At 42.8% G+C, this 144,179-nt stretch overlaps 1 long non-coding RNA gene across 1 annotated transcript; it reads left to right on the top strand.

Annotated features, from left to right (window-relative positions):
• Positions 1-47,429: 47,429 nt before the first annotated feature.
• On the top strand, positions 47,430-125,235 carry LOC116668516. Its single transcript, XR_004325619.1, has 4 exons — positions 47,430-47,734; positions 122,547-122,663; positions 123,505-123,604; positions 124,758-125,235. It is a non-coding gene; the product is annotated as an uncharacterized LOC116668516 (long non-coding RNA).
• The last annotated feature ends 18,944 nt before the right edge of the window (positions 125,236-144,179 follow it).

Below are 144,179 nucleotides of genomic sequence, written 5' to 3'. Positions count from 1 at the left end.
GCCCAGTGTGTGTGACAGAGTTCAGAACCGCAGGCCAGCAGTGCCTTCCCGAGACAGAATGATGAATTAGAGCCTCCTTCAGTGGATAGATCATCTCCAAATGCCTCAGAAATAGCCACTTCTTTCTGAAATGCTGCAGCTCATACAGATGGTTATGTTTGGGGAATAGACACATTTATGTTTCTGTCAAATATTTATAAGCTGAAATGCACACATGAGCTTCTTCGTTTTGATAGACGTTTCCCTAAATTATGTTAACAGTCAATGTCAGAGCATATGATGACTTTATATAATCCAGGCTCTTTTACCAAAGAGTTCTAGACGTAGTCTTTCTGGCCACAAATACAGTAAGTGAATATATATATTTTATCTTTTCGTATCATTGATGAATGCAAATAAAATATTCATCTAGCTGTTCGTTTACATTTGAGCATTTACAGTTCTACTGGGAACGCGATTTCACTTGGAATAACTTTAGACTGGATACAGAATCTGGGCCTCAACTGCAACCATAGGCCCAGTGAGGAGAAAGGATGCTGTGGACAGGCACCACTGGGGTGTGGAAACCCAAATCATTTCTCTCCCCTGACATCCGGGAGGGTTACCTGGCACTTAGCGGGTAGAGCAGTGGCAGATTAGGGCAATGGGTGAAAATCAAATACAGGTAGCAGTGGTGTTGTGCTTTTGGGCACTTAGCTAATCATAGCAGCAGCTCCATCAGATGCAGGGCTGCAGCGAGCAGGGGTGGGGGAGCTGGTGGGAGTCTTGAGGCCTCAGTCATCTGGGTCAGCGCTGCCAGTGGAATCCTCCCCTCGCTGTGAATAGCAGGTTCGGCAGACTCGAAGGCAGAAGACCACGGTAAGAGGAGAGCTCGCACCCCTGGTGCTGTGACCTGCAGGCTGTGTGAGCAACTGGCCAGATCCAGGGGCAGCCAGGCTAGGAGACAGGATGGAAGCATCTGGATTGTGCCTTGTTTGCTTCAAGATGGTCTCAGACTGTGGGAAGGACTGAGTCTGCAAGTGCAGGACACTAGTGTCCTCCCAACTGGGAGAGTCTGGGCTCATCGAGATCTGAGAGGCAAGAGCTGTCCGGCCAGTATAATAATCACTCACCACATGTGGCTGCTTAAATTTAAATGAATTAAAATTCAAGATGATGAGGAATCCGGTTCCTGGTCCCATTAGCCACGTGTGGCTGGCGTGGACAGTGAAGCTACACAACATTTCCATCATCACAGTTCTCGTGGATCTAGAAGGATCCACAGGCTGGGCAGGTGTTGATAATGTCCTTCTGTCCTTGCTCAGCACTCACAGGGTGACTGTTCTCTTCTGTCCTCCACACTTCCCTCATTCGTGAGTCTTTTATCGGTTCAGCCTGATGTCCATCAACTGTAAAGTGGTTAGACAAATTGTAGCACATTCGTAAATGAAACACTACTCAGCCATGAAAAAGAATGAACAGCATGGGTGAAGCTCAGAGACATAATGGTGAACCAGGCACCAAATGGAGTGACACATTATACTGTTTATTATAAAAAAATTTGAAAAATGTTTAAAGAAAGAATTCCCAATGGTAAAAGATGGCTCCTGCAGGCCTGGGGAATTTCTAACAGTTCCTCTGCTCTTCTAGCTAGCACCTTAAATTTGTAGTCCCATATTTAGTCCTATAATCTTAGATTTTGCAGTAATAGTCATTATAAAACTTACTCTTACTCCTAACCTTTTCCAAAAAATAATTCAGCTGTTTTAAAGACCAGTAATTTATTCTTTAGCCACATGCAGTCAAGAAGCCAATAAGTACCTTAAAACTCCTTTGGCCGTTGCCCTCCCATAGAAAATCACTGCTGTACAAATTGGTTTCCAGGTCCCGTGGTGTTTCAGAGTCAGGATGGGGTCCCAAGCGTCAGCTTTCTACAGCGGGTGGTCTAAGCCCCAGAGAGATCAAGCGAATATGAATGAACTTCATGTGAGACATACCTTGAAAGTAAAATGTATGCCTGTCTTTTGGTCTACGTTGAATAATATTTCAGCTTCATTAGAGTAATTTATCATGTAAGTGAATTCTGTGGGAAACATTATTTAGAAGCCGAGGATCTAAAGTTTTCCCTCAAATTTATAAACATAGGATTAGCTGTATTTTCTTAAAACCAGGTTCACATGCATTTGTGATGTCAGCTTCTACCTTAATTACAATTCCTCCAGCAGTTCATAACTCCTGAATCCTGCCTGTTTATGACTGCATTCTTAGTGAGAAATCATAATAGGCAACATTCATCAAATGCTCACTGTATACAAAGCTCTCTGCTAAATGCTTTACAGAAGTTATTGTATTTATACCTTATAATTATCCCAGAAAGTAGTCACACTGTCATCCCCATTCTGTAGGTGAGGAAGTAGAGGTTCCGAGAGGATAATTTGTCTGAGGTCATATGGTAGGGGAAGGAATCATGATATAACATGAAGTACATGAATTTTAGCTTTATAGCTGGATGAAATTTTATATGTACACATAAACACACTAACCAGATCAAGGAACAGAACATTTCCAGCCCCCTTGAAGGCACTTTCATGTACCTTCCCTGGCAATATCTCTTCCCAAAGTAACCATAATCAAACCCCCTTCATCATCTCAGATTTTTCCCTGTGCCTGAACATCACATAAACAGAATGGGTGGCGCAGCATATCCTCTTTGGTGCCTGGCTCACCGTTATGTCTCTGAGCTTCACCCATGCTGTTCGTTCTTTGTCATGGCTGCCTAGTGTTTCATTTACGAATGTGCCACAATTTGTTTATCTACTTTACAGTTGATGGACATTAGGGTGATTTCAAGCTTTTGACTCTAGTGAATTAATTCACACGTTCTTTGGTGGGTGTAACACTTGCTTCTGTTGGCCATATACATGGGAGTAGAACAGTTGGGTCAAACGGTGATGGATCCAGGATTTGAACCTCACATTTTCTGACCCCAGTATTACCCATTGTGCCCCACCCACCACATTCATAACAGTGACATTATCTGAGAGTTTTCTGTGTCCTGGACACTCTACTAAGCTCTGTTTTCCTAAGTAAGCTCTTGATAAAATTGAAAACTTTCTACACATTTAGCTAATAACCACAGGGAAAGTTTTCTATTTGTTCAACAAATAATACAGTCTTTTAAATTATCGTTAAATAGCTGATGTATTACAATGAATGTGGAACACTTTGTAGCTTCTCTCTGTTAAGACCATAATAATATCCAGCTTTGACAGACTTCTCTTGCTCATTGAAATGCATACAGTAAAAATAGAGCTAGCCATCGATTATTAATTTACTTGTGTGCTGTAATTAGCTAAGGAAGAAACAAATCAATTTCAACCCAATTTCAATAGCCTACAACATGCACAGGAATTGACTGCAGACTTGAATTTGCTGAATCAAAGGTGAAGCTAGCTAATCTCAATTTGTATTTCATTGAGTAAATGTCAGCTGTTGATTTCTGCGGATTACCACTGGCGAGGCCATGTGTCTGTCATTCTTTAAAGGTAGTGCAGCACAGTCACTGTGTGGTTTAATTAGGTGTGGGCTGGTCACTTCACTCACTTGAGGAAGATGAAGTATTTAGCTGAAGTGGAAGGAAAAACCTTCAGCCAGCTCTCTGTTCTATCACCCTCTTTCAGACTCTGACTCATTTCAATTTAATGTCCATTGATTCTTATTGTTGGATGTTGTACAGCAGAGCCCTTTTATAATGTGGTGTTGGAAGATGGGGCTGAAACTGACTTTGCAGGCTAACTGAATTCTCCCAAGCCTTCTTGAACTCTTGACAACGCAGCTTTACATTTTAGGGGAATGACTTGACCTGTGCGCTACAGAGCAGGTTTCCACCGGGTGCCTGGTTTTCTTAAAGAGTAATCCAGACAGGATTTGTATAAGATTTGACAAGTTGTGATACCTTCTGACCTGGCATGACACAGAATGTGTAATCTTGCGCTGTGCTCAAATGCTCCTATTCATGTAAAAATAGTGACCGGAAGTAAAAGTGAAAATAATGTCTTCTTTCTCAGAAGAAATACCATAACCTCCTTCGTTATTATTTCCTCGCCTAAAATAGGGGTAATAGTACCTACTTCGTAGAGATTTTGTGATAGCTAACTGAGATAGTACATATGAAATGCTTAGAGAAAATACTTTGCTCATAGTGATTGCTTAATAAATATTTATTACTATCAGAAACATTTTTGATTTTCCTCTTGCCTTGTTTAAGTTGATGTAGTTTGCTATCACAAAGAGTCCTGAATTTTTCTCTTTTTTTCCTTTCTGTTTGGTGTAACTAGTAATTTTTTCCATCTCTTTTGGTTGGCTATTATTATTTTATTTTAAACTAACTTTTCAAGTAGGTGAACAATAATAAAGTTCTCTGAGGACTGCAATATTTTTTGACAGTGATATGAGCCTCTGTTAAAAAAAAAAATCCTTTGGTAGAAACATTTTTTTACAGTAGTTCTTGTAAAGTTAGGTTAGCCGATCATTTTCTCTTATGGCTCTATTTCAAACCAGCAGTGAACTTGACAGACATCTGAGGACATTTTAATGCAAAGTTTAGAGTCCAGTAATAATGGATGCACTGGTTCTTTAGTTCAAGAATCCTTTGGAAAACTCATAAGAACTTAGCATCCTACTTTAATCTGCGTTGGTGAATGTTAATGTGCCATTTGACTGAGCCTGTAGCCCACCTTCTTTGCACCCGGTGCCCTCCTGTCAGCCCATGGTGCTATTGCAATGCCTGCAAGAGGCATGATTTAATACAACAGTGAGCGGTCAACTTCTGGCTCAGGCCACTGTAGCTGGGAAGATGATAGATAATGAGGCATTTCCAAATAATGGGGGAGAGTCTTCCAGAAAGGACATGGCCTGAAAGGTATTTTTCTTTCCAACCTGGAGCCAGGAAAACCTATAAAACTCCTCCACATAAGGCCCAGAAGGTGTTCACAGACATTCATAGCTATGTTGGTAGATGTCTTTTACAGCAGGCATAGGCTCTAGTCCTGCTGAGTTGAGTTTTTAGTTCTGTCTCCTGCCACCTTCTTGCTTGTATCCCCTGCCCCCAGTCTCAGTTCCCCTGAGATGGAGATGGGACAGCCATGTAGACAATACCCCAAGCCCTGGTCACAGGAGCCCGGCCCACCTCTCGGTTAGCCCTGAGGCCATGTTACACCTGAGGGCCTGTGGACAGATGGACTCCTGAAATGTGCCAATTACCTACTCACCTGAGTACTTGCCTCCAACCAGCCTTCTGCCTGTGACTTGGTTTTCCATGTGGGTTTGTTGTCAGGGAGAGAGAATGGGCTGCATGTCTAGATGTATGAATTCCAACCCTGTGCAGATTAGAATTTGCATTGTCAATTAAATTGTGATTTTGGTGTTAGACATTAGCACTATGAGGTTGGTTGACATGATTCTGCTATTCAAAAAAGGATCAATTTTCAGAGGGTAGAAAAACCAGGGACTGGAATCCCCTGTCTGAGGGCTGGAGCCTGTATGATGCTAAATGGACAAAGATGATCAATGCAAGTCCCTGAGGTCTCCCTGGGGACAGTCTGCTGGTCCATCCCCAGGCAGTATACCACCCCGTCCCCGTATTGGCCATAACAGAGCTTTCCTAAGTAAGTGTCTGCGTCAGGCCTGATGGTGTAGTGATGCTGTGATCCTGCCTTTCTTCTACACCTAAGAAAACCGAGGTTAAACGACTTAGGCAAGCCCCAGAACTAGTGACTGGCAGACCTTCAGTGCCAGACTGCATCTTCCGGGTTCCGGGCCTGTTCCACCTTACCTTACTGCCTCCCCTTTAAGCTTGTTAGTTCTTCATTTTATTAGGTCTCTAGGTCTAGAGATCAAAGTACTTAAAAACCCATTTCTTCAGTTTCTTTGCTCAAATCACCAGGAGCCGATGAACAATCTAAATGCATGTTCAGCCACTCCAAGATGTGATCTGTCCTCTGGCTGAGTGCCCCTCATCCATCATGCATGCTCTGAAAAGACATGGCAGCCTGGTGCAAAGGGAGCTTCTCTTCCTGTCTCAGTGCTGCATCCTTTGAGGCGTGCTGCTGTTCAGGGCCCTGTTGAGATTTTGATTAGAAAAGACAGATATTGTGCAACTTCCATTAATGTTCTGTTTCTCCTGTAGCAAAATGTAGGCCCTTGCGACTTCCTCAAGGGAATTTCATTTTCCATGTCTGTTGGCAAATTCAATTTTGAGTTTTACATAAAACCCTAGAAAACAGTTAGTGGCCTGGTCAGGGGTTATGCTTGTAATTCAGTGGTTCTTTGAGGTGACTTTAACCCTTTTGCAACCTATTCCCCCTCCTGGAATCCACAAACCACTGGCTTTCCAGTGTGCAAGAGAACTACTTTTAAAACTATAAAGCCCCCAAGGTATTTAGCCTTCTTTAGCCCTCCTCTCTCTGGTTATGTTAATGCCATTTGACTTATTTTTATAATGTTCCCTAAAGGTAACAAAACCTCTGTAAGCAGAGAAACTATGCACGTGTATTTTGAAAATGCTCAGTGCCTGATAATTAAAGTTAAGACAGCGCGTTGTATACCTGAGCAGCTTTATGACACCTCCACTGACGGTGGGCCCTTGTCAATACCTGCATCTCAGAGCCCCAGTCTCCCCCAGCTCAACGTGGATGTAACTGACATTCATTAATTCTGAGACTTATTGCAGATTTGTGGAGCGTCTGCATCTTTTCCTTCTCTCTCTCTCTTTTTTGGCCACCTGAATATTGTTCATTTTTTCCCCCAACTCATTGGCACTTTGGAACTAGGATAGGAGGTGGGAAAAGTCAAATAGAGAGATTTGATTTCTTTGTGATTTGATCAAACCAGTGTTTTAGCAAAGTGGTCAAATAAATCAAGCAACCAATTCAAAATTTGGAGCTGCAGTTTCTACTAGTTTTTTTTTTTCCTGAAGATTGGGAGTCAACTGGGGTAGGGCATAGATAGCAGTATTAACTTTTCACCTCCTAATGTGAACTTCTTCCCTTAAGGCCACTATTTATTTTTCTTGGGATCCCAACCATCAGACTTATAATATCATGCAATCCTGCCACAGCTCCTTCATAAAGACTAAGATACAGGGCGAAATGATTGTGCTAGATGTCCAAGTTTGTGTTTTTAAAAAGCTTCAAGATTATTGGCTACAAGAGTCCCATTTATAGACTCAGTTTAACCATAAGGACACAGAAAACTGAAAGAATCCAGTTTTATGGCATGAGTTCTTGTTGTCTTTGTTACTGTTTTTAAAACAGCCACCTTAGCTGGAACCCGTGCTTTCTAAAGCAAACCAAAGGACGATTTAGTGAAAAAAAAAATGTTTCATAGTTTTAGTTACTAAAAATTCTGTAAACATGGTCATAAAATAGAAGTTCTGTCAGCCTTGAAGCTTGCCCACGTTTGATTGGACTTGGAAACCCCTTTACAGAGCTTTCCTTCTTGCCAAGCATCTGTTCTGCCCTGAGGGGAAGGAGACAGCTGAGCCTGGGGACAGGTGGGGGCCCAGGTGTCTGTCAGAAGCCGTCACTGATAGCCACCTGCTGGTTCTCCCCCATAGCAGCCGGGACAGATGGCGGGTCTCCCAGTGTTGCTGTTAGTGGAGGTGGTTGGCGCTGCTGGTTGAGATAACTTCTCACCCCTAGTTTTGTCGGGACCTGGGCTGGGGTGGTTTGGGAAATGGAAAATATACACTATGATCTTTTTCCACTCATACTTTCCTCTCCTTTGTCTTTTTGTAGTTCAGAGCTGGTGAAATTTAGAGGATATCAAAAGTCTGGTCCTTAAGTGGCCAATCTAATGAGAAAGCAGAGCAACTTTTTCCTTCCCCGTTTATATGGGGCTTAGCGCACATCTTGTTTGAGAGTAATGGACTTTCAGGAAATGCTTGTTAAATTGAGATGATTTATCAGAGAAACATGTTTCATAAATGAAAATTTCATTTCAATAGACTTAGCACACTTTTATATCTTTATTTTCTTCTGAAAGCAGTATGAGCATGTCAGCATGCTAAAGGTCAAGATGATGCTTCTTCCTTTACTAATTCCAGGTGAAAGGAGGAGTCAGGCTTCACCACTTCATCACCAAAGGATAAGGTAGAATTTAATGACGTCATGTATTAGCTAGATTACTGTTTGAATATAAGTAGGTTTTAAGTTTATTGCTTGTGTTGCAAAAACTTAGGCATAAATTGATTTCTGTGGATAAGACGTTGTGAAAGCCAGTGGAGCTTGTGTTGGGAACTGTGCTTGAACTTGGATGGGATGAACTTGGTTTGGATGCCTTGAGATCTTCCACAAGGAGAAGTGACTTTGGGCTGTGATGTCAGTATGTGCGCCGGGCCCAGGCCTGGTACTCCAAGTCTCTTACCTCTCATCCTTGCAGACGTCTGAAAGGAGACAGCATTACCCCATTTTAAGACAAGGAAACATACTCAGTGAACTTAAGTGACTCCTCTAAGGGTCTAAGTCATGAAGTTGTCAAACTGGGATTTTAATCTGTGCACGTGGGATTTGAAGCCCAAACATTTTTCACCACCCCTTTTTCCCTTTTTGGTAAAGCTGCCGGTCGGGCTCTTTGGACCTGGTGGTGTTTCAGACACACGTCAACAAACAGGCAGTAAGTGCACCACGCACTGTTAAACAAAGTGTTTCATGCACATGTCACTAAACACAGTGATGCTAACTGTGAGTCACTGAGCACAGTTTTTCACACATAGTTCGCTAAACACAGTGCACCTCCAGTGACTAAGGGTCTCATTTCGGATCATGGCCAGTTGTGTTTCAAAAGGTCAGGTGTCAAAAAAAAAAAAAAAAAAAGGAGCTTATATGTCAGTAGTTTCTCAGGCAAGCAAGATGTGATTCATTGTAATATTCTTTGGTCCTTTTAGGGGATTTTGATTATCTGATGGCTATGCAGGCTGTGCATCTTTCTAGCTACCCTAAAAAGTGCCTGCAGATGAGCCAAGCTGTTATTGATCTGCATACCTGAAATTAATTTTTCTGCCCTCCTAAGGGCTTCCTCTGACCAAACTAGGCTTTGGGTTTACTTCTGAGGCTGATGTGGGGAGAACATTGCGAGAGGCAAAGTTATGAAACTCAATTATATATATCATAAGGATGTTTTCATCCATTTCTCCTGTTAGTTTTTTCAGTGTTCGCTTTATGTATTTTGAGGCGATGCTATGTAAGTGCAAACTGAGAACTGTTTTATCTTCCTTGTGGATTGACCCTTTTATCATTATAAAATCTCAGTTTATCTCTGGCAACACTTCTATTTTTAATTTTTAAAAATTTTAACTGTGGTAAAAAACATGTAACATAAAACTTACCATCTTAACCATTTGTGAGCATACAGTTCAATAGTGTGAAGTATATTCATTAACATCTCTGTGCTCTAGGAATGCTGTTTCTTAAAATATACCTTGCCTGATGTTCATATAACATGCATTTTCTTTTGCTTAGAGTTTGTATGGCATATCTGTTTCTGTTTATTGTTTTTACTTTCATCATTTTTTGTGCCCATGTTAGAGTATCTGTTACAAGCAGCGTAGTTTAAAAAAAAAAACCTAGTCTGGCAGTTTTAGTTTTAGAATATTTGGTTCATGCATATTGATATAGTTATTATTTCATGTACATAAGTCTACTTCTTTACTATTTGTTTTCTTTGTTTTTCTCCTTTCATGGTTTCTTTTGAATGCATCAACTATTTTTAAAATGACGATTCCATTTTCCTCCTTTATTTACTTGCCTTTGGTTATAAATTATTATTACTGTTTTTTTCAGAGTTCAGGGATTACAACAGACAAACTAGATTTGGCAAGACTCGACTGTGAATTAGTACTTTTTACCATTTCTTGGAAAATGTAAGAATGTAGAACACTGTGCATTGATTCCATTCTTACCTTTTGTGATCCTGTCAGGTATTTTAATCCTATGTCTACTTTATACTTCATAAGATAATCCTCTTACTGTTTTATATAGTCAATATTTATTTAGTTTGACATATCCATTTACATCCTATTCCTTGTGCTTTATCTCATTTCTGTGCTTCCATCTGGGATCATTTTCTTCTGCCTGAAGAACTCACAGTAATAATTCTTTTACTCTGGACCTGCTGGCTCTGAATCCTCTGTATTTCATTAATCTAAAAAAAACTTTATTTCTTCTTCATTAAAAGACTTTATCAAAGTATAATATACATACAGAAAAGTGCACCCATAATAAGCATACAGCTCCATGGATTTTTACAAACTGAATACATTTGTGTAACCGGCGCTTAGCTCAAGAAATAGAACTGACCGTGACCAGCATTCTAGGAGCCCACATGCTCCTCACTGTTCCCATCAAAGTGTGTCCACTCTCCTGACTCTGACATCATAGATTACATTGGACTGGTTTTGCATTTTGTATTTGGAATCATATATTAGATGCTCTTTTGTGATTGACTTGTTACACTTGGTTTTATTTGTGAGAGTCACTCGTATTGTTACATTTAGTCGTAGAGGGTGGATGCTGACCTGTGTAGCATTCTGTTGTGTGGATATACCGATATTCAGTTATCATATTACTATTAATAGACGTTTGAGTAGTTGCCCATTTTGGTGGGTTACAGATAGTGCAGCTATGAATATTTCAGTGCAAAATTCATGTCATTCTCACATGCAAAATATATTCACTCCTCACTCCATCCCAACAGCTCCAAAAGTCCTTACTCATTTCATCAAGTCCAAAGTCTCATCCAACTATCATCCGAATCAGATATGGGTGAGACTCAAGGTACAATACATCTTGAAGCAAAATTCCTTAATAACTCTAAACTTGTGAAACCAGATGAGTTATGTGCTTCCAAAATGCAGTGGTGTGCAGGAATAGGACAGACATTCCTTTTCCAAAAGGGGGAAATTGGAAAGAAGAAAAAGACGATGGGTCCTAAGCAAGTCCAAAACCTAGCAAGGCAACTTACGTTGGATCTTAAGGCTCAAGAACAATCTTTTTGCCTTGATTGTTTGCTCCATGAGCCCACTGGGGCAGCAGGGTTCCTTCCATGGCCCTTGGCAGCAGCTCTGCCTCTGAGGCTTTGGCTGGGGCCCCACATCCAAGGTTCTAGGTGGCAGCCTGGTCCCTGAGGCAGTAGCGGCAGCAGCCTGGCCCTCTGAAGCCAAGGAGAGGACAGCCTTGTCCTCTGGGCCTGAGCCCTTGGGCCTGTGGTGACAGTGACAGCCCTGCCCATCTCTAAATCACCTTCAGGAGTATTCATCCTTTTCTTTTTTTTTTTTTTTTTCTTTAAGTGTTTTTTTGAATGGGGGTTTATTTATTTAACAGAAGTGCTGGGAATTGAACGCAGGACCTCATGCATGCAAGATACACATTCTACCACTGAGCTATACGCTCCCCCTGCTTTTCTTGAAGGAATAAGGCATGTTCAAAGCCAAGCAGCTCTATTGTTTCATCGTGTAGAATCCTGGAAGCCCAAAAGCCTTCCATCATTTTGCCCATTATCTGTTTCCTTTAGTCCACAATGGCAGTGTTTCTCCTGGTATCATCCTCTCTCTGTTCTTGGCTTCTACTGAACTGGCTGCTGGAAAAATCTGTTTAAGGAGCATGTGTCCAGCCACACCTGTGGTGGGTCTCTTCAGGACATGCTTTCCCATTTTTTTTGCAGCATAGACGGACTGATAGTTTTCCATACCTTTAATTTCTGGTTCTGTTTTGCTTAACAATCCCTTTCATTTATCTGTCTCCTCTCACATTTCACTATAAGCAGTAAGGAGAAACCAGGTCACATTTTTTTTCCCCCACATGGATATCCAGTGGACCTAGCACCATTTATTGAAAAGATAAATCTTTTCATATTGAATTGCAGCTTTGCTATTGCTATTAATCAGGTGACCGTGGATGTGTGGGTCTGACATCTCTTACGTTCCTTTGGTCAGTTTGTCTATCCCTGTGTCATTAGCACCCTGACTCTATAATATGTGTTGACATATCATAGAATAAGATCCCAGCTCTGTTCTTCCAGATTACTTCATGTATTTTTAACTTTTTTCATTTCCTCAAGAAGCAGTGGGGAATTTTGTAAAAGCATTGGCTTGAATTTTAATTTTGATGGTACTGAATCTGGAAGTCTTAAAAATGTCTCTTACTCAGTGTTGAAGTCTTGCACATATTTCTTTAGATTTAGTTCTAGGAATTTGATGTTCTCTGATGCAATTGTAAAATATATCTTTTTACATTTTTCGTTTTTGAAAGTTATTTCATTTTTGCAAGTTAGAGATATAATTCCAAGTTGGCAGTTATTTTCTTTCAGCAAATAACTGGATTTAAATAAAAAATGCCATTCTATTATCTTCTGGATGCCATCATTTTATTTTTGAAACATCAGCATCACTCCTGTTGTTGTTTCTTTGAAGGTGATGTGTCATATTTTATTTGACTGCCGTTCAGAGTTTTCTCTTTGCCTTTGTTTTTCAGTGGTTTTATTATATTAGTCTTTAGAGATGACCCTCAAATGAATCATGCCTCCTAGTATTTCGCCTTTATATTGTTCCTCCCCTTTAATCTCAGATAGACTTGTGACTCACTTTTGACCAATAGAGCACATCACCTTTGACACTGTGTGACTTCTGAGGCTCCAGCGTAAGCTTTGCTGCTTATCTGCCCTCTTGAAACACTCAATCTTGGGATGTTCCCTTTGAGAAGCTCACTATTAAGAAGTGCACCTCCTCTGAGACCGCTGTGTTAAAGGAGAATCAAGCCACATGGAAGATAAATTCCAGGAGAGAGAGAAGACGTGGGGAAGAGGGGAAAGGGACAGGGAGAAAGAGAATGAATATCCGAGCTGCCTGACACAATAGTGAAGAGGCCATTTGGGGATCTAGCCCAGTCAAGCTTTCAGATGACTACAGCCCTGCCGCTGTTTATCTGCTACTGCGAGGGGCCCCCGAGCAAGACCCGTGTAGCTGAAGTTGGTCAATCTACACAACTGTTAGAGCCAAGGATTAATTATTTTAAGGTGTTAAGTCATGGGGTGGTTACACATGTGGTTACACAATACATGTGGTTACACAATAATAGACAAATGAAACAGAAAATAATCCTAGAAGTAGGATATAGTTGAAATAAAACCGTGAAACACGTGGCATCTGCTTTGGGATCAGGAGGTAGGAGGAGGCTGGAAGATCATCAAAGGAATTGTTGGAGCTGGAAGGACAGGGAAGAGGCTATTCCTAGAGGCTGGACGAAGGGCAACCTGCGTTATGTAGGATAGACAGGAAATGTAGGGTAACTGTCGCCTGGTGTGACGTGGACAATAGGAAATGTACCTAATGAAATAGTGAACCTGTGTAAGGAGACTTCCAGAAAGAATGCCCAAGGTGCTAACTGGTCATTTTTAGCCATGTTTGATAAAATATACCAAAGAGAGAAAGATGCTAGGTGCAAAGGAGGAACTTTTTCTGTTTCAAGCAGAAATTAGAGAAAATATAAAGGATCCAGGGCTTATTAAAGGTACAAATCAAACTGTATCTTATTTCCAGCCTCTGCATATAACAAAGGCTCTCAATATGAGACCTGATCTTAGGATAAAGATGATCTTGTTGGCTCAGCTGTAAGGCACGTTGTTAAGATGACAGAAAGATTTAAGGGTGTGCCTCATAGACCATTAGAATTAGACAAAAATTTCCTTAGAACCTCAAGGGTGTTGTTCCTCAGCTCCGTGACTTCCAGCACAAAGCAGCCTGGGGCCTGTATCAAGATTTCTGAGTGGAGTTTTGTCTAGTGGAGCGAATTCCTCCACTGTCACAGGGAGCTGGAAGGTCTCGAAGAGAGTCGTATTGACAGAAACATCACACTCCTGGACTGAAATGGATGGAGGTAGTTCAACATGCAAAGAACCATAATCTTCTATGGGGAGGAGGCGGGCTGAGACAACATATTTGCCATATTTGCCTGCCTGCAAATATGGACCGTTTCTTATGGAAAAGGAAGTTTACCATCAGTACCCAAGAGGGAGGAGACCAAATTCCAGAGAGAGGAGCCGAGAGTTTTGGGAAACAACTCCCAAAACTGAGCCCTGATCAAGGAACAGGTAACATATGCCCAAGTGAATTTCAGAATCGCTTTGGACTAGTGGCTGCTGCATGACTCATGTTCCCTTATGTCTCCGACCCTGGCCCTCTGACCCCCTACTTTTGAGTGACAGTGTCTATCACAGTTAGAATACCCTGGTATTATCCTTGTATGTTGGGCGTGGGGGGCCAGTAATTTGTGTCTTCAGTTTCCGGGTCTTCAGATCAAGAGTAGCTGTACTCAAGGGGTTGCACCTGAGGATTTGCACTTGCCAAGCCTTGTCTACATTTGGGACTGATTCACGTAGTGCTGTATGCCTGGCTTCTCATCATGGGACATTTAGGAATCTGCACATATTTTAGGGGGAACGTGGCAAAGTGTTGGCTTACTTCCTTATACTTCTCTTTTCTCTGAGATCTTGTTGGGGCTGTTTCAGATGCTTCTGATGCCTGCAAATAGATGTTTTTTGCATTTTACAGTTGTTCTTAGTAGGAAGATTAGTCTGATGCAAACTACTGTATCATGGTCCAAGAAAGCCAAGTCTTTCATGAGGATGCTTTTTGAGAATGTGGTACCCTTACACTGTGATGTCTTTCAAGGGATCCAAAGACGACTTCCTCTCCAGCCTCAGTCCCAAGAAGAGTGCTTCTGCTAATCGGCCAGTGCATTTTTATCAAACAGACAAAATGAACTATGTGGCTGATTATGTTCCCTTCTTTCCATTTCTGTTTTATTTCTAACAAATATGTGGGATTTTATTAAGTACATTTTTTTCTTGGCAGGTAGGGATGGCCTCATATATGGCCTTTCTTATTTACTCACTCAGTATACTTTATTTTGTAATCTTTCAGGAATCTATTTGGAAATGAGGTAGTGTGTGATTTAAGAAATAAGGATAAATTTTTCCACTTGGAAGTTGCAGAAGTCTGTAGAAGCTTAGCAACTACAGAGGATTCCTTCTTACAGATTAACCAAGGTGTCAAAGTTGATGTTTACATCATTATGAGAAATCTTTTCAACAAAGTGAGGGTGACATTGGTCAAATCTTTTGATTAATGACCTACTTTACTTCCTAAGTGCAAAGTATTCATCCATGGGAGGGGAATAAATGTGGATTTCCAGGTAATAAATTACTTCCTCCCAGACACTGAAGAGTTCACAGATGCCCTGGAAAATGGTATTTAAATATCACAGACAAACACTTAATCCACTGACAGAAGGCAGGTTTATGCTGTCCCTAACACTCTACTGTTTGGGTGGTTTTTTTGACAGCTGGGTGGTGCTAGTTCAAATACAGTCAACCGTAGTGTAAACAGAATGAGAGCAAGGTGTTGTTTAATTCAGTTTGTTTGTCTAAGGAGCAGAGTAGCTTACAGATCATGTTAATTTCAAAATCTGATTCTTGGAACCGGTATGCGATCAGTGTGAAATAACAAAGTACTACCAGCCCTAATTCCCCTCCTCCCTCCCTTTCTTTCTCCTTCTCTACATTTCCTTTACTCATTGTGTATCATTCTGTTACTTGTTCCAAACTCACAAGTCAGCAACCACAGTATTTCTGTTATTGAGTTACAGGCAGGGGCAATAATGAACTATCTGAGAACTGGGTGGCATGGGTACCAATCCATCCGAACAGCTGGCTGATCAATCAGAAAAGGGACCAGACATGAGCAAGATGCAGCTGTTCCTGGAAGAGGAGCTGAACACCAAGTCTGGTTCTGGCTGCCATTTATTATTATTATTTTTTTTTGGACAGAGTGAGAAAGTCAGAAGCTGAAATGCAATTCTCCTACTCCTGTGGTCTGTTGCCTACTACATCATATTATTATGGAACAGACTGCATTTTTCTTTGTCTTCAAAGTTTTATTTTTTTCTGTTACAAGATGCTTAAAACAGAAACTGCCACACGTGAAAGCCTGTCCTAGTACAATTTATTTCCTTTCAAGTTACCAGAGGATTTAGAAAGAAAAACATTTCATCTTATCACACTTCTCTGTGTTTTCTTGGAGGAAGTCTCCAGGGTGCTGAAATAGTTGGTGACTTTTGGGGAAGAGGGATGGGAGCAAGGAGATAATTTGCTGTTTCCCTTTATCATTTAAATTGAAACAAAGTATGGGGCTGTATTAATGAAAAGAATGCGTTTCTGGCCCCCCCCAAATCATACCCCTCATGATGTAGAAAAATATTTTCCATTTAATGAGATAATTTGCTTGAGGAAAATTTGAAATATAGAAAGGAAGAAAGATAAGTTAAATTATATTTTGTGTGGGGCTGGTTAGGTGGTGGGAGGGGAGTGGAAACTGAATAATTTGTCATAGAATCAGGATTTTTATGGCTGGGAGGAAAATTAAATGCCGTCATGTCCTCTTCTCTCCTATTTTACATAAAGAAATGGAGATCCGGAGAGGTTAAGTGGCTTGCTCAGGATTACACATCTAGTTATTTACTGCGAAAAATAGTAAAGTAGAAGGAAAACCTAGTTCCTGAACCAACTAACTTTTTTTCCCCAGATTGCAGGTAGCAGAGTAACTGATTAACTCTAAATTAAACAAACAAACAAACAAAAAACCAAAAAACTTGAGAAAATCCCTCAACACTCAGGGACCCAAAATCTGTCCTGTGGTCTGTGACTGGGAGTGGGAGTGGGGGTAGATAGGTCAGGCTTTCTTTTCCATTTCACATGAGTGTGTGTGTGTGTGTGTGTGTGTGTGTGTGTGTGTGTGTGAGAGAGAGCGAGAGAGTGAGAGAGCGAGAGCGTGCGCATGTGCTGTCCACAGGGCTATATTTCTCAAGACTCAAATCTCATAGACTCCCCTGAACACACTTCCCCTTATATCCTAAACTCTTCCCTCATTAGGACTCAGAGTCATCCCAAGTCAAAAGGGAAAACATTTGCCATCTCATTCTCTCCTCTGACTTTATCTCTCCCAGTATTACACAGGCACCATTATTAATGCACCATTTTCTTCCCCTTTCTTTTGTCAATGAAAAAAAAAAAACCCTGAATACATAAAAATTCATGAAAACAGAAGTTTGGTCAGAGGGTATCTGCCTTGTGTCTGTGCATCTGATCTCAACTTTGGTCCAGCGAGCAGCTTTTGAAGGTCTTTCAGTGTCTGGCTGAGGCGTTCCTAGCATTTGGGAGGTATTCAAGAAACTACTGTTGAACTGAACTGACTCTCCTGTGGGGAAGGAGGCCACTTAGGGAGGGTTTGTTTGTTGGCAGGTGAGTGGTCTGATCAGATTTGAGTCTTAGAGGAACCTGATGGTTTTAGGAGAAGAGAGTGGTGGCAGGAAGACCGAGCAGGAAGCTGAGGCAGCCTTCAGGGTGACCTGGGCTTGAACCAGGAAAGGGACCATAGGGAGGAAGTAATGTGAACAGAACTGGAAAGCATGGGGACAGGAGAACTTGGAGACGGACAAGATGTGGTGGACATGAGTACAGAATAGATGATTTGTCTTGGGAGAGTTGGGTGGACAGTGATAAGCTGAGCATCAATCACCCCATTTCACATAGAGGTTAAGAGATTTGCTCAACATCAGGGAACACACTGATAGCAGCATTATGTGGTCCTTATTGTGCTAAAAACTCCAACCCAGAATAGTTTCTACTTCATTACCCCCACGGCCTTTTCCCATTTCATAACAACTTCTACATACAGAATATACTCAAATAATTTTCTCAAATGTCATTAAAATTAAGAAGATCCTTAAAAGGACACATAAGATGCCACATTCAACAAGTACAGAAATAAATTAGAGATGAAAAAATATTAAAATACCTGACCTGCGTGGGTATCTGCATACTATTTAAAATTATCTCATCCATTTAGTTCTAGCGTTTGGGGTCCTAATCAGAAGTATGAAAAATGTTTTCATGGAGAGGCAGGTGAATTGAAGGAGGCTATCTTAATACACAGTGAAATATAAATTAAAAAGCTCTCTAAAGCTATTAGTAAAAGTACTGAAATACATTAGTAGGTGCATGGGTTCAACTTTGGATGAATGTTCTTTGAAATCGGATTCATCACCAAAATTAATCTGAGAGGCGTCAAATCTGTGTTGGGTTAAAGAGGTGACAAATGGGAAGATTTCACTGAAGTTCTAAATGGTAAAGGGATCAGAATTAATAATCCTCTGTCATGGGGAACCTGATCACTTAGAAGTTTAAGAAACTCACGTCTTGGAAAAGAGTGGAAAAGAAACCTGAAATATTGCTGGTGAAAGGAGTAGTCTGGTCATCAGCTGGGTTGATTTGGTTTGATAAATAACTTCAAATGGACCTCTGACAGAGCCCCATGAAGGAAGATACATGTCTGCAACTGTCACATGAGTGGGGTTTATGAATTTCAACAGGCTGGTCAATCTGTTCTCTTCGAATGGAGTGAGCACAGTATTTTCCTCCCTGTTTAATTCAGACCTTCTTGGAGAAGGTGCCCCTTAGAAGCACCAGTCTTCACCCATCTGTGGGTTCTGTAATGGCTCTCCATTCATATGGACTCACATCATGAAAATGAGCATAAAGAGAAGGGGGTTCTGGGAATACCCCAAAGCTTCAAATATATGTATCTCTCCAAATACCTAAAACAACAGATTTTTTTTCTCAGGCAGAAAGACATATCCCTTGGCCATCTCACAGGCAGTTCCCATGTTCCGAGTGACAAGTCTGGGCTCACCTATTAATGGGATGTCTCTGCACCATGATCTCAGGGTTAGGCAGACGGCCCCCTGGTGCACTGCTTGGTTACGCATGGGTGGCAATGGGAAGGGATATGACTCATGAGTCTTCTGAGCTGGGCATACGATGCTTTTCTGTGAGGAAAAAGCTGTGGCTGACGTTTGAGCCTGCTACCAGTTTTGCCTCATGGCCGTAGAGGCTGCCTGGGGTTCAGCAGCCCTGGGATTGACATGGTCCCCCTGTCTGAGATGCCAGCTGTTACCGTGGCTGGCGTAAGCTTACCAAAAGCTTGGTGTGGCTGGCATCTTTTTGTTACTCAGATACCACCTCCTTCAGGAAGCCTTCCCTCACCACCCAGTTTAAAGTTATCTAATCAAAAGTATCCACACAGTCACTGCTGGTATATAGCATTGTTTGCGTTTCTGTCTCTTCCTCACAAACATGTAAGCTTCTTGAGAGCAGCGGTTTCATTCTTAGTCCTTGTCACAACCCCAGTGTCTAGACTGGAGCCTGGCCCAGAGTAATACTCATTACAATGTATTTTTTTAAATTGAAGTATAGTTGACTTACATTGTTGTGTTCATTTCAGGTGTACAGCAAAGTAATTCAGTTATACATATACATACATATATATTCAGATTCTTTTCCATTATAGGTTATTATAAGATATTAAATATAGTTCCCTGTGCTGTACAGTAGATGCTTGTTGTTTATCTATTTTACATATAGTAATGTGTGTATGTTAATCCCAAACTCCTAATTTATCCCCGTCCCAATCCCTTTTCTCTTTGATAACCATATTTTGTCATTGTGATATTTATTGAGGGAGGAAAGGAACAACTTCTAATGATGGTAAACCTTCAGTTCTTACATGACAGTGTTTGAATATGCTAGTATTTGTCCATGATGGTGTTTAAAGAATTAGCTTTCAGTTACTTTGAAATCGTGGCAGTGATGGAGGTGGGCCACCTGGGTCTCCCTTCAAGAAAGAACTTGCCCTTGAGCTGCGAGGGGTGCACTGAGCTCACTGGCTTCCATCATTAGTGCCATCAGGGTCCTCCTCTGCTTGAAAAAGCATCAGCTTTTCCTGGGAAGCCCCCAAACAAGGACCGAATATGGTGGGACCACCAGGGCCTAATTCTGCCTACTGCAGGCCACCTCCACCAGGAAATGTCCTCTCCCAAGAGATGCTTGCTTTGGCGTTCCTGTGGGTCAAGACTTTGTCAGGACCGCATCGTGGTCTGAGGCCCTCCCTACCCAGTCCTGCTACTTCTCCCCTTTCCTTTCTCAGGGGTCAGCTCTGCATCAGAGACTGAAACCTTTCCTTGTCCTTACATGCTTCCCCCTCCTCTGATCTCTCGCAGGTACAGTTCCCCAGTTAAACCTCTAGCATTCCTACTCTCTCCTACTGTCTGCTGCCCAGAGGGTCTTGTTGGAATTCTGTCTAAACATCCTGGGGTCCACTTTGCCATTTCAGTAAATAACAGGAAAAGGCGACTTGAAGTATTTTGTTTCTGAAAGTTCTCGAGCTACCTTCAGAGGTTCATTGTGGACGTTAAGGGATTGTCTGTCAGGGACACATTTAACTGGGAAGAGGTGTAACTCATTTCTTAAGGAATGCCACTTCCCAGGCTGTTTTACTTGGGGGCCACGGAACTTTTGTACAACTGTTAGTTGGGAATTCTTTGGTTAACTAGTAAAAACAAGGTTGGGAGAAAACACCAAACATTTATTGAGAAGCTGCTCTGTGCCAGACTCTTCTGAAAACTGTTGACCCCGTCGCATCTGGTTATCACTATGGTGTTGAAAGTGGGGAACAGCATTTTCATTTTTATGGAAGAGGAAACTGGATTTTCTGTAGTGTTAGTAACAACTGTCCCTACATTATGTTAAGTACTGATGCTAAAACTCAGACTTTGGGTTTTCTGATTCCAAAGCACTTACCTTTTCAAAGTTACCAAACTGCGTGCATTTGGAAGGGCTCTTTCAATCCAGGATTTCATAATTGCAGCAGAAGGACCAGATGAGAATTCAGAAGCTTCATTCTTAAGCAAAATACTTACAGCTTCTGATCAAATTTTGAGCAAACGTACATAACATAGCAAACTGGGTGTAATCCAGATACGTTAAGAACATGGTATAAAATTTCAGAGCTAGTAAGTAGTGCAGTTGGGATTTCTAGGTCAGTCCGATTTTGAAATGTGAGTTCTTTCTTTTACTCCAGAAGAGAATTTCCAGGCCTTTGACAACTACCACCACTATTATTGTATTGTTATAATAATACACACTGTCTTGCAGTCAATAATGTCTACTTAAAAATTTCCTCTTCCAGCCTCAGTTTGCTTATCTGCAAAATGGGGAGAGTAGCCATAGCTCCATCACAGGGTTGTTATGAATCAAAGAGCAGTGACAAGTTATGCACTTTGTGTCTGCCTGGCCCGTCATTACTTAGCATGGACTAGGTGATAACTTTTGATTTGTATTGTTATTCCATGCCAGGCTCTTCCCTCAGTAGCTCAGGGGGCACTAGGGCATTCACACATGCATAGATGAATGAAGAACTAAAGAAAAAAGTTGTCTGTTAGAATGCTGAATCCCTTTTATGCGTAGGAGCTTGGCTGGTGAGCTGGATAACGAAGCCAGTGTGCAGGGCACGGGCGGGCATGGGGGTAGGAGCCGTGAGGGTGGCAGAGGGGACACGCCCTAGTTGCTTCCAGGCTAAGAAGGGCCCTGGAGTGTGCACACGCCCTGCATTCGGTGCTCCAGACGCGTGGCTATAAGGGGAGGCAGCCCACTTGATAGGCATGCTGGGCCAGTTCAAAGGCATCACCACAGCACTGGTTTTATCCCCACTCTATTTGTAACCTTCTGATATGGGAGACAAATCCATTAAACCAAATAGGATTAAGCTGCAGAGCCTGGCTCGGGATGCTTGTCGGGGAGCCGAACCCCTGCTGGTGTTCGTGGACTGCAGTACCAAATCCCCGCCCCGGGTGGTCCCACCGCCCAGGCGAGTGCGAGGCCTGGGGCTGCTGAACACCACACACCCTTCTAATGTCTCACAATTACTGAAACCACTGTGCTAAGTAAATTTCCGCGGATCTACTCTGAAAACTTGCAGCGTGTTCAACAGCCCTCACAATTTGTCATTTGGAACCTGCGGTGAAGCGGTATGGTGGTGACACTGAGCCGTGGCGGAATAAATACAGTCACCTCCAGAGAGCGCGTGTTTCCTTTGCCGTGTAGAGCGTGTAAAAGATTTGGGTTCTTTCAGCCTCATTTGTATCCTGGCTGAACCCGTTGAAAGAGAAGGAAGAGAAGTCGCAAATGACACAGGTGCTGCAGAGTGGATTTCCTCCATCGCCCAGAAGCAGGCGCGCGCCTTGTTGGGAACATTATCTTGCATTTGCAAAGCAGGCGCCTGTGCAGGCATCCTGAGAGGGCCGCGTCCATGAATTATCCTGTGAGCACTGCCGGTGAGTGGGGGGTGCTGGGCAAGGTAGCTGGTGACAGAGCAGGAATGTCACTCGTCTCTGGGGACATCCTCAGTAGGACTCCACCATCCCCAACTTATCTCTGGGGAGTGGAGCTTTGGACCCAGATCGCTGGACAGAAGCACTAATTATTTACCCCGAATACAATCCAGGAGCGAGCTCAGATCTGCAGAATGCCTCCTGTTACCATGCAGAGCAGCGCTGCTCAAGTCCCAGCTTTGCTCTTAGAAGGAGGTGAAAATGACATAAGGAGGTGGTGGCTCTGGGAGCTCCCGGTGCTGGTCGTCTGGCCACCACGCATCCCACTCCAGGGGATGGCGTATCAGTGCTTCTCTTTCACGGCACAGGGAAGGCATACTAATGGCGGCCTCATTCTCTCTGAGAGGCCCACATGCCAGTTCACAGACGAGGCTCTGAGTGAGGTGAACTATAAGCCCTGATGGGCAGGGGCGGAGTCCGGGGAGGGGCTGAGCTTCTGCAGGCTCCTCTGGGGAAAGCGGCGTTCTCTCGTGTACCCAAGTGTCAGAAGTGGGTTCCGTAGTCTCAGTGGCTGTTTTGTCCTCTGGAGGCACACTGGTGGTTGATCACACGGGATAGTAGCCACTTCACCCTGCGGGCTGGGTTGCCCTTCCTTGGGGCAGGAGGAGAACGGTGGCTGACATACAAGAACTTATCCCAGGCCAGCCTGCTTCCGGACCATCACTAATTAGATCATCAGTAATTAGAGAACCACTGAAGTCAGCCATCCTCTGACCGCCATCCTCCTTTCCAGCTGAATTCCCGGATGCTCCCTGCATTCAGAGGCCTGTACTCTTTCTTCCCTGAAGACATCCTGCGTTGGAACCACTCTGTGCTCTCTTACGCCTCCTGCCTTTGTTTGGTGGGGGTGGGGGTGGGGGTGGTTCTGTCTGTCAGCAGCCAGCAGCCCTCCTCGCTTCCCTACCTGACTGACCATCCTGCAGGGCTTGGCTCCGCTGTCATCTGTGCGAGCCCCTCCCCGGCTCCACGGGCACCCTCAGTCGTGGGAGTGTTTCTGTGGCACTTTGAGTTTACCTGGATTGTGTTGCCTTTCACATGCACTCACATTGTTTATTCATTTGTCTGCTCTATTACCTTGTTAACTCCTTAGCGAAGGACCCATATCTTATTTATTTTTGTATCCTCAGGACCTCCAGGGGCTAGATGCTCACTGAAAGATTTGGGAAAGAAGGAACAAACAGAGTCGCTTGTACACTGGGTGCAGGTCCTGGCTGTAATCTTGTCATGCTCTGTATCTTTAATTAAGATATAACTTGCGTCCCTTTCAGCTTCTCGTCTGTTAAGAAGAATCGGGCATGAGAATAGGACAGACCTACCTTAGGGGACCTAGTGTGAATTACACAACTCGGGACTTACACAAATGTCCATTTTAATGGCTGCCAGACCTTGAGACGTGGCCGAGCTCGTGATTGGAAGGCAGCCGGGCCACTTCAGCCCACTTAGGAACAGATCATCAAATGCTCAGTCTCTCCGACAGCTGCTGATCACAGACACCGTTAAAAAAGAAATGGTCACAGTGGCAGGTGACAAAGAGAGAGGTGAGCCTTCTGAGTGGCAAGTTAGTACCAGGAGGACAATGACAAAGCTGCAGAGATCATGCCCGGAAGGCACGGCCAACAGCTACCCTTGGCTGTGGGCAGGGGCTGCGGGGAGAGAGAGGGCTTATGGAGGCAATCATTTACATGTTATTAAAAATAATTGGAGGTGTTTACAGACATTTCTTGCCAACATGCCACTGTCAGGCATGAGTGGAAAAGAAGCCTTCTCCCCAGTTGTGAGAAATTCTAATGTTATGGCAAAAAAAAAAAAAAAAAAAAAAATCTGGAGTCTGATGATTAAATGTGGAGAGCTGTCATCCTGACATGATATTAGAATAACTCGCCTCCAGCAAGCGCATGGTATTTCTTCCTTTAAATCTGTCATTTCTCGGGAGGCAGTTGCTCCGGTTGGCTGCACCAGTGGCTTTGTAGCCATGGCAGTTCAACAGCAACTGGGACACCCGGAGGCTTTCTGGGGGTAGGGAGGGGGCGGCTGCGTGGGACCAGGGCTCATCCATGGCCTTGAGGCTGCAGCAGGCTGTCTGCAGACCTCTTTCTCTGTGACTTAGTAGGGCTCTCCGGCATCTGAAACCTTAAGCAGGGCACCAGCAGACATAGAATTTTCAGCAGCACTTCTCCGACAGCCGAGTCAGGCTGCAGGCGGAGTGACTTGCATTTGTTTACAAAATCTGTTGCTCAGTAGGATGATCGGGGTCTCATTTCAGCCTCCAGTCAAGATAGTTTTAATGATGTCCACACTGCGCTGCTTTTCCCTGCAAACCTCGTTGGGGCAGAACAATGGAAGAGGCCACAGTCGGCGGAAGGGAAGGGCGGCGGGTGCTGGATTAGGGACACAGCAGTCTCTGCTCCGTCTGTCGGATGCAGCAGATGTATCTCTGCGTGGGTCTCTTCCCTCTTGCTTTTGTTCAAGGGGCCACTCAACCTCCTTACCTAGTTGGATGTTTTCTGGGGATCCCAGGGTAGCCCCGCCTGCTTCTCCGCTTCTCTGACTCCTGCTCACCAGTGCTTGGAAATGTTCACGATATTAACCCTTCAGTTTGTACCTCCTTTTGGCTTTTGGAAGCACACTCACCTCTGGATTCTACCTAATGAGAAGGAGGCAGCGTGGACCCGAGGGCAGTGATGTTGTATATTCACCAGCCTTGGTTTGCAAGGCCTGTCTATACACAGTGTGGCTTAGTTTGGTTTTGATCCTAATGGCAGTTATCCCCATAACACAGGTGAGAAGAGGAAGGTGGTGGAGACGGCATGGACAGTTACTAACAGCGGGGACTTTAGGCTCAAGTCCATTCTGTTGCTTACGTCTCTGTGACCTTGGACTGACCACTTAAGCTGTCAGGGCTTCAATTTCTTCTGTCAAATGGGAACAGTCATCACTTCCTCAGATGTTGTTGCGGGGATTAAATGCGATCCTTGTAAGTTACGCATTTAGGGCAGAGGATGTTGAATGGTTGGTGGCTGTTGTTTTTAGTGGTGATGTTACAGTAATGGAGACAATGAGGCTTGGCCGAGGGCACCGCGGGGAGGGTTAGAGTTACAGATGCCAGGTTCGCGCAGAGCCTCGTCTCCTGAATTCTTACCACTTTCTTCCCTGCCCTGGCCGTCTTTCCAAACGCCTAAGGGATGTGCAGATTTTCCACCTTTCAGCAATTCCAGAGACAGCCTGCACGAATATAAAAAGCAAGTGAAGAGCCTGCAGAAACGCAGGTGCAGTTTGGGGACCCTCTGCCAAAAGTGCTGTGTTTCTTCAAAGCCCTGAGATGTCACCCTGCCTTGCCCGGCTCGGCTGGGAACGCCCCCACCATTGCCTCTTCTGCCCAGGGGTGACGTCGCCTGAGTCATCTGAGTCTGAAAGAGGGATTCACCTTGACCTTCCTCTTCCCCAGAAGAAGGCAGGACAGAAATGAGGCCATCAAAAGCAGCACAGTTCCTCCCCCTCAGCAGGTCTCAAAACCCTCACTCTGACCCCATCGATCAGTCATAAAACACAAAATCAACAGAGTTCTGCTTTTCTACTTCACGCAGGAAAAAAAAAAAATCAACATTGACCAGCAGTGTCAGCCGAGTGCATGGAAACCACCAGTAAAAACAGGAGCTACTGCAGACTCCTCTCTCCCATCCTCTTAAGCTCCTTCTTTGTCCTGGTCCCGGCTGACAGCTGTGGGGCAGGGCAGAGCCTGCTGCTAAGTACTAAGCAGGAGAAATGTGCATTGTCGTTCCTGCGCGGAGGGTGCTTCGAGCGACTCAGTGACTGACAGGCTAAATAAGCGGTTATTTCTCCCAGCTCAGGCCCGGGCGGTGGGGCATGTGCAGCCCCCTACCTGACCTTACGCAGCTGAGCCTGCCAGTCTGGGGCTAGCTTCCTGCCACCTTACCTGTTGAGGTTAAAATCTGGTTGAGTGGATGGATGCTGAAGCTCTGATCATGTTACTCTCCCGCTGAAATAATTTTTGACTCTGTTCTGAGTCCTCCGGGATCAGGTCAGATGCCTTCCCCTAGCATTCATGGCTTGTCACGATCTGACCCCAATCTGCCTTCCCAGCTGTATCTCTGATTACCAGGCTTCACGAGTCCTGAGATGCGGACAAGCTGAACTGCTCTCGGAATCTGCCCCCAAGTTGCCCACCTCTGTGTCACTGCTTCCGTTGTCCCTTTCCCCAGGATGTTCATTTTCCCAACTTCCCATGTCTGTCTGAGTCTGCGCAGGCTGCTGTAACAAAATACCATCAACTGAGTGCCTTCAGCAACAGACATTTACTTTCTGCACTTCCGGAGGCTGGGAAGTCCAAGATCAAGGTGCCTGCAGATTTGGTTCCCCGATAAGGGTCACGCTGTGCCTTGCAGACAGCTAGCTGTCTTCTTGCTGTGTGTCCTTGTGAGGTGGGGAAAGAGAGCTCTGGTCTCTTCCTGTTCTTATAAGGACACTAATCCCATCATGACAGCCCCACCCTCGTGACCTCATCTGAACCTAATTATGTACCAAAGATCTCACCTCCAAATACTGTCATGTCGGGGGTTAGGACTTCAACATATGAATTTTGGGGGGACACAGTCTGTAACAATGCCTAAATCCCATCTATCCTTCAAGCCGCATTTAAAATACAGCCTCCTCCATGAAGAGTTCCCTGCTTGGCTTCCTCCAACTATGAGTAATTTTCTGTCTCCTCAACTCCTGTAACTCTTTGTCTGTAAGCCTGTTAGGGAAGTCATGCTTTCTCTAGCATCTTACGTTTTTGTATGGATTTTGTTTCCTCTGTTAGATTCTGGGCTCCTTGGGGGCAAGGGCCGTATCTTTTTATTCTACGGGTCACTAACGCTTAGCCAGGGTCCCTGACGTCCATAGGGTGCGCTTAGTTAAATAGATGTGCCCATCTGCGGGAGAGCCTTGAATGGGCTGATGACGGACCTGTGTTCATGACAAATGTATTGGTGACACCAGGATCCATTCTCAATGCCTCGAGCGTGGCTGGGTGTTAAATATTTCACATATAACTCAACCCCCCGAGCTGAGGGATGGACTCAGTATGTTTTTATACAAAGGGATGAGTTATATATCACTCTCCCCCGTGGGTGAGGACTCCTGTGACTGCATGCATACACACATACCCACCCACATTTATATGGAAATAACTTGGCCAAACTCTCCTTAAAACAATCCAATTTTATCTCCTCTGTGCAACTTTTTGGCTGTTAGTATAAAAAGAATCTGTAAGCAATATTTGGAGGATGCTAATGGTTCTAACTCTTTACAGTGACTCCTGAACAAACGTTGAGACCTAACATTGGACCGTGGGCCCCAAGGTCATACAAAGGCGTCATTCTCCCAGGAGAACATTGGACCGTGGGCCCCAAGGTCATACAAAGGTGTCATTCTCCCAGGAGAACATTGGACCGTGGGCCCCAAGGTCATACAAAGGCGTCATTCTCCCAGGAGAACTTGATCGTTACCTACAGTTTCCCCAGGGATGGGCCTTTCAGAACCCGCGAAGGATGGAAATGGTCATCACCTCCACCTCCACCGCCACCACCAAGAACAGACAAGTCTGTCCATCTTTTATTCAGATGGACTTCAATGACTGATTTTATTGACAGCATCCATTATATATTCTCCTGGGCCTTGGGTATTTTTTAATTTGAACTGCCAAGAAAGGATTCCCTGCATATTGCTATTCTCTGGAGTGAAATAATTCATCGAAATACGCACTCTGGTGGCAACCTGCACGTGGAACTTGGTGTAAGAGCTATGAGTTCGATACTCTCTCTGAAGCTGTTACTCGGGCCCCACCAGGGCTGCTCTCCATTTGCATAATTGCAGATGGAGAAAAGTATGTTCAGTGGCATATTTAAATGATACATATTTCCATTTCTTTAATGGAACATCACCCAAGTTCAGGAGGGAACCTCTAGATTATCCTGAGTACTGATTCCCTCGCACCAAAAAGCAACTGGAGCATAAAAGCAACAGAGATGAACTTTAGCTGCAGGGTTGCAAGTTACATTGCTAGTCATCAAGGCTCAAAACTGAGCACTGGGCACTGGGCAGAATACAGAAAAATATCCTTGCCGTCCAGCCTCTACCACCCGAAGCAGGAAGATGAGAGCAAAGGAGAGCCGGTCTCCTAAGTGTTGGTATTAGAACCCCCGCCTCCTCCTCTCTGCCCCAGAGCAGCCCTTTTTATTTTCATTTCCATGCTAACAAGGTAGACCCCTCCTAGCGTGTGTTCTGAAGAGGTTCTTTCATGCTCAGGGCCTGGAGAGCTGTAACATAGTTAGATGTACTCTAGCAGCAGGTTGCCATCAAAAAATTCTATAATAGGATTAAAATAAAAGAGAAAGGCGCTGGCTGGGGATCGGCAAGGATGATTTACCCCGTTTCAAGTGCAGGGCGGGAGGGCGCAGCACAGACACAGACAACGGACCTGCAGCGTCGAGGGTGGTGGCGGGGGGGGGTCGCCTTCTATGTCACCATCGGGGTTTTGTGTTGTGCGCGCGGAGTTTTGGAGCTCGGCGGCGTTGGAGGGTGCCCAGGTGCTGTCTGGCGAGGCGCTGCTGGGGGAAGGGCCTGGGGACGCTGGGAGAAGGTCACGTTGACTCACGCTTGCTTTGGTGCTTGCTGCCCGCCCATCTGCCCCCGCCAGCATGTGAGCTCCGGGAGGGAGGGGGTCTGCCCTGCTCATTGCTCACGTCCCAGCGATCACAGCCACACCTGGCGCATAGTAGGTGCTCAGTGAGTGTGAGTCACTTGGAAGCGAGGGGTCCCAGCAGGGCTCTGCAGCCAGGCTGTTCAGGTGTGGCCTTGGACAAGTTTCTTCGCAATGTTCAGCATTGGCTCCTGCCTTGTGGAATGAGGAATGGAGCCTTCTTGTCGGGACACCCACGGCATCTGAAGCGTGGCCCCGATTTCCGTCCGGGGTTCTGGGACTCACAGATGGATGCTTGCTGCGGATTTGCTCATAGAACCTCTGCTTCAAGATCTGCAGTGGCAGGAGTGCTTCTGGAAGTTTCTGCGTCTCCCTTGTCTCCCTCTGAAGGGTCAGCATGTGTGGGCTCTAGAGAGACAGCAGGTAGCGGGGAAGGAGGGGCTCTCAGGATACGCCCAGAGGGGACCCTGGAATGAGCCGGTTGAACCAGATGTCTGCACATCACAGCCTCAGGACACCTCTGGGACACATGGAGGGAGATCTTAGTGGAGCACTTATTTCTGGAGTCTGGAGGGCACTGAGGAGGTCATGGGCTTGGGGTCATCCAGATCTACCTTCTCTTGAACTACCTGTTTCTGTGATCTTTATTCTGCCACCTCCTAGTAAGGTCCCCTAACTCCGGCAAGCATCTCCACTCATTCTGGCACCTGCAAGCTCTCCATCTTTCCTGGCCAGTTTTCTTCAGGCTCTGTATTGGTGATTCTCCATTTGCTCCACCCCACCAGGTCCCACTTCCTCCCCCCCTGCCCCGCTCTGCGCCCCAGGAGACTGACCCCGCACGCGGTATCCCCCTGCCCTCTTGCCCTTTGGTTTCCAGTTGGGTTCTGCCAGTGGGAGGTGCTGGCAGGAGATCAGGGTTTTCCTTCCCCGCTGACTCCCGGCTCTGGCACTGCTGTCCAGGATGGCTCTATTCCTCCGCGACAGGTCCACCTGATGCTCCCTGCATATAGGCTCCAGCTCCCATTGCCCCTTCAGACCTGGGGATGGCAGTGGCTTCCTGCTGCTTCGGTTCCTGCTGCTACACCACTCTTTGTGGCCCCCTTAACCATGCCAGACCTCTGCCGACAGCCTTGTCATTAAGTCTCTTATTTGAACCATCTGAATGGAATTCTTTGTTGCTGGGACAGTGACTAACGAATGCTCCACAGTGCCGATCTTAAAGAAACCTCAAGACACAGCCCTTTCTCCTTCTTTTCACAGCAGGCTTCCTGAAAGTATCCTGTATGTACCTCGGATATCCTTCTTGATGGCCCCGCATCCTTGCCCTGCCCTCTCTGAGACGTCTCACCCACCTCCAGTGCACTCAGTTCACCCCACAGATTGATGATCAAGTTTATTCACTTGTTCAACAGATATTGACAAGCACTGCTCGAGGTGTAGGATGTATGATGAACTAAACACTCAAAAGATTCATGCCCTTAGCTAGATTTTGTTTTTCTGGGATCAAATCTGTGCAACTGGCGCCTCACTTGAGCTCCAGAGTTATAATTCAGTTTCCCAATGAATGTCCCACATGCCTCACAGACGCAACACATCTGAACCCAAATTCGTTATGACCCAAACCCCAGGCTCTTCTCTGTTCATCTTAAGGTATGACACCACCCGCCCCCAGTTCTGCCCAAGTTAGTCCTACCCATCTTGTCCTTTTCCCTCATTTCCAATAGATTCTTTCAATTCTGCTTCAGATTTCTCTCCCAAATCTGTCTTCCCTTTCAGTTCTACTTCTCTGTTCACAGTTAAGGATCTCACCATCTCTCACCTGGACCACTGCAGTAGCCTCTTATCTGGTCTGCCCGTCTCTTGCTTCCTTCTCCCTCTTCCATCTTTCTCATCACTACAGCCAACGTTCATCCCGACAGTACTTTCTTAAAGAATTCCATCAGCTCCCCATTGCCAACTTCTTGGCAAGACAGTTTCCAACCAGTACCGACCATCTGACCCCCACCACGTGGCCTCTGCTCCGTTCCCTGGGCCTGCATGGCCGCCCTGGCTGCCCCACCTCTGCTCGGGTCCTTTTCCCTCATCGCCATTACCCGTCCTTTTCCTCTCTCTTCCTTGTTACTCAAACCCCGATAGCTGTCACCTTCTCTGTGAGATTTTCCCTGGACCTTCCCAGGAAAATGTATGACTTTTTTCACTCCCATAGTCTGCTCTTCCTGTGCACCTTGTGTAAGTGCTGTGCTCTCCAGCCCGAGAGCCCTTTGAACCTTCCTGGGTGTTTTGAATCTTTGGCGTTTAGCACAGTGTGGCATAGAAGGCTGATCAGGGCGTGTTTACATTACACGTTAGAAACGTGTACTTCTATACCACCATGTACTCTCCAGCAAAACCACTAGCCCCTACCTCTCTCCTTCCTGCCAGCTCAGCCCACTGTGGGCAGCTGTGATGTGTTCCTTGTCCTCAGAACAGAGTCTGGCCTCCAGCTTGTGTCTCATCTTTGTTACAACAGCTGATTTATCTGCCCAAGATTTAGCGAACTGAAATCATGGTCTGACCTTGCTTTTATTTTTCTATTTGGCGGGGGTGATGAGATAAGCCGAGGTGTGAGGATGTTGGCCCCAGAGATCAGAAAGCTCAAGCCATTTCAGGGAAGACCGCAGCAGGCAGAAGCTAAAACACTAAAACCCTGTTTATGCGCAGTCAGAATGTTACCAAAGCCTGGGGCTGCTTGTCCAGCCCCGGGGCCCCCTCCCCCCTTCCTCATCCCCTCACCCCAGTCTGCTGGCACTTTGATCTCCCTTCAGGTCTGACCTGGGGATGGCTGGGGGGCAGCTCATCTGCCGTGGAGGGAGAGGAAGGAAAGAGGAATGAGTACCCTCTAGTCATCCCTTTGTGATCAATGTCAGTCTGGAGATGGTCTTGATAATCATATCTGAGCCAGAAGCATCAAACAGCTTGGGAGTTGGGCCAGGCCAGGCCACTGCTGCTTGGAGTGCCAAATTTTATTAAAGTGCTGGGAGGTTCGAGACTGGCTTCAGATGCGGAACATCTTTCCCTGGGGTGATCAGATCAACTTACTTTCTATGTTCAGCCTCAGTAGTCCTTTTCCTCCCCCGCTTCCTGCCCAAGAAACAACAAACAGACAACAAATAAGGATTGCTGAGATCCATGGAACCAAGGGGAAAGCCTTTTCTGGGGTTGTCTTTATGGGGTTGACCAATGAGCGAGGTTCCCTGTACATCACAAAGCGCAAGCCCGTCAGTGCTCACCTCCAGCATCAAACGGTCCCCGGGGAGACCAGAGCTTCTGGGGCATTGTTTAGGACTGGATCCCGTGGGAAGAGGGGGAAGGGAAGATGCCTTGAGTGGAGGGTCACTTCAGTCAGTAAAAACTTTAAACCAATTTTGATTTTCTGAGACTAAATTTGGTACCACGTTGGAAGTCTACAGTAGACACTTCACTGTGTTTCAGCACAAAGTAGATTTACAGCAGCTGAGATAGTTTGTCAAATCCCTGACAACCCCCCAAACAGAGCTCACAGCTGCAGAGACGGTTTCTGACACTGAGGGGGAAAAAAATCTCCCCAAACCCTTTCATCTTCCCCCAGGAGGACTCTGGGGAAATTTCAGAACACATGAGAGGAGAGAGCAATGAAATTACATCCTTGCAACGTCACAAGCAAGGACCCATCTGATCCTACATTCTGCTCTCACAGCGGCCGGATTCCTGGGGATGAGACTGGGTAATGAACACGTTGTCAAGTCATGGTCTCCCATGTTCTGCAGATTGGATTCTCCTCCGGCAGGGAGGAAATTCCAGGAAGAGCTTAAAGTGCAGAGCTCAGAAACTGTTAAAAATGCAGGAGTGTGTATCTTACTTTCTTTGCAGTATTAAGGCTGAGAATTAGACAACCATTGTGTTTTAATCTATTCCTCACACAAAGGAGATAAAAAAGACTGAGAGCTCAATTTCTCCATCTTCTTTCAAGTTACTGTGGAGGATGAATGAAGTTCTAATGTGTGTGTATTGTTAAATTTGAAATAAAAATGCATTTTTCATAGGAGGCTGCATTAATTTGAGCATACATATCCTTTTATTTTCATTTTGCAAATTTATTTAATTAATGATGACTTTTAGCTTCAAATATCAATACTCTGTATGAGGTTCATTTTCTTTTAGTAATTGTAATTTGAGTAAATTACGCTAAATGAATATTTGCTTCCCCCTAAAAATCCCATGTTCTTTTTTATACGTTTCTGCTGAGTGACTAGTCTGGAGAATGACCGCTAGATGGCAGTGTCACTGCATAGCTGAAGACCATCTGAGCAGGCGATCCAGAAAATAAGGCCAGTTTATGTCGAAGCCATCATAGAAAATCCAGAAGGTGGCAGATTTTAGCTATTTATGAGATGACAAGTACAGAAGACAATGTTGCCTTTTAGAAAAAATTATTTTTATTTATCTTTCCAGAAGGAGATTATGAACTGAATAAAATTATCTGTGATATTTAAAATATTTGAAAATGTTTCACATTTTTAGAGTATGTAATACAAGCTGAAGGGCTAGCAAAGCCAACAGTGACACAAAATCAAGGTGAAATTGACCAATAAATTGAGAACTCCATTACAGGAACAATTTCCCCGAGTTTGAGTCATAGCGTTTGAGTGATAACCTAAACCTGTCTAAACTTTGTGAAACATTCAAGGCGAAGATAGAAGGGGCTCGCCAGGGAGATGGGAGGAGGCGGAAGGGCGCCGGGCGGGCACCGATGTTTACATTTTTCACCAACTTTTCCAGGCTCCCGGAGGACATTTGGCAGACCTGTGCTTTAGAGTTCAGTTCTTTTCAAGGTTACTGATGACCTGAAGGGATCCTGGTTTTAAAAATGAAAAATGACAGCTTGAATACAATAGTCCAATTTAGAGAGACTGTGCACCCGAGGCAGCTCTGCCGGCTGTTGGGGACATTTGCAATAAATACAAAGCCACATCCATTTTGTGGAAGACGACACTGCTACAATTTCAATTCCTCACCTGGAACATTGGGTTAGAGCCTGCCAGCTTCTTCTAAGGGAATACCTGTTTCTTAGTCGATTTTGGCCCCAAGCAGTATAGATGGGCTTGTCTTTTCACCTCCTGCAGAAATACACATTCATGAGAAGGTATGGGGGGGTGGCGGGATGGCAGGATGGCAGGGTGGCGGCTGGGAAGTCATTCTTCTGAGTGACAGCTCTACATGGCTCTTGGCACTCCAATATGTCAGGGAACCGCTGTTGCGACTGGCATCATTTATCTCATTTAAATATTCTAGGGAGAGTAGCCTCCGTACTCAAGTTAGATTCATTTTCATCTTCATGCTCTAAAAGGGCCTGGCAGCCTTTCTCAAATGGAGGGAGAAGAAAAGGGGGGAAGGAAGAGAGAAAGAAAAAAGATGGTGAAGAAATGCAGCAAGTGAGTGATTTATAAGGCGAACCCAGAATTCAATATCGAGGGTGAGGACACATATGTCTTGGACCCCAGATATATGGCTCCGAACTGATGGAGAAATGGGCAGGAAGAGAGATGATCTTTATCTCTGTTCCCAAGCCTTTAGAAATACCTAAGACTAAATCACCCGGGGGAGAAAGCAGGACTTGAAGACTGCTCCAAGCCACCCGGGAAATTTCAGAGGGCTGGCCACTGGCTGAGCACATTTTTTCTTCTTTTTTTTCCAGCTCTCACCTTGAGTTCAGGACCAGATGGTACCTGGAAACCTCAATGAAGTGTTTGGGTCTAGGCTAAGATTCTGGATTCTGGTTTTATTCAGGAAGAATTGCTGGACGTGATCTTGGATTTACCGTCTGAAATCTTTGGAAGAAGCAGAGGGGAAGTTTTGGCATTCGTCATCCCTAATTTGTTCCTGGGGGAACCATGTGAAAACATTCATTTCTTTTTCAGACATGGCAAATGCCTACTACTTATGTATGCGTGAGTGTATGTACTGACCCAACACAGTCTTTTGGGTTACTTATTTCTCTTTTTTAAATTAGTCATCACTGCAGCAGGCTTTTAGTAGTTTGGAGTCATAATAATAGAATGATGAGAATGAACTTTGGTGCCCAAGAGAAAGTGGCACATTCTACAACGTACGGTATTCTGCATTGAGTTATTGCATGGTCCTCCTTTACAGTATTTGGAACTGCTTCCCCGCAAAGAGGCTCTATGACTAAAGAAGAGAAAAAGGGCTCAGAAAGTGCTTCGGTGGCTACTAACTTGTGAAGCGTGAACTCCATTATCAGCATTGGTCCTAATAATCCTATAAGCCCCAACACAGCCAGACGAATCCTTTGGAATTGGTGTTCTGTGAGTTCCCCTGAATTGCATGGGAAATATTTCAGTTACCCTGTGGTGTTCACTAGTGAAGTTCTGCTTTAGGGAATCATACTTGGGTGGTTCAGGTAAGTTCATGAGAGCATTTTGGCAAGAACTACTTCCTACACCCAATGTAAGGAAGTATTAGTTGATAATTACCCATGAGGAAGGAGCAAGGGGGTACAGATGTCATTATGCAGCACATGTATCTGGTTCTTTTCCCTTTCAGCCCTTGGGAGGGTGCTCTTTTCTGCCCTCTTCCAGCTAGATGTGGTCATAGGATTTGCGCTGACCAAAGAAACATGAATGTTACTCTTAGGCTGAAGCTTTAAGAACCTGACCTGAATGGCTTTGTTCTGTTCCCCTTACCTAAGAATTTCTGGAGCTGGGGCATGCATCAGCCTGAGTCCCTGAAGAGATCACAGTGAGAAAGCCCCTCCCCAGTCATGTATGTGTCTGTCACTCCAAGGTGGGCATTTGGTGGAAGTAAACATTTGTGTGCCAAGCTACTGAGCTTGGGGGGTTATTTGTTATGACTGCAGAACCTGGACTCTTTTGACTGATACATGGGAATTGCATTCTGGTTTCTCTCCCGCAGGCTGAGGAAGCAGTGATGTCCTTCCACTTTATAAGGTTCAACGCCAGGTGGTTTTCATTAGTTTTTTAGACTTTTTTTTCCCTCTGCCTTTGAATAATGAAATTCTCTTAGTTCTTCTGACAAGGAGAACTTCCTTGGTCCTTCATATATCTTCTGTTTGCCTGGTGCCCTCTGAGCCTCCAGCTTCTCCTACTGTCTCCTACCGTCATTTTGGTGCTGCCTGAGACGTCACTTCTATAGGGACATCTTCCTTGATTTCTTTTTGACTGCCCCTTCTTTATGCTCCCAAGAACTTTGGGTTATCTCATCAGTGTTTAAACATTGTATTGTAATTGCTTTTCCTGGTCTGTCTCTCTATGTGATGTTTTCTTGTATCTTTACCATTTTGTTCCAGTGTACGACTAGGAAGAAATGCTGTATTTAGAAAATACCGTGAATGATAGAACTGAGTGCTTAATGAATATGGACTCTGGATTTCTCTCACTTCTGTTCTGCTCCTTTTCCCCGCTCTGTGTCTCTGTTCTCTAAGTTGGCCCAAATGAGAGAGTACTGATGGGAGAAGTTCAGCAGCCAAGATAACATACTGTTGTTCCACCACCAGGGTGGGGGGACCGGTCACACCTTGGTCCCCCCTGGGGGGTCACTACAAGCTCCTCCGAAGCTGTGGTGCTTTCCTCTGCTGCACGGGGTCCACCGTCCCCCTGGATTACTGCCTCCCCCACTGTCCCCTGCGCTCTGATCCCCCAACCGCCAGAGCCTCCCCCCTGTTGAATGTGTTTCCTTGTTGCCTTGGAGCAGGCCGCGGGAAGATCGGACGTGACCTGATGTAGAAATAGTTCATCTCTGTCCCCGAAATGGTGGTAAGAGTTCAAGCCTTAGGCAAACCCTTAGGGATGGGAGATGTTTCGAGACAGCGTTCTTCATTCTTTGGACCTGACCCTTCTGCCCCCGAGGCAGCTGTCCAGGGTACTGAGCTTATAGAATTATGTGGGTCTTGTTCCTTACTCCTAATCTCCTCACCTATGAGTGAGCAGTCTCTCACCCTGCCTTGACTAATTTGTATTAACAATATTGATGCCAGCACCATCGAAAACAAAAGAGTTAACATTTATGGGTTGCTTCTGACATTCCGTGAACTTCCCTAAGGGCTTTATAAATGCAGTTTCTTTTAACACTCATAACAGCATTGACATGGAGTTGCTGCTCTTACTGTCTACGTATGAGAAATGAAGACCCAGCATGGCGAAGCAGCTTGCTGATGTCACACAGCTAGTAAGGGACAGAGATGAGACTTGAATCAAGTTTTTTGATTCCTCGCCTTTGTACTCTGTCCTGGAGACTAAAACATCTTCAAATAATTATATAATTTTAGGAGCAGATGAAATTAAGGAAAGTGATATTTTGGTTGGGTGTTCTCCTCTGGCCGCCTCCACATCATGCAGAGCTAAGGGTCACCTGTCTGACCTGTCTGTAAATCCAACCCCAGGCATTGCCTAGATCTGGAAGACTATCCCTTGAGTTCAGATGGTTCCTTTTGGCTCCTTTTGGGAGAAGGAATTTTCCTAGAAATATGAGTTCGGCTGGCATAGAAGCAGCAATGGGACTTTTAAAAAGAAGCATATGGTTCTTTGGCATTATTATTCTGGGGTGCTGAGATCTAATGAAACAAGGAGAGCATTGAGAGCCAAGGTCATTATGAGTATAATTCCAATTTTAAATTGCTATTTGTGGAAAATGTTCCTTTAGCCAGTTGAACCAGGTTAAATCACTACAGCAATTATATTTACAGGCAGTTGCTTGGCCCTGCACTTCCCTTTGCCTGTGCAGACGCAGTAAGCTTTTGAGTTAGTGGGCGGTAGGGCAGTACATAAAAATGGAATATTGTTATTGCCTCATTAAGAGGGACCCCGGTTCTTTTAAGTCTGCTCTAACAAGAGCCTTTGGAAAAACAAGAGAAATTTCTGAATATCTGATTAATTTAGATTGAGCAATTAACGGAGTGATACAGTTAACAGTGCACTTAGTATCACTCATTAGGTTGGCTGCGTGGGAGGCAGCCTTTGACTTGGGAAAGAGGCTGTTAGAATCGAGTGCCACCACATATCTGCAAGTCAGCCACAGAGAGGCTTGTAAGCAATCAGGTTCCTGTCTTTGAGGCTTACAGAGGTTGAAAAATCTACTTTTTGGTGGTGCTGGATTTTGTTCCAGCAGAGAATGAAATTGCTAGAGAAATAATGTCATTTCTACAATTCATGTTTTCCTTAGCATCAAAAGCTGAGCTGCTGGGGCTGCTCCTCTCTGTGCATCCCAGTGCAGGCTGGGTGGATGCCCTCCGGTACCTTCTGCAGTGTCTGGGGTGCAGAGTCTGGTGGCTTGAGTAGACCCATGCCAGACCTCCACATCTGAGTGGTCTCGGCTGGGCCTCTCGCTGGGTTTCTGTGGAGGCAGTCACTGAAATTAAACCATGGAGAAATTAGTCATTACAGAGATATTTCCAAATATGTCTCCAACTACCTGAACTAGGGCCCCATCCAGTGTTTATCTAGAGTGACCAGGTGGAACTGACCTTGTTACTATAGGGTCACTTTACAGGGCGCTAATAATGGGGTGTTTGATTTAGGACAGGCTGCCTGGGGGATGGCACACGATTGTTTCCCTCCACTCTCGCAATGATGCTGAGGGGAAGGGCAACTTGAGTGGTGGGAGGGGCACCAAGGCCTGTTCAGATGGAACAGTCAAAAATTGAGTGAACCCCGCCGCCAAGTGTTTGGGGTTGCATGGGCAGCGACTCAAGGCCTGAGGGGTGCGAGTGAGCTGGCCCTGGGAAAGGACCTTTCATTAGGTCTGGGAATGAGGGATTAGCCAGGAGCCGTCTAGTGAGAGCTGCTGGACTAACCAAGGACTGCATCTGATGTCCTACAACAATCAGTGGGTCTGAGCTGGCCATTTGTAGAGGCGGGGTCCCGAGATGCAGTGGTTGGACATCTGAGAGCTGAGTGGGAGGCAGCTGGGGCCAGAGATCTTTTCACACATGGCCAAGCTCCACCTCCCCTGAGTACAAGAAAGTAACTCCAGCTTCCAGGGAAGAGGGCTCGGGGAGCAAGGCGGCCCCTGAGGCCTTGATCACGCCAGGGTTCAGAGCAAGTCTGCAGACCTAGGCTTGGAAGTTGGTGTGATCGATACCTGACAGAGGGAATTAATGAGGAAAGTGTCTTGTGGGTGGGACCAGCATGGGAGGAGCTGAGAGGACTCTGGAATGGAGTGACCTGGACACCCAGGGCTCCCTGGGGCACTCTACACCCCGAGACTGCCAGATTTGACAGACGTTTGTTGAGAGGGCAATGTGGGAACCCAGAAACTGTGTAGACTCCTCAGATCTCAGGGCTGGAACCCAGGCTTTCGATTTGAAGCACGGAGAGCCAGCAGAATGGAGGCTGTTACTCTGCAGGGGAATCTGGACCAGAAGGTGGGCCTTTCCAGAAACTCAGGCTGCTGTGAACTGGGGAAGACAGAGATGGGCAGAGAGAGGACCACTGCCCAGTTACTAAGAACAGTGCCTCCACGTCCCACAAAGCCCACTCTTTCCACTGGCCAGGGCCTTGACCGCCATCAAGATCCCCAGGAAACAGCTGCCAGATGAAGATGCCAAAAGCAACACCTGAACCCTTTACATCCCTGAAGTCTTTAGAGAATCACAGCCTAGAAAACATTCATATTTTTGAAATACAGAGGACCCCTGAACAGTGCAGGGTCTGGGGCGCTGACTCCCAGCAGTGGAAAACCCACATATAACTTGATAGTCATCCCTCTAGGCCCAGGGGTTCGAGTTGGTGGATTCAACCAATTGCTGACCGTGTACAGTTCTAGTACACATTTAGTGGAAAAACCTGGGCGTAAGTGGACCTGTGCAGCTCGACCCCATGCTGTACAAGGGTCAGCTGCATAAAGAAGTCATACAGAGGTTACTGGCCATGTGACCCAATTCCGGATGTGAACTTTGTAACTCTGAATAGATCCTGTTTTCAGTGTGGGACCAACTGGTGCCCCTTGAAGTCCAACAACCCCCATCGCTGGGCTCCCAGATGTCCACCTGCAGTCCCTCAAAAAATAAAATACTTTCTTTTCTGACCTGTGTTCTGCCCTAGCAGAATTAACAGCCTTAGGTAATGCCTAAGCTCAGGCTGGGTTTGTTTCAACCCATATCTCTTCCTTATTGGAGTCATAAATCCCACTGCCCCTTCACGGACCCTAACTTAATGATCAATCAGAAACTTGTGCACTAGCTAATCCACACAGCCCCCAACCCACTGTGTTTACCAACCCCTTCCCCGTAAAAGGCCCTAAGCTTTCATCATCGTTGCCCACACAGGCACCGCTCGTCTGTGACAGCATACCTAATAAACTCCTTTTCTATCTTCACTCTTTGTCTTTGGTAAATTCTTTTACCGCCCACTCACTGACCCGCTGTATCCTGTGACATTCAGGTCTCTCTAGAGCGTAGTGTCTGGAGCTTGACAGAACTGGTTAGAAGTTTAGCTTTGCCACTTACGAGCTGAACAATACTGGGCAAATGCTTTCTTTGAGAATCCCAGGTTCCTCAACAATAACATGGGAATTCGAACATTGTCTTTGTGGAGTTTTCAAGATGATGTAACGCGGGATGCCTGGCACAGAGTCGCTGCTGAGTAGCTGGAGTGCATGTGTGGACGGGTACTCAGGAAGCCAGGGCGAAACTTGCCATGAATTGAGGATGTCAGAAACAACGATCAAATGATTTTATTCTTTTTGGCATTTTGCTGTCGATCAGAAACCACATGGCAATGTTCCATTATAGATCTGGCATTTCAGTTTATTTTATTTTATTTTTGTTTGTTTTTGGGGGGGGAGGTAATTAGGTTTATTTATTTATTAATGGAGGTACTGGGGATTGAACCCAGGACCTTGTGAATGCTAAGCACACACTCTGCCACTGAGCTTTACCCTTCCCATGTCATTTACTTTTAAATACTTTACAGGCTGAATGCAGCTGTGATTCCTCCCCTGCATCCTGCCCCTCGCCTCCATTTGGGATCATGGGTGTCAGTGAGAGCCGAGTGTTCATATCTGAATAGTACAGAGGTAGAATGAAAGGTTCAAAATCACTGATACGCATGGCACCTGCTGGAAACACCCAGAGATACTGTAGCTCTTTATTTTTTCTTTCTAAGGGAAAAATTCAATAAATTGCATTTTGCTCGAGTTTATGCCAACACAAAAGCCAGAAGCAGTGCGTTCAAAAGATGGAACGTCTCCTTGGTCCAATGGTAAAAAGACTGCCACATACCCTCTTTTATCTAAGATAACTCAGAAAACCTCGCAGAGGTTAATTTTTTAACAATTACAGTTCATCTAATGGCAGAATGATGATTGTGAGCTGGACCACTGCTCTGTGGATAGCAGCGGCTTCTGGTCACTGCACCCTCCCATGCCAAAGAGGAGCTTTTGCTTTGGAGGGAGGTGATAGAAGGAAATGGAGAAGGCTGTAATAAGTTCACACTAAGGAGAAGACTATGTATATGAGGCCTCCGGAAACTGGGAGGGGAGAAAGGAGACGGGAGGGAGGAAATTCAGCTGACAGCAGATGAGAGCGGCTTTGCCTGAATCACTGTCCTGGTTCCTAAGCAGCGGAGCTGCTCTGTGTCTGAGAGGCACTCGGCTGGAACAGGAAGGAATGGAACTTGATGGAAACCGTTCGTCAAATGCTCTCTTCTGAGTAACAACACAAGTAGGTACGAAGAGTGAGGGAGACGAAGTGGAGAGAAGTGGGAAGGGGTCTGATATCCGTGCACCTGGAGAAAGGCATCCTGTGAATTTTGCCCAGCAGAGCACCAAGGAAGCATCTCTTCCTGACGATCAGTTCTTTCTGTCCTTAAAAAGGGCTTGGGGTTCAATGTAATTCTGCAGGAAACTGAGGATTTCTTCTTTGAATTGGCATTAATTACTTTTTAAATGTAAATTTTCAGCTGCAAGCCTTTTTTAATATAAAAAAAAAGCTCTCCAAGTACATCAGGGTAAATCAAAGACTAATTGGTGACCAAATTATAGGGTTGAAAGCACTTTTTTTTTTTTTTTGCCATAAGTGAGTAAAAAATAATTAGCAAATGTGAATACATGCTTTTTCTTTCATTAATAATGAATCATATGGTGATAATCCATTTTTAGCAAAATAGAAATTTTAATTTCATACTGAGACCTGCAATTCCATTATGTGGCACATTATATTTAGGACATGCTTGTTCATCTGCTGGTGTCTCCTCGTGCCCAGATCGAGGCTGGTCTGATCCTCAGGAGGGCTGTCAGCACAGGGCATGGTGGAAATGGACAACCTGAGTGGGTCCTAGGCATTAAATAAAACCATCTACAACTGTGTTACTGGGGCTTCCATTTGAGAAGCAAGCACGGAGGACTGGAGAAACTGGGGGCTTTGGTCAAAGATCCACGCAAGACCCGAGGCAGAACCTGGTCCAGGGATCCTCTTGCATACTGTTTGCTTCTCTTGGTGACAGTTTCAGCCCACTTCCCATCAGCCACGGCTATTTATACTCAGAGTCCCAGATTCCACAGCTGTACAGAGTGCCTCTGAGTGCCTCTGAAGTCAATTCCTTCTCCCTTTCTCGCAGGGAAGATTCACAAAGTTGTTGTGGAAGATAATCATGGAGAAAAGGCAGAACTCATCGAAGGGTGGAGGAGGGTTCTCTTGTTCCCAACTTCTTCTGTCTGAGATGTTGGTACTTTCTCATCTGTCATTCCCAGATGCCCACATCCCGTTTATGATGAAATAAAGATTTGGTCCTTATCTTGACCTTGCAGAAAAGGTGTTTTTCTCTTGGCCATTTCTACGAAGACTGTACAAGTCCTCAGGTTAGGGTCATTCTGTAAGTCAAGCTACTAAGTCTGGCTGGAAAAAGAGAAGGGACCTGGGGGCAAAGCCAGTCAGAACTGGTGGTTTTGGGGAGGCGGTGTCAGAAAGGGCATTGCAACATGATGCCAGACAACTTGTGAGGCTTGGAGAGAATTGGTATGTAGACCAGGCTCTGCCACGGATGGGCTGGAGCAACCCAGGCAAGTCCGTTCACCTCTCTGGCCCCAGCCTTCTCATCTGCGAAGGGAGGGCGCTGCTCGCAATGACCACTCAGGTTGCTTTCAGCTGTGAAACCCTGTGATTGCTGCAGCGATCATTTTCTCTGTTTCTGTGAAACAGTAACAGCTTTGGGGTAGAAAAGTGATCTAACAGCATTGCTCCATGAATGAAAATGTGTCTAAGCATTTTGCTGAGAACAGCCCAGTTTCCCGCCTAGAAAGACAACACCCTCTTCTCCCCACAAGTGCAAATGGGGAGGTGGTGGCAGAAATGAAGACTGATACCACCACTTTGTATTTTTACCTTTCATGATAAAACAGTAGTTTTAAAAATTGTAAAAATGTACCCGCTTGACAAATGGCACACTTAAAACCCGATTTAGCAAGGGGTTTTTACCTTTGTAATTTTAAAACCTGTCACTTGAACTAAAAATATAGGTGAGCAGGTTGGCCTTTCATATTTAATGTTTTTCCTTTTTATTTGCAATTCATTCTGTTCAGCTTTGATTAAAGCGGTAGTGGAAATGAGATGGAGAATGGCCGGTCCTTGGTTAATTCATTACTGAGAAGATGGTGGGTGTGACTCTTCCCACCCATTTGGAGTTGAAACCTATTAATGCCAGTCCTGGAGGGATTCCACGTGTTAGCCGTGTATCTTACCCTTAAAGATGAACGCAGAATCTCCTAAGAGTATTTGACTTTAAGAGGACAAAGATAACTGGAGGATTGCTCTCTCTCCTAAATCGAAATCCCAAGGTTTTGCATATTTGTTAAAATAAGTACATTATGGCCCCAGATGAATTGGTAATTATAGCAAGTCAGAAAGCTTCTGGAACAGAAGTGAGAACCCGGGGTGGCCTGGAGTGTGGAATATTAAAAGCTACTATGCAGGATTAATGGGATGTTTACACATGTGCTTTCCATTTTTAGGTGAGAATTTAGGCAACTCGCTCTTTGAACTTTAGTGACCTGATCTATAAAGTGAGTTGAAGTAGCTGCAAGCAAATGCTTCTGTATATTCTACAGTCTTTAATTAAGCTTTTTTTTTTCTCCTTGTTCAGGACTTACCTCCCAAAGGGCACTTACATATTGTTGGAATCCGCAGAGTTAAAGACTTGTTCCAAGGGGCAGCGGAGCGCAGAGGAGCAAACTGGGCACCAGGTTTGGGGTTGGTCCTAGGCCTTGTGGGTGTGGGGACCTCGGGCAAGTCACTAAGAGGCTTCTCTATTTGCAGAAAGCCTCTCTCCTAGAAGTTCTTTTAAGGCTCAGATGAGATAACAGAACTGCAGGCATCCAGAAGGCAGTATAAGTGGAAGGTATTTGTATTGAAGAGTATTGGTGGAAATATCTTTATGCACCTGTGCACTTCATTATTGAACTGTTTATTCAGTTATTAGCTGTGATTAGCTTCTGATTCCAGACTGTTGATCTGTCATATGAGCATAATAGATGTGTTCACAACAATGGCGGGTCTGAATAATACCAGTGTGTCTGGGGCTCACCTCCCCAAAACCACTGCCCTCGAGTTCCACTGATCAGTGCCAGGCATTGTAGATGGCACTGAGGGGTCATCAAAGCCCTCACCCTGAGGTGAGCATGCTCTTTATAGCTTCCTTCATGGGTGTCAGTGGACACTCTGCTTGAACGTCTCAAGTGACAAAGGAGGTAATTGAGGTGAGGGGAAGGAGACTTACTATACTGAACAATGTGCTTTGTGCAGAGGCTGCGATAGGTGCTTTATGCCCCTCAGCTCCTTTCACTTTTCTCACCATCCCTACAAGTTGACTTTCATTATCCCCATTTTAAAGATGAGGGAATTGAGCTGAAGAGGTTAATTAAATGATGAGACAGAGACACTAAATGATAGAGTTGGAGTGAAACTAGAGATCTTCATCCACATGCCGCATACAGCATTTCCTGAGAAACGTATTGATGCCCTTGAGAGATTCCCCCTCCTTTTGTTAAAACAGAACAAAACTCTTCCTTAGAGCTCGGAGATGGCTACTTAAAGCATGGTCCACAGACCAGCATCCTGGGCCTCACCAGTAGCTTGTTTGAAATGTAGGAACTTGGCCCGACCTCTGGTCTGCTGTTTCAGAATCTGCATTCCAGCAAGGCCCTCAGTGATCCATATGTGCCCGAAAGTTTGAAGATTACTATCTCGAGTGCACAGAGCTGATGACCTTTCTCCTTTTTAAGATGGCTTTCTAAATACCTTTCCTGACTGCATCAGAACTTTTGTCCCAGACAGAAACATATGCCCGGGACACCTTCAACTCTTGCTTTTCAAACACATCTCAGACTCCTATAAGTCTCTGTGGAGTTTCCTAGTCTAACTTGAGAGAGGCGATCCCTTCTCTGATCTCCAAAATGTACATATCGTAACCTTTCCTGCCCTCTCCCCTGTGAAAAATGCCTGGTTACTTGTGATTCTGTGAATTGTAGGTCTTCCTCTGCATAATTACCTGTCAATCAGTCAATCAAAAGCCAGGTAGAGGAACTGAGGCTTTATGGGTTAAGTTCTTAAGCAGGAATGTGACATGTAGAATATGGTGAAATCAGTGGAAATGGGGAGATTTACCTTGTATTTTGCAGGTGGGTTACAGAGGTAAGAGAATGAAGGCTCTGAAAGTCATTACAAAAGACAGAAAATAGAGCCCATTGAAAGCTTTTATGGGCTGTCAGCTGATGCATTGACTCATTGGTTTCATGTGATGTAAATTTATTCCCTTGATAAATGAACCAAATTTTGTCAAAATTAGTCAACTCATTTGAGATTTATTATGGAATAAACACACAGACATGTGCAATTTATAGAACAATTAATTTGAAACTCTATCCAGACCATTATTATGGTGTCTGCCGTATATTTATAACTGAGCATTCGTGCCATTATTAATATGCTGATCATCAACACCAGTCTTTCCTTAGGAGGGCAGAGCCTGCCTGTTAATTTGCTTTCAGAGATGCAGCTATAGTTGATAAAGTGACGTTCTTTCCCCTTTTTGGAATGTTTACTATGGGATATAAAACACTGTTTCTCCCAGGAAGATACCAAGTCTAACCAGAGAACTCTACCCAGTCACCAACACCAGAGACAGAGGGAGGTAGGCTCTTCCCAGATGAGAAGGAGATTGGGTCTCTGTTTTCTGACCTGTAATCTTGTTTCTTGCTGCTTCCTCCGCCTTTCGTCTGCCCATCTCAGCCAACAGGGAATTGTCCTGTAACTCCTCCCTCCGCTCCACTCCTCTAACGTATTTCTCTTACACTGCTGATGGTGTCCAAAAAAGGACTTCAAAACCTCACGCCTCCCAGAACAATAAAAAGAGAATCAAGCAAAGAAATTTCAGAACCACTAGACTTGGGTTATTGCTTAATTAATGCCTCCAAATTAATATAGACCAAGGACCTTCTCCTGGTCGTGTTTCCAGAAAAAGAAAAACTGAATCCTGGGAGTCAAAAAATAATTTCAACCGAAATAACGTCTGAAGAGAGCAAACCCTATGATGGTCCAAATCCAGGACCCCTGCTGTCATCTCTGACCTGTGTATTTCATTATACTGAATAACTCTGTTAAATTAAAAAAAAATTATTGAAGTATAGTTGATTTACAATGTTGTGTTAGTTTTCAGTGTACAGCATAGTGATTCAGTTATACATATTCCTTTATATTATAAGAATATTCTTTTTCATATTCTTTTCTATTATAGGTTATTACAAGATATTGAATATAGTTCCCTGTGCCGTGCTGTAGGACCTTGTTGTTTATCTGTTTTATATATAGTAGTTAGTGTCTGCTAATCCCTAACTCCCAATTTATCCCTCCTACCACTTTTCCCCCTGGTAACCATAAGTATGTTTTCTATGTATGTGAGTCTGTAAATTTTTTAAAGCACAGTTTTCCTCTCCTAAAAAGTGGGTTGAAATTGTCATTCTCATCTTTCTGCCACCAAGGGGGAGCTCTCCTGTGTAATGCTGGAGAGGAAGCTAAATTAAATACCAGCACCTGGGACATGATAAGAGTATCTCTCATTTCGTTGCTTGTCCTAAACAGAGAGACCCCTTGACTTCTCACTCAGTAAGGGAGTAGATTCCATAGTTACTAGAGAAAAGACCCCAGGAATAATACTTGAGAATCTTATGAATATAAATAATATTCAATATAGAATTCAGACAATAGGGGGAGGGTCTTTATCAAAAAAAAAAAGAGATTTTATTCACATCTCTGATCTTTGTACAACTTGAAATAAAAACTCCAAATTACCTTTTCATCAACTAAATGACTTAATGGCTTTGGAGAAGAGTCTAGCCAAAAGAGGGCTCGCTCCTGCCTCTTGGTGTTTCTTATACCATTTTGTGTATGTGTCTTGTGGGTGAGACGAATGGCAAAAATCTCTTGCGTTTTATGCATTTTTGTGTGGCTCGTAGTCTGTCCATCAACTCCCCACGTGCTGGATGGTTGCAGAGGAGGGAGAGCAGTGGTTTTGGCTGACATTCACTCATCTGGGAGGGACAGAGAGCCTCGTTGGAGCAGAGGCCATCTTCAGAGTTGCCAAGGCTGAGAGTGAAGCTCCCTGTTGGTAGAAGCTTGGCATCTGCTTTCACACCTTGGGCTGGACTTTGGAGACCTGAGGTGCAACAGTGGTGGCAGAAGGTATGTTTGGGAAGTTTATTCATATTTATGGCTGAGCAGGATGTATGTCATTCCCATTGGAAGGATTTCCATTATTGTACACATAATTAATTCTCTATTGTTTATCCTGAGATTGTGATTTTTGCTTTGGAGACTCTAAAAGCAAGGGAAAGATCAATCTATGTAATCTACAAGTGGGGGAAATTGATCTGATACCTTATATCAGAATCAATCCATGTAGCAGGAAGGAGGCAGTAACGGTAGAAAGGTTATAGCATTGTTTAGAGATCCTTCGAATGACTGTGGGTGGAGATAGATAGGATTCTAGCAAAGCCTTAACAGGCATGCAGGAGGGGACTTAATAGCTTATGAAGAGTGACCCTCAAGCCCCATAAATGGCTAGTGGACTGGGTCATCAGCACAGAAGTAGGTATTAGATTCAGAAAGCTATTAGATAAAAGCTCATCAACAACTTTGAGTGCCCATGGTCGGTCAGGCCCCTGGGTAAGGTGAGGGAAGTGATGCTGCGCAGTGAAATAAGCTGTGGGTCCAGCGCTCCTGGAAACCCAGCCTCGCTCTAGCATTTACTAGCACCCCCACCTTGAGTAGGATATACCATTTTGTTTAGCACCTATTTTTATTTTCACCTGTAAAATTAAGATCAATTGTTGTTTGGAGGATTTAGCATGTATTTAGGAGTATTTCGGGTGCCTAGTACCTAGAATGCTTCAGTAAACATTAGCTTTTCCCCCCTTCCCCTACTTAGGGGCTGTGGGAGTTGTTAAGAGAAGTCAGAGGTGTTTGTGAACTTAAAGCGTTCATGTTCCATTGGGGAAGAGAGACACGCACACAGCTGACGATCATGTGGGGCTAAATGAAGTAAGTGTGTTAATAAGAGAGAGATCAAAGGACCCAGGAGACACAGGTATGATTGATTCTGCTGGGAAGTGGCATGGGAAGGCTTTTGGAGGCAGGTGACGTTAACAAAGGTCCCGAAGGATTCGAAACTGTTGCTTCTGATCTTGCTGATGAGAAATATCCAGGAATTTTTTGAGTCAGAGCCATCTACTCAAAAAAGACTAGTAGAGTGTGGAGGAACCAATCTTATTAAGAAAACACACACACACACACACAAAAAAAAAACAGATGTGTGGAGACTCAGGAAGCAACGGAAGGAAACTGTGTCAGAGGAACTCTCGGGGGTAGGGCAAAGTCTAATTACCCAAATTGAAATCTGGCCTTTGTAGCAGACCTAAGACTTCTCTTGAACCCATAAAGACCTGCTGGAGTAGCAGAGGCATGCCTGAAATAATTAGCTCTGTATTTCAGCTCTTGTTTGGGAATTCTGGGTTTGTATCAGCCTTTTCCCAGGAAGCATGAGAGGTATTTTGAGAGTGGCTAGAAAATTGCCTGGACAGTAACAGGGCAGGAAAATGTAAAATCAATAAATAATCAGGCTGAATTTTAATTGAATATATTACGAAAGCCCTGCTGACATGCAAATTTCAAAACTACTCACTAGAGAAAATCAGTGCTTTCCCCCTTAGGGATACTCGGGTTTCTGGAGATGCGCGGAGACTGGCTTCTGTGTTCCTTCCTTAGCAGATGCCACCTTCTGGGCTTCCTTGTGTGCACAGGAGGCCCACGTTAAACCACTTTCCTATCCTTCTCTTGTCTGTATAAGGGAGTAAGTGTTTACTTTGGAAAAAAAGTTAGTTAAATAAAACTCATGTAGAAACAAAGAACTGCGAGAGGAGGAGGGTTCCTTTGATGTTGTGCCGGTCCCTCGGCACGGAAGTGTAGCTCCTCTTCAGAAGGGGCTTTGGGCTCAGTAAGCTCGTCACTGTCACTCTGCCTCATGAAATCTCAAGGCCAACAGGGTTGTCCCATTTGTATCCGAGATATGGGCCTGTTTTCATTTTGCTTGTATTTTCTGTACGTATTTTCTTTGTAGTCCTGTGTAGCCCCTGGCCAAGTTATTTCTTGAATTTTGGAGTGAGTTTCAGGAGCACAGAAGTACTAGGAGAGAGGCTTTGATCCAAACTGGCGGTCAGGAAGCAACCTCCCTTTTCCGGATCCCCCCTCCCCAGGGACCGCCATGGGCATGGTAGAAGGACTCAAAGTGAGGAAGCCCTGGAACTTTCCTGGACTTTTTTCCTTCCAGGTGGCTCGTTTTGTATTTGGTTCATAGCAGTGTGTTTGCTTAAGGAAGGCTCTTGTCACCTTAACCTCTGCTCAGACACTGTTGCTCAGTTGAAGAAAAAGGCTGCATCTGAACAAATTTGTTTCTACATGGATTTAATTAGGCACCTACCAGGTGCTCAATTCTGTGCTCGAGGCAGCCATGGATAGGGAAGATTGATGAGATTCAGCCTTTGACTTTAGAGGGTGCCAGCACGCTATAGCATGCTGGTAAATAAACTTTAGTGGATCCGAATCTCCTGCAGAGATTGTCAAACCATGCCTGGAGATTCTGATTCTGTAGGTCTCGGAAGACGCCCTGGAATCTACATTTTAAGAGGTAAACCAGATACACCTGATTCAGGCAGTCCATGTCCGAGGCTCTGAGAGACACCGGCAGGATGGACCTGACTTCATTAGTCAGAGAGACCTGCTGTTTAAAACCTGCCTGCTACATGTTAGACAAGTGACTTAGAGCAAGATACATACATTTCTCAACCTTTATTTCTTCATCTGTAAAATTACAACAGTGGTGTCTCTCTCATGGTATTGCTATAGGGATTAATGGAGCCCCAAATTTGAACAGCTCCTAGAACATTCTAGAAAGACTATAAACACATTTTCTTCTTATTCAACAATATAGTTGGGAATAACACAGGCTACTTTAGCTTTCAGTTTATTTCTTATCTGCAGAAACGATAATAAGATTTATAATCTATGCCTCACACTTGGATCTTTGTATCGTCTAAATTGTGTTGTTAGTTGTCCGTCTCTTGGCTTGTGTGTGTTTCTAACCTAAGGCTCTGGTGATGTGTAATTGGCAAATGAAACCCAAGATCTCTGATATGTACTTCAGGCTACCAGAAACTATAATTGCATGCAATCTAGACAGGACCTGGATATTGGGTTGAAGGGTTTTACACCAAAGATGGGAGAGAAAAGCTACCCTTGAATTTCAGAGAAGGTTCTCTGGAATGGTCAAGGAGGAACCTTGGGGGAAAGTGCATATAGGGGAGAACTAAAGACAAAAACTCCACTTCGAGGGATAACTGGGGCCAAGGGCATTTTGAAGAGAGATAGTAATCAGCTTAGAGGTTAGCAGGTTAGCTCCCGAGGTCTGGTTCTAGATCTGGATCTAGTCTGTAATCTTGCTGATACTAGAGAGAAGTCTTCTCTGGCTACCAGAAAGAGCTATTAACAGTGGTCTCTGGGACCTACAAAAAAAGTGTCACGTCCCAGGGGAGAGTTTATCACTTGAGGTCAGAAGAGCTAGGACCAGAGGGAGGTGGAGAGCGAGCTGGTTGTGGTGACAAGGCTATGGCAGAACTTCTGGAACTTTGAGGATCATGCTAATGACTCTGATCATCTCGGGACTAGGCTTAGGTGAAGGGCTGGTAATGCTGTTGATCCAGAGATATAGGATGGGGGATCCTGACCCTGGGAAGGATTGAGGGGACTGTGGGTAATTCTTTTAGATCAAGAATAATACCCAGAGTCGGAGAGTATAGCTTAGTGGTAGAGGGCATGCTTAGCATGCACTAGGTCCTGGGTTCAAACCCCAGTACCTCCATTAAAATAAATAAATAAACCTAATTACCTCCCCTGGAAAAAAGGGGAAAAAAAGAATAATGCCTGAAGCCAAGAGACCCAGCCAAGTCAAATGACTTCTGAGTTATCACACTAGCCATTCATTCTAACTCTGTACACCCTTCAACCACAGCCTTCACAGGGTGTGAGGGGTGAGGACTCTGTTTATGTGAACGTGCTCGCTCCATCAGGATGGGGCTGTCCGTTAATCCAGAGTAGTAGCTATTTGGCAGCTTCTCCAGTAAGTGTTCACAGAGAACCACAGAACGTTAGAAAGGGAAGGGCCCTGAGGAATTATCTGGCCCAGTCTCCTTATTTTCCTGACAAGGAAGGTGACTCAGAGAAATCACATGACCTTCTCAAGGTCACACGGCTGCTCGGAAACAGAGCCACACCTGGAACCAGGCCTCCTGTGCCACTCATGTTACAAGGTCAGGCTTCCTCGTGATGCTTTATTCTTGCCTGAATTTCCATTTATCTCCCTGGTAGCCTGGACTGATGAACCTACTCAGGCTGGGTGTGCCATCACTCGGCACTTAAAATGCAACAGGCTGCCTTTGCTCTTGCCCTTTGCATGCGAACCATGAAGTACAAGATGAAGCTGCCACTCACTGCCCACCCCGATGACAATTTCATTAACTGTGTGGTTGGGCTCTGGCAATCCACTCATCTCATAATTGTGCTCTGCTCATTCTGGTGAAAAGTGCCTGAGGATTTCCGAGCAGTTCCTAATGAGGAAATCATTGTTAACGTTTCAACCAAATCAGGGTTAGGTAGTCATGAATACTCAAAAGCACCAGGGTCCGAGATGTCAGAGTGAAAACAAACGTAGCAGCCGTGGCCAGTGGCCTCCTGCATTTAGACACTCACCTTTTGGGGGGATTCCTTGGGCAGCAGCCTGGTTAGTGCAGTCTTTGAAGCTGCTGGCTGTAAAAGATAAGAATCTGTTTGCTCAGCAAACTGCTGTCATGAAATGTGGGAGGGAGCCGGTATTTTTGACCGCACAACCAGTAGGGAGCGTGGCCCCCTGAAGCATACGAAGGTTGGAGAGATTTCTCTGCCCTTCTTTGCCCTCACCTGCCCCACAGTTACTGTCTCTGGTCTGCCATGAGCTTGGAGTATAAAGGCACCTAAAATTCTGCAAAAATGTTTTCATGCTGCTGTCAAGTAAGGGGAATATGTTTTGGCATCATGGCCTGTAGATGAGGGTATAAATTCAGGATTTTTCTGTTTAGATGGAAATCAAGGGCAGTGCAGATCTTTGTACCAACAATTCTGTGTTGTATGCCTCTTAAGCCTTAGCCACTGGAGCAGATACAGCTATTTTTCTCCTGATTTAGTTTTCTTAGGCTCCCTGAAAGAGGGAGCTCCAGATAACATCTCGTTTTGAATAGATCAAACAGCCCTGATATGGATGGTGTAAAGCCGTCCTGTGCCTCCACGGTGTCCACCCCTGCAGTAGTGTTAATTGATCTGCCAATAGTCACTCAGATCTCCTTCGTGGGGAAATGCGGGAAATGCGGGCTCTCACTGAAGATGAACTCTTTACTTCTTTCTGGGGTCTATTTTCTAGCTGTCAATTTTGAAGAAAAGAATAGTAATACCTTGCATTGATATGCTTTTTCCAACATATTCAAAGTGCATTTGTACTTAATCAGGCTCTAAGTAGCATTAACCAACAAGGTTGATTTCTTGCTGACACTGCATGGGTTGGCTGGAATATCTGGTCTCTGTCATCCTTACTGGGGGCCACTCTCCAGAATGTGGCTCACCCTCGAGGAAGAAGGAAGGAGGAAGTGGTGAAATGATGCCTGGCTCTCGGCACTTCCACTCAGAAGTGGAAATGCATTCCTTCCATTAGCATTTTATTAGCCAAAGAAAACCACATGGGCACGTATAAACCGAAAGGGTAGGAAGAGGCAATCCTACCACGTGCCCAGGACGAGAATAGGCACATTTGTTAAGGGGCAGTGACTACCAAGGCTTTTTTAAATTATCTAATTTTATTCCTGAATATTCACAGTAACTCCGTTCTGGTCACAGCCAAAAGAAAATTAATTAATGTGTTCTACATCTTCTAACATAATATTCCCAAGCTTTTAGACTTCATAGACAGACAATTCTTTTAATTGGGGAGGGAGTTGCTTTACATAGGGTTGCCTGTCTCTTATATTGTGAGCTATTGATCATCACCATTGTTTTATGAAAGAAAATTCTGGAATTGTAATACAGTGAGAATTCATAAAATTCTCCATAGTCACCAAAGGTTAGTTCTGCAGATTCATCTACCTTGATGAAAAACTCTCAATATTACCCTTATTTTTTTCTATACCTTCCTGATAACTTGTGTGATCTAGTCTTTGAGAAAAATCTTCTCTGAGGTATTACAGTGCCATATTACAGCATGAATCACATGCACACAAGGAGCTGAAATATTAAATGGGCCAATGAGGTCTAAGGACCGAGGCAAGGTTTTACTAGTTATGCATGTGGAAAGTAGATTGTCAGGTTGAGGGATAAAAATGAATCACTTTGGAGAAGGACTGACTGAACAGGCCAAGATAGATGCTAAAAGGAAAGAGAGGGGGAGTGGGCAAAGGGTTTTGAGCCAAGGTTAAAAGCCTTGACCTTGGGACTTCTCAAAGCCATGTTCAGAGAAGACAACGGAAGTTAGAGGGGAGCATGGTATAGGCCTTGAATTGGAGGTCCTGGGACAGCCAGATGCTTGTCCGAGTCATGAACCTTTAGAGGCTGGTGGCCCCTTGGAGCTTCCACTTCTGTGCCTGTTGACTCTAGACAGTGGTGTCTGCGTGGGGGAGCAGAGGAGTGGAGATGCTGGGATCATAGTGGCCTTCTTGGATCCTGAATATTGCACCCAGAAGACTCTATTCTGTTGATCAGTGCAGGAGGCTGCAGAAAGAGCTCTGTGAGAGGGATGCTTTACTTTGAGGTAAAGCGGGATTCAGCTATTAATTCATCGTGAAAGTGAAGGAAAGACAGGAGCTGAAGATTAATCTGTGGGTTCCATTTTCAAATCAGAGTTGCTGACACTTGCACACATCAGGAGCATAATGATAAGGAAGCCAAGAGAGTCTGATTCATCTGGACAGAGGAAAAAGGAATCTATCAGAGGACAGAGTGTTATCCAATTTTGTAGTCCTTTCCCCTCTCTTAAGAAAAACACTAAGCATTAAGGAACTACCACAAAAGCCTCCCCTTTGCACTTGAAGAGCTCAGTATTTTGCAGAGAACACCATTACAATCATTAGAAGCAATGCCTTAGGCGTTAGAATATGCCCAATAAAATCTAGCTCAGTGGTGGAGCAGTAATTCCGGGAAACGTGGGTTGAGTTAGATAAGTGATCCCTTTGAGAAAATAATCCAAATCACTCCCAGACATGTTAAAGTTTTCTATGAATGGCTATCTCACAGAAATGTAAGTTTATAACCACTGAGATAGAACATGTGGAGAAAACATGTATGAAACATCTTTACCTTTAAAAATACAAAGATAATTATTTCTCTTCTCTTAGTGTGTATTTTTCAGCCCTTCTGGTAAGCTACCAAGTTGGTCCAGAGTCTCTGATACAAAGGGTTTCTGAATTCTTGCTCAAGGGACTTGCACATCCAGGTGAAGTGGAAATTTGCAAATGCTCCTGGAATGGGTGAGTGGGAGCCCTGGGCTTTGGTCTGGCTCTGTTCACTGTGGGCCTTTGGGGGCAGTCACTTAACTTCTGTGGGTCTCCACTTTCTCAAGTATAAAATCAGAGGGTTAGGCTGGATAACCTGTAGGATCTGTTCTGGTTCAGTGATTTCATTAGTTTGTAATTCTCAAAATAGAAATATAAAACAGCTCCTGGGGAAATTGTGAATTTCCATACTGTTCAAGTAAACAACAATGGTTAGACTTTGTACCCATCCCAAATCCTTTCAGAACAGCTTGTGTCTTTTCTTTTCTGTTTGATTACACAGGATCTTTTGGTGTAAATAAAAATTCCTTTTTAAAATTAAGCCTTCCCCTGCTGTCTGATTCATTCACTGATGTTACAGCCCACAGCTTGAGAGATGACATTTCCTTTCATTCTGGTAAAATTGTGATGTCACGAAATTTGAATTGATGCATCCAACTGAATTAAGCAGAAGGAGCATGATAATTACAAACGAGAGTGCTTCCATCCACACACATATGTGTCTAGGTAATCAGCTGTGATGAGAAAGGAAATATAGGCAAGGCACTTGGCAAAAGTTTGCCAGACTGTGGCTTCAGGCAATTGCATTTTTAGATACAGCATCTTGTTTTAGAGATTATAGTGAATGCTTGAATAAAGCCCCAGAAAGAAGTGATTCAGCATTACCTGTGCACTGCGAAGCACCTGAGCTGTCATATCACTTAGCCTTTGGCCCTTGATTTCCAAATTTATTAATTTCAGAGGTGCTCATGTTTCTTAAAATTGGAATTTCTTCTAGTGTAAACAAAAGCAGTTATCTTTACTTCGAAAATCATGATACTGATAGACAGCTTACCTATAGTATCTTTGTGATTCTGACCAGAGAATTAAGAATATTCTGGTTCATGGATGGTGGATTTGTGTCTCATAAAGATTGTCATTGAGAAATGCATCCTCTTATAGCACCAAGCTGGAAAATATTTACAGTAGTTCAGCTTCATGTGAAAGAGTCAAAGGTAATGTAGGATTTTTTTGTCTTTAGTCTTTGATATGAGCTCTTGGTGACAATGCTGAAATCCAAGGCCATTAAAACAGGAACAGTCTGACACATTGGTGCAGATCTCCAATTTCACCGTAAGAAAGAGGATTGCCCCTTCAGCTGATTGATGTGGCAATCTTTAGAGAACTTTAGAGCAGGACAATCAAACCAAAGTTAGGATGGAAGAGTTAAGTTACATAGCATTTTGCCACTTAAAAGATGCATTTGTAGCCCTGCCACTGTGGGGAGAGAGATGGTTTTATTATTAACGTGCCAAATCAGGCTTACCCACTTCTCAATCTTAAGAGTTACAAGTACACAGCTACTGTTGTAGCCCAGAAATCAATTTTTCCTCTTGATTTCACTATTTCTGAAGCTAGGACAACTTTTCCCCCTATTTTTGAGGCGTGAAACATTGAGTAGATCTTCAGTATCTTCTCTTTTCTTCTTTACTCTTCACCTCTAATCACGTGGCAGTTCCTAGAAATTTGCTCTTTTAAAATTGTATTTCTATCTGTTCTTTCTATCCCTTTGGACAGCTGCCAAGATTAGGCTGGGATGACTTTACACATAGATTATTACCCTGGCCCATCCAGTCATCTTCCTGCTCCCAGAATTTCCCTCATTCAATCCATTTTGTACATCATGGACAGATTAATTTTATTACAGCATCACTTTATGTCAGTCTTCTGCTTTAAAGTCTTCAGTGGCTTCTAATTTTCTACAGACTGAAATTTCAAACTATGGAACCTGGCATTGGAAGATCTCTAAAGCTTTCATTTCTAGTCTCAGTCTGTCACTATTCACTATATCAACCCCAGGCTCCAGCCAATCCAGTGACTAGAAAGTAGAATACATAGATGCTTCCCAAACATATACTGGTTGTTTCTCATCCCCTGGGCTTTAAAAAAAATTGTTTTTGAAATTCTTTTGATCTGTAAAACCATAAAGAAAAGAAAAGAAAAGGAGAAATGTTGAAAAAAGGTAATGAGGTGTCTTGGATGTGATCCTAAAACAGGAAAGGACTTTAGATAAAAATTTAAAAAATCTGAAACAATGATGTGTCAATACTAGACAGCTGTATTATATATTATACTCATGTAGGAAAACAATGGTGAAGCAGTGTGGGGTGGGAGATTTATATGAGAACTCTCTGTACTGTCTTCACAACTTTTCTATTAATTGAAAACTATTCTAAAATAAAAAGATTATTTAAAAAATATAAGAATAGATCAGAGGAACCAAAGCGTGAAAGGCAGAAATAGTCAGGTTCAGTTAGAAGTGAGGTGGTGGGGCCCCTTGGGGAGTGGTGGGGATGTTAGCTGTCCTGACTGTGGTGGTGGTTTCATGGGTGTATACATTGATCACAATTCATCCAATTGTACATCTGGAATATGTGTGGTATATGGTACAGGAACCATATCACAATAGAGGTGTTAAAAAAAAAAGAAATGAGGTGGTGTGGGCAGGGAGAGAGGGAGGTAGAATACATCGTCTGCCTACTGCACGTCAGAAAACTAAATACAAGGGTTTCTTTCACATTATTTAGTCCAATCATTGATTTGTAATATGATTAGAGGAGAAGAGTCTGAGTTCAGCCTTCTCTCTGAGAGCTGGAGGTAGTTGTGAGGTGCGATGCCAAGGTGCCTTGGTGGTTGGCCTTTGTGCTGCCATCTTGAAGGGATGCTCAGATCTTAAAGAAAGGACTTCTGAGTGTGTGTCTGTTTTTGAGGGTAGGAAGCTTACTGACAGATTCTGAGGCTTCCTTGCGGTTTCCTAGGCATCCGGTGACCAGTCCATGTTCCCCTCATCTTGACTAAACTTTAGGCAGGTTTCTTCCTAACTCTAGGCCCATGACCTCCCTTTTCTTATTGCATTTATTTTATAGGAAACTTGCCATTGTAAATTTCTTTGCCCTCTGAAATGTGAGTCTCCTACAGTCCAGGAATGTCTTTCTCAAGGACCTGGAAGCCATCCCTTGGGAATGTCATCATCAGGAAAGAGAGGGCCCTGTCCCCAGTCTCTATGGGAGGTAGGAATCCAGTTTCCGTCAGGGATAGTTAGCAACCTCCTCACTAAGCCCCCCAGTACTTTTCCACTAGCTCGCCCTGGTGTTTAAAAATCCTCCCACCTTTTGTTTCAGGGGAGTTGAGTTCAGTCTCACTCTCTTATTTCAGTAGTTTTGACTCCAATAGTAATGGTCTCAAGTCAAATCTTCTTGGGGTTTTTAGCACAGGTGCAGGGAAATGTTTCTTTTATGCCAAGGGAGGTCCTGTGTGAGGCCAAGAGAGTGAGGCACAGCCAGGTCTCGGAGTGGAGGTGAGTCGAGATGATGGTTCTAGAGGTTGAGATTACTTTCAGAGGACTGGATGGAAACTTTGGAAAACATTTAAGATGTTTAGAGACTGTAGAATTTTGCTGTCTTGTTGGGGGAATACACAAGCGTTTAATTTTTAAAATATACCTTTTCTCCAGTGCCTTTGCGATCAGCATGCCTGTGTTCCTCTGCTAAACTGTTTGCAGAGATTCTACTAGGATTTCAAGTGGATGTTCACGTGATTCTCATCTGAGACACAGGCCAGTCAGGTGTAATCTGACTTTCAATCCACAGATATCTCTGACACTTCCTTTCTGAACTTTCTGACTTAGGGACAGCACACCCCTAACTGTAATATGTTTGGGAGATTTGTCCTTCCCTTTTGAAACTGCTGATGTCAGAGGTTGGCAAAGTAAGACACGTGGGCCATCACAGCCCCTGCCTGTTTTGTCAGTGAAGTTTTACTGACTCGCTGCTATGTTTACGCATTTTTGTACCGTCTGTAGCTATTTTCACATGTCTCTGGCAGAGTTTAGTAGTTGCGATAAGGTGGTATGGCCCTCAAAGCTTAAAACATTGATTATATATGATCCTTTACAGAAAAACGCCGCCAGCCCTTGGTTTATACCCCCAGTAGGTCAAACTGCATTAATACAGTGTCCTCTTTCTAAGGGAAAATTTTTATTTACTTACTTATCAATCAACACAATTTAAGAAATAGAAGAAAGTGGCATAGCATGATTGTTAATAGAATGGGTGGTGGAACCAGGTACTCAGCTTGGCTTTGAAAGGTATCTTTGCCATCTGCTAGCTGGATGACAACTCAGCTTGCTAGTAGCCTCTCTGTGCCTCAGTTTCCTCGTCTATAAAACAGAGCTAAGTCCTAAAGGGGATTAAATGAGTTTATGAATGTAAATACTCACAGCATTATAGTTGACATCATATGTGTATTAGCCATGGTTATTATTAATAACAGTTTGTCATCATTGTAGTTAGTAGGGGGATTTATAACTATAGTTAGTAGAGGGGAAAGAACCAACTTGGTAATTATTGCCTAAGCAAGCCCGTGACCTACAACAGTGAATGCTCAGGATATCCTGTTCGGGGATGTTTGCTCTTGTCCATTTTATTTTCAATACTGTCCTGTCCCTTCCTGACATCTTACTATTTTGTGCTCCATTTTAGCAGAGACTTTCTCAGTTTGCTGAGAATCAATATTACATACTGTGTTTATGGAAAAAAAATCGTAACAAAGGAATAAATTACTAATGGTGGAATTTCATGCATGAAAATGGCCATGGAGAAGACAGAAATGGTCCCACTTTTCCCTCCCAAATTACAGTACCTTCCTAAAGTTTACATTTCCTTTCAAGTTCATTTGGTAGCATCCCTAACTATCACCTCTTTTTGGCCTACCTGCTAACTCTCCAAATTTGTAGTAAAGGAGCCCTGAATTCAAGATGAACTTCTATTTCCTCAGCTCTAAAAGATGGTACAGCAGCTCCCTCTACTTGCTTCATTGGAGCATTCTCAACATTAACTATGAATGAAATCCAAAGTCTTTCCCACACCTAACAGGTCTTGTGTGACATGCCTCTGGCTACCTCTAATCCTGTCTTCCCCTCTCCCTCCTGCCTGATTCTCATCATGAGGCCTCTGGGGTGCAATTCCAACAGGCAATCGTGTTTCAGCCTCAGGGCTTTTGCACTTGCTGTTCCTTCTGCCCAAAAGGCTTTTCCCCCAAAAGGTCTCTCCCTAGTTGTCAGTCCCCCCCCAAAGACTTCCTTGACCATCCTATATAAATTGTCATCACTTACCACTTTGTAACCTCCTACCCTGCTTTGTTTTCCATCACAGTGCTTGTCATTAGTGGTCTTTTATGTTTACTTATTATTGTCTGCCTTCCCTCCAGAATTCAAGCACCGTGAGGATATGATCTGTGTTTCCTTCACTGCTGTGTTCCCAGCGCTGAGAACTGTGACTGGTGCACGGCAGGCATTCACTATAAACTTGTTGAATAAATGAAAAGACAGGAGGGTTTGCATATTGACTTGCTTTGAGAATCATAAAGCTGGAAGGCAATTTAAGGTATGACGCTGAATAAATTTTGCTTTTTCTGTTTCTTGCCCTTGCTGCAGTTTTGTTTCCCAACTGGCCTCCATCTTGCTGGACCTCCTTTGCTGGCCCCTGGCTTCCTTTCACCAACTTTCTCTCACCAGCTTTCCATCTAAGTTCCAGTCTCCCCTGAAATCTCATTGTTTCTCTCTTGCTTCTTAATCTTTGATCCCCCTGGGGACTGTAGCTCTACCACAGTGTACATCGATGTATCCAAGAGCAGAGCCGTTCTGGAGGTATGAGACAGTGACACAGTGAAATCATAGATAAAGGATCTGAAAAGTCCTGACATCTTGTGAACTGTTATTAACTTATAAACTATCAAATAAGCTTCAAATTCATAAATTCTCTATTGGCTTTGGAGAGCCAGTCTGTAATGGCTAGAAAACATAGTACCTAATTTGCAATAGGGTACCCCCTTTGCATCAGTCATTTCTGACAAGTATGTCAGGACAAGGTTGGGAAAGAATCCCTGGTGGGAAGAGATCCAAGTTGTTCCTGTGTTCCTTGATTCCTGATTCTCCTCCCCATCTCTCCGCCCTCTTTGGTTGTTGCAGGATTTAGAGCACGGGGATTTCACCAGCCAGAACCTGGCCTCAGGGACCACGCTGATCCTCTAACTTGAATTCTTTAGATTTTAAATTAAGACATCCAAAAGGGTGTCTTAATTGGGAACTCAGGAACCCTTAACGGGAACTCAGGAAAAGAAAGAATCTGACAACAACAACAATGAAACAACAAAAAGAAAGAGATGAATTAAGACAGAGAGAGCAGGTGGATAGACCAGTTGAGGTCTTTTTTTGGGGGGGATCTCATAGGTATTTTATTGAGGTTGGTAACTTGTTTCCCAGGACTATGATTTCTAAGCATTTGGAAAAGAAGTACCACTGTCTAACTTCCTGGGTGGAGCTTCTGAGGAAGAAGGAATTTACATATAGTAGAGAGAGGTTGCTCTGTAGACTATGTGTGGTTGATTTTGAGTATAACAAGGATCATCTCTCAAATTGTCTCCAATCTTGGCTCCTCAGAAATGGTTGCCAGGCTCATAAGGAGAGAGGCAGTAATCAGAAATGAGTCAGTTTATAGCAGCTGGAAGGATCGAGGATACAGTTTATCTCTGCCCACTGCTTTGTAGTAGGTGGCAGTGTGGCTCCAGGGCATGGGGCGATGGAATGGGTGTGGAGGAGGTAACGGGGTATCACACTTCAGTGCAGCCTTTTGGGAGAGTAATTAGGATAAGACCAGCACTGGAATTATTGGGAAATGTCAGTGCTGTAACCCGGGAGCTGTGTGGTCATGACAAGAAGGACAGAGAGCTTCAGAAACTGGTTGGGAAAGATTTACAGGAGCTGGAGCCTCCCTCCCACCCCTTGCCATTGACCCAGTGATAGGGGGAGACCTGTTGCTTCATTTTAATCATTGGGGCTCGTTTATATTTCCAGGTTGAACAAAGAAGTAGGTTTACAGACAAGCTCAGCTTTCTAGGTACATAGGTACCATCTCTGTACCTTCAGTCTGTCCTGTCCTTTGTCCATCTACCCTTTGGCTTCTGACAAAGAGGTCACCCCCAGGTACTACTTGAGGATTCGATACTGTGTGTTAAGCATTGTGCTATCTGCTTTGCTCACTTACTTAATTCTTCCCAAATTCCAGAAACTACAAATCACATGATGCCAGTTCTACCTGCTCAAGTTCAATAGATAGTAAGATGCAGACCTGGGATGTGAGCTTGGTCTGGTCTGGTTACAAAACCTAAGCATTTAACCTCTATCTTATACAGATCTTTGTTTGGAGGTAGATAAAAATAAGAGCAATTTGTACAGGGTTTGGTCCATGGCAGGTTCTCAAAAATATGAAGGGGGGAGTATTTTTTATTATGTAAATAAAACTGGCCCATGCATTCAGAGCCTTCCACGTAGATGTTCACCAGCCTTCTAGAGAGCAGCCACAAATATGGAAGCTGGAAAAGTGTTTCAGATCTAACAGATATTGGTATGGCCTGAATTCATTTCCTAGAGTCAAAAGTCGATATTCTCCCATGTTAATTGGTCTGGAAACCAGAATTGTGGGTAAAGTTGTTAGTGTGGGGAAGAAATCCAAATTCAGTCAAGTTAAAAAACATCTCTATACAAGCAAGCCGTGAGCCACCTGGGAGTTCTCCAGGCACCCAGCATCATGTTGCTCCCATGCCTCCCTCTTTGCTCTCCCATCCATCGATCCTTCAGGATCCCTGTCTTCTTTCTCCTCCCAGCCTTCCTTCCTGCCATCCATCTCCTATCCTCTTTGACCACAAGTCCAAGACCAGATGGGGAAGGTGATCATGCTGTCTCCTACTCAAGTCCTTGGGGAAGAAGAGCTTTTGCCATCAGCAGTCTCTCCTTCAATTACAGTGGTCGAAGTTTTTATAGGACTTGCTTGATTTTCAGGATCTGAATCCATTCAGCTCTTCTTCCCAAGTAAGATAAATTGTGCAGATTGCAAGGCACCTCACTTTACCTCAACCTCTGAGGGATGCTCAAAAGTCAATTAGAGCCACCAAAGGCAATTACTTCTTAAACAGCCCAGCTTCCTTGAGTTCCCTGTGTCTGTTGGGGCAGGGCGGGGGGAGGAGAGTGGGCAGGCAGGGAGGACTGGCTGCTTTCCCAGCTCCTGCCCTTCCTCAGTCTCCTGTTCACCCAGAGGATTGCTTTGAATAAGCAAGAAGGGATGATTACATTCTTTCCCCTCAGGCAGTGCTCGTAATTCCCCAGCCCCTCCAATTTTAGATTCCCTGGGTGTGCTCAGAGCAATTATAAGTAAAGAAAACACCCAGTGCTCCTGCACTAATAAATTACAGAGTGCTCACCTAATTAATAAGGTAACAGTGCCCTGCCGAATTATAATCATAAGGTAGGAACCATTTAAACAATTCATCCTCAAAGAATAGCAAGAAGGACTGAACTCAGTGAGTGCCATGGGAAGGCATACCTCCGGACCGAAGGCAGGCGTGCGGGGTCCTGACGGGTGATGGAGTGCATGTACGAATGTTTCCAGCAGTGGCCTGGGAATTAATGACTGAGCCTTTCCAAGGACCACAGTGTTTTGGATGATCTCAGGCAAATCATTTAGGCATGCTGAGTCAGGAGGACTCTTATCTCACCGTTTCTGAAATAGTCCCATTAAATGCTGATAATTTTCCTTTTGATGGTGCTGGGGAAAGACTTCCAAATGGCATACTCATTGAGCAGAACAGTGACCAATAATTATAGGGAAATGAAGCTATCTTCTTAAAATATGTTCCTTAACAAGTCTTGGTTAGGAACCAAGATTGCATAAGGTAGCCCTAGACAAAAGCTGTTTTGTTGTGAAGCCCTCCCACTGACGCGTTGTAGGTAATGGCAAGGCTTGAGTTTTCTGTTTCCTTAAAACATCCAGGGGCTGTCCTTCAGTCCAGGAAAAAAGGCTGTGAGGATTGTTGTTTGATTCTAACATTTCTGTATTGAGACTCAGTAATGATGTTAATAAACTGTAAAATGTGCTCCAGAGGCTGCTGGCCGCGGAAGATACGCATCCAAACTTGTGTGCAGTGAGAAGGCTGATTCCATTTCAGATCTCTGCAAATGAGCGAAAAGCAAGGTATCACAGTTTGTAAGGAGAGTGCAGTCATGGAATGATTGTCTTAAGGGGGAGAGGCAATGAATACGTTATATTTCTGATTCCTTATAGGTTCCATCTCTTCTTTTTCTAATGTCTCCCGCTGACCTACATCTGCTTTCTAATCCTCAGTCTCGTCTCTGTGGTTCCGCTTGTATGCTACACTTTGTAGTTGGTGTTGGGTCTTAAGGAACTCTCAGAACAACGCTGTCATCACAAGGAACCCCCTGGGACATACTCTGCTGATACCTAGAATAATCTCACATGAATGATCTATCATGTTAGGTCATGACCCATGCTGGGGATAGCACATGAGGGAGTTGATATCTACTAGAACCGAGCTGGGACTCCCAGAATCTTTGACCAGCTACATATTTGGACCTGTTTCAAGGGAACAGACTCTGGTGACTACTTCATGAAGATTGTAGTCTCCTGGTGAGTCGGGCTGGATCACTCAGAGCTATAAGGACTTCCTTCATTTGGCATTGGTAGGGCCAAAGTGTAAGCAGGAAACAGTGTATCTCTAGAGCAGACCTCAGAATGTAAGCAAGTGCAAGCCTGTCATATCTGTAGATCTGCAGGATCCTACCCATTCCCTCTTCTGTAATTCTCAACACAGAATATCGAGTTCTGATGTTGGTTGAAAGCGGACTCCCTCAACCGTGCAGAGTGATTCATTGGTTTATATGGTTTATAAACCCAAGTGTTAATTTCAGAGCTGAGTTAAGGAGATCCAAGCCTGCCATTGTGCTGGCATAGAATGGCAGGGGTGTAATGCAGTGTAATACCCATCCACTGGGAGATGGCATGAGAGTCGCCTCCCATAACTTAATCTTTAAAGCTACTTATTGGAAGGCTTTTGTTGAAATAGACAGGGTTTCCGCAATTAAATTACCATATGTTAAAAAGGTTTCATTATGGCATGATTCTGTTATTCAAATAGGCAGCAAATAAGCAGTGTGGGCTGCCTGGCGGTAAGCCTACATTACTGAGACCAGCACTCTTTTTAATAGGTAAAAAGAATATTAACCTTTAGATAGCTCTAAAATAACACGCTCTCAAGAATATGCAAATAGAAAGTTGTGTTGCACAACTCCCCATACGTGAGAGAGAGCCGCTGAGAAGACAGCCTGCGGATTATATGGCAGGATGTTGGCTGCTGGAAACTCCACTCTGCTGAGGGAGGGAGAGAGGCAGATACTGGGTAGCTCAAAGCTGTCGGGATTAGTGAGGCTTTGATGCTTTCCTAACACCAGAATGATAGCTGGTCCAGATCTGTCATCTCTATCAGCCTCCATCAGCCAGCCTCCCTATCTCAAATAAGGCATTTATCTTCCAAAAGACTGCTGGACTACAGTGAAACTTAGTGGACCCAGACAAATGGAATGCCTTCTCAGGGGCTTGCCATAATTCTCTGTGTGCAACCCTTTTACGGTTGGCAGGAGCTGTTTTTGTGGACTTTGGGTTGCCAGTCTGAGATGGACTCAGGGATGCTTAAATAAATGCTGACCCAAATTTAAAGTATGATTTTCTGAAATCAGTAGCCTTGCTTGACCAAACGGATCTTTCTTTCTGTGTTTCTGTTTAGAGGTTTTGTCTACTACAACCCACTGGAAAAAGAAAAAAAACAAAGCACCTTCCCAACTTTTCAAATCTGGTTTTATTTTGCACTTTCCATTTGAAAAAGTAGCTGTTGGGAATAATAACTGAAATAAAATTACATCAGACAAATGGTTGTTTCCAACCAAAGTGCCTCAGGAGGTGATCAATAGCATCAGTGCTGGAAAATCAAATATGTTGACATTAATATTACTATTTTTTCCTCTTCCCACTAACGTTTTAGGTTGTCCCTCTAAAGCTTTTATTGTTCAAGGTTAGCAATCTTATTTCTGATGTGTCTTAGTAATTCAGCATTTGTGTTATATAAGCTGTTAATTATTATCTCCTGGATATGTTATATAATTTCATTAGAGTCTGTGTTTGCTTGCACATGCATATATTATTATTTCTTAGTAATAGGAGGTCAGTATATTTTAATATATTAATCTTTTTGTGTTTGCATATGTATATTTTTCTCTGCTCACTAGTAGGCTGCCACTGTATGTATATGTCTATATGTATTTGTTTTATGGTGATATTTGCTGTTAGTTAAAATGTATGTATACATTTTATCTTCAGAGCATAGTGTATTTTTATGCATTTCTTATATAAAAATTATTTATGAAACAAACAACCAAAAAGCACTAGCAAATATCCAGCTGAACTGCCTTGTCCACAGCCATTGGCAACACCAGTCTCCATCGTGAGAATTCTTGCCTAGAATGACTTGGTTGCTGTCATGGGCTTAGAACTTGTTTTAATCATGGTGATATTCTGCCTCTGCTTGGCACAACTTGTATCAGTGGTATGTTCACCTATTTGAAAAAGCTTCATAAGTTCAGATTTTTTTTTTGATCCAGCAGGGAGAGCTTTTTAATATAAATTAAACATATGTATTATATTTCAGGCACATAAAATCTGGTTATAAAATGAAACCTTCTTGTGCCTTTCCACCTCTTCCCAGGCTCCTCAGCCCCTAAGTTTACTCCCTCAGAAGTAACTGCCTCCAGCCATTTCCCCACAACTCTGGGCAGAGGTACTAACTGTTGTGGTGTTGCCCCACATATGTACGTATACAGATGATGGAAACATTATGCTGTGCACCAGAAATTGACACAACATTGTAAACTGACTATCCTTCAATAAAAAAAAAAATACTTTTTTTTTTTTGAAAAAGAGATCAGCTCTCTGAAGAAACTAAACCCACCATTGGGGAGGACCGAAGCTGACGTGCCCACTGTTCCCATTTCTATTAGTAATTCTTCTGGCAATTTCTCTTTCTTCATGCAGTTATCTGTAAAACTCTGAACGCTATGCTTTTATATCTCAATTCCTTGATTGACTGAATTCAGACAGTATCTATTGCCACCCTGTTGTGAAAGAGGAGGAATAGCGCATCCTTACAGAAGCCTGTGTCTTTCTCTCCTTTTACTCCTATTAGTTTGTTACTCATTTATTATTTTTAGATCTTCTACTGGCTACCTTAATGATTTCAAGTAATAAATTGAACCTCTATTTCTTGATATATCCAATGTCAGTCATATCTCTTGATTCCTTTTTACATAAGACAGGATTTATATTTTTCTTTCCACAACTTCTAATGGCTAGATTGTATTAATTATTTTTACATTATAGAGTTTTACCTTTCAACTTTATGAGGCTTTATTTTAGGCATAGATTTTTTTTTTTTTTTAAGCTGAGTGAGTTCTTTCAAATTAGACTTTTTCCCCCTCCAGTGTTGGGAAATTTTATTTTATTTTCTGAAAATTATTATCACTCTTCCATGTTTTCTAGTTTCTCTTTCTGGCACTTTGATGAGATGAATATTTGATATCTTGAAGGTTTGGGGAGATGGCCTCACCTTTATCTTCCATGTCTTCCACTAAATTGTTCATTCTGATGATCCAAATTTTCATTTACAGTTCTCTCAGATGTCTATTGTTAACAGTATCCTCTTCTATTTGTGGTTAGATTATCTTTTCCAATCTCTCTAAGTTTACTAGTTATATTTAAAAAGTTATCTTTTCTTTCCTAAATTATCTCTATTTCCTCTGGGATGCTTTTTCTGGCGTGTTTACCTTTATCTTTTTCTGCAATGTCTGGAGTTTCCTGACTGTTAACATTACTGTCTTCAGTACTAGGTGGATGGCCAGGGTTTCTTCTGGCATCGTGTGGGTGCGCTTCCCCAAGAAGGCTGTTCTGACAAAGCGGTGGCTGTGAATTTAGCATCTGTGAGCCAGGTATGTCAGCCTCAGTCTTTCCCAGGTGACTTACTCAGGTTCTTCTGAGAGCTGATCTCCTGCTACCCTTGGGGGGCCAACACCACTACTGCTAGCATCTCTGTACAGAGCGATTTGGGGACAAGTGTGCTGGGCAGACTTGTGTGGCTGAAAAACTGGTCTCTGTGCCCCAGTAGCTGAGTTGAGGCTCAGAGACAGAGTTTGGGGAGAATCAGAAAAGAACAGCTTTATTGCTTTGCCAGGCAAAGGGGAGTCATGGCAGGCTAATGCCTTAGAGACTGCGAACCCCTCTTAGGGTTGGTGTCCTGAGGTTTTATAGAAAAACTGGATGGAACAGAAAGGTGACAATAATCAGAGCATTTTCCTGGGTGCTGTGTTCTTCTTAATCTTGATGAATTCACCTGGTGTCACGGAGAAACTCCAGAGTCTGTTCATTCTTCTGAGGCTCTCAGCCCATGACCACCTTCCTAGAACACAGCTTCTGGGTTAAAGGATAAGCTGTTCTGGGTAAAGAATGTATAGAGAGTGGAGAGTGTAATGGAAAGGTTGGGGGCTGTTTTGCACAAAAGCAATTGAGCAGGTGAAGCAGAGACGGAGGTTTGCCAGAGAAATGAGTAAAGCAAGTTGCAAGAATTTTAAGTCAGAATGAATCCGCAAGCAGCTTTAGTGTCAGGGAAGCCATTCTGTTAGTTTCATGCTCTTTCAAATGTACTTGTCCTTTTCATGCTTTCAGAGTCTGGGCCTCTCCAAGTTTCTGTGATGAAAAGTGGCTTCCACACCCCCTGCAGCCCTCTGCTAAGCCTTCTTCTGCTCAGATTAAACTGCCATATGATTGTTTCTATCTTTCAGAAATTCAGCAGCACCCCCCAACTAATGAAGATCAACCTCCTGTTCACAATGCACCTTTGCATCAGTTTCCCTTTTGTGCAGTAGTCACGCTATTTCATTATGATTCTTTTTGAGAACGTGGGGATAAAGGCGTGTGCTTAGTCTACCCTGGAAGTTCCCTGGGAGGTAGTCACAATTTATGACCATCTCAGGCTGCTGCTCTTGGGAACTCTGGCTTTTCTACAGTTTATTCCTGCTTCTTTCAGAGGGGAGCAGCATCAAAGCCCAGATACTTCTCAGAACACATTTAAAGTGAGCAATATACTCTTTTGTTATGGAAAACATGAACACATACGAAAATAGAGAGAACAGTCAGATGAACCCCCATTTGGTCATTACCTGGCTTCAGCAAATATCTCACAAGCAATCTCGTTTCTTCTTCACCTTTATCCACCCTAGTCCCTGCATGAAATTACTTTCAAGCAAATCTTCTAGACGTCACCTCAGAATAAAAACTAGCACTATGGGAGTAGATTTTCAAGCCAGACTTCAGAGGCTCCTTTTGCCTTTCCTGAGTCCCGTCTGCTGTTAGGTGAGCCACCTCCTGAGGCCACTGACGTCTGGGCTCCCCCCCTTGACCTAGAGAGACACAAGCAACAGCACGCGTAGCGGAGAATGGATTTTTTTTCCCTCAATTTTAATTTTTTTTAATGAAAGGCTAAGTTATTCAATTAATATTTATAAATACCAAAAGCAGTTAAGTAGAATATAATGGCTTTAAAGACCTGCAGGAAGCTGCTTCTCACACTCCGGCAGTACAACTGTCATTTCCCCCTGGGCTGCTGGCACTGCGTGCACGAGGGAGCACGGAAGAGGCTTGAGGAATCCGCAAGCCCATGTTTCTTTAAATGTGTTGGGGAATTACATGAAAAGCCAAGAGTGGCCCGGACAGAAAATATTTCTGAAGGGAACTAGCATTCTTCTTTGTCTTCAGTCTAGAAAAAATAATTCTACCTGAAAATAAAAAGAGATCCCAGTGACACACGTGGTGTCAGATGTGTCTCAGTATTTCTCTCTTTCCTTGGTTTCAGCTGTCATGTCTAGATGGATAATTCTCATATAGCTCTCTTTTCAGCTCAGATTTGCTACCCAAATTGCAGGCTTTTAATCTACTTATTGGAAACATCCCTGACAGTACCTAATACAAAATACAGGTACTCAGATAGCAATCTTGATGGACCAGTAGACATTTCCAAATAGATGTTAGATTAGAATGTTACGTTTGTTTTAACCTCAAAGCCATCTTCTTCTGGTTCCGTAGGATGCTAGTGGCACCATCATCATCCTTGGCTATGGCTCCTGACTGTCCTTCATCTGCTACATCCAACTGTCTACCAAGGCCTGTGATTACTTTCCATGTATTTTCTCCCATGTATGCTTTCCAAGTTCCACATCCACTACCTAAATTCAGCCCCACATCAGCTCCCGCCGGGACTAGAGCAGAAGCCTCCCGACTGGTCCCCTTGCTCCAGTCTTTCCTCCTCCATTCTGTCCTGAGATCAAGGGTCTCACAAATCCACTTATTGTCTCCGCCCCCCCACCCCCGCCACACTACTGACCAGGAACCCTCAGTGATGCCTCATTGCCTATCGAAGAACTCCAAACGCCTTTGGCTGCAAAACCAATGTCCCTTTGGAGTCCTCAGGCTACTTATCTCAACTTAATCACTTTGGTTATTTGCTTTTCTTCCTTACTATCTGCCGATCCCACTGGAAATAATCCCCATTGTGCTTATTTTGCCCACTGAAGTCTCCATCCGCAGTGCCTAGCACAACGTCTGAGACATAGGAGGCATGGGACGAAAACATGCTGAATGAATGAATGTCTTCACTCCACTTTGTAACGGAATAATGATACACTGAATCAATCTGAATTATTTACTGTTTCCTCACTTACAAAATGGTATTGTTTACTACCTCCTCATTTTGACTGCTCCGCTTTCTCTTTGGAATTTTCCCATCCTCCCCATCTCTGCCTTCAAGACCCACCTGTAAGTCTATATTCTGTGTACTGCCTTCCCAGATCTGCCCTCTAAGGGTCCCTGGTACTGCATTCAGGCAGTCTTGGAGCATTTATTGCGTCCTGTTTTATGTCGTAGTTGTTTATGCATGTATCTTGGCTTTCTGTTCAAGATCGTAAACTCCTAGAGATTGGGAAGCACACTTCCCATATTTGGGGAGCATAATTCCTACTTTTTTGTATCTTCCAAAATTGTGGTTACCCACTAAGGACGTTTGAATCACTCACATTTGCATTCCCTGGTAAATGAGAAGTTGAGATCTATAAATATTTCACCTTTTTCATCTCCACTTACTCTCCAAATCCCAAATATGTTCTTTAGAATGTCAATCATTGACGAGCCATTGAGTTTTCTTCTGTTTTCTGTACATTATATATTTATGATGTGGTGAAACTCATCACTGGCTTTGGGATATGCTGACCCAACACGATGTGTTTTTAGACTCAAAACTCCTATAATTGACCCTTGGGTTTCTGTTCACTCATTATTAATCTGAATAGATACACTTTTCTGAAACCCAGCTCTGGCTCTGAGAAAAACACTGTGTAGAACAGCTTCTGAATTTCATGTCCTTAATTTGAAATTGCATTTGTCTCTCTAAAGTGTAGAACATGAGACTTTGGGAGCCAGCTCAATGACCTGCTGGCACTGTAACTTCAGCCAGATTATTCTACCTCTTTCTGACTTGGCTTCCTCACCTGTGAAGTGGGAATAATAATAGCACCCAATTCACACGTTGATTGTGAGGACTGAATAACTTAATATAAACACACTAATTATGGCTGGCAGGTGGGAAGCAAGCAGACAATACAGTGCATATTTGAGGCTATTATTCAGGGAAAGCCATTGGAAAGAAGCTCATTTAGGGAGCTTGTCCGTCCGTTCCGGACAGAGACTCAGACCCTGAGTTAGATGTGAGGGACCATCATGACCTCTCTGATGGGAGCCTTTCTCTTTCAATGGCTTTGGAAGAGTGTCAGCTCTTAACTGGATCTGAGGGAACCTGTTTGATGTGGCCTCTGTTTATTTTCCTGTCTAGCTGTGTTGAATACCTCTTGCTTCCTAGAAAGTGCTGTACTTTCCCTCATTTCTAGGTTGTCACGTGAGCTATTTTCTCCATGTGCAGCACCTTTCCAACTTCACTGTCAGTTCTTCAGGAATATCTTCCATGATAACCACTTCCCCCATCTCTAAAATTAGGTGTATTTCCTAGGAATTGTGATAGCCAAAGATGACATTCAGACTATGCAATAATGAGTGTTGCAGGGCATGAACCTTATACTAGCCATGGCACTGGAGCGAGGTCTCGGGAGCTCCCGGCATCGTTCCTTTAGTTGCTGGGCTGTGAGGCACTCTTGGGCATCCAGGAGAGGGGCTGGGGAAGCAGGTTAATGTGGGGAGCAGGAGCTGTCTTCCAGGTGGTACAGAAATTGTGTTAACAGCTGGGCCCCATGGTGGTTCTTAAGAGCCAAACACCAGTGTTGACTATGGCCCATCTTACCTCCTCTATCAAAACACTCCCCATACTAATTCTGTTTGTCTATTTCTTGTACATATTTCCTGCCACATTTTGAGTCTTAGTCAACATACCCTTCAAATGATTGTCTTAGGTTGATTTCCCCTGAAAGTGGGGTCTGAGTCGAGGGCTCAATGCAGCCAGTTTCTTTGGGAATTGCTCCTGGGGACCAGGAGTGAGGAGTCCGGAGAGTGAGGGGAGAGGGAAGAGAAGCCCATGCTAGGGGTGTATTTCTAAGTCACTGCCATAGGCAATGAGGGCTTAATTTGGCCTCACCTCCTCGGTGGCAAACAGAATTCCTCTTAAAACTCTCCTTAAGGAAGGGGATGCTGGAAACTTTATCTCCAGGCTCACATCCTCCTTGGGTTGAGGGTGTCTACTGTAAACATTAACTTACTTGCACTTCCTGTTTGCATGTGTGTGTGGATTGAAGAGACTTGGCAGCATGAGAAAAGGTCCTGGGGCAGAAGCAGAAAGGTATAGGATGTACAAGAGGAAGGCACATCCACGAGGTGTGAATCTACACTTGCACAGGACTGTCCACTGTAGTTGTAGCCAGAATTCCAGGTGCCAGGAAGAAATTTGATATGGGCACCAGAGCTACCTGTTACAACAATTTACTGGTCCTACGAACCTGGTTTTCTTAAATGAAATTTTTAAAATGTCTTCCTAATTTCCATGCTTTTTGTGTTCTTCCCTAACTCTTCCTCAGTAGCTTCTCTTCTACATACTCAAAGATTTAACAAATAAATATTGAGCATCTAATGCATGTGACATTTTGTCAGTGGGTCCTGTGGTAGAGCAGTAATAAGACCCAGTTCTTGCCCTTCATTGAACTTCATCAGGTCCCGACCCAATGCTATATAAATGGCTTCAGTACATTGCATGTAATGTTTAAGGCTTGAAATTGTAGTTCTGTAGAACATCGGGTAGACCGATGGAGACCAGGGGTCCTTAATCTAACTCTGAACTCTGATTTTTCTTACTCATTTTACATCTGGGTTTCCTCCCATCCTAAATGCAAATTATGCCAACTACCTTTTCCTACTTGAGCACTATGTTGAGTGGGTAAAGGCCCAGGTAAGCAACCTATTATATCCAGGTTTAAAGTAGCACTGTCAGTGTGCTCTTTTGGAAAATGTGAATAAACAGATGAAATAAGAAAGCAACTGAAATGTATTAAATTGTCTAAAATCTCTACTCTCTCCTTACAATTTTGAGACTTAGAGGGTAAGATTTATAGGATGTTAATCTCAAACTGCAAAACAGGGAAGTCCAGCTCAGGTTTATTGTGATGTGAACCCATCCCCTAGATCAGGCTCTTCCCTAGGAGAAGAGGAGAGAGAGGGAAGATTGTTGAGCACATGACGTGTACCAGTGTGTTGTAGGTACTTCACACGAGTGAGCTCCAGGCTAAGCTCTACGTGAGTACATCTCATCCCTGGTGCCTACCTTCCCCCTATGATGCCCACAGAGCGCCTAGGTGGTTCTTTGGCTTTTGTCCTTTCTCACCACTCAGTGATCAATGGATGCAAGACGTTTCACTTTCTCCTTGCCATCCCCACATTTGTATCCTATGCCTTCACACCATGCTGTGAGTCAGGCTCCTCTATTTAAAAATGCCAGCCCTAATAAGGTATTCACAAAGGATACTGAGATTATGAGGACTTTCTTTCTTAATTCAAATAGTAATTTCAAGGCTGAAAATTTCAGTTAATAGCATTCAAGGGGAGAGAAATTTGGAGGACAAAGTGGAGATGTTGCCACTTCTCAAGTGACACCCCATCTGATACCTTTCTACAGGGCTCACCCTGCCCACACCCTAATGTCAAGCAGCTTGTGGCATAGGTTGACTCGATGGGGAAAGCGAAATTTCCATCATCATTATCAATGCTCTGGTGCCTGCACTAAGACAATGACCTTTTCAGGTGTTCAAATGGGGTTTTAGCAAAAGTAAGAAGACTACAGGAGAGAAAAGGTCACCTGAAACCAACAACATTTTACTTATGAGTTTCCTAGGTTTCTGGGCCAGTGGAAATACTCTCAATAGTAGAATTTTTTTTTTTTTTCTGTTTCTACTGTTGGCTCTGGATTTCCAGCCTACCAAGGTAGTCTTCGGCAAAAGGGTAATGAATGATAATTCTGACCTCAAATATTGACAGTGCTCTCCCCGTCACGGAGTCATTCATTTAGTTTTCAAGAATGTCTTCTCTTTTTAAAAGGATTCTAAAGCTGAATAATTCATTTCATCTATTGTGATTATTCACATTTCAATTATAATTATTATTAACCAGGCGCCTTTTGCATGTATGTATAACACCAACTTTCACCTTTCTTAAAAACCATTGTGAAGACTGACAAGCAGAAACACCTTTCCTGTGTGTTTCAGTTCTGGTTAAAACATTTTGCTGGAAGAAGTGTTCATTTTTATCACCTGAAACTACATTCAAGTAATTTGGTTTCAGTTTCAACAACAGTGTCAAAAGCCCAATATCAACAGAATTTATTTGCTTTGGTTTTTAGAACTCTTCCAAACTTGGAGTCGAATTTTACAATTAATCTTTTTTTTTTTTTTCCTAGACAAGGGCACATTTCTTAAAACTGCATTTTGTGATTTTATAATTTAATATTTCTGACAAGGAAGAAAAGCTTAGGCGAAATACCAGTAGCTCTTAGGAAACCTTTTATTTGACTTTTATATTACAAACCAGGCTCCAAATCTGAAAAGACAGAGAATCTGACACATTGCTTGGTACAAAGAAGTCAACTCAAAATGTGATTGATTGATCCAAAGTGATGAGAATCTAGGATCAGCCTAGTTGAAATTCACATGATCACTGTGGGTTTGTACAGAATGCTGGTACCTCTAGGATGGGGGAATCTGCTTCCTTACAGTGGAAATTTATTTAAATAAACTCAAATGCAAGCAGGTGTCGCACATTTTTCCCTCCTCTTTTTCCAACTAGCTTTTGCTTTGGTTGGACTTTGCAGGTATCAGCAGAGAACAATGACCAGGCCCCATCTTCCACACCTTCAGATGCCCAACGTTTCACTCACTTTGACTGTGTTTACCTCTGAGTTGTAAAAGAACAGAATTCAAACTTATTCTATTCTTAATCAGAGGATTTTCCTCTGATGGCAATTAAACTGGGATAAGCAGTAAAAAAGATTTTGAAAGTAAAGCAGAATTTTTCAACCCCTAGTTCCTTGAACGCCAGACTCATTATATCATCTGCATCAGAGATCAGTGATTAGATATGTGTGGTCAGTGCTAGATTCACTGCTGCTCAAACTGTGATCCATCCCCTTATGCTGGCTCACAGCTTCTTTCCTGCCCATTATGTGATGTGTACGAAAGCTGAGAATAGACGTTTAGAAACCTGAGTGGAAATTTGACTTCACGATTTTACATCTGTTAAATCTAACAATAAAAAATTGATTGTATTTTGTATTTATTGTTTATTTGTTTTCTAGTAAGTCACTTTTTATTATACTTTAGTAAAGTAATGCTCTTCTGTGAGTTGGGGGAAAAAACCTGAAACTGATCCTTTACTACAGATAGTAAGAGAAACACTGATTTGTACTGTTGCCCGCCCTTCAAGATTCACAGTATATAATATGTAATAACTGAAAGGCTCTGAGAAGTCATGCAGGAAAGAGACCTATTTGACTCACTGTGTCCAGTATTTACAAGGCTTTAGAACCCATATTTTTTCCTTTTGGGGTTACCACTACTAGTATTCTATGTAACCTATGTTCTACAGTACACATTTTGGGAAATGTTGAATTATGATGAGCAGTATTTGTAAAGCATTTTATATTTTAAAAAGCACAATAATATATTGTAAAAATGTACTGTAAATGGAGTCGGTAGGCAAATACCACACTCTAACATGATGCTGTATTCCATGTTCAGAAATGTATGTCTTAGTGATTTAACTAGAATATGAAAACTAGTAATATCATCTCATGTACCTTCAAGGTATTTGAGAGAGTTAATCCAGGTAAGGATAACTTAATTTTATTTCAGTTAAGGGATACAAAATAAAAATCAGTGGGGAGGAAGAGTTTGGCTGTTTATTCATGATGAAAATAGGACACTGAACCCAGTTTCCGTGTGTGATACGTTGGAGCCAGGGACGGTGCTGTGAATCACATGATGTTCCTGCCCGTGTCCTTAACTGTCTATGATTTGGGTGATATTTCAAAAACCTCAAAGCAGAGCCTGGAGATTTGGTTTAGACAAATAGGAGGCGAGGTTACCGACTTTCTGAATTAATCCACACAAGAAATCCAACTCCTTGGATTCCCAGTAATAAAGGAGATTACACTGTTTTACTGAAGTGACAATGTGAACACTAGTCAAATTGAAACGACAACAAAGAAAATAAGAAGTAGTTCATTTTTTTCAAGTGAGGAATTTAAAAGGGAAGATATCCTGGGATGGCAGTGGACGGAGATGTTTTCTGGCAACCGTGGGCTGGCAGCTCACCCAAGAGGGTGTTGTGTCCTTGGGGAATTCTCTATGGTCCTGGGTTAGCTGTCGCCCATTAGCACTGGAAATAGGATCTTAGTAATGCTTCCCAAATGACAGGTGTTAATATGCTAATTAATGGTACCACAACAACCCTGTTGATTAAAATCAGACTATTGGCAACACCGAGGTGAAGAGTACACATTCTCGATGCAGGCTTCCTAGATTCCAGTCCTGGCTTCTCTATTAACTCGCTGTGTGACCTTGGATAGGTGACTTAGCTTGTGGTCCTGTTGAGAGGACTGAACAAGATAATGGACATAAATTGCTTAGAATGTTGTCTGATGTGCAGTAAGCACCGGATAATGGTTAGCTATCATGATTTACGTTGATAAACGCAATGTCAAGTGGACTATGTATTCAAATTGGCTTGATTAGCTTATTTCACCCTGTAGGCAGGCTACAGAGGAAGCCAAATTATCAGCAGTTGCCTCGTAATCGTGGCACTAGAAGGAGTTAGTTCCATTTGTGTACTCCATAGCACCAGCCTGTGACCCCATGATGCATCCATTTCAGTGCCCTTCGAATGAGGGAGGAGAGACCATCCCTGTCAAGTTCATGGGAGCCACTGGGCCAACAGCTTCCAGTAGGTCAAGGGCAGGAGTTGCTGTCTTTGGAGATGGTCTGTCTCTTTATGGTGACTGTATATACTATGTTCTGATCCTCTGCTAATTCTAGAGTGCATCTCTCAGCTGACATCCTTACTTCCATTCTCACACACATCATCTTCCTCTTGAGCCCCATGATGCACACACCTATGAGATACGCATGTGTCCAAACTCAGAGTCTATCTGAGAATTGAACAGTGAAGAATAAGATTTCTTTTAGCAAACAACCCATGCTTAAGAGAATCACTAAATTTGAAGATCTGCAGAAACAGAATCACAATCTCAGAAATGATGGATGGGTTTTATTGAGTGCAATTAAATTTCTGCCATTGCCTATTGAATTGTAACCTTAGGATTGATCCAGATTATCAAGTGTCTGCTTGATCAATTCTGTCAAGTTTCTGAAGAAACGGATTGAGTTTAAACAAAATCATGCCCATCAAACAAGGAATCTCAGAATAATCCTGAAAAGTTTGACTTTTTGCCACACTCCAGCCAGTGTTTGGACCTTTTTGGACTCATGGTTATAGATCGTATTGTATACAGCTGCCGGAATTAGATGCTGGAAGCCCTCATCAGTGATATGAACCTGTGTGAAATTAGACAATTCTCCCCTATGGTTCAGCCTGCTAAATTTTACTGATATTTTTACAATCTTGTAAAATAGTGGTGAATGGTTACAACTAAGCTTGCTCCTTTTATGAAGAGAGTGGTTCCAGGTATTTTTGGACTGCTTTTGTTTTACTATTAAAAGTCAATGTCTGATTGGCTGCAGTGTGGCAGTGAGAAATCAGGAGGTTAATTCATGTATGGAGTGTTGGAAAGCCAAATATTAAGAAGGTGAATATTTTTATTCTTAATTATCCCCCATTTAACATAGCAGATAGATTTTGTGCATCATTCATTTCCCCTGAATTCTATGATTAAAGTATATGAAAATAAACTTTTCATTAGCAATCTAGTGAAGAAAATAGACCCCCATTCAGACATTGCATTGTCTTTTCCCACCATTTCTATTGCTTTTTAAAAATAATCTCCATCATTTTTACTTGACAATGAACCTCCAACATCACACTCAAAATTAACTTATAGTTTTCATTAAGTGCATCTAGACTGTCTGTGTCTTTACCCAAATCCAGAGCACAAACAAATTGATTTGCCACTTATACCAAACTTCTTCCTAAAGAGAAAAACTGAAAGAATGTCTGACTGCTTTTCAACTCTAGATGAGGTAAGCACAGTGTTCAATAACTTCATCAAATAAAGCCTGCATTTTATGGTGCAAATGCCAGGCTTCACAGGTCAGTGAGCTTTTTCAAATGGTACACAGGCTGCCTATATCAAATTTGTACAAAAGAATTGATTTTGGTGGTTGGAATGAGGCCATTTGAGTCTTGCTGCAAGCTTTCCCGAAATAATAGTGCTGTATTAGAAGATAAATTATAAATAGATGACTGTTTTTAAGTATTATTCAGAATGTTAACAACTACTATAACGGACTTTCTATTGCAATCCTAAATAGCAAGTGTCAACTTGATTTTTCAAGTTCTCCGGTACCTCTCAGCAGTCGTGTGGATTCCAGCAAAAGCCGTGCTCTCTGGCTGACAGAAACATCCTGTTTTATGTTCACCCTTTGTTTTCTTCCCTTTGGGTCTGGCTGTGCCTCTGTTATTGGCAGGACAGCCCGAAGAGCAGGTAGGGCCTTTGATGTCTGGCAGGTGTCACCCCTGGGAGGTGGGGAGAAATGTGTTTCCAAAGTGGAGGTTCTTGATGTGTTTTGCTTTTGCGTGAGAATTAATTGGCAGGAAGATGGGTAGGTATGTGATGGTCATGTGCCCTCATGCCTTGTATTCTCATGCAGATCGCCCTACAGAGTGGAAGGTTTCCCTGAATTTCCAGCGTGCTCACTCCAAGTGCTCACGAGGGCTTTGTGCCACACGGAGAGGCACTGCGTCTCCTAAGGGGGCTTTTCATAGCTCTGCCTTGCTTAGGAACTGAGTGCACGGGCTGTTCTGTAGAAATAGAGAGTTCTGTAGAAGAAGCCTTCTCCAGGTCCTCCGAGCAGACTTGGTCATTTCTGTCTCTGTCCCCCTGTTCTTCTGAATTTCTCTCTCCGTATGCATGTTTGTTTTCTTGACTAGGGCAGGAATCTCTGCCATCTTTGCTTCCCTCCCAGTGTCGAGCGTAGAGGTGGGCACATAGTCGGTGGTTCTATTTGTTGAATACCTGCCAATACACACACCTGGGGGCTGAGGGTTAGCATCTGGCAAAATCTGACAAAATCTCAAACATGGACTATTTGCTGATGTGAACCTGGGGCTTAGACAAGTCCATCTGATGCTCAGGTGGGAAGGAATTCAGGAGTAGTGTTTATTTTCTTAGAAAAGTAAAGAAAACTTTACTTCAACCCCAAATAAGAAAGACTCTTATGCTTCTCTTCCCAGAGTGTAAACGCCTGCCCACTGCTGCTTCTCCGTCCATCAGCGAGGAAGTCGGGTGGATCTGAATGCTCCTTTCAAATTTAAAACTTTTCAGCGTCTTTGGTGGAAAATACCAATTGCTTTTAATTTGCTTTATCCTGTGTATTCTGAAGAGCGATATTCTCTTTGCTTGTCAGGATGCTCAGAAACACAGATGCAAACTAGAAGAGCTTTAGTGGCTATGAGACTTACAACAGAACTTAACTGCAGCCAGGATGCTACCGAGAAAACTTCCAAGCATCGTTTTGGGCTGTTCAGTGCCTGACCGTAAAGCATTTGCAACTGGGACATCAAATTATTACATATTTCATGTAAATATTAATATCTGATGACTGCACTTAACATGGAAATGAGGGATATTTAAGAGAATCGTCTCAGTACCTTCCCTCCCAGTATTAACATGATGTCTGTAGGTTCCTGGTAGTTTATTTCATTGTTAAGTGGGAATCATCTCTTCTTTGTCGGCGCCCATCATGCCTTCTCGGGGGGTTGACAGCCCATTAGTTAGGACGACATAACCCTCAGGCTGCCTTCAGTGCCAGTCCAGTCTCAGAGGTACCTTTCATCACTTAAAATAACAGCAGTTCTTGGATGTTTAATATATTCCTCAGAGCTGAGGAGCTCAGGGCCACTCTGGGCAAAGTAGTCCCTTAGGGAAAGAAGGGAAGCATGACTCCTTCTCAAGCCAGTCACGTGGCAAAGGCTTCCCTTCCCTTGCTTTCCCTCTCCTGTCCCACTTCTGGTCCCAGGGGAAGCACGTGTTCCTCTGCCTGCTCTTTATTGTAAAAACGTGGAGCTGAAGGGGACCTCAGAGATCATTTGTAAGCTGACAGGTGAGGCCGCTGAGGCCTGGAGAGGTCATGTGACCTGCCTGAGGTCACGCAGCTGGTTGGCCGAGGGCTGGACTTGAACTCCGGGTCTTCTGACTTCCACACCAGAGACTCTTCTATCAGGCTCGAAAAGGCGCAGGGGCAGTAGAAGCAGGGAAGATTCCACACTGTATTTTATGATAGAGAGACCTTCCTTCAAGTTTTTCTCTCTTGTTGTACAAAGATGTTTATTTGTTTGTTTACATTTTCCCAGTTCTCCCACTTCTTCACATGAAAGGCCAACCTGACATCTTGTGCAGAGAACCGACAAACTGTTTCCTGTAAAATACACAGTGAGAAGCAAGTAGCACACGTACTTAGGGACAGTCAAGGGCTCTTAGTGTTCCAAGCATCCAACAGCTCAGTAAACATGCTTGTCCTGATCATCGAGGGAGCGGAGGGTATGGGAAGACACTGTTCAGAGGGCTGGGAACCAGAGGAAGAGCAGTGTTGCAGTGAGTCAGTGAGAAATATTCATGGGGCTGTGATAGGTCTATTTTTCCCAAAAGTATAAAAATGCAGAATCACCATCTCTGAAGCTCAGAGAGCCAGGCAGCCAGCAAGACTCATTTCTAAGCCTCCAAGTAAAATGTCAACAAGATGCTGCATGTCACAACAGAGATCCCAGAGACAAGCCTCGCATCGCTTTCTGTTCCACACAGACCCACGGGCGCTGTGGCTCCAGTCTCACGGCAGGGAGGTCTAGCCAGCACGGTAACACCGATGCGTACATGCCTCTTGGAGGAGGCAGGAGTTAGGTGACTGGTGGGAAAGACCTCACTTCTAAATGTCTAGATGCCGAGCACCTACGAGTAGGAAGTTTAAGAAGATGAAAGTCCCGGCAGATAAGAGGGGCCACGGTTTCCCTTAACTTTGACCCTTGTCTTTCCTTTCTCTCACTTTCCTTCTTTTTGCTACCTCTCCTACCCCAAACCCTAACTGACCTACAAAATGCAAGGCTTGCAAAAGTGCCTTGTAGGAGCTCTGTTCCCACAGTTGCTGGGATGGGACGATGTCAGTGATCCTGAACCACGTTCTGATTTTGAGTTTCAGAGTAGTTAAAGGTGAAAACTGCTACCTGAGCGAGACCACAAAGACACACAGTCTTCTCTTCTTGCCCTATGGAACTCCAATCCTGTTTCTCTTCCACTTGGAGACTCCCTGGTCTTTGAATGCTTCCTGATGTGAATGGAATGAATATAGCAGTTTAATCTCTATTTGAGTTGTCCAAACAATTTTCTTTTGACAGAGGGAGTAGCGATCATAAATTCAAGGTCTTTATCTTTGACTTTTAGGGTGAGCCTGGGAAAGACACATCTCAGGTCATGATATGAAGGGTTACGATGAGGCTGAATTAGAAACTGAGAAAGAATAACATGGGTTAGAGCTGCACAGGTCTGCTTATGTGTGGGCTTTTTTTTTTTTTTCAGTAAGTATACAGTTAACCCTCTGTATCTGTAGGTTCTTCATCAATGAGCCAACCTCAGATCTTGTACTATGTTTATGATCTGTGGTTGGTTGAATTCAAGGATGCAGAATCCAAGGATATGGAGGGCCTACTCTGGGACTTGAGCATCCTGGGATTTTGGTATCTGTGGTGGGTTCTTGGACCCAACCCCCCAGGGATTCCAAGGGGTGTCTATACTTACAGTTACAGTTTTATTATAGCAAGAGGATACAAATCAAAACTAGCCAAAAGAATAGATGCTTAGGATGAAATCTGGGACTGTAAAGGTTCCAAACATGAAGCTACCATGTCCTCAGGGACATAGTACCCTCCTGGCATCATTGTGTGATGATTTCGTCTGCCCAGCAAGCTCGCTGTAACTCTGGTGTCTGGAGTTCCCACTGAAGGCATGATTGATTGAGTTGTTGCCCATGTGGTTGAACTCAGTCCCTCCCCAGGGGTCAGCTGGAGCTGGATTAAAGGCCAGACCTCTCCTTGGGTAAAGTGAATTCTTTATTACACAGCTTGGCAGTGAGGGGTGACTTGAAGCACATGTATGTGTAAACTTGTCAGGTTCTGGAAGGGTGGGGCATGGAGAGAGGTGCGTAGTGGGGCCACATCGCCATCAGGAGACCCTCATTCACCCTCCATGTCCCGGAACTACACGTGCTGGGCTGTGTCCACCATGAACCCAGGTGGAGATGCCATTTGAGTGGAAATGAAAGCTACTGACATGTTTGGTTAAAACAGTCCAAATCTCTGGGCTCGACCTAGTTTTACCTTCCAAGTAGGTCACCAGTGGCTGTGATCCACAGTCTGAGTTTCCAGCCTCATGCAGCTGGAAACAGAAATACCTAAAGGTGTCAGGCTGAGAAACTATTTGTTAAAATTGACTCTCAAAACTCTTGAGTTCTTTACAGTAAGATTAAGAGAGGATGGGTTCGGAAAAATTATCTCCAAATAATTAGCATTAGTGTTTTGATGAGCTCTGAGGTTTGCGTTTGCTCCCTAAGCCACTCTGATTTAGGGAACAGCCAGCTGTCTGGTTCTGTTCTTCCTTGGAAACTGGAACAGGCCGTTTGTCTTTGAGATGAAGGCAAAGCAAGAGGCTAAGCTGACTCATGCTTTTCAGACTCCCCAGGTGCTGGGAACCGGGTGACTTACTGGACTTCAAAGAGCTTTTCTTCATGAGAAGTAAGTGCAGGGAGTTAAGAGATCCCCAGAATAGGAAAAGACCAAGGTGACACTTCTCTCAGATCACCTGGAGGCAAGGTAAGAATGCGTAGAGCTGAGGAGAGTAGGGTAAAGACAGGAAACTCTGGGCATTTTGTGTTCCTCTGGTACTTCTCAGGACTTACAGTCGGAGAGACCATGATACTAGACTACTAGTCTTCTGTTACAAAGGAGCTGCTTTCAAGCCATCTCGGGGGTGACTTAATGCCACAAACCTTGTGCATGGATTCGGAAGAGCTAGGTTTGAACAAGGCTGCCTCACTTCCCATCTGGGCTGTGTATTCTGGTCTGTCCCCTAACATTTCTGCTTCTGTTTTCTCATCTGTAAAATGGGGCTAAAAATATCTACCTTAAAAGGTTATTATCAGAATGAAGGAACTGATGCATATAAAAGGTCTAGCACCCTGTCTTTGAGCAGTGGGTGTTCAGTAAACATCCTTCCCTGGTCGTACCTGCTTCCTGTGACCCCAGCACATCCTGTTCTGTGAGACCTCTTGCTCCTCAAAGGTTTCTGAGTAGCTGCTTCGACACCGAATTCTGTATTGTCTTTAAAAGTCTCATGCAGCCTTGCAAACCCAACTTCTGCTTAATTGCTTCCTCCTACCATTGCGTTTGATAAGTTCTCTATAACTCAGTTTGAAGCTTAACCCTATTTGCCCCTTTTCAAGGGAACTGTGCTTGGGGGGGTAAACTGTTTCTGAAGAATTGTGCAATTTAGGAAAATTAACTTTCAGGCCGGCCATGTGGCTCTGACAGCTTCTCCTGCTCAGTACTTAGCAATAATGGAGAAAATGCCAGCAAAAATGACAAAACAGCAGCGCTCTGACCCACCAGGTAATTGTATATTGAATATGTCTTGGCTCAAACCAGGGATGATTTTGCTTAAATGAACTCAGGGCAAAACTGCATGTTGTAAGTCATATAAAACAAGACCAGTGCCCTGGGTAATTAAAGATGCAAACTAAAAGCATGAGATGTTTGAAAATGGAAAGTGAATCTCACTGGCTTTAAAGGGGCGAGGTGACACGGGCTGGGGAGGGCAGACCGTTATTGCTCAGTGAATAGGTTTCAGGCGTATATATGGGTATGAAAAAAGACAGGCAGTCATTCAAACCTAGTGCTTTTTTTTTTTTTTTATAGTAGAAGGTAAAAAGATGAGAGATATTGGTTGTCCAGAGCCTACAATGGTGCTTATCATCCTACAGATGCACAGAGAGGGGCAAAGAAAGTAAAAAGTTTGAAGGAGATAAGTATAAACCACAGAGTGAATTTGTGCAGGAATGAGGATTAGCACTGTTAAGTGCTTTAGTCACTTGATCCTGCTAATCTTTGTTCTCTAATGTGAAAATTCCACAGGCTTTAGCAAGAGACTACTGGAGGTTCTTATATGAAACCAGGGCTGACCGTCATTGGGTAATCCCCAAGTCTTTGCACCCTGTCTCCTCGGTAATCAGAAGTCGCAGCAGGAGGAGGCAGGCAGAGAGATTAGCGCTCCATTTCCCAGCACATTGTGTTTCTGTGTTGCAGCATCTTTAATTACTGAAAAGTAATTCACTGAATAGTACCTTAGTGGCTTGAAAGAGTTAATGCAGTTTCCAGAAGTGTCTAACCTTCTCCCAGGGAGTAGCTTAAGCACAGAGCAAATCTTGCTCAATAAATACTAAACAACAAGAATCAACTGATAAAGGTCAGATGCCACAAAACAAAACTGAACCGACAGCCCATTTAATCCAGTACCTTCTCAATAAATCTCCTTTCAACAAAAAGCACTATTTGCCTGGTAATTTCCATGAATTGATGGCCATTCTTCCCCAGTAGTTTGAGGTCAGGTCACTATTCATTTAATTCCTTCACTCATTTCATTCACCATCCATCCACCCACCCATCCATCCATCCACCCACCCGTCCATCCATCCACCCACCCATCTATCCACCTACCCATCTTGAGCATCTACTCTGCAAGGTTGTATAATAAATAAGACACAGCCTTTCTCTATAAAGAACTCACCAGAAGTGGGAGATGGAGTGAACTAGAAATACACAACACACTCTCTAAGAGAAGCCTGTAGAGGGTCGGTGGGCACCATCTCTGCCAGAAGCCCTCATGTGCCAACATTCCCTTACAGGCTTCATATGCTCCCTCCCCCATGAAAGATCAGTTTAGTTCCAATATTTGTCCATACTCGGTTTTTTTTTTTTTAAACTGGGCTTCTTTCATGTGAATTCTTGATAAATTTTTATTGATGGGCAAATTGGAAATAAAGGGCAGAACATTCCAAACATCTTTGGTGAGTTAAGTCCTTGTTTCTGATACTTCATTAAAATTTTGCAAACTAGGAGGACCAAATGCCTGGGTTTGCCTGAGACTGTCCTGGTTTTTATAATTAAAGACCTACTCCCAGGAGAGCCCTCATTCCTGGCTTCAGTGTTGAAAGTCTCATAAGCTGGGAAGCCAACCCCAGGCCCCGGGTTAACCAGGCACACTGGGACAGTTACTTACCTTTGAAGTCTCGTGCCTTGGAGGTGGTCTTTCTAGGACTTCTGCCCTACTTAGCTCCAGAACCTCCAGCACTTCCAGGGGATGCAGCTGTATGGGAAAATTGCAAAAGGTTAAGTGTGAGCTGAGGGTTTCTGAGATTGTGTCAGCTTTCTGTAAGCTGGGAAGCTAGAGGACTTAGCAATTTCCTCACAAGAGCCCTGGGAGGTAGCTGGTGGAGCAGAAATTCAGACTTGGGACTGAGCTTCTGTAAAGCTCCCTCTCTTGGCAGCTGTGAGCAGAGGTGGAGTCCTAAACTGGGGGGTTGGAAGACCTATAGGCTCTTAGTAACTTCCCGAAACTAGCTGACTGTTAGATGTTTAATCTCTCCAAGCTTCAGTGCCTTCAGCTATAAAACGAGACAGTGCTTCTCCTATACACATCATCTCAGAGTTGTCGGCGGTTCAGAAGGCTAGTGTGTGAGAATCATTTGAAAGCCACGACTGGTCTGCCAGTATGGCTGACTACCATTATCTGGTAACAACGTTATGTGAATGCAGGCTGAGTTTTTCCACTAAGTTATAGTTGGTGTGGTTCTGGAAGTGTCTGCTCTCAAGCATATAAAAAGACCTGCACAAAAACATGAAGGAAATCTGCAAGTGCCTGGTGCGCAGCTGCAAATGTTGGAAGCCCTGGACTGTGGTGCAGGGCTGAGCGGTCCCCCAAAACAACGTCTTCCTGTGGCTCAGCCTGAGATCATCTCTTTTACGGAACTGAATTGCACAAATTACACAGCAGTACTCAGGTGAACTGATCATTAATTTTTAGTGACATTTGCCCAAGTCGGCCTCAGACCATACGTAAGTTGAGTTGAGTTTTGGAAGCTGTATTGAAATTTAACAGCCACCTTATTACTACTTTAATGCTTTTTTTTTTTTTGGTGTTTTTTTGTTTGTTTGTTTTGTTTTGTTTTGTTTTGTTTTTGGAGAATGTGATGTTGCATTGCTCTTTTGTCTTTTTTTGGCCAAATCACAGGAAAACTCAATTCTGATACCTATCTCTTTTTATAGAATTTTTTAAGTATAAGAATATAAAAGGCGTTTTAGAGCATCTTATCCTACCTTTTGCAGAAAATCTATGTCATCCCTTCCCACCACTTCCTCCCCCAACACACGCTTGGTTACACTGTAATGTGTCTGCACCAAAGAAAATTACTGACCCCATGATCTGAACAACAAAATGTTCTCAAAATATATTGCCTCATCTGTTAGGTTTGATTAAACCATTTATCAGCAAAAAATAAAAATTGCTTTTCTTTGCTTAGCATGCCTGGAGATTCAGGAGTGCTTTGTGGGGCTGTTGTCATCTCAGCATTTACAGCTGAACTGCATACTCTTACTAGTTTACGATAATACCGAGCCGAGCTTGAATTAGGAGGAAGGTTGTCTTATTTCTTCTGTTTGCACTGCTTGTCACATCTGGGTGTGATTCTGACTGTATTGTTGGGTAGACTGGATCACCTATAAGCATTTAGTTGTGTCGTTTATATATGCATTTGCTTCTGTTAACAAAATCAAATCATCGTTCCTCCATTCATGATATATATGCACTGAATTCTTTTTCCAGCCATGGAGATGGACTGTTGGTATGTGCTTCGCACCTTAGTGAGACATCTGGCTAAAACTAGGAGTGTGACCAGACACGGAAGAGCAGAGGTGTTCCCTCTCTGAAGCTCATTAAATCGGAAGGTCTTGGAATTGCTGTTTTCATCTTTTTTTTTTTTTTTTTTTTTTTTTTTTTAAACCCCTACTCCCTACTGGTGGAGTTAGTTATTGCAGTGACTGTGAGTTAGATGGTTGCAGTCTGATCCTCTACAAGTCTCTCAGGGTTACGTGGACTTCACATAGGTGGGCAATTTTGGTAAGTTTCTAGATGAAGTCACATTTGGCGGAGGATGATTTGAGCAAACTGTCATTCAGCCCTCATTAGAGACAATGCTGGAAGAGTGGGCGAGACCAATGCCTTATTTATGGAGCCACAGACTGAATCAGAGTTGATTCTATTTGAAGTTTTGGGAGAGGTTCCGTAGAAGAGATTGGTAACGTTCATTTATCCTTCTAACATTCCTTGAGCATCTGCAGTGTACTGGGTACTGTGTACGTCCTGGTGATGAGATCAAGAGACACAGTTCCTGAAGGAGCTTAAATCTAAGGGGCTGCCAGACTTACAAATAAACACTCACCCATGACGGCTGCTGGAACTGAGTCTAAGCTGTGGAGAGAGAATGGGTGCAGAAGAGCCACAGTTGGCCTGGGGGGTCTCGGGGAGTTTTCTTGATGGGGACAAAATTTGAATTCAGACTTGAAGGATGATTAGAACCTTAGACGAAAAACAAAATAAGAGCACTGCAAGGGTCGGGGGTGATGTCCTAAAGTCTGTAGGCAGAAGAGAGCTGGGTTGTTCAGTATGGCTGGGGATTAAAATGTGTTTGTGTGTGTGTGAAGGGGGCTGTGTTTGGTGGGACAACAGAGAGTCAGGGTCAGGCTCATCACAAAGGGTCTGGGGTAACAAGCAAAGGAACTTAGTTTTTATACTATACAAGACCTTTTTTTCTAAATCAAGGCATAGGTGGTGACAAATGGTGGTGATGGGGTATCAATTATCCATCACCAACAGTCTAGCTGCCACCTCCCCAGAGCGACTCTAAAAAGCACCATGTACTCTTGGGAATACATCAGATCCGAATGGCAGAGAGCTGAGATTACCCTCTTGGCAGCTGTGAGTGGTTAAATATATTTGAGAAGGGGTCTGAATTGGATTTCCATGCTCATTTTTCCAACCTCAGAGAGGTTTTGACTTTCTGCCAGGGGACGGATCTAGTGATGTTGGAGGCAGGATTCCATCCAGGTTGACTAAATGGCTGGTGCTGCTTTCATGGAACTACAGGCTGAAGAGAGGAGAAAGTGGTTTAAGATTTGTAAATACTAACTTATATATATATATATATAAAATAGATAAACAGCATGTTTATCTATTTTAGCACAGGGAATTATATTCAATAACTTGTAGTAACCTGTAATGAAAAAAAAAATAGGAAAAGGAATTTATGTATGTATATGTATGACTGGGACATTGTGTTGTGCACCAGAAATTGACACAACATTGTAAACTGACTGTATTTCAATTAAAAAAAAAGAAAAAAAGAGGGAGAAGGTGGAAAGGATTTAGAGCACAGACCGAGGAGTGACAAGCCAGCGGAGTGCTGGGTGGTTGTGTGGGATGGAAGGAGACCGCTGGGCAGATTTGAAGGGGATTGGGTGAACCCTCAGAAGGCTAGAGAAAATAGGAGATGGTGAAGTCCTTAGATTTCTGGTGAAAGAACCTGGGGAAGTTTCTGGAGAGTTACAGCAAAATTCAGAAAGGAGTGGTGGTAGGGCCCTAACAGCTCACCCATGGCACTAACCACTAGCCTAGCTGGTTGATCTTGAACTGAATGATCTGGCTGGGGGAGTGGGAACCCAGACCTGTTGTAGCAGAATTCAGTCTCACACAGTTCCGAGTTGTCCTCCAAACACTGGCCTCATCAGTTATGAGAAACCTGAGACATCCCGGGGGCACAGACTGTGAGAATTGCGCTGCTGTGTAGATGTGTTGCAACTCGGTTAATGGTGCTTCAGTGTAGACACGCTGCAACCTGGTTATCTCTCTCACTTTGAGGCACAGTCCTTTGTAATTCATAAGAAATGCTGCTTTAAAATACACAGAGGCCATGGCCACAAAAGAGGAGGCATTTCACAGTCAGAAACAACTGGCTGGGGGACCGCAACTCATTGCCCCCCCGGGCTTTATCTTCGCCTCTTTAATTCAGAACCAGTTATGACCCAGGAGGTCTGTGATTTGATTGCTGACAAATCTACTCTTCATTGCTATAATATTTTGGCAAAGCTCAGCTCCCACTGTGGCCTTCAGTTTTTAATCCCCGTCCAACATATCAGCTTGACACATTCTAGAAACTTCTTTCTATTCCTTGAAACCCCAGAAGCCTCTAATAAGCTGGGGCTTGGAGATACAACATACCACTCCATTTATCACATGCCAAAAGGAGGAAAGCTTTTTCTCTCCAAGTTTACTGAATTTTTTCTTTTCTTTTCTTTTCTTTTTTTTTTCTTGAGTGTTGGCATGTCAAGAAGACAAGCCCTAAGGTGTAGTGGAGGTTAAACCATGTGCTGCTTTGTTTGGTATTTGTGTTAGTATTTTCCTTGGACACGTTCCCTGCCTTAGATGGCGTCTGTTAAGGACCAGCGATGCTTTTTCTGATCTGTGAGATCATGAGGACGTGGCCCAATACTTGGGTAAACTGCTCTGAGTTCCTTGAATCTTTGCCTGAAGACAAATGTGACAATCTAGGTAGAAGAACCCAGTCTCTCACCGGCTGTGTTCTAGGAGCTTATGGGCAGGTTTTTTCATCATGACCAAAACAAAACAAAAAGGAACATTATTAATAGCTGATACCATGTTAGAAGAATGGAATAATTGAGATGGCCAATATTTTCAGTGCATTGTGCCTTTTACATTTTGAAAGTGGGCAAATGATATTTTGTTGAATCTTTCTTTTTTTCAAAGACTCTCTCTCTCTCACTCTCTCATTTTGGTTTACTTTCTGAAAAACAATCTGGCTATAGAGTTCTGATTAGAGGTGAGACAGGCTTCAATATGCAGGGATGAGATATTAGAGCAAAAGATAATGCTTGAAACCAGACTTTTAACATTTCATTTCGGTGCTGTCCAGAACAACTAGAAAACTGGGGAAAGGTGAGTAAGAGAGTTGACAGCTATGCTCAAAAATGGACCTTATTAGTGAAACAAATTAGAGCCAGGCTTCTCCTATCAGCACCCCGTGCTGTTAATGATAAGCAGCCAATGAGATTTATATACCCTTAGCATTTTTATAATGACTCTGTTGCTTTGATGACAGTTTACTGTCAAACACTGTGCTCAGAAATTTATAGCATTTGATTCAAGTGAATAGACAGTTTAGCTTCATTACAATCTGTTCTGATTTTCCCTTTTCGCGAGGCTCCCACCTTCACTTCTCTCTCTCTTTTTCCTTTTTTTTTTCCCCTTCCTTAGACTAAGCTCTCAAACACTCCCCTGGAAACGAACTTTTGAAGTGGGGGCACACTAGCAGAAAGCGTGTGTTAACTTGCGGGGAAAGGGTTCAGTGAATTCCAAGAGCAGGCAAGAAGAGTCTAAAGAGAAGGCATGTTACACTAGAGTTTTAAAAACTTACAGATGCACCCTGACAGTGGCTGTAGGGAAGTTGTGAAATGTCCTAGGAAGAGTTTGGGTGAGGAGAAGGGACTTTGAGAGGGGAGAGCCCACGCATGCTGCTGGAGAAGTGATAAGTTCTTGTTCTCTTCTGGAAAGAGCCGAGCATCTGTTCCCAGCACTGCCCACAGCCCTGAGGACAAGTGTCCAATAAAGGCTGCTGACAGATTGACTGCAGCTGGAGAGGGCCACCAAAGCCACTCAGTGGGACACTCTACAGAGCCCTGCTGCCCACGCAGGGTCATTTCACTGCAAAGTTCAAGGGAACACAGCTGTTGCAACTGATGGCTGTTTCTGCACAGCAGGGAGTGACTTCAGGTAGCAGGTGTCTGATTTTCAGGAAATAGGTCTGCTGCTCGGAAAATGTGATCTTTCAGGTAGACAGGCTCTGAACACAGGTGTTTTCCAAAGGTGGTATTATTTGAATAGTCTCTATGCAGCATTTCAAAAACAGCTCAAGTGGGCCAAGAGCATTCCTCTCTCTTCCATCCTAGGCTCTCTGTCCTCTTGCAGGCCCTTTCCACCCACTTCACCTTCCCAAGCACCACGTGTCCACTAGCTCAGTGGGGTCAGCTGGAAACGCACACCTGCATTTGAGGTCCAAGATGGCAGCCACCTGCTTCCCACTTGTTCTTGTTCTGGCGCTGTCTCCATCTCAATTCTGACATCTTGGCCCTAGAATTTCTTGTGCTGGACTTTTGGCTGCAGTATTGGATGATCATCCCCTTTTGTTTTTTGAGTCTTATCTTTTCTGAAAGAACGCAGAGTTGGCTTAGCTCTTTGGTTCTTCATACATCACGGTGCTTCTGGTCAGAATCCCTCTTGGATTTGGACCCCCAATTGTGCCAATGACTATTTCACCGGTGATTACCTCCAGGGTCCCAGCAAGGACCGGGGTGGATGTTCCAACACATGCCATTTTACTAATGACTCCAATTACAGTAATCACATCACTGTCTGTTTTGGCCAGGCTCCAGGCTAGGCATTTTACGTGTGTTATTTTTTAGTGCGTACTGCAGCTTTGTGAGGTAGTGTTAGTATCCACATTTTGTAAATAAGGAAACCGAGTCTCTGAGATGTGTCAGAGCACAGATTCAAATGCAAAGCTCAAGATTCTTTCAGGAATATTAGAACCATAAGTGGGAGGTGATATAACACAGAAAAACAAGGAATTCTGACCTCCCATCCTGCCATCCGTTTTGTGGTCTTATTTTGAGGTCTCAGCTGGTAAATGTATCTTTCTTTTTCATGAGGAGACAGTTTCATGCGATTATTCTTGCCTCAGAGCTGATTGATGACAAGCGTTCAATTTAAATAAGGCCACGTTTAGGAAAGAACGGGAGAGAAAGTGTCGGAATTCTCAGAGGCCCCGGTCGGGCGAAAATAGCAGACTGGATGCCAGGCTTAGAGGGTTATCCTGAAGGAACTAGTAAGCCAGTAGTTTCAGTGTATTCACAGGATAAACTCCAATGTTGCTTCTGTTAGGAAAAAGGACCCTGACAGTGGCAGTCTCCAGCATGCACGAAACTGGAGCACCATGGTGAAGGCAGGCGTCCAAGAGGATTGGTTGTCAGGGAGAATTTTAAAAGCAAGTGAGTGCCATGGTGACAACTTTGGAAGACATTAAAGGGTCTTAAAAGGGTTATGGACAGAAGGCGTCACTTCTCCAGTGTGCCCCAGAGGTTGTGCAGCTGAAGGCACACGGCCCCGGTGACTGGGCAGAAGGCTGAATGGAGGGCTCGGAGCCAGCCAATGAGAGGCACACGTTCTGTCATCAGGAGCTTAGATGCTGGTGAGATGTGATCACGTGGTTATTGCTCAGGCTGGGCTAGAAAATCCTTTCCAGCCAAGGACCAATATTCCTTTAATACAGAGCTGTCTGCATGGGGCTGTCTGCCAGTCTTTTGGGCTTTTGAAATACAATATTACCAAAGTCACTGACACTTTCTTCATAGACAATGAAAAATAATGCATTGGTTATCAAATGCCTTTTCGTAAACATATTCATGCATTTCATATCGCCCCTCTCCAAGGTTTAAAAAAAAAACTTGGCCTTAGAAACTAGGAGAGGGCACGTGGAATCGATCTAAATGAAGATATTAATATTCACATTATAGCTAAACCTCACTAATTTGCACTAATGACTGGGAAGCCTATTGCAAATTACCAAATTAGTGAGTAAGCCAGCAACCAGGATTTCAGAAACACCCAAAGACAGCACCAGAAAATGAACTCTTTTCCCGTAATTTCATCAGTGCAATTGAATTTTAACTACTGAGAGTAATTTCTAGTCTATATTTTGTCTACCTTGCAAATCCATGTGCATTTTAAAAAGCAGTGGTAGGGCTGTTAAAATAAAATTTTTTTTTTTACATATGGTTTTGGTTAAGAAATGTATTTAAAACAAAACAAAGCTCTTGGAAAGAAGAAACAAGATTTTTCTAAAGGATTTTTAGTTTTTAAATATTTTTTTTCAGTTGTAATAACCAGATATAACTGGGTTCATTTCCCCTCTTAGTTATCAACCAGAATATGCAGAAACTTAAAATACTGCACGAAAGACTCACAAGCATCAGTGAACTCTCTCAACCAGCCAGGTGCCTTATGTGAGAGAGGTAATTTTCTAAGGCACAAGTACGTGAAAATGGAAATTGACAGAAGTGGGAGTGAGGGTAGGGGTCGCAGTTTGTTTGCAGTGACGGCAGCAGCTTGGCATGCTGTGACAGTGGAAGGGACGTAATGGGTAGCACCTAGGACTATCTGTGACCTATCTGTTAATATGCTGGTTTTTTTTTTTTTCTTATTCTTAGTAAACATTCACTTCCATACCTAATTTTGTATCTGAAGTTGTGTATTCTTTTTTTTTTTTTTTCTTAACTGTATAAATTTCTGCCCTCACAATACCTGTATCCTCCCTAGGATTTGGAGCCAAGGGTCTGGATTTGTATCGAAGGAGAGTTAGTGGAGTGAAAAGAGAATGGGGCTGAGGGTAGCATCTGAGAACATGGCTATTTAAAGAGGAAGAATCCTCTGTAAAATATAGAAGGAATGAGCTCTGCTCTCAGGGAGTTCCAGGGGATGCAGTCCTGTCCTCATCCACCCCCTCCCCTAGGCAGGGTTCTCCTCTATCTTCAGGGAGGCAAGAGGGGCGTTGCTTTCCCTGCCCCTCACAGAAGATTAGAGCTTCACTCTGTCTGGATCAGATAGGGGCTGGGCAGCAGATGGGAGTCTGCTGGATCGTATCTCAGATTGTACGGGTTATGTAATAAATACCCAGAACCACATGTGACTTGGAATTTTGAAAACATACCTGCCATCTTGCTTCGATCCACAGTCTTGTGGCTCTGCTCATGTTTGTTAAGCTGGGTTTTCTTACCTCACTTAGAAAGTCAACTTAGGGTGTATAAACCTGGTGCCATTGGTCAACTTAGGGCAAACTGTTTAGGCCAATTGTCTAGGCTTGGCCACCTCCATGAAGCCAGCAGAGCAACATAGCAGATGTTGGAAAATACTGGATCTGGAGGATGTAAACTCGAGACAGCTCTCCTTCCCCGTGCTACCTCTTGACTTCTGTAGTACAGATTTCAAGAGCTCTCTCTTTCCTCACTAAACAGGGATTGTAACACTGGAGACTAACTGTCTCAAGTGAAGTTAGGCTGAGGACTAAGAAATCCAGGGCAAAATCCACCGGCTGTAACTACTCATCACATTACAGTGAGGGCCCATGAATTTCAAAGACAGCTCTGGTCAAGAAGGAAAATGTATATCCTAGGTGTGGAGATTGGGGATGGGGGTTTTGCCATCACATGTAAGAGTTTCTTAGACAATATCATGCCTATGTGTGATTTAGCCACGTACTTTGGAAAGCTAAAATAGAACTGTGAAAGAGACATAAATAATTATTGTATTTAAAGAACTTAGATGAAATATTCGTGTTCATGGCTAATTTTAACTTTACCTACACCTTAAAATGTACCATAATTGACAATCTTATGGAGGCTCTGTATTCTTTGAAGAAATATGGAATGCAAATAATACTTTTCAAGGGAAATGGGCTGCTTTTTAGTGTTAGGATCTTTGAAATAAAGAGGAAATGAAGATTTTTTTTTCTCCCTCATGAATATTTAAGTCAAATTGTGTGAATTTGTTATTTATTGATTTTAAAGCTTCAAGTATTCAAAGTGTTGAGCTTGTTGGAAGTGACTTCTGCCCTCCTCCTCTACTTTTACAGCTTTCATAACTTCCTTGGGCTGTTTCCCTGGAGACCACAATGGTAATGGTCAGAACAGGTACACTTAGTCTCCAACACTCTTATAAGGATGCAGTTGGTGTGAGTGGGTAAAAACTTCTCGTAATGAAATCCCATTCCAATTATTACAGTGTAGAACTTAAAGCATCAGCAGAATACACTGGGAGCACTTTAGCATCTTTTTTTTTTTTTCCACCCAGCTCAGATGTTATTACTTCTTAAACTTTCGTCTGCAGGAATCCATCAATGTCCTTTTTCAAACTCTCTAAGATGCTCTCCAAAGAGGATTCAGAGATAGGTAATTTTCTCTTATCTGAGTTTTCATGGAATTTTAGTTCAAGTTTTATTGTATTTTTAAGAGCTCTCTAGATGCCCATAGAGAGAGGCGAGTTAAGATACACATGCTACAATGCATTCATAACCTTAAAATATTCTTTATGAAGAATAATCGGAGTAATTGTTCCTTTGTTCAGAAGAGAGGATGCTCAGGCTCTTCTCAACACTTCCAAAGATTTGGGGAAAAAAATGCCCTTAGCTGGTTACACGGCATTTTCACAGAAGTCATTGAAAGTATTCATAATACGCATTAACAAACAGACATGGTGACTTCTTCTATGGTGTTGACAACAGAACGTCGGTGTTTGAAATCTCTCTGGACGCTGGCAGTTTTAATCCCATTAATGCCTTGATTCTGTTAGGATGGCAGAAGGAGACTTGGAACATCCGTCCATGAAGCCACACTTTGGTAGCACAGCCAATATTCAAGGAGAGAAGAGGCTAATGGATGTTTCCAGAAATGTCTTCTGAGACTTAGCAATTGAAGTTAGTTATTTCACTGTACTCTACACTTGCTCATGTTTGGGAATCTTAAAGTCTGATACCTCTTCGTCCTGTTTCTTCCTTTTCTTTTCTTCCCATTTCCAAACGTGTTTTTAAAATGTAGGCAAGCAAGAGTGGTTTCACTGTGGTTTTTTCTCATTCATAGAAAGACTTTATTCATCTTCTGTCTTCAAATTCTCCTCTTTCTCAACAGCTTTCCTAGGAGGCAGTGACTGAAAATTCTTAACTAGAACAACAAAAGGAAAATTCATGTGCAGTTACCATTGTCTCGACCATGAAATTTCCAAATTGAAAATAATGGCCTTAATGAGGAAAGTTTTTAACTAAGATGATGAAAATTGTTTTCTATATTTTTAAAAAACATTGTTCACTTGATGAAATAATTCTTGTATCTAGTGTTATCATGATGTAGAATTCTGGCATGTATGTTATGGTTAACAAATTCATCTAGTTTGCTTCCATGAATGCCATCTACTTACAGGCAAGTTTGCCCACATAAAATCTGGAGAAACATGTAGGGCCATTTAAACTCAATCCATTCGTGAATCAAAACACTGTTAGCTACCTACTATAAAGAAGGTAGGAGGCTCTCATTTTTAAGGACACAGAGACATGTTACTCACTGGTCTGCTTTTAAGCCGTTTAGAGCTAATGTAATTATTAAAGACAAGTAATCATGAAAGATAGGAAGATAATGTCAAGTCTGACAGTCTGAGCTGCCAGAGGATGGAGAGCTCACCATCCTCTGCGGATGCTGTGTTCTGAGAAGGCTTCCTGGCTTGCCTGTGATAAATGAGGTATAAGTAAGCAATGGTACCTGCAAGGTGGAGGTATGTATAGGTCTGTAAGAGATGTACTTAGGACAGTGGGGAGGGAGAGAGTGTGCTGCAGGTGGAGGGACTGGTACGGCTAAAAATGCATCAGCAGAACATTGCAAAGAGTGTTGGGATCCATCAGCAGAACGTTGCAAGGAGTGTTGGGGTTTGAGTGAGAAGGATGGTGAACCGGTCAGTCAACCCAGAGGAGAGGCAGACCAGACAGGAGACATTGCTAAAATGCCCAGTGAACTCATTTAAATGTCATTCAAACGAGGATTTTTCAGCTGTGACTTCTGCAAGTCAGGATAAATAAATTCCTGTCCAAGTGGGAATTAACCCTGTTGTCTCGGTAATTGCTTCAAGTTTCAGCATCAAGACTGGATGTCTAAACAGTACTGCTAATGCGCTTTATTTGGTTCACCATGCTTTTGACAAGAGCCCAAAACACCATGTATTTTCTGTTCAAACTGAGTCTAACCATCAGCCAATGTGAAGGTTCTCAGGGGGACCCCTTTGTGTACGGGGGAAGCACACGGCCTTACCTATAAGGCCAGAGAGATACACACACACACATACACAGATCCGTTGTATGCATTCATGTGTATTTTAAACAAAGAGTTTAAATAGGGGTTGCTGAACATCCTGGTATATTGTAAATAGCCCTGACCTCACCATACCCAGGCGAAGGGTTTCTTTGATACGCATCTCCTCTTGTTACTTACAGGCATCTTTGATGATGAAAATAAATAGACCAACCAAGCCACGGTCTGTTCATTTCTTACAAATGTGCATGATCTTTGATCAGAGCTCTAGGCTGTAATCTGTAATTAACCTATATTCAAAGACTGCCAGTGAAAACCACCAAGGTGGTTTTGCTTTTTCAGGTACACTCTGTGAGCAGGTGTCACTACACACCACCAACTTTTCTAAGGCCAAAGCCAAGAGCAGACATTAAAACAGTCCTCCTGTAATTGTTCCGAAAGGATTCTTAATTTATAGGTAGAGTGACTACATCTAATCTTGCCTTTCACAGCGTACTCCTGAACAAAATTATTTAAAGTCATTTGGTGAGTTACCGAACATTTCATAACAAATCATCTTTTCGAGGAAATAATTCACTGGGAGACATATGGATGACAGGTTTGGATTTTAGAAAACGGTAATTTATAGTATCAGCTCGGTTGTCTTGGTGACCTTCACTAGACTGGACTAGGGTTTTACTTATTCTTTGCCTTCCGACATACCAGAGAATAATTCATATCCTTGCTAACCTTTGCAAATGATTTCCCCAAAGGTTTTCCTTCATCAATATCACGGAAAACTAACCCATCGTCACCATCTTTGAAAAGGTAATTAGCCATGAGTAATTGTTCCATCCTGACATCTCTCTAACTGAATTGATTTTCTTTTCCTTTTATTTGAAGTTACATCTATTCATTTGTGGCAGTGCTAGAATCTTATCACCCCTTTATTTTCCCATTTCTTAACTCTCTTGCTTTTTTTGCAAATGCTCTGAATTACACAAAGCTGGTAGAGTTTAATGCCATGCACACCTTTGCCTAGTTTTATGAGACTTTCTATTCCAAAGCAGAAGGATGGATTTTCCTGTCCAGCTTTATTAGATTTGATTCTGGAATATTTTACTTAATGGATTATTTTCATGGCGGCCCCTGAGCAGCATTTATATGGGAAATGTTGTGCTACTTGATTAAAAATATTCCCATGGGATGTTTTTACCCCAGGATTTTTCTTAAAATTACCTTTTGACTACATAAAAGTAAAAGCAAAAAAATTACCTTTCTACGGGGCATAAGTTGGTCACCCTCTAACAAACTCAAGACCCTCCAACACAGTCATGGAGGAGAGCCACGACAAAGGATAAAGGAAAATTAAACAGACCAAGACTGCATAGCGCTCATTTCTAATGCTCAGCTGGGATTTTTGTCTGTGTGCTCCACTAAGGAGCTAACCTGGAAAATTATTCAAAAGCTTTGGCTGTTAGAGGCGCCAAGAGGTTAGTTATGCCTCTGCTTGCTAGTTTCCATTAGTCACTGATTTGCTTCTGGGCACAATTCAAGGGATTAATTTTTATCTACAAATCCCTGTAAGGTTGGGCCCTGGTTATCTTGGCAATAGTGTTTCTCCTCACTCTAAACGCAACTAAGATTCACCGGGGAGATTCCTTGATAGAATTATATATGATGAGAAGGCCGTGCTCTGTGCTCAGATAGGTAACCTTAATGTTGTGTGACTAGAATTTGGCAGGAAGCAGGTATTTTATGTTCTGCCAAGATTTTACTATCGGATACACTCTCCTGTTAGCTATTTAATGAGACAAGGTCTTTCCCCTCCTTTTGCTGTATTGGAGCATTGCTTAGATTTATGTGTAATTCAAAAGCAGCTGTTCCCAGTTGCTTCCTGCTACTTAGAGCCTGAACTATGTCTGGTTTTAGCAATCTGAAAAGTCTTTGTAGCCTGGATACTGATCTTATGTGATGCCAGTGGCTTGGTGAATACTCACGTAAGCAAACAGAGATGAAAATAGTGCACAGTTCATTAGCAGAGTGTTGAAAGCCTGGGAAACACTGTGAATCTGAAGCTGACTCAGGCACAAAACCACTCTCTTTCTTGGCAAAGGTAATCTCTCTCTGCTTCAAGTTCCTGAGTTAGAATATAGGGATTATACAATTTTCTAAACCTCGGCTTCTATGGAGAATGATAAGGATTACTCATTGGAAGTGAGGTTGCAAATAGAAGGGGCTTCAGAACACGAAGGGAAATAATACTAATTAAAACCATGCATACAGAAAAGGGTCCCTTCCTTAGTAATCTGAACACCTCTTCACAAATGAAACTGCAGCTGAATTTGACCTTTGGCTGTTTTGGTTGGCTGGTTAAATGAGGTGGACTTTTCATTGTCCTGGCAACTTTTAAGGGAATGAAATGAAATATGGATATAACAGAAGTCACCGGAAAAAGACAATTTGGCAAAATTTATGCACGATCTGGGAGTTTCTAGGCCACTGGTTCTGAATTTGCTACCTTCTTGGGAAAAAAAAAAAAAGACAAAATTCAGGGAAGCCGTAAGAAAGAAAGGAGAAATAAAGGTAAGGCTGACATACAGCTTCTGTACCTAAAATATGATTATTTTCCACCAAATCTGGTCCTTGGAGAAGATTACCACCACCCAGCCTCTGTGCCTGCCTGAACCTTCCTGAGCTGTCCCGTGAATTTATTTGCAAAGGTGGTGAGGGATTGCTGAGAGGTTCCCATATGCCAGGGCAGGCCCTGTGCTGCATAAACAAGACAGACAGGGTCCCCACTCCCATGGCTCTTACCCTCCTCGTGAAGAGACAAACACAAGGCAGTAAAATGAACCACAGACAAAGGAAATGACAGGTTGCTCTAAGGCCTGGGGAAGGGGTGCTGACGTAGGTAAGACGGTGGGTCCCTACCTCCATTGGGTGGTTTTAGGAAGTCTGCTTTGAGGAGGGGACGTTTAAGCTGAGGCTTAAAAACCAAGAAGTCCACCCTGTGGAAGTTGCTGGAAGAGTGATTCAGACAGAAGAAACAGCCAGTGAAAATCTCTTAAGGCCAAAGAGAGCGGGGGCGGCGGGGGGAGGGGCTAACAGGAGCTGATTCACTTTTCAAATCTTGCTGCTGCCTGGAGGGTGGACAGAGAGCCCCGCCTCCTAAGGGGCTCCTCTCCACGGCCACCGGCACCTCTCACCTCACTAGGGCAACAGCCTCTTGACCCGTCTCTTCAGTCCACCCTTCTCCATTTAATCTGTTGTCCACACTGCAGCTGGAGTGATCCTTGCACAGTGCAAGCCCAGTTTAGTGCCACTTCAGCTTAGAAACCCACAGTGGCTGCCCACCACCCGTGGGATAAAGTCCGAGTCCTTCCCTGACCGAAGCCTGCATTGGCTTGGCCCCGGCCTCCTCCCCAGCCTCAGCTGCCTCTCTGGACTCCAGCCACAGGAGGGCCTCTGCCCACTTCCCGAATGTGTAATTATGTTTCTCCCTGCCTCAGTGCCTTTACACATTCTTTTTTTCTGTCACCCCAAGAATCTATCCCTCACCTTCACGACTCCCAGGCCCCTAGCCCTGGGGTCTTCAAACTTTAATGTGCATCAAAATCAGTCATTCCATTTCTAAGAGGGAAAAATAATATATATCTCTAGGGACATCATGAGAATTACATAGTTAATTCCTAAAAAGTAGGAATGAAAAATAAATGTTCTTTAAAGTCCATACTTTCTCCTTCTGTTGCTATTAGCAAGGCTAGACTTGGGAGTTTGTGGTCACGTAGTGAGCCACATCCAAGCAGGTGATCCTGGAAACCTCAGCTTAAAGCGATGGTTTCAGGGGTGGAGGAAGGCTAGCAGAGGACTCAGAATGCTAATAACTCCTCTCGCTAGCGCCACCTCTCTGTGCGTGGTGGAATGGCATAATCAGCACACAACAGCTGTGAAGGTTCAGATGTAACACATGTAAAGCTTTATGAACACTGTCTGATAACAGTACTCGGGAATGTTTATTATTATTTATAATGACTACATTTTCTAGTTCTAGTATGATGCTTATTCAAAGAATTCAAATGACTGGGAACAGTGGGCTCAACTTTAATCAGTGGGGTAGAGCATGGAGAGATTGGGGCTTCTCCAGAAGGATGAGTGACCCACTGGGACGTCAGGGTGACTGAGGTCAGGCCTGGGCTTCTGGTCCATCTGTAGCCTGTGACCTTCCCCTCTAGCCTCTGCTGTCTTTCTATCATATCAGCTTTGAACAAAAGGAGCAACAGAGGTCATAACAGGAGGAAATAGTAGTGTACGTCCACTGAGTACTGATCACAGTGGCATTTCAGATCCATTACGTATATCCTGAGGTCTGTGTGGACTTCACACCCCAGCCCAGGACACAGGGCCTTGACTCCAGCTCTCTCTGCCTAGCTTTGGGTGAGCTCTCTTATCTTGAGAGGGGATATACACATGGCTGGCATCATCTTTCTCATCCCTGTGATTGTGAGTGTGCGTATGTGCCATTTTTGTTTGGATATTACCCATTTTTCCCTCAAGGCTAAGCCCATTGTCACCAGTTGCAGGAAACTTTCCACACAGTTGGATAACTGATGCCCCATGTGCTTTCCCACTACAGCCTGGGCATCCTTCTATTGGAAGACTGATTATTATGGGTTGTAACTGTAGAGTGTACATTTCCATCACCCTCACTAGACTGCAGCCAGCTAGAGAGCAGCAATTCTTTGTGTTCTCAGCAATCCTTTGTGTTCTCAATTCTTAGGACAGACGACATTCCAAATAGGCTCTGTGGAAGGTGGGAATGTATCAGAGCAGCTTTCTTCTGTGACCAGAGGGGCAGGGTCTCGGGAGACACTAGTCAGCTCTCTGGAGCAGGAACCCAGAAAAATCAGAAACTAACAGAGAAAGGAAATTTGGGAAAGGAAGATGTCGCTGAAAATAAAACATGAACCTACTTTACAATTTTGCTTTGAGTCAGTATGTTTCAAACAACTTTATTTACACACATTTTCCAGGAGGCACGCCCAACATTCAAGTGGTGGGCTTCGACACATTTCAGTAGTAGAGTTTGCAACAGGTAATGATCACACATTCTTAATTGTGCAGTGCGTGCTTGTAGCTGTAGGTGAAAAACTACTTATAGGGCCTTCTTGATACTCCCTTTTCCCATAATGCACCCTTTACTGATGCAACATATACTGATTAATTATGTATTTCAGATGCTGATGAAAAAGGGCAAGCTAGTTAGAGTTAACTGAAGCATTGACTCCTATCTGTCTACCTAGCAGAGTAGAGCACTCTGTTCAGGCCCATGAGTTGAGAAGGAAGTTTGTCTGACAGCATATGTGAACCACCCTCTGATTGGCGGGCGCAATGAGGCAGTTATTCGGCGTGCTGATTGTTCATATTCCTGTTGAAGAACAAGATCTTGGGCTGGTGCAGGGTGCCCACTGACCATTTAGGAAACAGCATAGATGCTGAAGGCACAGGATAAAGATCAGGCTTCTCTTGCCATCCACATTTTAAGTCAAATAACCTTGGAGGCTGAAATCTCCCCATGGATGCCTGTGGTCCCAGGCAGCGATCCTTCCTCTGACCAGACCTGTTTTCTCTTCTACATGTGCCTGCAACTCAGCACAGAGTGATTCCTGTGAAAACTTGATATTTTGAAGATCAAAATTTTGTATGCTCAGAAAATGAACTTGGAGGAATTCACACCTAAACTTGCCTGGTAGACTCAGCTTTCAAATTTTTCTGACTGATAAACCCAAGTCCCACCTCAAATGGTCATATATAAGAAAGGATATTTTTTTTTTTTTTTGAGACTGTAGATTTCTAGATCACTGTTAAATTAGCCTTCTTCTTTGAAGTCAAAGAACTGTCATCTTAGCCTAGGGACTCTCCGTCTTGTATGGTACTTGCCTCCCTCTTGAATTGATGGTCAGCATCGGTGTTGTTTTCTACTATCCTCCCAAATACTTAAGTACACTGAGGCTATATTCAGGTCATTTGAAATAAATGAAAGAATTGTTATTCAGATATAGAGTCTTAGACAGGAAATATAAACCACATTTTGATATTTTGCACCAGAAATTTTGACTTGGCGATATTTTGATGTACAAAAAAGAACAGAACCACTAAACTTATTTATGTACCTAATGAGTAAAGTGCACAAAAGCGATGTATATTCCATTCCTGGCCTTTGTTTCATTGTTAAGTTTTTCCCTTATTTTTAACTCTGTTGTTTATTACTAGGTAATGTTTTGAAATGTTTATCTCTGATACTTACCTCTGAGCATCACCCCATATGCAATATCCTCTTAGGACTTTTTTAAAAAATAAAAATACTATATTTTTAGTGTCAACTGAAATGCACACTCAAAGTCTTAGAAGACAATAAAATGGAACAACTGCATTCAATTTAAAATTGGTTAGAAGTTTCTACCTATCTATATATCTATCCATCTGTTACATGCCTATATACACACTCCCCACACACACATACATAAATGATCAAGGACACTGTCAATCTTCATTATTTTCATGTCATATTTCATTTCATAGTAAGTCAATGAATAATAAGGAATGATCTCCTAGCTGAAGGCATCATGATGTTCCTGTAAATCTCTTAACAAGACAAATGTTGTTCTCTGTTCTGCAACTTTTTATCTCTGTATGAATGAAAAAGTGTTATACCCTTAAAGGTCAGAGCCTTGACAATGGGCTGTCCTGTATATTTCAGGCTATAGGCACCATTCTTTTACCAAAGGTGTGGAACCAGCATGACTAAGCACAGGAAACAGAGCACAGGGTGAGATCTAAAGGAACAGATCTAATATGGAGTCAGATTTCTTCTTCCCTGTTACAGTAGCAAACACACAAGAGAAGAGTGGACTCTTAAAGATGAGGAGAATATCCGAACGGGATGAAGGTCAAGGATAATAATTGTATACATTATTACATAATAAAAATAACACCCACGCAAAGAGTGTTCTCATTTTGATACAGTCCTCTAAAATGTAGACTGGTAATGAGGTGAGGCTCAGGAAGGGTGGGGATGTCTGTTACATACATTGCTGACAATACAAGAATGTTATTACATTTTGCCTTTGCAATTTTGACACTAAATTTTTGTGTCAAAATAGCTGTCTGTGTCTCCCTGGCTAAAACAACTGCGTCGGAATGGTTGCGTCAAATGGTCAGAGACAAAACTTTCTGCTTGTGAACATCATGGCCAGGCTCACTTGAACGGTACAACAGGCAGTAACGCATCTAATTTCTGGGCTCCCAGATGTGATTTCTGGCTGCCAGCATCTCCCCCACAGACCTGGCAAGGTGAGACTCCACCTCTGTTGCTTACCCTAGTGGTCCATCAATTGGTATGTAAGTAGGAGACCCTACTTCTATGGATACAAATATAAGACTTTGTGGGGGGTAGGGATTCATTTGCTTATTTTGTTATTGGTGATTTCAGATATTCTCTGTATGGAATACTGAACTTTTTATAAAACTATCACTCCGGTAGTGGAAATAAGTAGCCTCCGTAGAGGGGTGAGATATAGAACAGAACATGATCCCAGCAACTTCATGTTTCCTCTTGAGATTGTCAAGGTGCCTGCTCTTCAGTGACCACTTAGCCATCTTTCTGCGTACTTGGATGTGGTGGTCACAGAGCTGCTCACGAATATTCTGGTTTCCCATCTTCCAGGCACGTGGTAGGACTGCACTTCTCCACCCTCCTTTTGAAAGCAGGCTGCCCTGGAACTTGCTTTTGCCAATGATATGTGAACGGAAGTGATCATGTGTGACTTTCCTTTTTCTGCTTTGGAAGCTTATGTTGAGATGTGGACTCTACTCCCTTGAGTCTCTGACTGCATTCGTTGGGCTGAGCCCCATCTGGTACCTTACATTACACATTAGCTTGAATGACGAATATCTTTGTTAAGCCACTGAGATTTGTGAGCCTAGCCTATCCTGACTGGTATATGAGAAAAGAGCAAAGTCATGCATTCTGCAGATGCATATGTAAATCTATAGTCTTCCCCCAAACACAGCAAACTCAAAATTATTGTACTGGTTTTATTTTATCATCACAGAGTCCCAAAACAGACCAAAAAAATTGTAACATTCTCACATTTTTATTTCTAGTAAATGATTAGTGCTTCATTAAACATCACCATATAAAGCTGTTAAGTACTAATTATTTGTTAAAGTTTTCAAAGTTATAATTATGGCAGTAACTCTGACTAACTCACTAATAGGATCGGGGTTGCATTGCAAATGGTTCAGTTGGTAAATTTTGTGAGCAGGTGACAGAGGATGATTAAAAAGAAATCTAGGACTCCTGCACCCGAACGAGCGATTTGTTATTTTGTTTTGACAAATACAGTTTAGCTTTAATGGTACGTGATAACAATCTGTAAGGGGAGTGGAGACGTACTGGGGTTCATTTTGGAAAGGTGATCCAAAACACCTTGAGAATTGCACACGGTTCTTAAGCCAGCTGAGAAATTAAGTGTGACATTGCCAAGTTTCCATGTGAAAATGATTATGTTTGTAGATTGAGAGAGAACGAACCTAAATTATTCTATTGTATATTCTGCTTGACTGACACACAGATTTGCCTAATCGAGGATGCGGACTGTCAATAATTGAATGTCTTCTATTTTTCAGTTTTCAGAAAACCACTTGATAATTCAAGTTTTTCTTTTTGTCTTCCCCAGCAAGAATCATTCACATGCCCTCTGTTCATTTATATTCTTCTGTTATGGTTTGGTTGTCATCCAGGTTTTTCTAACTCATTAGCTATGCATGTCTTGTTTCAAACCAGTGCAAACTCTAGCATCTCCTGGTCTTGTTTCTACTTCATGTGCAGTATGAGGAGATTTTCTAACTTCGCCTGGAAATGTGATGCTTATGGCATGAAAAACTCCAGTTGAGCTTTCTAAAAAAATGTAAATACGACCTCACAACAAGCCTACCATCGTTTGCCAGAGAAATTATCACTGTCTCTCATCTAGCTCAGGAAAAAAAAAGAAAAATGCAAAATTAGAAATGGAAGTGTGAATTATCCATTAACTATTGGATATCAGAACCTTTCTAAATGTCTCGAGGTATTGTTGCTATATCTTAGACTTTTTTTTTTTTTTGCTGCCTTCAATGTAATCTCATATATATTTTTCCAACTCAAGTAGGCTTAATTATTCTTATAATAACATAAATATTTGCATCTAAATTATATATTAGAACTCAGGCTTGCCCCCAAAAGCAATTGGATATGGTTTCCTACCTTTCCTTCTATTCTATTACTTTAAATTCAGGCGATACAATCTCTAAACTTCTCCCAGGATGACTTTGCATTACTCCTTATTTGTTCCTTGAAAAGCTTCTGCAGATGAAAGGTTATTTACTATAGCCCTTGCACTCACTAAAACTTAATGGGAAAAATACTTGTAAGCAGTGCAGTGGTATCTGTCAGAAAAGCAATAATTTGGTTTCAAAAACCTGTCTGATCTTTTTTCTTTTCCTTAGACTCTGCCTACTGATACAAAATTGCCTATTGGTGACTGAAATGGACAAAAAGCAAATGCTGATAGGAACCCCCAACTCAGAGGTGCCCAGCTTTCTCTTTCTATATGGATGCTTCTCAGGGTGATGAGTTGCACCCCATAAGTGGGGGCTGGGGCAGGCCAACATTTCACCACTTCTGGGAGGTAGTTGTGTGGTTTGAATGGCTCCACAGGTCGTTTTGATACAGCCTTGTGTATCAGGTGTGGGTCTCCTTCTCCTCTTGAAAATCACAGCCCTGGTTTGGCTGGAGAAGGTATTTCCATAGCATGTGTTGGGGAGGGGATTAGCAAACCCCTAAGTTCTCTTGAAACTGAAATATTTCAGGTGCATTCTGTAAAGTTATGGAGAATTTCAAATAGCTTATGTTTTACAGCCATCTTTGTTGTCATGGGTGGGCACTAAAATTCTGAATCACAAATACCGTTGTCAGGAAGGGACCTTTACTCTGTCAGTCTTAAATAAGGGGGCCCTCATCTTCCTGTTGTGCAAAGTGACATTCTGAGGAGATGAGGACATCCTAGGCACCACCTTCAAGGGTTCTGATGAGGCGTTGGTAGGTCTTGATGGTTTCTGAGCACTCTCTGTGCCAGGCCTTGTCCACGTTCCTCCCCTTAATCCAGAATGTGATCCTACCTTCCACTGAACCTGTGATGATCAGTACGTCTGAGAGGCTTCCCACTTCAGTGAATGGCATTACTGTCCTCCATGTTGCCTGGGACAAAAACACTTGAGGCAAGTCTTGATTCCTTCTTTCCTCTCCTGCCAACGTCTACCCATCAGCAGCACCTATCAATTCTGTTACCAAATATAGTCTCTACCTTCTAAGGTCCTCTCACCATCTTCCTGATGATGACCACTCTCTCCAAGTCACCGCCTGTCCTGGAAGGCCACAGCTGACCCCTGACGGTCTTCCTGTTTCTGAGAATGACCCGTAGGAAACATTCTCCGCTCATCAGCCAAGGTGACCTTTTAAAAGTATCAATCAGATCGTAGCATCCCCTGCTTAAAACCCCACAGCGGCTTCCACTGGCTCTGGGTACCTGGTCTCGGGTGCCTCCCAACTTGCCCTCCTACTTCTCTTGCTCATTATATTCTGACTTCACAGACCTTCTTTCCATTCCTGAACAATGGAAGCGTCTTCTCCTCTGGGACTTGACATTTGTTGTTCCACCTGCGCAGAATCTATTTAGCCCCAAATCTCTGCTTCTTCAAGTTCAAGTCTAAGCTCAAATGTCAGCTCCTCAGAGGGGGTGTCCTCAATCACCATGCATAAAATAATCCCTTCCACCCAGTCACTCTATATCCTATTAGTCTGTTTTCTTTTCACTGACATTCTTGTTTATAATTATTTGCTTATTGTCAAGCTTCCCCCAAACAAAGAGGAGTATTATTCCTACTAACCACTCTTGGCATCCCCCGTGCCCAGATCAAGGCCAGCATATAAATGCTGGCTGCCTGAGAGAAGATGTCTAAAATGCTACTTCCTTCATGAATGCCCATGGTCTTAGCTCCTCTTACGACACCTACCTTGCACTTAGGTATTTTTTTCTCCTGTGAGAGTTGAAGCTTTTCAAGGCCCTGTATATATTTACCGAATTCAATTATATGCTTTTTGTTGTTAAAGGAAATTGAGTAACAAATTTAAGTAGCACTCTGTAGTATGGGAGAGAAATGGAAACAATTAGTAACAGCCTCCAACAGTCACTGCACAGTATGTTCATTTTCAGGTATTAATTCTCCCCAGTGTGCTTTATTTCCTGATTTCCCTATTCAGGAGCTCACTCTACAGGACCTGCTAACAGTTGATTGGTTCAAGAGGAAGAGAAGCAGAACTGGCCAACAGGTGAACAAAGGAAAAAGCTCATGTCTTCAAAGCTTGTATCAGTATCTGCTGTGTGTCTTGAGTTCCTGACCATGTGTAGGCAAGATGTGGGTTGGAGGTGTTAGGAAGAAAGATAGGTGTCTTTAAGCAGAGGCAAAAGGAACCAGCAGGAAAAAAAAAGAATGATAAAAAGAAGACTGATGTTCAGAATTCAACTTTCGAGTCAGACTAGGGAGGCTATAGAAAGAAATTTCTAAATCTCTACAGTGGTATTGGTTACATTGCTCCCCAGAGCAGGTAAAGAAAAGACACTCTCAGCCCTCTGTAATGTGCAAATTGCTTTTAGTCACTCTCCCAAGGAAAGCAAGACGTGTCAGCTTGCAAGTTGTTAGGCTGCCAATCCTATTGTCAGGCAACCAGGACATTTGAATTCAGATGTGATGAAATTCCATTTGGGGTTTTTCTGCCACAAATCCCTAACGTATAAAGAGACCTCTGGCTAAAAAAACTAGTAAACTTCACACATCAAATCTCTTCAAATATATTTTAAACAACTCCACTCAAAAGATCCTGGAAACAAGTTATAAATTGAGGTATTCAACAAGGCGGGGGACAGGTGCAAGGAAGGGTAGGCAGTTTTTTTGGGGAAGAACATCGGTCATGTGCCTTCATAGCAGAGTCAGTCTTCCATTTTTATTCATTCAACAAATAACTAGTTGCAAGGCAGTGTGATGCAATGCTTTAGAATTTAGGCTTGGAGTCAGAAGGCTTGGTTTAAATCCTGGCTGGCTTACCTGCTGGGATGGTTCATTCTTTGTGTCTGTTTGGCTAGTTCAGGTTACTCAATCACACATGAATCAAGATGTTGCTGGGAAGGTATTTCATAGATGTGGTTGACATCAACAATCAATTGGCTTTCCATGAAGGAGATTATCCTTGATCATCTGGGTGGGTTTCATCTAATCAGTGGAAAGTGTTAAGAGCACAACTGAGATTTCCCTGAGGAAGAAGAAATTCTGCCTGTGGACTCCAGCATCACCACCTGCCTGAGAGTTCCCAGCCTGGGGCTGGTCTGCCTTACAGGTTTCAGACTGCTCAGCCAGACCCCATAATTGGGTAAGCCAATTCCTAGGACTCTCTCTCTCTCTCTCTTTCTCTCTCTCTGTGTATATATACACACATGTAGTCAGAATGTAACCCTAGTGCATGCTACTAATTAGAGAAAGGTCAGCTTATAGTGCTAATACTACTGATGAGGTAGATGGCATTTCTCTACTGTGTGCTAAGCATGGTACAGCCAATTTCATTTGTTTTTCTCATTCTTCCTTTATTCATTTGTTATTCCACTTAGACATTCATTGGGCTTCTATTATATATTAGACATAGTTCTAGATGCTAAGGATATGGTGGAAAATTAGAAGAGATCCCTCTCTCCTTGTACTATATATTCTAGTACAAAGAACACAAGTGAAACAAATATGTAATGTACTTAAGTATGGATAAGTTGTACAAAGGACGATAAAGCATGAGAAGCATGCTCAGGGCAGGTCTGGTGACACTGAAGCGGAGACCTGCATCAGGAGAAGCAGCCGCTTTGCAAATATTTGGGGGAAGATGATTTCAGAACAGCAAGTATAGAGGCCCTTAGAGGGGCATAACCTTGCCACATTGGAGGGAAATAAAGAAGCCCACTGTGGCTGTGTCGACGTAACAGGGGAAGAGAAGGCAGGGAATGAAGTCAGGAAGGGAAGTAGAACCCAGATCTTGCAGGATCTGTAGGCCATGAGGAGCGATTTTGTTTTATTTTAAGTGTGATGGGACTGTATTGATGCCTTCGGAGTAGGAAATGCACGCTTATTGCAGATACTGGGTAAGTTATGGGCTGTGGTGGTGTGGGGAGTGGGAATGGGTGGAGACAGGGAGGCTGCGCAGGCATCTATTGGAGTCGAACAGGTGAGGGGTGATGATGGCTGTCACTCAGGTGGTGAAGATGGAAGAGATGGAAGGGGAGGATGTTCAGGATGGGTTTGGGGGACAGACATATGGGATAAGGCCTGAAAGTAAGGTGCAGTTGCTATCTTGACGTCTTTAAGCTTCACAGGGCCCCAAAGGCTGATGTGTGAGTTTCCTTGCTATTGCCAGATAACCCCCTCCCTTCCAGCAGCAAAGTCTCCCCACCTGGCAAGTTCCTGCATCCATTGGACCAGGGATTTTCCACCTGGTCCTCAGCTTAACAGGTTTCATTTCCCTGCCAGCTTGTGAAATTCCTCAAACAAGCCAATCACATCCTCCCACTGGAACTGGGATCCAATGCACCCTCGTGTTACTGCAAGCCTGTCACCCACAACCCTTGCTTGTTCATTCTGTCCCCGAGGGTAGCCCCTCTGTGGGCCTGCATGACAGATGTTATCTTTCCCTGGGATGCTGAGTATAGACAACTAAGAAACTGCTGCCCACTTCATCTGTCCAGCTGGATGTCCTGTGTCTGACCAGCTCTCACTATTTAAGGCAAAGGATCCATCCTCACCAGTGGAGAGACTAGGAGACAATCAGCACACCTGATTTCAGAAGCAGAATGGCCCAGCCACAGTTGAGGGCCTCCAGTCAGCTTTCATAAACTGCTCCTTGCTAAGTGACTGGTTCCTGAGGAGGCCAGAAGGTCCACGCTGTGAGTGATTGGATGGAGACAGAAACTGAAAGCTGCAATCTGATGCAGCTAGAAATCTAAAATGCTCGGAGAGGATTTGTACGCAGAGAGAAGGGAGTGAGGGAAGCCAGCACTGCAAGAAAAGGCAGAGCTTTCCCAGAGGACAGTTTCTATCCACCAATTTCTGGGTTTTGGGCCCAGCTATCTTCTGCTGCCCTGCTCTGCTGCCTCTGCCACAGCAAGGGGCCTAATTCTCAGAGTTCTACAGCACAAACAGAAACCAGAAGATACCCAGGGTGCCCCTGTAGCACGACCAAGGGGGTTAATTCAAACCTGACTCAAGCCCAGGGTTGTATGTATGGTTAAGGAAACCATACAACCATTGCCACTGGGGAGGGCACTAACCCTGGCAGAGAAAGGGGTCGGGAGGGGCCCATCTGCTGTCTCCAGTCCCCTCAGCACCTTTAAGCAGGCTGGGCTGAGGCATGGGGGACCGCTGTCAGGCCTGGGTCTTCTGAGGCTCAGATGGCAATGGGAACCACTTCAGGAAGGTGAGAAGTTGAGACTTCTTTTTTTTTCTTTCACTTTACTCTTTTTTTGAAGGTCCTGGGTTCAATGTGCATGCTAAGCATGCACTCTACCACTGAGCTATCCCTTCTCAGGTTTTTAAATTGAAGTGTTGAAGTGTAGTTGATTTCCAGTGTTAGTTTCAGGTGTGCAGCAAAGTGATTCAGTTATACATATACATACATATATATATTTTTTTCTTTTCAGATTATTTTCCATTGTATGTTATTACAAGAAATTGAATATAGTTCCCTGTGCTATACAGTAGGTCATTGTTGTTTATTTTATATGTAGTAATATGGGCCTGTTAATCCCTAACCCCTAAGGGCCTTTTTTTTAAAAAGGTTTTTAATTTTTTCCACTTCTTCAATAAACATGATATATGTAATAATTATACGTATATTATAAATAAACTATAAATTATATAACTATATAATTATATATAAATGTTTAAATGCTTTTATAGCTGTACAAATCACTATAACCTTAATGCTGTGTTTCCATGCATTTGGGCCCCCATACCCAACACCCTATATTATTCAAGTTACTGACTCCATCGCATCAGCCACCAGGAAATATTTGCTATTAGAGATTTGGTTAATGTGTTCTGTTCAGTGATTATTTCAACAGCCTCTGAGCTGTAGTTTGCCTAGAATGGAATTAGGAATAGATGTGAGAGATATTGCAGGAGGGGGATAAAAATAAAAACCATTTGAATGAATTTGGTGGGTGAAGGAGAGAGAGAGAAGTTATTAAGTTCAAGGTGTTCATGGCAGGACAACTAGAAAATGGTGTGTCACCAGCAAATATGAAAATCCTGGGAGGAGAAATAGGTCTGAGACAAAGAGGATGGTTTGACTTTCAACACGTAGAGTTTGAGATGTGGCTGGAACATCAAGGCAGTTGGAAATAGGGGCTACCCAAGCCATCAGGGTTCCAGTTTTCAGCTTAGTCAGAGAAGATGCAGTCATGGCTCCACTCACATGTTCCTCCCAACTCTCTCCTTTCTGTGCCTCCATCTCAGTCGGCTGAGACCCCAGGGAACAGAGAGCTCATGTTAATAGTTAATGGTTGACTTTTTCTCCCACAACTGTACCCACTCGGTTCCTATCGCAAAGTCTGAACCCTATAGATGCTCACATGCGCCCGCTTCTCATGTGGACCAGCTCTTCCTCCTCTGAGATGGGAGACCAGGAAGACCAGTTGAATGAACACACGGAACCATTCTGAGCTGTCCCCGAGGGAACCATCCCAGTAAAGGAAGAGGCAAGACTCTTCTCTGAGAATGAAAGGGAGATTGGGACATGGGGGAAAGATGAGGAACATCTGAGATGGGCAATGGGGAAGGATTTGAACCAATGATCATGGAAGGATTGACCAGCAGTAGGACTGCCCCTCCTCTGGTGGCATCACCCTCACCAGCTGACCCCAGGGACCTCACCAGCTTGTTGGTGGTCTGCCCTCCCCTCAGGCTCCTAGTCTAGCTATGCTGGGTTTCTCTCGGTCCTCAGATACATCAGGCTTTCTGTATTCTGGACCTTCACAGCCACTTTCTGCCCAAGAAACTCCTATGTCAAGTCCCAGTAGGGTGTCATTCCTGCTGGGAGACTCCACTCACTCCAGGTCTTGGTCAGCATATCTCGCCATTTGTATCTGGAGGTCCCTAAACCTTCCATCACAACGCCTGTTGTGATGTCACATTTGATCTTGGTTATTTACACAGTTGTCCATCTCCATGGCTAGACTATGCACCCCAGATGGCCAAGGATGGTGTTTATTTGATGTTAATTATTGCTGTAGTCCCAGGACCCAGCACATTTCTCAGCCATCTTAGGCTCTCAATAAATATTTGTTGAATGATCAATGCTGGTGTGAATCTTAATATAGTCTTAGGGCCAGAGATAATAGTTGTAGATCTTTTCTTTTGCAGTGGATTATACCTGTTGAATCCATTGCCTCCTTTCCAACCAGCCACATAATGCTTGATGAGGGGCTCGGTCCATTATATGCGTATGTATAGCGTGTCTGAACAAGAACAGTCAAGTCAGCACAGTCACCCAAAGGTAATGCTGTCAATACAGATTCTTGCCATGTGAAATAGAAAACTGGGATCGTAATCCACTTAACCCAAATGTGATATTTTTCTCTCATATAAAAAGATTTTTTATTTCTCTAAAGGGCAACTATGTTACCCAGAAAATTACTTTAACCCTGGCTTCATATTAGGTGATGCTGTGTAGACATTGCCAGATACTCCTGAACAGATCTGGTGACTGACTCAGGGGCAGCTGCTTCTACAACCTGTTACCTATCTTCTGAGCTGTCTCATCTCAGCAGTTCACTTTCTGTTGCGGTGGGGTCTGTGTGTTCTCTCTCCCTGACCTCTGCGTGCTCACTGGGGCAGGATTGAAAGGCAGTGTGTGTGGAGGGGAGAGAGGGACAGAGGCATTCTATAAATGGAAGAGAGGTCCTTTACTGTGACAGGTTGCATTGCCTAGAAATGATTTGTGTGTGCGTGATAGCTTTCTTTCTGGCCTCCTTCTGACACTTGGGAGTTTACTTCATCAGAGCCGATCGTCTACCTCAGCCAAGAAATTACAAATGAAGCAGAGAGAAAATAGCAAGAGAGTATCTGAGTTTGACAAGCAAAAGTAAAGTTAAAATAATGATGACTGGTGCTTGTGTAACAGTTCTCAAAGTTGACATTTGAGGTTTACGGTGCTTTAGTTAATGAGATGTTTGAGTGGAGAAACAATAGCGTTCAAGTTAAGTTCAACTAAAGACTCAAAATACTTTTATACCTTTTTGTTTTTCTCATGTCTTCCAGAGACAGATGAAGAGAAATCTGTTCCTTGTGGCAGTGTCTATGACAACAAACTCATTTCATTTTCTTACTTTTATGCATATGATAGACAACACTGAGAACTTTTGATATCTTTTCTTTCCCATGTATGTAATTAAGCAACTGGAGACTGCCTCCCACTCCTGAAATTATTTGAACTCATGCTAAGTTATCCTGGGATTTCAGGGCAAGGCTGTGAGTGGGGACTGGACATAGTTAATAAACCAGAGACTCAGGCATCATGACTAAGAAAGAATCACATTGTTTTAATCTTGGGTAATCTATCATCCATCTGCATAGACTAACTTAAGTCTTTGATGGGAGAAGTTACAGATTCAGGAGGATGAATTTCAAGAGAAGCAAGAGAGGGTGAAGCTCTAAATGCACAGATATTTTTTTAGTACTCAGGGCATGACCTGAGGCATTTGGGGGAAAGTAAAAGTATGTAAAAGGCACCCCTTTCTCTCCTTGTAGGCTGGCGCAATAGCACAGGCACCTGTGTACAGTCTTGCCATTCTTGACTGGCTTAAAGTTAATTTCAGTCCATGGGCACCCAAACTCAGCAGGAGAAGCTCAGGGGACACCCAGTTGGGAAAACTCCTATTTGATGAGCCCGTGCCTTTTACTGTTTAAGGCTCAAAAGCTCAGCTATGTTTGTAGCCCCAGAGCCAGAGTCTTTTCAGCGACATTCTGGTGAACACATAGCCCACTGTCTAGGTGACTTATTTTTCTTAACAATTTCGACTAATCAAGATGTCTTAGGATTCTAGGCTTTTTGTGTGTGTGTGTTTGTTCTGAATTAATTTAAAAGACCCTAAATAATGTGGAAGCTTTCTAGCACTTCCACCCGTTGGTCTGTGAGGACCCTGTCTCTCTAGCTCTAAAAGCAATGGTTTCTGAACCTGAATGGTCAGTGGAATTGGGTGGATGACTTCATAAAAATAGAGATTGACAAGCCTAGCGCAAGTCTATCAAGTTGGTATATGTGTGTTCACAATGCTTTTCAGATACTTCTCATAATTAGCCGACTTAAAGCCTATATTATACTATATTAGAATCTCCTGTGCAGTATTTTTGAAACCAGAAATGTACAGGGGTATAGGAGTGTTCCTTTTGATTTTGGATAGGCAGTCCTGGGTTTTAATAGTAGATTCACCACATTTAAGCTGCAACCTGACTTTAAGCAATTTTCTTACAGCCTCACCTGTAAGAGGGAGTTAATACTACTATGTAGTGCATAGGATTGCTGTGGAGATCAATTGTTAAAATGAATACAGAGCAATCAAACCAAGGAGTAGGGCACTTAATAAAAGTTAGCTATTATTATTAATAGTGTTTGAATGTTTATGTTTATGTTATAGATTTACACTGCATATTCTAAAGGATTTTATTAAATGTCAATCCCTTAGAAACACAGCACATTCAGAATTTTCAGTAAATAGTTTTTAAGAAGAGGCACTACATGATTCTCCATCGTTTTTCATTTTGTTGTCATTTAGGACTATGCGTGGTACATAGAACAATCAGATTCATCTATTTAAAATCTTCACACCTACTCAAATATTCCAGACGGTATGAGTGCATATTGGGCTGTGACAAAAGTTAAAGAAATCATCTCAGAGGTTTGTTCCCATCCTTGAGGGTGGCTTCTGGAGGATGTGTGGGTACACATTGGGGAACCCCCCCCCCTCCACAGCATGCCTGAGTGTGTAAGGTAGAAACATTGGCTAAAATAATCAGCTTGGAAACTAAGGAGGCAAAACACTCTGATACTAGAGGAGTAATGAAGAGACAAACACTTAGGGAGCGTCTGTTTCAGTGCAAGGTCACTGTTCATTAATACTCATACAGATAGCTTATTAACCACCCAGAAAATTCACTTCAAGTTTTCAAGCTACATAATACTCACAATCACTACCTGAATATAGATTAGGAGGTGCGGGCTTGCTGCACAGAGAGCTAAGACAGTGTTGTAAACCGTAAGCTTCATCGATTCTGAAATTGGAGATTATCTCTTTGGAGGACTTATCCCTAGTGGCTTGTCTGGTCTTCCAGGTCTGCTTCTTTAGACATCGTTTAATCTCCTCTAGAGCCCAGTGTGGCATCTCCTTGCAGCACTGCATTGAATGAATGAATAGAGTCACTCATTCTAGCATGATGTTTTAATTTTAATTTTAATTTTGATTTTTTTTACATGTAAGCTACCTGACTCTCATGCCAGGTGGGGTGGGGGTAGAAATTTACTCACTACAGTTTGGATATACAAGATAAAAACAGTAACTATCATAATTAAATTTGCCTTACCTGGGACCTCTGTTCTAGAGGTGGCTGCAAAACCTTTAATTTGAGGGTTACAGGCAGCTTGGTATCTTCTGCAGAGAAAGAATCCCGATTACTGTACTAGTTTGCTAGGGTTCATGTTGTAAACACATAGTCCAAAGTTCAAACTTCCTGTCTATTTCTCTCATCACAGGGGCCCTCTCCTGCCTTTGTCCTTCACAAGAGGCCACACGGGGGCCAGCTGATTCTTAAGTGTCCACATGGGAGTAGGGGAGGGACCCTTTGTTTCCCTTATTGTCCTCTGGGATTTTGTCTGCATTCCCAGAGATGTCTCATTCCATCTGATCTCTGAGCGAGCAAGTGGGTGCCCCAAAGCTGGTAGGTTTACTGTCTCACGCTGCGGGCTTTGTACTGGCAGCTGCTGCCCAAGTCAGGGGAGATTGCCTGTGGTTGAGTTTCCCCACCCTGAGGGCTCTGTTCTGACCTGGGCTTCTCCTGGTTCACAATTCTGCCAAGCATTCACATATTCCCCCACCCCTGGAGCACATGGGGGCTTCTGGATAACGGACTGTGCAGAATCAGGAGTGCTGGCTCCATCCATCCACCTGGATGGGCACCCTGGTCAATTCCACTTCCACTCCCATCACAGTTGGGACCATGGAGCTGTGGTATCATGAGCAACTCAAAACTTCTCTAAGGGGCTTGCACATTTCCAGAGGCGTGAGGAATAACCCTTGTAAGGCGTGTTTCCAACTGCATCCCTTCACCGAAGTTCAACTCTGGAGTTAGGGATGGTAGAAATGTAAGACAGTCTTGATTCTTCTCTCCTTTCATAGTTTAGTCTTCTCTCTTTTCCTTCTTCCTCTTCCTCCCTGCCTCTCCAGTCCAAATCAGCTCTTTCCCATGACTCTGGATGGGTCCTGAGTGACTCCCTTTCAGCCTGACAAGAGTCACTCCTCAACCACATCCTCTTCCTCCCCTCAGAAGTCCTCAGCTACCCCTTCCCTGGCTGCAGGTGAAAGGGCTGTTGGGAAAGACTCTGGATCACTGTCTTAATGTGCCAGCACTGCTGGAACAAAGAACTGCAGATTGGGAGGCTTCAACAACAGCAATGCACCGTCACACACTTCTAGAGGCCAGATGTCTGAAATCAAGGTGTTGGCAGGGTTGGGTTCCTTTTGAAGGCTGTGAGGGAGAATGTGTTCCGGGTCTCCCTCTTTGGCTTACAAATGGCTGTCTTCTCCCTGTGTCTTTACATCATCTTTCCTCTGAGTGTGTCAGTGTCCAAATTTCCTCTTCTTATCAGGACACCAGTCATATTGGATTAGGGCCCACCCTCATGACCTCATTTTAACTTGATTGCTCCTGTAAAGAAAGACTCAGTCTCCAAATAAGGTCACACCCTGAAGCTCTAGGGATTAGGACGTCAACAAGTGAATTGGTGGGGAGGTGGGCAGCACAATTCAACCCAGAACAGTTACCAAGGAGGGAAATACGATTGGTAAACATTTCAGTATAGTCCTGTTATCCCACCACATTGTATTTGTGTGCCAGGATGATGTGAGGAGGCTGGCAGTGCTCTGTGGAAGACTGTCTTGATGGCTTTAAATAGCCTTGAAAGTTGCCTTATCATTTTCTTACACTGTCAGTAAGAGGACACTTTAAGGTAATAATGCTATAAGTGAAATTTTGTCCTGGGGTATCAGTGGAAGTGGCAGACCTTGGACTGTAGAGATTCCTGAGCTTTTAAAGAGTGAGAAAAAAGGGCCAAGAGATGGGACTGATGTTAACATTTTTTTCTAGGAAGGCCTTGGAATCATATGAAAACTTGTTTCATTTTGGTATGAGACTAGATATATCAAGGAGGCAGTTTTGACAGCATTTGCAGGTCCAATTAAATACGGAAGATGAAGGAGAAGAGGGAGCCAGCTATGATTTTGATTTGCGTAATTGGAATGGGGCAGAAGTGGTGGTGGAGGAAGGAGTCGATGAGTTCATTTTGGGGATATATTGGGTTTTAAATGCCCGGGGAACATTCAAGAAGAGATGCCCCACAGGATAATCCATGTCTCTGCTTTATACAGAGCATGTCTGGTGCTCAGTTGACAGTGGACACAGACATCATGATCTCCATTTTACAGATAAGGAGCAGAAATTCAGAGAGGTTGAGTAGCCTACTCAAGATCAACATAAGAACTATTTGATTTCAAGCCAAATGACCTAAAATGCTTCCATTTTCTCAGAGAGCCAAGACCACCCAGCGACCACTGCTCTTCCTTCAGGACACACACTCACTGCTCTGGCATGCTTTGTCCCAGATCTGGAGCCTCTACAATTTACACCCTTCACATGAGCTCCAACAGTGTTAATGTTTCAAATAACATACGAGCCCCGCATTGCGACTTGTTACTCATATGTTAGGAAATACACGCACCATTGGATACAATCTCAAATATATTCTAAATGGCCATAATAATTAGGTTAGAATTCACCAGAATGTTGGAGAAGAACTCTCTGCTTCAAGAGTTTATAATTTGTCCAGGTTTGTTAAGTTTCTTTTAAAGTTAAAATTTGTTAATATTTTCTGCTTGGGGGATAATCTACATCATGTATGGTCAAAATGATATGATGTCAATTTTGGATAATTTAAGTTATAGAAGAGTAAAGAGAAATCTAGTGGCTTCTAACTCAAGCACAGTTTTAAGCTAAGACAAGAAATTTTGTGGGCCATTAGTTCCTAATGAAAATTAGGGCCTTAGCTATTTTTTATGTGTATAGATGCAGTAAGCTAGAGACACTGAGATTTAAAACCACACAGTTATCTCCAGGCTGCATAGAGAGGCGTTGTCTATAATGAATGACTTGAGACATGAGTTCTAGGCAATGCTTGAAATGTGCTGCGGTGTTTGTTGATGGAACTCAAGCTCGTTACCCTTTGAGAATGGGGTGCAAAATATGGTCCAGAGTTGACTCCAGTTTTTGGCTGGAGCATTAATTTAGGAAATTGGTACCAAGATCTGGATGCTCCTTTCTAACAATAAACCTGAAAGAAAGAAGGATTCAGAATAGACTGTTGCAGTGTTTTCTACTCGAGGGAGTGAGGCAGTGAATTGCCTTCTTTGCAGACACAGATGTATGCGGGTGAAAACAAAAAGCAGGAAAATGAAAATAACATCCTGTCTGCAGCTTAAAGTGAGCAAAGTTGCAAACGGAGGTTATTTGCTTCTAATTTGAGTTAGAGTTGAGCCTTTGTTTAATAGTATGTACTAGGATGTAGTTTTAACAAACCTGAACTTTGTTTTCGGAAAGAGCACCATAAAAACTCCACCAATCACCATCTCCATGACCCTTGGGTGTGTTTCTTAACTTTCCTAGGTCTGAATTTTCTCAAATTGTAAAATGGAAATAACATTTATACCTGCTTCCAAGTGTTGTGAATGTGAAATGCAATTATGTTTGTAAAGTGCTCAGCCTAACATCTGGTCCATGACACACACTCAGTTGACATAAGAAATTAATATTCTTATCATTTGGACAAACCTAGTAAAATGCAGCTGGCATCTCATTCTCAGTTATCTTGATTCTGTTTGCCCCGCCTTCTGCTGGAAAATGGTTATTCCTCGGGTCTGACTCATTCAGGACTCCTTCTCCATCCAGCCACTATATACTTGATAGTTGTTAAGAGAGCAGATATTAAATGTTATCACCATATACATACACACACGGTAGTCATGTGAGGGGATAGAGGTGTCAACTAACATTATTGTGGTAATCATTTGTAATATAAATGTATATCCAGTCATCACATTGTACACCTTAAACTTATACATCTGATGTGCCAATAGAATCTCAATAAAGCCGGGGGAAAAGAAACAAAATCAGAATGATTAAGAACGATTGCCTGGATTTGCATCTCAGCTACATCACTTACTACCTGTGTATCTTTGAGTGAGTTGCTGAACCTCTTAAACTTGATGATCTCATCTGTGAAAGGGGGATAATGATAGTATTGGTCCCATAGGATTGTTATAAGAATTAAATAAGATGATATGTATAAATTATTTAACTGACACATACAGAACACTCAATAGTGTTGGCTATGGTTCTATATATTTCACAGTATATATGTATATATAACAGAAGAGAGACCACACTCCTTGGGACATGAGACAAACAAATGAAAAATTACATCATGACTCTTCATAGGCAGTAAATACTCCCATGGTAGGTGGTGAACGTCCCAGCAAGGCAAAGTTTTGTAGTTTGCCAAATAAGTGATGGAGCCTTACATTAAGTAATAGGGTTTGGATAAATAGAAAAGAGAATGAAGGAGGCACATCTTTCATGTGCCTAACAAAGGAGAGGCATGGATTCTGGAAAGTGCATGCCCAGCTGTACTAAAATAGCAATTTTAGAACAATAAGCTAGACTATAGAGTTAAGCCAACCAAATCAATGTTTGCCTGTTCTTGTAAAATTCCCTCCATCCCCCACCCCTCACCAAAGTAAGTCCATAGATAACATTTTCTCAATTTCCACGTTTTTATCTCAGTTTTTAAAAAAACCTTAAGGACTGGTTCCCACTGCTCTGTTAACAAATGCTAGCATGTAATGGAACCAAACGATGCTTAACAAATGAATTTTCAATGGAAAATTATGCAAACTGTGGCAGACACCATTGGTTGGCTGGTGCGATTGCCCTTCCTTTTTATTGTCTTTCACTAAAGATGACAGAACACTAAATGTTCATATCAACCTCCCTTGACATAGTCTTATAAAGTAGAACTGTTCTGGGGATTTTCTGAGAAAACTTTTTCTTTCCTGCCGAGAGTAGACAAGGCTAGTGAAATCCTTTCTCCTCTTCCTACTGCCTTGAATGCAGACATATTACCTGGAGCTGGAGCTGTAATGTTGGGACCAAGAAGGAAAGATCAAGAAAACTACAGAGACACTGGCCCTGGCATCTCGGAGCTACCAAAATAATGCCATCAGTCAACAGGTTAGAGCCAAAAAACAAATAAACAAACAAACAAACAAGCTCTCTTGTTACTCATGTTGAGTAACTGTTGAGGTATAAAGTTTTGAAACAGATAACTTTTTATGCCATTTTAGAGTTCCCTTCGGTATTATTAAACAGTAAGTCAGGGACTTTGTGTCTTTTATCTAAATTATCTGTGTGACCTTGGTTAAGTTACTTAACCTCTATTTTCTCATTTATGAGAAGACCATTATACCAACCTATTTTATACGGATATCATGAGCTCTAGTAAGTAAGTCTAAAGTGCTTCATAAATGCTTAATGATGATAACGATCAGGCAAGCAGAATCGCTTTTGTAGGACACAGAAATGAGCTCCCCTGAAGAAGGAAGCAACACAGCATAGACAGGAAATAGTATTTCTTGCGGAGAGAGAGTATGCATCTTTGGAAAGGTGATCATTTAAGCCCTGAGTATCTAATTGAAGACTAAATGGAGAAGATGATGGTGTCATGATTGGGTTTATTCAGAGTGCAATTGGAGACTCATCTGTGGAAAATAAGACTCATTTTATTCTCTACTCAGATTGTACAGCGCAGGAAGTCACGGCCAGGGAAATGTTAGCTTATTTATTTCCGCAACACCGCTCACCTTTTAGTTTCCTTCTTCAAATTTGGCTTACATTTTTTTCTCCTACAATAGAGAAAAAGATTTGAGATATAAGTAGCTAGAGATAAGACAAATGTATTAAAAAAAAAAAAAACCCTGTAGTTTCAGAAAGCATTAACTTTATGTCCTAAATCAGCTTCAGAATGTAGTTATGCCTGCTGAGAGCCTGTTTTGTTTTTGATGTGAATGCTCAGGTGTGGGACTGTGGCTTTTCCAGCAGGGGTTTTGCCGTGTAAATTCTTTGGGAAACTGCCGACACCCTGATCTTCAATGGTGAGACTTGGATGAATTCAGGTAAAACTTTCAAATTCTCTAATTTCCTTTTGCCATTTTTCCTTTTTCTTACTGTTAATTGTAATCTTGTTCCCTTGAATGTCCTCTTTACTATGTTAAAAATCTCTACCTGAGCAGAGAGACAAATGTGTATGTTTCCATGAATCCTCAGTATTGTTCTGCCAATTTCACATGCATTTCAGTGTCTTTGGGGCTGGAGATTTCTGTTGAAGAGACGTATGCTTAGTGAAGCTGAGTATAGGGATTCGCTCCTAGTTAATGAAGTAGCTAGATTTTCACAGAGAAAAATACCACTCATGAGACAAACGCTATGGTTTCAATTTGCTAATCTGTTCTGTTGATTCCCAAGTGTAAGCAAATGTGTTTCCACTGCTGAGAAGACAACTGAAGGCGACAAGTTCTACTGAAGGAAGGAAAGGATTAGTATCCACCACAACAGTTCATTAAAAAATAGTGAGCATGAAAAGTGAAGAAAACTGTAGTTTACATTTAGCCAGCCTTACCAAGCTTCCATTTGGACGTTCTCTTCATTTCTGACTTGTGAGGCAACCCAGGTTGACCTAAACTAATCATTTCTTGGGGACTCAGCATACCCATACCCTGAAGAGAAAAGCAACTGTCCTGAGTTCAAGTTTGAAAAGCAGTTGCCTCCTCTGGCACATGCTCTTCCCTCTCCCACTCTCACCACCTCTGTTTTCTTTTTGGCCCAGGCATTGTTTTACAGGACCTGCTGGCCCAGTAGCTGGGATTCCGTTCATTTCAGCTGACTTATTTCCACTGTACTCCCTTCCCTCTGGATATATAGAAGTCTCTTTTCTTTTCATTGACAACATGACTGTCCTCTCACTCTTAGTTATATGTAGCTTTCTGGCCCATCAGGGTAGGTGGGCTGAGGATGGATGCTGGGACACTTACATAACCTCAGGCATACCTTAAGCAGACATACGTAGTAGGCATATATATTATAAAGAATTGTTTTCCAATACCAAATGGCAAACTTTCACCCACTTCTATCTTTTTAATGCCAACATTAAAAGTTGTTACAATTTTATATAAGACACCGTCCCCGACTTACGATTTTTCAACTTTATGGCAGTGTACAAGTGATATAACTTCAGTAGAAACCATACTTTGAATTTTGATCTCTCCACAGGCTAGTGATATGTGGTATGAGACTCCTTCAGGACGCTGGACAGCGACAGCAGTTCCCAGTCAGCCACGTGATCCCGAGGGTGATACATTTACAACCATTCTCTACCCAGACAACCAATTCTTTTCTTCACTTTTAGTACAGTATTCAATAAAGTACATGAGATAGTCAACACTTTGTTATAAAATAGGCTTTGCATTAGATGATTTTCCCAACTGTAGGCTAATGTAAGGGTCTGAGCATGTGTAAGGTAGGCTAGGCTATGATGTTCAGTAGGTTAGGTTTATTCAGTGCATTTTCAATTTTATGATAGTTTCAATTTACAATGGTTTATCGGGATGTAACCTCATTGTAGATCGAGGAAGACTGTTTTTGTTTACTATTTATTTCTTTTTAGTGCACAGCTGAATCTTTAGGTACATGAAGTAGCTTTGACTGTTCAGAATATTTCCCTTTCTTTGCTAAAACACAGACACATGGACACACAGACACACCCTCATGGTTTTCTTCTAACATTTATTTTTTCTTTAAACTAGTTTATTATATCCTACTGGGAGTCAATGTTTAAAAATATTGAGTGTATTGTTTATTATATTTTTTACTAAAATAATGTTCTTGTTTATATGATTGCTTAAAAATACAAGGGTAATGGATGTCACCATGTTTCACATTAATAATTCAGTGCTTTATAAAAGAACAGTGTACTTCTGTAAACTCTTTAAACTTACCCCTTAATGAGTTTCTTATTCTAATGGATCTGATTTTTGTAACACATTATGCTTCTTGAATGGCATATTTAATACATATCCTTTAAAAAGTTATTGGCAAGATTGTAAGTATAAGTGTTAAAAGGTCTTTCCTCACCTATTAGAAAAAAATAAAAGAGTGGGGAAAGAACCGTATCAATTATCATGAAAAGAGGAGCAGATAATGTCCTTTTGCAGGAAACACTCTTAAAAGATAATGAACATGAAAAATTAATTAGATTTCGAATTGGAAGTATCTTTCTCGACTTGATGAATTTGATTGTGCTGCTATTGCTACCTTAGTGCATAAAAGGAAAAATGTCAAAATTAATAAGACAGTCAGGAATAAAGAGAGTGGAATGGTTATCTTTGAGGAGGCTGAGTACTCACCAGAAATAATAGCTAATTGGTATAAAGTTAACTTTGGAAAAGAATCAGGCAACATTGTTTTAGACATCTGAGACTGGCATGATTTCTAAAACCACTCTTGTTTGCAGAGATTTAAATGCATTATAATGGAAATTGGATATCTCTGGACTGAGAAATTAGTATTTGTGTCTGGCTTGTAATTTATAAACATGTTGTTGAAAGATTTTTATTTCTTAAGAGGAAGTGAGCCAGACATTTAGGGTTCTCATGCCTTTCATATTCCAATTTGTTCTTTCATAAAATTAAAAAAAAAACTTTTGGAGTTCAAAAAATATTTTTCAGGGGCCTGTATGTGAAGAGAACTAAATGAGAGATTTTAGTTTAACCTCTCATGTTCCTCTCCTCAGTGATTCTTTGAAAACCATTTATCTCTGGTGATAAATAAAAGCTGGAAACCTATCATCCTGCAGCTTCATTAAAAAGTTTACAAAAAGTATTTGATACCTTATTTGAAAGAGCCTGGACCAAATGGCCTCTTGAGCCCCCCTTCAGTTTTCACGTAGTCTTTCTGTATAGACACTTTGATTCCAGGATTAGTAGCTAAATGGTCTGAATCATTTCACTGGCCTTCAGTAGCCCTGTACCCTGACATGGAGCTGTAATCTCTTATTACACATCAAAAGCACAATAAATGGGGTGATTCTATTTTTAGATTATTGGCTTATGATGTTGGTGTTGTATCCCAGACCATGTTCTGGACATAGGTGTTTAATTAATCTATGTAAAAAGGATCTACATCAAAATTAATTTTCAAAATGCTGTGGAACAGTGTTTAGAGAACATAGGTTGGTCTAGATCCAACAGCTTAGTTAGAACCAAGTGAAATATCTGATTGAGTAGCAAGGATCATGATATTAGAGGCCAGTATTCTTCTGAATTTAGAGAAAACATTTTTAAAATTTAATCTCAAACACCATAACCCAGACTACCTCTGAAAAACAAACACATCTCAAAGATGAATTCAATTCAGAAACTCCATGAGACCACTAAGTGCCTTTACCACTCGGTGTCTCAGCTGGTGAAGTCCATCCATCCTCCACTGTCCTCCGTCATGATGGTGGCAGCTACATTCATCCTCACACTGTTGCCAGACTAATTGGAATCTGTGACTATGTGCCAGGAGTTTCACCTGGATTTTATTTACTTGTTAGATTAGTTTGATTCTATTTTTAGATTATTGGCTTATGATTTATTTATTTATTTATTTATTTTGACTATAATAATGCATACTGACATTAATTTTACCAAAAAAATAGGATGCTCTGTTATGGAAGTTGTAATAACATGGCTTAATGAACACAACCATTGTTCTTCTCCCATGTAACACAACCAAGGTGGGCATTTCTGGCTGTTTTGTGCCTCTGTTCCATAGACTTTCTCAGACTCCCGGGCCGGCACATCTGCGATCTACAGTACGTGCTTTCTAAGTTGGCTCCGCTCACCAGGCAGGAAGGAGGAAGACATCAAAGGGCATGCCAGGTGGAAGTTGAACTTTACTTTTGCACACAATCTACTGAAGAGAACTTAGGCTCATGGTTACATGTAACTGTGAGAGAGAGGTTGGGAAACATGGCTTAGCCATGGGTGCAGACAAGACATATGAAAAAATTTTGGTGGGCACCTGGGAATTCCACATATTGCTTATAAAAACCACAACCAAGCAAGGTACCAAGAAGAAATCAAGAATCACCTTAAACTGAACCACCTAAAAATAATTTGGTGAATATCATTCTGTGCATCTTTTTCTGGTCATATATGGGGTGAATAGACAGATGGTTGAATGGCTAAACAAAACATGATTTTGAAATAATGCAATCATCCTCTGTATAAAATAGCACATTTAATTTTATTTAAATTTTAAAAGAAAAAGAAGCTAAAGTGAAACTTGAGGAATCGCCAATGTTTCTAATCAATAAGAAATAATAAGGCGGGGGAGGACGGTATAGCTCAGTGGTAAAGTGTGTGTGTATCATGCACGAGGTCCTGGGTTCAATCGCTGGTACCTCCACCCAAAGTAATAAATAAATAGATAAACCTAATTACCTCCCCCCTAAGGAAAAAAAAAGAAAGAATAAGTCTTCTGTCATCCCATTAATGTATAAAAGCTCTTACAAGATTGGAATCATAGTTTTCTTAAATTACGTATTTCAACTTTAAATAGTGTTTGACAGGCAACCTGATAGGAAAGATGAAATGATAAAACTTCTCCTTCTCGTCACTTCTCCTTTCCTTCCCACCTTCTGCCTCCTGACTTTTGTTTTGAATTATCTTTCTTTGTCAGCATTGTAGCACTAACACTGTGTCCTGCAAACATGATTTCCTCTGTTGATCATTCCGAGTTCTCTATTTAACTGGAAGCAATGCTCAGGACCAGTTCTTTTAGCATGACTTTTCCATTACTGAGTTTGCTTTTTAATTTATCACTTGGTTGGTTGGATTTTACTGGCATTTGTCTTAAAATTTTTATTGACTTTGTTTTTTTAGCCAAGGGATTATAAATTCCTCATGCTCAAGAGTTCTTTCATATTTGAGAATACCACTTATTGCCTTTCTGTGTGAGCAGCTGGGCTGGGGATACTATTCTTGGTTACACACGTGCCTTCGTATGTTGCAGATGCCATTCTGTCGACTTTTGGTATTAAATATTGCTGTGAAAAAGCGTGGGATCAGGATGATTTCCCCCACTCTGGATAACTTTTTCTGCCTCAGTACCGCAATGATTTTTTTTCTCTCTTTATCTTTAGTTATGTGACTTAATTTGGATGTGCCCTGATAGTGCTGATAGTAACAGCCAATTACTAGGTCAAGGCCCTGTTCTAAACACTTCATGAATGTTAATATATTACAAATATAATTCATTACAGCAGAGATGAACAGCTGTGACCGAAGATGTGTGGTCTGCAAAGCTTAAAGTATTTACTATCGCACTCTTTACAGGAAAATTTGAAGACTCCTCCACTGAGTGATGAATTTGATTTTTAATCATGTACACTTTTCTTTTTTCTTGTTTTTAATTTATTTATTATGGTTCTTTTAATTTCATTTTGCTGTTGCTGTTTGTCACCTTTGTTTGGGCTCTTGGTTCATGGAAGCTGTGTTCTCATTACTTTTTTAATAATGCATTTTTTCCAACAGCTCCTATTTTTAGTGCTTTTATTTTTTTTTTCCTTCCAGGCTCAGTTCTGACCTTGTCTTTGCATCTTACGGTCTCTTCTCTTCCTCTCCCTCTTTCTTTCTTTCCTTTTGACTGTAGTAGGTTTGCATTGTTATCATCTGTTCCTTCCAACCCTGCCCGTGTTTAACCTGCTGGGCTCCACCCAGATCTTTTATTTATCCATCATCTCCTTCCCCAAATCAGTGGCCTTCCTTCTCTCAGCTATAGTTCGGTGCCTGAGTGTTGCTTTCTACACATTCCTTGCAGTCTGAGGCCGTGGGGGTGGGACAAGGGGAGAGCTCTTGTAGAATTAAGCGAAATCCTGAATGGGCTTTGCAATTTTTTTTTTTTTAAGATTTCATTAAATGTTCTATACAAAGGTCCTCTCTTTCCAGAGTGGGACATGTAACAGGAAAGAACAATTCTGGCTCCATATTAGATCTGTTCCTTTGGCTTTAACCTTGTGCTCTGTTAACCTGTGCTTAATCAGGCTGGTTCTGCACCGTTGGTAAAAGAATGGTGCCTATAGCTTGAAATATACAGGATAGCCTATTCTCAAGGTTCTGACCTTTAAGGGTATAACACTTTACCGTTCATACAGAGATAAAAAGTTACAGAATAGAAAACAGCATTTGTTATGCTGGAGGTTTACAGGAACATCCTGACCTGACCCATGTGAACAGCTGCAAGAACAAAAGATTCTGACACCAAGAAGTTTGCAACAACCAACCACACGCCCTCCCCTTTTAGTATAAAAGAAGCCTAAATTCTGACTTGGGGAAGATGATTCTCTAGGACATTAGTCCCCCATCTTCTTGGTCTGCTGGCTTTCAGAATAAAGTCGTTATTCCTTGCCCCACCACCTCATCTCCTGGTTTATTGGCCTGTTGAGCAGTGAGCAGAATGAGTTTGGACTTGGCTGTAGCAGCTTCCACTGTTGCCCGCTTTCTCTCGGGAAGTGTCTCTGCACCATCGGAGGACATTAGCACGACTTCTCCGAATGTCGCCAACTTACCTTTTTTCAGAATGACTTGGAGGTATGAGTGAGATTAAGAGTCCATTATCTAATTTCTCAGGTAAGGCACCACAAAGAATGCTTTAATGATCAAGCAGTTTTCTGAAATCTAACCATGAATTTTCATTATAACTGCAAGCAAATGGCTCTGACCCATAATTTTGAATTCCCTCTTTGGTTTGCAAACAATTTCCTCCTGAGTGCATTGCTTTCTACTTCACAAATATCTTGGATATAAACATGGATCTAAGAAAAACGAAGCAAAACAAAAGACCCTCTTTGAAATGTATATCTCTTGTAGCGTTTAAGAATGCAGGTTACCCTGTTTCAACCCTGCAGATCCTGGAGGAAATAGAGGGATGGCCGCCTATCAAGAAATAACAAACACTGCAAAGTTTTGACAAGTCGACTCTAATTACCACTGCTGCTCACTTCATTTTTTAAAATTGCTGTTAAGTAGCAATTAAGAAATACCTGTTTTAGGAGTTACACTCTTGATGTAACTGCTCTTTCTCTTCCTCTGTTCCATTCTGGGGAGAAGAGGTTGTATATATAATGAATTCCATTGTCATCTCTCCCACTTTGGAACTAATGGTTGTACCATCTGTTACTGTAAATGATAAAGTGGGAGTGAAGTAATCATGAGGTTACCTTGCTTATTCCAAAACTCCTTATAGTCATCTGGTTTCTCAGAGGAGCTGGGAAGATGGGGAGCACAACTTAAACAAAACCAGTTTTCATTATCTGTTACAGATGAGTATTTGGGTCTTTGGACGGCAGATAGGTGCTATGTGGGCCATTGTCATCTCTTCATGTGCTCCACAACCCTGGTGTTCACTTCTGCCAGCTTGGCCCTGAGCCAGCCTCGGAATCTTTCATCACATGGTGCTCCAGGGAGCTGCCGCCAGTCCCTAAGTGTCAGCACGTGAGTTGAAACTGATCTGCCGTCCTTGATGAGTGTAAATGACAAATTTAAAAAATTTGAATAGATGAAGTTAACATAAATAACCCCTTTCTCTCTCAATTCTGAAAGTATTGTAGAATCTTGGAATAACAGGGATTCCTCATTCTGAAAACAAATTTTGATTGCATCAGAGAAATAAAGGAGTGACACTGACTATTCAGTTACTCATTCATGTATTCATTCCCCCCCACGAATGTGCTTTGAGTATTTGCAAAGTGCCAGGGAGCGTGATTGCTGCTCGAAAGTCACAGCCTCTATCTTTGAAGGTTCTCTGTCTAGTGAAGGAGATGGATGCGCATAGAAGAATGTTGTCAGGGCCCCAGCGGAGGCATGTGGAATGGGTTGGGGGAGTCGCTTGTGCCTGAACAGTTACCCGGTTCCAGTTCACCTGAGCTGGGCTGTGAAGCAGGTGTCCATATTACTACTGACTTGTGATTTAAAAATAACTTTAATATCTATTATCTTCTCTTCTTAATACTACTAATTAAAATTCATCAAAAGTAATAGCAGGAGAGCAGTTGAAGATGATTTTCTTTGGGGACTTGCTGCAGCTATAAAACCTCACTCAGAACCCTCCAGAGAGCCCGCCTCATCTACGTACAGCTGCCTTGTCCTCACTGAGCAAGGCGCAGCAGCACAGACCTCTCTCTCTCTTTTTAAGTCTTTTTTTTTTTTAATTTTTTTTGGAGGGGGAGGTAATTAGGTTTATTTATTTATTCTTGGAGGAGGTCATGGGAATTGAACCCAGGACCTCTTGCATGCTAAGCAAGCACTCTACCACTTGAGCTATACCCATCCCCTAGACCTCTCTCTTTCTCTTCTCAATTCTCCGCAATTTTCATGTCTGCTTTCCTGTTGCTGCCCAGTGAAAGGAAGGAGAGACTTCAGCAGACTAGCTCAGGGGCTTTCAACCTTTAAAAAAGACCATAACCTGTAATAAAGAAAGAAATTTTAAAAATTCACAACCCTGTAACCCTGTATGTATATATATATATATTTAAACAAGAATTTCATGAAACAACAGTTCATGTGTAATGCGTTTTAATAATTTCTATTCTAGGAACAGTTGTTGGTCATGACCAAAAATTTCCTCTTGTTAACATGTTATTGGGTAATTCAAAATTTGACTAACACTAGCTACTGTTAGTGGAAATCCAGTGGAGAATATGAATCACAAGGTACCTTTCTAAACCAGATACAATTAATTTGGTAACATCAGTCTTCTCACCAGAAACTGCACTTCTGCTGAACGAGGACATTGTGCATTATCTGTGTGTTAACTGCTAAGCTCGGTGCCACATTCAGACTTCGTGGTATGCATTTCGTGTGTTAATTTCACCTCTGACTTCATTTTCTTTTTCTTCTTTTTTTTTCCCCGGAGTTCTGAAGTTGCTTTTTAAAAATCCCGTTGTATTATTGCACTTTGGGAGGTGCATTTACAGTGTTTGGATCAAGATGCAAATAAATAAATTCAATATTGCTCTTGCTGCTTTCAGTGCAGACAAGTGAGCACTGAAAGTCTCTGAATTCTGTATTGTGCTTTGAATTGCTTTGTCTGAATTATGTGGAACGCTCCTTGCTTTTAATGTGTTTGTGCCGTCATGCACTGTGACTAGCTCAGGCTCATGCACTTGAACTTCTTTAGTTACAGTGTGAACAGAAACTCAGGAAGATGACAGAGAGAGCTTGGAAATCTGCACCTGTCTCCCTAGTTAATGCTCTAGCGAGGTAGCTCTGTATTTCAACAGGCTCCTATTGAACGCTGTGTTCCAATTACCTTCTATTGTAATTCACAGGTTGTTATGGTAGAGACTTTGACGAGAACAGAAGTCTCTAGTGAAAATTTGATGCATTTATACATTTTTAAAAAACCCTAAGCATGCTAATTATGTCAACGATAACATGTCAAGTGTATCCCTGCAAACAGAGTTTGGTGCTTTGGAACGTGGGTGATGATGTGACTACCCAATGGAAGGGTAGATATTTGCTTACACACAATTACCTATGGTAATTGTGTTCCCATGTGAAAACAGGCTTTACGCAGCCTAGTGGAATAATTACCAAAGCCAGAGAAAGCATGTTAACATCAAGATACTGGCTTGGAATAACTCACAGGCAGACACAGTCACCAGCCTCTCTGGGAGTCTTTGGGGCTTCTGTGTTTCACGCATGTTGGTTGCCCCAGATGTTTTTCAAATGAACAGGTGCCTAAAATTGAAACATCCTATAGGGCCGTGTTGGGTTTTACATTGCAGCCTTCTCGTCCTGTGTGCAGACATCATTCCCGGTTTCAAATTTTTAAGCAGACTTTATAGGTTTTAATACATGAGTACTGACAAACAACAACAGCAATAAACATGGCATTCTGATGCCCATCATTGTGTTGATTGATTGCCTACAAATTTTTATAAAATACACAGGCAAGTGATTCACAGATTCCCCAGCAGATTATTGGCTTCTAAACCAAATCACACAAAGGTGATGCTTTATTAAAAATCTGAGGAATCTGGGTAATGCATCTGTGTGTTCTCTCATCTTTTGCCACTATTACTACTGTTATTATCATGAGGGTTTTTTTCCCCTTTGTTTGGGGTTTTTTGTTTGGTTTGTTTTTGGCTTTTGCAAACAGAAGGGAGAAAACTCCAAGCAGCAGTAACAGAGGCATGAGGATTTACTTCTCTGCTTTCTTTTTCTGCTCCTTTGTCAAAAGCCTTCTAGTCTTCCACTGAGGTTTGCTGATCTTGTTCATTTCCTCCATTTCTTGCTAAAACGAGAAAGAAGTTACTAGGAAAAACTTAACAAATATTTATTGGCCCCTCCTGAGTGCTGGCCACCGAGCTAACCCTTGGGAAAGAGGAGTGAACAAGTCAACACTAACTGGTCCTTCCTGGAGCTGACAGTTTGCGAGGCAATGGCCATTAAATAGGGACTTACAAAGGGGTCTGCGTTTCAAACATTTATCATCTAGACTTATTCGTGATCCACCCCAAGACTCTGAAATGCTATAGTTTTCTGTTTTGTAAGTTGCTTTTTTCCAGATTTTTCAGTTTCTCATGAGTGGCATTTCAATTTCAAGACTTAAAGTGTCTTAAACAGATGCTCGAATTGTCTCCCGAAGAGTCTGCAGGGAGGTCCCTCTAATGTATGCCCCATATAAATTCATAGTTTCCTTCCAAATTCCTTAGGAAATGTTAGTCAGATTGTTTTTTCTCCCCCCCCCCCCGATATCTGAAAAGAAAATGAGGGTTGGTTAATTAGAATTCCACATAAAACCCCACAGAGACCATCATGACAGTATTGCCTGCTTTTTTGTTTCAGCCCAGTGGCTCATGGTCAAAGTCTCTCCTACAAAGCTTTTCATATGTCCTGGATGGCTGGATGCCTTGGTATATATATATATATATATATATTTTTTTTTTTTTTTGGTAGAATCCAACACTGTAGAACTAGGAATAGACATTAATATACCTGAGATGTATCTTGTTGGACTACTGCATATGAAGGGGCTTAAAAAAAGGAGCATACGTGTTTTTACAAAAGAATCATTTTCCTTTTAGCTAAGGACACACACAGAACTGATTTAATTTTAATGAGTTTTAATCTGTCATTGTCCTTTCTTATACTCTTTTCCAAATCAGCATTCCATTGTGCATAAGCCTGGAGTGCTTTTCATAGACTTTTAGAGAGTTATTTTTCGGGGGGTCCTTTTGTTTTTGAAAACACTCCTTTGTTCTCTTTTCACCAATGTAGTCACTTTGCAGGAGACTCGAAGCATCTGTGGCTTCAATTAACTACAGTTTTTAGTCAGAAAACTCAGGATCTCAGAATAATATTTCTTGGTAGGCTGCAGTTTTATGAATTACAGTATATTTTGTAGATTAAAAAGTTTCTTATATACACAGATACTTTATAAATGTGTGGTACTAAAGAGTAATTAGCAGAATTTAAAACTCTTAATATTTTTATCCAATGCTCATTTATTTATTCTTGACATCTTGTGTGGTAAACATTGTAAGAAAGTGGCAGTGCCATGATATCCTGTTTGCTTTTTATTGTTTATTTTTACCCATACATCTTATAAAGTATGTTTTTTCATATAGCATGTATATGTGTATTTTTTTGTGTTTTTTAACTTTTTTTATTGATTTATAATCATTTTACAATGTTGTGTCAAATTCCAGTGTAGAGCACAATTTTTCAGTTATACATGAACATATATGTAGTCATCGTCACATTCCTTTCTCTGTGAGCTACCATAAGATCTTGTATATATTTCCCTGTGCTATACAGTATAATCTTGTTTATCTATTCTGCAATTCTGAAATCCCAGTCTATCTCTTCCCACCCCTCACCCCCATGGCAACCACAAGTCTGTATTCTATGTCTACGAGTCTATTTCTGTTCTGTATTTATGCTTTGTTTGTTTGTTTGTTTGTTTGATTCCACATATGAGCGATCTCATATGGTATTTTTCTTTCTCTTTCTAGCTTACTTCACTTAGAATGACATTCTCCAGGAGCATCCATGTTGCTGCAAATGGCGTTATGTTGTCGGTTTTTATGGCTGAGTAGTATTCCACTGTATAAATATACCACCTCTTCTTTATCCAGTTACCTGTTGATGGACATTTAGGCTGTTTCCATGTCTTGGCTATTGTAAATAATGCTTCTATGAACATTGGGGTGCAGGTGTCATCCTGAAGTAGGGTTCCTTCTGGATATATGCCCAGGAGTGGGATTCCTGGGTCATACGGTAAGTCTATCCCTAGTCTTTTGAGGAATCTCCATACTGTTTTCCACAGTGGCTGTACCTGTATATGTGTATATTATGTGCCTGTACTGTCTACACTGACATTTACGGAAAGTGCCCTCTCTTTTATCATGTCTATTAAGAAGAATTTTTAATAGTATTATAGCAACAAGGCAGTTTGATCATGTGAAATCTGATATTCCTAACATTGAAGAGCTAAGGAAAATATTTTCTTGCCTGTCTCCTTTCTTTATTGAAAAAAATGATTGACGGTGTTGATGGTATTAAATAAGGAACAAAATATCAATATTTGTTCTGAAGAATGTTTGATTTAGAGGCAGATGGCAATAGAAGTTTATTCTAGAAATCAAAACAATCCAAATCAAGATTTTTTAAAAAAATTATTTTTATTTATTTACTGGGGAGAGGTAATTAGGTTTATTTATTTTAATGCAGGTACCAGGGATTGAACCCAGGACCTTATGTATGCTAAGCACACACTCTACCACTAAGCTATACCCTCCTCCGCCTCAAGCTCTTTACTTATAGATGTTTAAAACAGTGTTCAAGATTTGAAGAAATAATTGTTAAAGAATGAAAAGGAATGGATGGGAGCAGAGGGTCAAACTCTTATATATGGATTGATGCTCGATTTCTTTTTGATTTTGCCATAGATATACTTAAAATGGAGGATAAAGTCTAAAAAAATAAAATGAGGGACTGAGAAAATAAGCTGTCAATTCTAATCTCAACCCTGCTCTCCAGTAATTTTATGATCCTAAGCCTTTTGGCCTTTCTCCTTTATAACTTAAGAATGATTGAGCCCAAAGACAGTTTTCTTCCGGTCATTTTATACACAGTTCCTTTGCTCAGGATCCTTCTCAATGGAGCATAGGAGTGCCCTTGATGGAGGCAAGTCCATTTGTATTTCCATGCCCCTTCTGGGTCCACCACGATTTTATATGTCTGCTCCTGGTCTTGAGAAGTAAGACTTATGTTGTCCATGAAGCAGACCCGCTACACTTTTCTAAGGTGTAGAATGGCACTTGGGTTTCCATAGGGGACTTTAGATTTCTCAACTGAAGTTAAAAATTGCCAGGTTAAGTGTTTCCTATACACCAAGTGAGATTTCCTAGTCCTGTTTCCTTGGACCACAAGTAGTGGTAAAGGCTTTAAGACCTTGAAGTTTGGGATCAGGGTTGGCATTGGTCTGGAAGAACATGATGCTTGCTTTAGAGAGACTTGAATGGCCTGTCAATCAAGGAATCCCTTTGAAGGTGTGTGTATGTGTATCTGATGAGGGAGCGGGGGGAGAAAGGAGGATTTTGTTGGTTCTAGCCCTCTTTGAGAAGCAATTTTTTTTGAAGCTATGGTTTTTAGAATCAACATCAGAGACTCCCTGAAACTAATAAAAATGTTTAGGACAGAAGGGTGTGCAATAAATGGATGTATGCATAAGGGACTAAAAGAATCAAGAAATGAGAAAGCCAGAAGTGGTCCAACTTCACTTTACAGATAAAGCTATCTTTGACCAAGTGGATATTTCTCATAAGTTGGTTGTACAGTTCAAGTGCCTTTGAATCCAAAGTTTATGTTAGGTAAGCACTAACAAATGACTTTAAAGCAATTTTACTGCCAGAGCTTAAATTAACCAAAAAATGGTGAGTTTTTCAGAGAGGAGGTCATTGATGGCTGAGGAGACCAGAAAACCTCTGAGGCCACCATGCGCTACAGTACATTTGGCTCCAGTGTCAACCAGAGCTGTCACCATTTGTTTATTTCTGGGGGACCAGCAGATAGTGAGCTCAGTGTGAGACCTCCCATGACCTCCAGCGGTCCTGCCTGGCTGGCATCCTGTACCTGGAGCGTGGGAGACACCCACCCAGAAGAGAACAGTCTCCCTGGAGCAGGCAGGGCATCTGGGATGGGAAGGGCAGGTGGAATCCCCGGGAAAGCGAGGAGAGGGAAGAGGAAGATGTTGCGGTGACTGACAGTAAAACAGACAAAACTCCCCATGCGATCTGGCCCATAACACAAAGGAATTCAAAAGCCCAGGAACAGCAACCCCAGCCAGCGGGCAACCCCCGATTCAGGAAGTGTTCATGATGAGAGAATGTATTCCAGCTGAGCTTGTTGAGCTGGCTGCCAAGTGCCAGCAAAAGCCCAGGGAAAGGATCGAGGCATGGCTGATGTGGCTATGGGATAGAAGGGTGATGCTATTTCTGTAACCAGGCAGGAGGCAGAGGACACTAGCAACATCACCACCTTGCCCACATGCAGCGCCTGCGTGGGCTTGGGGGTTATGTGGGGCTATGGAAACCTATAGAAGAGGTGCGACAACTCCTTAGGGAGTTGGGAATGGGACAGGTCATCTGTGACCCTGTCTCTGAAGCCGTGACTGGGCCACATTCACTGCAGGAATGAAAGCCAAGATACTCCAGTCTGTCCCAGCACCTGGTGTGGGATGCTGATACCCATCCTGAGCCCAGTGGAGGGCAAAACACATGTGATGCTGGGTAACCCATTGTGGATCTGGGGGAACCTGACAAAACTCAGGAATGGTACAGGCTGTGGAGAGGACCCAAGACAGGAAACTTGAGAAGCCGAAGTCTATCTTAATTGGCTGGAAAGGGTCTGGTAAATGTAACCTGGAAGCCAGTGTAGTTTAACCTCATTGCTGCTGGACCTCACTTGAAAAGATAGAGCCACAACCTGGCACCATGTTGTTTGGCCTGTGCAGAGCCTTAAAACCTAGACAGAAGTTCAGACCTGCCCCACCTGCTCCCACTGCTCTGGCAGAAGCCTCGGGGACACAGTCCTACTTGGAGTGGGTGCCTCTCATGTCCCAGATATAACATGCAGGCTGAGATTCCTCCAGGTGAGGGCCTTGGAGATGGTGGGAGGCCTCACATTGAGCTCACTCTTCACTGCCCCCCCAAAATAAACAACAGGGGGTGTCTCTGGTTGACAATGGAGCTTTCATACATGGTGACCATCAGAGGTTTTCTGGCCCCTTCAGCATTACTGATGGTCACAGAGGACAAATGATTATGATCATGGAGTTCCCTTTGAAACTACAAATCAGGTGTTCTTCTCCACGAGAATGTGAGCTTCTTATTCCTCTAATACCAGAGAACATATTGGGCATTGATATCTTACAAGGTCAACCTCTGCAAATCCGTGTTGGTGAATTTCACCTGGGCTTAGTGTCATCAAAACAGTGCTGAGGGCAAATGCCAGCCAGGAACTATTACGTCTGCCATCACCACAAAGAATGTTAAGTGTCAAATAATATCGCCTGGGGGGCATGAGGAAATAGGAGAATCTATCCAAGGATTACACCAAATCGATATTGTACACCTTGCCCAAAGTACTTTCAACAGCCCGGAATGGCTGGTAAGAAAGGTGGAGGGCTCACGGCAGGTGGCCGTGGGCTATGAGAACTCAACAAGGTGGTGCCCTCCATCTGTGTGGCTGTGCCCAGTGTGATACCTTGGTATATACCATGTTGTGCTGGACTTAGCAGGTACTTTTTTTTTAGTACATCCCCTCAAGACTGATTTACCTTCACATGGGAGGGGCAACAATGTACCTTTCAAGTGCTTCCCCAAGGCGACCTACACAGCCCTATAATACATCATGGGATAGTACCCTGAGATCTGTCCCTTCCCCACGTGAGGGACATGGATGCACTACACTGATGATCTAATGTGAACATGTGAGGACTGGGGATCAAAGCAGCAAGTAGCCTTGAGAAGCAAAAACACTCCTGAAGCAGATGAAAGCTCTGAGCATCTCTCCCAAGCAGGGCTGCCATTTGACTTTGATGTGTCTGGGACTCCAGGAGGTTCAGGTGAGGCACTCAGGCAGAGACAAGAGAAGGAGATAGTACCCCTAGGAATTCAGTCCCATTATGGAAGGGAGCAGGAATTTGATACACCCCCGGAGAGCAACAGTTCCTAGCAGTGCACACGGCGCTCCTTCAAGTAGAACCTCTCACAAAGCAATAGCAGGTCATGATAAGAATACCCCTTCCTATGAAGGCTCTATCATGGCTCAAACTCCCACTTTGACTAAGTGGCATGTCTACTTGGAACAGAGGAGTACCCCTACACAGAACCAAACCAATTGCACCAGGAGTTTGGGATGGGTAACACCAGATCTGTACTGTCATTCTCTCACATTAAAGGATGGCAGCCAGTGTGGCACTGACTGTTCCCACCACCCAGGTATCTATTGGGTAGCCCTGAGTGGGACCCATTGGCGATGTGGCACAAATCTTTGGCCATGGCGTCTACCTACTTGGGCTACTGCACGCTGAGTTTTCCCTAGGCACAGGGGAGAAGCTGCCCCACGGCACCCTCCCTCTCCTCATGAGAGGCCCGATGGGCACTTGGTAGGATCATTTGGGGGCTGCCTTTGTCTCCTCCGTCCGCCTGGAGGTCCTCACAGCACACACAGCAGCCCTTACTGCGTTCGCCCAACAAGCCTTTAATAGCCAGCAAAGCCTGTCTTCAGTGAACACTGAAATCTCTAAGGAGAAAAGTTGTCCTCCAAAATAGGATGGCCGCGGATGCCATTACTGCTTCACAGGGAGGCCCCCGGGCCATCATCCACACACAGTGTTGCGTGGTCCTATCTGATGATTCTGCTAAGGTGTCATCTCGATTAAATCACCTGAGGACACAAGTGAACACCCTGAGCCTCGGGGACTTCATAAATCAGGAGTTCGCACTGCGCAGCTCTCAGTGGGAAAAGTTGTTATTTATTTTGGGAATCCTTGTCTTAATCTGTGTTTTCAGGCCTGTATTGGATCCGTGACGTCTGCCTTCAGTGCCGCCGCCAAAGAGCGGCCAAATTAGCCACCTCCAGGCGAATTTTTGCTGACCACTCGGACTCGTTTCAGAAGAAAGGGGCGTGTAAGACGGTCAGAGCGGGTCACGAACCGGGTTGTGGGGGAGGAGGTCATCGGGAGGACGTGACCTGTTGACCTGACAGCTGAGAGCTGCACCAACCAATCAGAGCATGAGGGCGGGGCGGGAGGGGACGCTCCCTCCCCAACCCGTGTCCTTAGAATGTATGTTCAGCGCACCGTACACACGGTGGGTGCCGTTTCGAGGGTACAGCTTCCAGAGAGTAATTTGTTGTTAAGATCAACTAGATGGTATACATGGCCAAACCCAGGTAAAGCCTCTGTGAAAAAGCTTAGGAAAACTGCCACCTACCAACCTGGTGTGACCTGCCTCTTCCTTCGGTTTCTCCTTGCCCTCTGTGTCCTGGGGACCCGTCTCAAATTTCATCCCTGAAGCGCCTGAGATTTTGAACCCACAGGCTTGAGAGGTAAAATATATTCTCTGCTTGACATTATCCTTCTTTAGAATAGTGGCTTTCTCCTTTTTGTAGAAAAATGGGAATTAAACAATACAAAGTCTTTAAACTCTCCTTCCTATTAATGAGCAGACGCCTCATCAGGACAGACTGCAGTTCCCAAAAGAGAAGGCAGAACAGAAAACACTTGCTGAATTTATTGGATGTGGATTAGAAAACAGTCACTCCAGGGATGTGCATGCTCACAGCCGAGTTTGCATTTGCTCTAGTTTGCTCTTGTTTTTACACCTGCTCCTCCCTGAACAGGGACCTAGGGCCACGAGATAAATTCTTCTGGGATAGGAAGCAAAGTGAGAATTTGATGCTCGAACAGGATCAAATTCTTAATGAGCCTTATCAAACTTATTTACAAGAAACATGAGCTGTGTTTCTTGGGGACTTGGTGAAGAACTCGAGTTGACTCGAGGGTGCCTTTGCTGAGAGGAGTAACTCACAGAAACCAGGAGATTTTATTTCCATGCAGGATAACGTGAGGTGGAGGGATGACTGTATAAACGACTCCTTGGGTTTTACCAGGTGTCACAATTACCAGGAGGTGTGGAAGCACCATGGTCCCCAAAATTCTGCCTTCTATCCCCTTTGTTGGGATTCTTGGACAAATATTTCTTTTTTTGCTTTTTTCTTTTCTTTATTTTTTAACAATATAATATTTTTTATTGAGTTATAATCATTTTACAATGTTGTGTCAAATTCCAGTGTTCAGCACAATTTTTCAGTTATACATGAACATATATATATATTCATTGTCGCATTTTTTCCTCTGTGAGCTACCTTAAGATCTTGTGTATATTTCCCTGTGCTATACAGTATAATCTTGTTTATCTATTCTACAATTCTGAAATCCCAGTCTATCCCTTCCCACCCTCCACCCCCTTGGCAACCACAAGTTTGTATTCTATGTCTATGAGTCTCTTTCTGTTTTGTATTTATGCTTTGTTTGTTTTTTGTTTTTTTTTAAATTCCACATATGAGTGATCTCATATGGTGTTTTTCTTTCTCTTTCTGGCTTACTTCACTTAGAATGACATTCTCCAGGAACATCCATGTTGCTGCAAATGGCGTTATGTTGTCCGTTTTTATGGCTGAGTAGAGAGAGGAATATACCACCTCTTCTTTATCCAGTCATCCGTTGATGGACATTTAGGCTGTTTCCATGTCTTGTCTATTGTAAATAGTGCTGCTATGAACATTGGGGTGCAGGTGTCATCCTGAAGTAGGGTTCTTTCTGGATATATGCCCAGGAGTGGGATTCCTGGGTCATACGGTAAGTCTATCCCTAGTCTTTTGAGGAATCTCCACACTGTTTTTCACAGTGGCTGCACCAAACTGCATTCCCGCCAGCAGTGTAGGAGGGTTCCCCTTTCTCCACAACCTCTCCAGCATTTGTCATTTGTGGATTTTTGAATGATGGCCATTCTGACTGGTGTGAGGTGATACCTCATGGTAGTTTTGATTTGCTTTTCTTTGATAATTAGTGATATTGAGCATTTTTTTCATGTGCCTATTGATCATTTGTATGTCTTCCTTGGAGAATTGCTTGTTTAGGTCTTTTGCCCATTTTTGGATTGGGTTGTTTGGTTGTTTCTTATGAAGTCGTATAAGCTGCTTATATATTCTGGAGATCAAGCCTTTGTCAGTTTCATTTGCAAAAATTCTGGACAAGCATTTCTAGTGACAATTATTTCTCTCATATTTAGTTATCTCTATCTTAGTAATTAGTCCTCCAAATCAAGTTAATCCTATCACTAAATAAATGTTCTAATTGGTCAAATTCTGTGTCAAGCCTCACTCTTCCAGGTTTATCATGCACCTTACAACCAGCATGGGACAAACTGGTCCACCAAGCAGTCCTAGAGCAATTATAATCCTTATAGCCCCTGATCTGCTTAATTCAGTGAAGCAACCCTGTTTTTTTTCTCAGTTTAAATTTTCCATAAATTCTTAAAGTGATTAATTCAACCCTCTCTTTGTTTTTCTTTTAATATTAAAAACATATATACATATATAATATTAGTAAACTACAACAAAGGTGAAAGAATAGCACAATGATTATCCACATCTTTTGCCTGGATTAATCAATTGTTAATATGAATCAACTGTTAAGATACTTTTATTTGCCTTTTTCTACCTATACGTAAATAAATTTTTTGATGAACTACTTAAAAATAAATTGCAGATATTATGACATTTCAGTCATAAACATTCAGTATTGATTTCCTAAGGATAAAGATGTTTTGGTGTGAACCACCATATCATGATCACACTCAAAGAATTTAATAAGATTTACATATTATTATTTAATACATATTCCGTTTTCAAATTACCCTAGTTGTCCTAAAAATGCTTTAAATTCCAGGATCCAGTCAAATTTCAGGTGTTGCATTTTGCCTTTTTTAATTTAGAAAAAATTCCCTCGTCTTTTTATTTTGTTAGTTTTCTGTGAGAAAGACTTTTTTTTTTAGAATCCAAGTGAGATGTCTTGTAGAATGTTGTTTATAATGAATTTGTCTTGTTGTTTGCTTATGATCAGAATCAAGTTAGACCTCGGTTTGGCAGAAATATTGCAAAAGATGAGTGTGGTAAATTAATTTATTGTCCAGAAGAATTTCACTACTCCTCTCCCCCTTACTAACACTCCTTAGCTAACGGAGTGTATTTCCTACCCAAGTCTTAAAGAGTTTGTCTCCGTAATTTGTTGAGGAAATGAGGTGTTAACAGATATTTCATGAGCAATTGGGCTTGTCCTCTTGTGCTTTTGACATTAACATGAGAAGAATATTTCCTGGGTCTCATAAAATGGACTGATCTGTAGATCTAACCTGCGTGAAAACCACATCTTGCCAGGCGTTGACTAGATCAGCAGAATCCAAGCCAATCTGCAGATGTGTAAGCAAAATGTATGTTTGTTGCTTGTCACTGAAATTTTATGGTTAAATGTTACATAAAAGAGCTAAATGAGAGAGTAATTGTGCCTACTTGT

This window comes from Camelus ferus, chromosome 14 (genome assembly GCF_009834535.1).
Source record: "Camelus ferus isolate YT-003-E chromosome 14, BCGSAC_Cfer_1.0, whole genome shotgun sequence".
NCBI lineage: Eukaryota > Metazoa > Chordata > Mammalia > Artiodactyla > Camelidae > Camelus > Camelus ferus.
Note: the sequence above shows the minus strand (reverse complement) of the source record. Positions and strands in the feature narration are given on the sequence as shown.